Raw genomic sequence first — 134,768 nt, 5'->3', positions numbered from 1 at the left:
CTGCAATCCCCCGGGGACCCTGTTACTGCAAAAGTCCTTCTCTCTGGTCACACATTCCCAGGGGTTAACCGCCCCCCGAAACCGTCTCTCTCTGGATCTTCAGCACGCCTGGTCCCCGTCAATTCCCCTTCCTTTTACTGCTCCCCAGTCACTTACTGCAGGAAGCGCCGTTCACGGGGTGCAGTACATCCCACCGCTGCCACCAGTTGTCACGGAGTGTGGGGGAGTCCAGGCCCTGCACCCCCCTTCCTGGGATCCACTGAGACTCTCAGCCAGCCAGTAAAACAGAAGGTTTATTGGACAACAGGAACACAGTCCAAAACAGAGCTTGTGGGTACAACCAGGACCCCTCAGTCACGTCCTTCTGGGGGAGCAGGGAGCTTAGACCCCAGCCCTGGGGTTCCCTGTGTTCCTCTCCCCAGCCCCAAACTGAACTAAACCCACCCAGCAGGTTCCCTGCTGCAGCCTCTGTTCACATTCCTGGGCAGAGGTGTCACCTCCCCCTCCCCCTCCTGGCTCAGGTGACAGGTTCTCAGGTCTCCCATCCCCAGGGCACATTCCCAGGTCAACACTCCCCACTCCCTGCTGAGTCACATCGTCACAAGGTCCCCGTTCAAGGTGGACTCAATGTCATGGAAGGTGGCTGCTTGCATCGCCAGGGCGAGGTCATCTGCATCTGCAGATTTGCGTGACTTCGTTGGTGGCATGTCGCTCGTGTAGACGCTGAGGAGCATCGGCGCGACTACTGAGCCTTGGGGCTGTCCGTTGTTGAAGAGCCGGGACGAGATGACTCTGTCGCCCAAATGAACATGTAGCCACCTATTGCTCAGCACCGTCCATAGCAGGCATAGTGTTTTGTGGTAGTGGACGATCCTTGCGAGCGTCAGCATCTGGCCTTTAATCCAGACTAAGTCGTAGGCCGATGACAGGAATACAAAGGCTGCGCCCGTCTTAGATTTCTTCTGGAATCCAGCCGCCATGTGCATTGCAAGGGACAAAACTTGGTTGCGTTTAGGCCGGAATCCCGCTTGTTCTTCGGGGATCACTGAGCCGACGGGAGGGCTGATTCTCTGGAGGATGATGCGTTCCAGGTGTTTGTAGGTCATGCACAGGAGTGATATCAGCCTCTAGCTTCCCAAGTCATCAGTTGGCTTCCCCGGTTGGAATATGGCATTGACGATTGCCTCCTACCGGGCTTTTGGGATGGTTTTGGTGTAACGTTTCGCCAGCCATGGGAGTCCCTTGGGACCTACTTGATGAAGAAATTCCAGGGGGATACCATCTCCGCCAGCCAGCTTCCCTTTCTACATTGGGGCTAAACCTTCTTTATTTCATCTGTGCTGATGGCGGTGGGGTTGTGTGGAGAGACTGGTCATTGGCCGGTGTAGCTGATGATGGCGTTTCGTCTTTTGGTGCTCTTCACCAATTTGGAGGCTATGGCGTTGGGCCGGACTTTTGAGGTCTGATATTCAATTAGCAATGGTGAGATGTCATAGTAGGACCAAGGCATGGCGACTTGAGTGTGTGAAGTCCAGTCCTTGAACTAGCTGAGTCTAGAGACTAGCAGGGCTTTTGTAACCTGTGGGCTGCCCGACTGGCTGTACTGCTGGGCCAGATCCTGGGTCTCTTTTGTCCAGCAGGGAGTGTTTTCTTCCTGGAAGCCCATGGAGATGCTCTTCTTGGCGGCGGTAAGCCGGCCAACAAACCAGTGATAACATGCCAGTGTCACCACGTTTTCGACACATTCCCTATAGCTGTCCCAGTCGGCTTTGGCCAGATTCCACTGTGGGATTTGTTTGGACAGAATCACAGGGATTGCGATGCCGAGATGGGTGGTGATAGGCCTATGTTGGCTGTTGAGGAAGTCGGGAAGTATTTTGTGACATGCGTGCAGCGTTGAGATGATGGAGGGGTCCGGGTTTAGTTGCAATGCCAGGGAGCAGCGTGGAAAGGTGCTCGCTGCTTGGGTTCAAAGACCAGTTGCAGATCTTACGCAGACATCCAGTCCAGGGGACGGTCTGTGTGTGTGCGAATACTTGACAGTCCAAAAAATATGAGTTCACCCCCAAACAGAGCAGGGCTTGATCGAAAGTTTGTGGGTTCTGCACAAGACAGTTCAAAATGTAAACCACCCTGGACAAATTCACGGCCCTGCATTGTCCCGGTGGCAGGGAAGACTTCTTTCTTTCATTGTATGCTGCGGTCAGCAGCTGTCCTGTGGCCCCCAAGGAACAAAAGAAGTAACTTGTCCTCTGGAAAGTAAAATACACCGCCCAAGTAGCAGAGCAGTATCCTCACACCACCGGGCCCTTGTGTACCCGTGGTGAATCCCTCACTGATAAAGTCGGTCGTTGTTTGTGGACCTTTTCTGGGAGTACAGTAATGTATTCCTAGTACTTTGTCAGATGCACTTTGCTATGTTCTTTCAGAAAGTTTGGATTGTTTTTAATGAATTCATTTTTTATTGGGGCCAAAATGTTTTCAGCTTTTGGCCCAGTTTTTAGTGTGTCCTGATGAGGGTTAAATATGGATTAATTAACGAAGCGGATGCCTTTAAAATAGAGTATGTGACATAGACAAAGGAGCACAGATACAAACTTGCCACCCAGAAAAACCCACTCGCTATTTGTCTCACATTATTAAACATCGGTGCATGTGGAAAAATGGTTAAACTCTCTGGGGTGAAAACCTGGACTGTTGGGGGTCGCTGAGACGCAAAGTCCATGTCTTAAGCAATGACCACTGGAAAGTTGTACTCTTTGGGGCTCAGGGACGGCCAACCCCTGGCCTCTCTGCTTTCCATCACCGCTAGGGCCCAGCCCTGACTGCCAGGGGAGAGCACCCCCTCCAGGAAGAGGCTGGGGCAGCCGGGAGCTTCCCCCCACAGCCAGCGCCCGCTGCTGGGAGCCAGGACTCCTGGGTTCTGTTGCTGGTCCGCGGGCCCCAGACTCCAGGTGCTGCCTCAGGATAAGGAATAGGTCGGGTTCACCACGCTCCCCAAACAGCTGCATTGGAAATGTGTGAAGAAGGGATTTGACTTTACTCTCATGGTGGCTGGTAAAGGGTTAAACCCCATTGCAGCCCTACAGCCCCCCTGCTTGGGACAGAACCCAGGAGTCCGGGCTCCCAGCCCCCCCTGCTCTAACCCACTAGCCCCCCTTCCCTCCCAGAGCCGGGGAGAGAACCCAGGAGTCCGGGCTCCCAGCCCCCCCTGCTCTAACCCACTAGCCCCCACTCCCCTCCCAGAGCCGGGGAGAGAACCCAGGAGTCCGGGCTCCCGGCCCCCCTGCTCTAACCCACTAGCCCCCCTTCCCTCCCAGAGCCGGGGAGAGAACCCAGGAGTCCGGGCTCCCGGCCCCCCTGCTCTAACCCACTAGCCCCCACTCCCCTCCCAGAGCCGGGGAGAGAACCCAGGAGTCCGGGCTCCCAGCCCCCCCTGCTCTAACCCACCAGCCCCCACTCCCCTCCCAGAGCCGGGGAGAGAACCCAGGAGTCCGGGCTCGCTGGGCGATTTCCCGCCGGCCACAAAGGGGTTAAAACCATAGAGCTCAGCAGCGTCCTTCCTTGGGGGGGGGGTCTGTGACGTCACAAAGAAGGGCCCTTGCCCCTCCCGCAGCGGGGGCGAGCCCGGGAGCGGGGGAGTCTCAACACCCCCCGTCCGGCTTTGCGGGGCGCTCTTAAAGGGCCAGCGGCGCCCCCGCGCAGCGGTGAGTCCGGGCTGGGAGCTGCGGGTGCGGGGGGGGCCGGGCAGAGCCCCGGTGGGGGATTGGGGGGGGGGTAAGTGATGACAGTCCCGCCCCTCCATCAATCCGGAGTCACTCCTGACTGCAACGGGGGCAGGGCGGGGTTCTGCTCTCAGCTCCCCTGGGGTCAATCCGGAGTCACTCCTGATTGCCATGGGGGCAGGGCGGGGCTGTGATCTCAGCTCCCCTGGGGTCAATCCAGAATCACTCCTGAGGTCAATCCAGAGTCACCCCTGACAGCAGCGGGGGCAGGGCGCAGTTCTGCTCTCAGCTCCCCTGGGGTCAATCTGGAGTCACTCCTGACTGCAACGGGGGCAGGGCGGGGTTCTGCTCTCAGCTCCCCTGGGGTCAATCCGGAGTCACTCCTGATTGCCATGGGGGCAGGGCGGGGCTGTGATCTCAGCTCCCCTGGGGTCAATCCAGAATCACTCCTGAGGTCAATCCAGAGTCACCCCTGACAGCAGCGGGGGCAGGGCGCGGTTCTGCTCTCAGCTCCCCTGGGGTCAATCCGGAGTCACTCCTGATTGCCATGGGGGCAGGGCGGGGCTGTGATCTCAGCTCCCCTGGGGTCAATCCAGAGTCACCCCTGACAGCAACGGGGGCAGGGGCAGGGCCAGGGCCAGGTTCTGATCTCAGCTCCCCTTGGGATCAGTCTGGAGTCACCCCTGAGTACAGTGGGGGTAGGGCTGGAGGGGCAGGGCTGGATTCTGATCTCAGCTCCCTCTAGCTACCACAGTAGACCATATCAGAGTAATTACTTAATTAAGTGTCTCAGATTCCTGCCCAAGATCGGGTCCGTTGCGCTGGGCGCTGCTCAGACCCCGCCTTGTCCGAGATCGGGGGCCCCCATCGCGCCGGCCGCTTGTTGTTCCAGGCGAAGGGGAGGCGCATGCTGCCGGTGGACGAGGAGCGCAAGGAGATCGACAGGGACGCCATGCCGCAGAATTGTGGAGCCGGTCTGGCCTTGCCTAGGGGGCTGGCCGCCCGCCAAGCTGGGACGGGCTCGGTTGGGTCTTGGAGAACCGAGAAGGTCTTTAACCCTGTGATGGCCCCACACTCAGACACTTCCAGCCTGCGAGGGACCCTGGGGACCATCTGGTTTGGCCTCCCGCCTAACCCAGGCCAGACGTCCCCACTGGGTGATTCCTCCATCCAGCCCGTAGCTGATGGCTGAGCTAGAGCGGGGTTTTCAGACAGACCCCTCCCACCCCCGGGACAGGCCTCTGAGAGATGGAGAATCCATCATATCCCTGGCTAGGACCTTCCAATGGTATCTCACCGTCCTCCTCTGCCCCACTGACTCCAAGGGAACAAGGGCCCTTTGACCCCAGCTGGGGTCTGGCCCCACTGACTCCACCCTCTCCCCATCTTTCTCCACAGGCTTCCCCCTCCCCAAGACTGACGTGAGGTGGATGGAGCGAGGGGAGGAGCCGTGGGGCCCTGATCTCCCCTCTCCCGAGGCTGGGGGGACCCACGGTGAAACCCACACAGGTGAGGAATGAGGGAGACCCCTAAGGGGAAGGTCAGAACTGGGGCCCTTCCAAACTGTGTCTGGAGTGGAGCTCTGGGAGGGGAGTGGGGTCTGGTGTGTTAGAGGAGGGCGGGCTGGGAGCCAGGACTCCTGGGTTCTGTCTCCAGCTCTGGGAGGGGGATGGGGTCTAGTTGGTCAGAGCAAAGGGGGCTGGGAGCCAGGACTCCTGGGTTCTACCTTCACTTTCAGTTCTTCTTCGAGTGATGGTCCCTATTGTTATCCATCAAGGGTTGACACGTGCGCCATGCGTCTGGCCCAGTGTCCGCTGGTCCGCACATGTCCCCTTCCTTCGCCTCATGGTGTCGTCCGAGGCCATAAGAGGCAAGGCGGACCGACCGCGCCTCCCATTCCTTCTCCACTGCCGCAGGGTCCGAGCCGGAGCTGCTACTGTCCTCGCGTCTCTGACGCCCTTCAAAGAACAGCCGTGGTAGAATTGTCCAGAGTTCCTCTTATTCTAGTTTCTGCTGTTCTCCGTCTCGTTGAGTGTTGAGCAGAAGTTCTTAGGAGATGAGAGACTTTGGGGACCCCATTTACCAGCTCCCGCCCCCAACCCAGCACCCACGCCTGCATATGGGATTATGCCAAAGACGGCGGGGTTCAAGGTCTGCGCCGGCAGCCCGGGTTCGTTCTCGCATCAACGCTGCCTCTCCTGCTTTGGGGAAGCCCATATTGCATCCGGGTGCAATGGCTGCCTCTCCTCCCAGCCGTACCCGGGAAGGTCGGGCTCTTGGCCTTAGCAAGCATCTCCTGGAGGTTGCCATGAGGCCGCCCTCGGACCCAGGCCGGGCAGCCCCGGAGAAACCCAGGAGCTTGCCTCCGACTGTGGAGATCGGGTCCGGTTCAAGTGGTACCACTACTATGCAGCCCGTGCGGGGCCTAGCCAGGAGGCGAGGAAGCAGGCCCAGAAGCGTGGCAATAAGTCTTCCTCCTGGCCTAAGACGATGCGCCTTCCGTGAGTTCCCGCCACGGAGAAACGGCGCGTTCCCGGGCTCACAAGCGGGACAAGAAATCGTGTAGGCCGGGGGGATCCGCTGGTACCAAGCTGCTCACGCCGGGGAGGTTAGAGACGGCGCCGGAGCCATGTGAACTGTTCGCCCTTGGGGAGCCGAGTTCTCCTCGTCTCCCTCTGCCGTCTCACGGGCTCCAGCCCAGGGTTTACCTCAGTCCAGTCATGGGCTCGCTCCCCGTTCCCCTACGGCGTAGACCGGTACCGCCGTTGGAACCGGGATCCGCCTTTTCAGCCTTGGAGGATTCGGATGGCTTTGGGCACCCTCGAGTAAGCGCTCAGAACCAGTTTTGGAGGGTGAGCCGCTCAGTTCGGTTCGGCCGGCGCAGGAATCCTTCCAGACACGACTGTGTCCTCAGCTCCAGGTGGCTTTCGCTGGTTCCAGGACCTCCTACGGAGGGTGGCGGGGGACTTCCGTATTCCACTGGAGGGAGAACAGGGCAAACACCCGGCCCACCCTCTTTGGTGGGGGAGTTGCCTACCGCTCTCTGTACCAGCTTGGAGTGCAGTAACAACGGACAAGCGGGGCCCGGCTGTCGTTCGACGTGGCTCTACGATGGAGTTCGCAGCGCTACCTCATCCACGTTCCCCCCGCCCTGATCCCTGCTCAGGGACCACGCTCACGACAGCATCCTTGCTGTAGAGGGTCGGCTCCCTACCGCAAAGGGGAGGCGATAAAGCAGGTTCCTCCGGACTCTCAGGGCCTGGGGTTCTGTTCCACGTATTTCCTGGTACCCCAGAAGAAGGTGGAGACCAATCCTGGATCTGTGTCTCCTCAATTACTTCATCCACAAGCTGGTTTCGGATGGTCACGGTGGCAGCCATCATCGTGTCTCTGGATGGTTCACGGTTCTCAATGTGCGAGGTTCCTGTTTTCACATAGACGTCCACCCAACCCACAGAAAGTTCTTGAGATTCGCGGTGGGCCCTCGGCACTTCCAGTACACAGTCCTACCCTTTGGACTCACCCCTGCTCCATGGGTCTTCCCCAAAGTTTCCTCTGTCGTAGCCGCCCACCGCCGGTGTCATGGGGTCTTTAGATTCCCCTCCCTCGACGACTGGCTGCTTGCAGCGCAATCCGGGGACGCCGCCATTCCTCCCCTGGAGGCGAGCGTCAGTGTCGAAAAATCGGTTCCCACGTGGCCCCTGGATGTCACAGGGGCCTCTGTCGATGCGGTCTCGGCACGGGCCGACCCACCAAGGGACAGATTCCAGACCCTGTGGGAACTCGTCCCCTGAGTAAGCAATGGTCCTTCTGTTCCGGTCAGGACCTGCCTATCGCTCCTTGGCCACACGCATGTCAGTCACCACCTCCGCTCGCCTCCGCCTTCACTGTCTGCAGCTGTGGCTCCGGAGAGCCAGTTCACCCATGCGACCATGGGCTTTCTGTCATCTACCCACCCAGCCACCCCGAGGTGCTCTCCTCGCTCCAGGGGTGGACGGTCCCCAGGCTGGTCATGCCTTTCCTCCCATCCTCTCCGGACACGATCATCATGGGCGCATTGCTCGCTGGCTGGGGCACCCTCAGGGGCGAGCATGTGATGCAGGGGACCTGGACCTCTCAGGGACCCAGGCTGCACATCAACACCCCGGGGCTTCGGGCGGGGCGGAGGCCGCATTGCGCGGGAATGTTCGTCGGCAGCGCAAGACGTACCTCCGAGCAGCAGGCAGGTGTCCACCAGGCTCTTGTCCGGCCAAGTGGATGCATTTCACCCCCTGGGCCCGACACCCTCCCCACGACGACACGACAACATGCCCCTTCTCTTGGGCTCCTGTGCTTGGTGATGTCGGGACTCGCTCTCCGTCCCATCCCGGTCCACCTAGCGGCTCTCAGCGCCTTCCACCCCCCCCCCCCCATGCGCAGACATGCCGTCCGTCCGTCTGCAGCCATTGACGGCCAGGTCTGCTCCGAACCTGCCCGCCCATCGCGCCCCCGCGGGACCTCAACCTCGTTCGCGCGACGTGAATGAAATCGCCCTTCCTCATAGCTATTGCTTCCATGAGACAGGTCAGTGAACGGATCGGGAGGTTGGGCCCCCAAAGTCTCCTGGTGCCTGCACCCCAAGTTCCTCCCAAAGGTCGTCCCCCGGTTTCAGCTCAACCAGCCCATCCACTTCTTTCCGAAGCCTCCCACCTCGGCGGAGGAGCGGCACCTTCCCTTCCTTGACGTCCGCCGGGCCTTGGCCTTCCACCTGCACAGAACAGGACCTTTCCCGACATCCCCTAGACTGCCCGCCCCGTGATCCTTTTGGTTCTAGTGCTAAACAGTCTCCACATGGAGGGTTTCTAAGTGGATTTGGGGGGTTTTCGGCTCTATCCGTTGTCAGGACGGTCTCTACCCCGTGGGGTGAGGGCCCCTTTCCTCAAGAGCGTACAGCCGCCCTGCGAGACACGATGCTTTCGGACGTATGTCAGTGTGACGGGTTCCCTGGGGTGCAGCCTGGAACCGGGGTACTGCTGAGCCCTCTGTCCCACCAACCTGGGCTCCCTCTCACACTGGCATGCTGTGACAAGCTGCAAACCCCTCCAGGTCCTGCACTCACCCAGCCATCCACAGGCAGGGACACACCCAGCTGAGTTACGTAAATGATCTCCCAGCCACTCAGGAATTAACAGTAAAGAGGCTCCGGCCAATTCCCCACAGTTCCCCAGCCTAGGACCCCAGGGCTGTATGGTCCTGCCCTGGTCAGAAGCCTGACCAGTGTAAGTTTATAACTTAGTCCACCCCTCCTTAAATGCAGAGAGGACGTGCACCAGTTCTTGTTCCTGAGCAGATTTCCCAAGCACTTCAACCAAAACCCACTCTTTTAGGTAAAATATAAAACCAGTTTATTAACTACAGAAAGACAGGCTTTAAGTGATTATAAGTAATAAGCATAAAGATCAAAGTTGGTTTTCTAAGAAATAAAAGTAAAATCGCAATCTAAGTTCTATAAACTAGACAGGATTTGAATCAAGCCGTGTCTCACCCTGATGGTCTAGTTCCTTACTACACAGGCTGGGATTCTCCTGTCCAGCCTGGGCCCACCTCCCCAGTTCAGTCTTTGTTCTCCAGATGTGTTTCCAGGTGTTCAGTTGGGGGTGGGGGGGGGAAGAGTGAGGCCAAGTGATGATGTCACTTCCCCTCTTTTATAGCTTTTTCCAGCCTGCTGGAAAGAGCCTTTGCTATGACACGAGTCAAGCAGCCTCCATTGTCTGCGTGCTCTTTCTGAGAAGTCTCCATTGTATACAGATCCTGGGATAATCCTTGGGAGTATGGATTCCTTTAATGGGCCATCAGCGTGTCTGGCTGCTCCACTGTTGCACCTGAAAGGCTGGTTGTGGGTGTTCCCAACTTCACAATATATTTCAGTCACACACACATATAGAAAAACTTCATAACTTCCCATCCAGTGACAGCACACACAGTCCAACAGGGTATTAACGTTCAACAGATCAAGACTTTTAAAGTGATACCTCACAAGGCACGCACTCTACAAACCATATCATAATCCTATCGCCCTGGTCAATAGGGGGGTGCCAGGGTGTTGCTTTGGGGTACAGAGTGTCACAGTCGGGGGGCCATGCGGAGTTCGGCACATGCCTTTGCTGCGCGTTGCGCCTTGGTACGAGGCTCTGCAACGGATGCCTCGTTCGGCACGGCAGGCCTCCATCCTCTTCCTCACACCCTCCTCCGAATTCGGCATTGCTTGGTCATCGCCCTGAGTGGAACGCAATAGAAACCATCACTCGGAGAAGGAGAAGAGGTTACTTCCCTGTAACTGGAGGTTCTTGGAGATGTGTTGTCCCCTATTTGGATTCCAACTCCGCCCTCCTTCCCCTCTGCTGTGGAGCAGTTAGATTCGTGGCGGAGAAGGAACCGGAGACGCGGTCGCAACAGACTCAACTTTCGAATTCTCCGGCTCTGGGCACACAAATACAGATCGGGACCACCCGTCTCAAAGAACCTCCAGTTACAGGTACACGACCTCCTCTTCCAGTCCCGTTCACCCACCCCCCGATCTCCTTTCTCTCTTCCCCAGCAGCTACCGGGGCAGCCGTGTTCCCGGCCCCCTGCCACAAGCCGGCCGGCCGCTCCTACCAGTGCCCAGAGTGCGGGAAATCCTTCCGGCAGAGCTCGCACCTCCTCCAGCACCAGACCACGCACACGGGCGAGCGCCCCTACCGCTGCCCCGACTGCGGCCGGGCCTTCAGCCAGAGCTCCGACCTGGTGCGGCACCAGCGTGTCCACACGGGCGAGCGCCCCTACCGCTGCCCCGACTGCGGCCGGGCCTTCAGCCAGAGCTCCAACCTGCTCCAGCACCGGCGCTCCAGCTCCGGCGCCCGCCCCTTCCGCTGCGCCCAGTGCGGCAAGGACTTCGGCCGCAGCTCCCACCTGCTCAAGCACCAGGCCACCCACTCCGGCGAGCGGCCCTTCGGCTGCGCCGACTGCGGCAAGCACTTCGGCCACAGCTCCAGCCTGCTCCAGCACCGGCGGGTCCACGCCGGCCAGCGGCCCTTCGGCTGCGCCGACTGCGGCAAGCGCTTCCTGCAGAGCTCCGACCTGCTCAAGCACCGGCGGGTCCACACCGGGGAGAAGCCCTACACCTGCGGGGAGTGCGGGCGCGGGTTCAGCCAGCGCTCCCACGTGGTCAAACACCGCCGGGTCCACAGCCGGGGCAAGCCCTGAGAGGGCGGGGGGCGAGATGGGGGGTGATCTGGGGAGAGATGGGAACAGATGAGCAGGAGGGAGGTTAGATCGGGAGAAGACGGCCTATGGGGACAGCTCCCACGGGGGACGGCTCCGGCCACCGGACTCCCGAGAGACTCTGCCATGGGGCAGCCCAGGACACAGGAACACCCATCCCCCTCCACGGCACAGACACCCCGACTGACGAGGCGACCGGGGGGCTCTCAGTGCCAGCCGGACAGAGGAAACACCTGGCTGAGGGGGAAGCTTGGGGCTCAGCAGCGTCTCGGCCACAGACGGAGACACTCAGTGGGGAGTTACACACGCTGCTTAGGGTGGGGCGGGATGGTGGGAAGGCGATGAGGATGTCAAGTGGGGTGTCTGCCGTGGGGAGGGGTGGAGGCAAGCTCCCAAATTCTCCCCATCCCCTCCCTAAGACCCAGCTCCCATCTGCCCACTGTACCCCCAAATCCCCTCCCAGCCCCCCCAGATCCTCTCCCCGCCCCCTCAGCTACACCCTGTCCCCTCATCCATTCTCTGCACCCAAATCGCTCCCTGCCCCATAGCCATGCCCCCCCAAATCACCTCCAATCCCCTCAGTCATTCCCCCTGCCCCCTCTAGCCATTCCCCTGTCCCCTGAAACTGGATGGGCCCATGGGTCTGAGCCGCGGGATGGTCTGAGGGAGGAGGCGGGATACCAGGCTAGATGGGCCCATGGGTCTGACCCAGGGCTGCGGATCAAATCCTTCTCTCTCCAGCTGGCCCCGGGGTTCCCTAGCTCGGTTCCCCCAAAGCCCAGGCCCCTCTGTGACAGTTCAGAGCATGGTTCCCGATGATGTCAGCGCCCCGCTGCGAACTCGGGGTGACTTTTCTTCGCCGCCGGCGCGAGGAGACGGCTGAGTGGGGAGCTCGGGGTGGGTCGCGCACGGGCTCTGGGCAGGCGGCCAATAAATACAGGCTGAGAGAAACGGGCACCCTGTGTATCTGTCTGTCTCTCCGCCCCATGGCCCCCCCACAGGGCTCCGCCAGGAGTGTGGAGGGAGAGCGCCCCCTGCTGGGCGCCCCCACCGCCCCGCTCCCTGCAGCACAGCGCCCCCTACTGCCCCGCAGGGGCCAGCCCAGCCTGCCGGGCGAGCGCAGGGGTGGGGTGGCCAATGGGAGGGCAGCCCCGGGCGTGTCACTGTTTCCTTTCGCTTCTCGGTGCGAGAGGAAGTGGGCAGAGCAGACGCCGCCAGGTGCACCGAGAGCTCAAAGCAGAGCAGACGCCGCCATGGTGAGCACCCCACGGCCTATCGCCGGCACCCCTGCCCCACTCCCCACAGCGGCCCCTGCTGGGCGAGGCCGGGCTGGGGTAGCCGGGAGCTTCCCCCCATAGCCAAGCGCCCCCTGCTGGGAGAGGCTGGGACTAGAGTCGTCGGGAGCTTCCCCCACAGCCAGGGCCCTTCCTGCTCCCCACAGCGCCCTGCCCCCAGCGCCCCACGCTGGGCGAGGCGTGGGAAGCCCAGACTCCTGGGCTCTGTCCCCAGCTCAGGGAGGGGAATGGGGGCTAGTGGGTCAGAGCAGGTGGGGGGCTGGGAGCCCGGACTCCTGGGTTCTCTCCCCGGCTCTGGGAGGGGAGAGGGGTCAGCTGGGTTAGCGTGGGGGGTGGGGGCTGGGAGCCAGGACTCCTGGGTTCTGTTGCTGGTCTGAGGGCCCCAGACCCAGGCTCTCTCTGTCTCAGGATAAGGAATACGTCGGGTTCGCCACCCTCCCCAACCAGCTACATCGGAAATCTGTGAAGAAGGGATTCGACTTTACTCTGATGGTGGCAGGTAAAGGGTTAAACCCCATGCACCCCTATAGACCCCCTCCACTCTAACCCACCAGACTCCACTCCCCTCTCAGAGCCTGGGAGAGAACCCAGGAGTCCTGGCTCCCAGCCCGCCCTGCTCTGACCCACCAGACCCCACTCCCCTCTCAGAGCTGGGGAGAGAATCCAGGAGTCCTGGCTCCCAACCCCCCCGGCTCTAACCCACCAGACCCCACTCCCCTCTCAGAGCCTGGGAGAAAACCCAGGAGTCCTGGCTCCCAGCCTGCCCTGCTCTGACCCACCAGACCCCACTCCCCTCTCAGAGCCTGGGAGAAAACCCAGGAGTCCTGGCTCCCAGCCCGCCCTGCTCTGACCCACCAGACCCCACTCCCCTCTCAGAGCTGGGGAGAGAACCCAGGAGTCCTGGCTCCCAGCCCGCCCTGCTCTGACCCACCAGACCCCACTCCCCTCTCAGAGCCTGGGAGAAAACCCAGGAGTCCTGGCTCCCAGCCCGCCCTGCTCTGACCCACCAGACCCCACTCCCCTCTCAGAGCTGGGGAGAGAACCCAGGAGTCCTGGCTCCCAGCCCGCCCTGCTCTGACCCACCAGACCCCACTCCCTTCCCAGCGCTGGGGAGAGAACCCAGGAGTCCTGGCTCACCCCCTGCCCCTCCCTGCAGGGGAGTCTGGGCTGGGGAAGTCTACGCTGATCGACAGCCTGTTCCTGACGGATCTGTACAAGGATCGGACCCTGCTGGACGCCCAGGGTGAGTGGGGGGTGGGGCAGGACCCAGGGCTGTATGAGGGTGGGTGAGGGGTGTGTGGGTGCGGCAGGGGAGGGGCGGAACCCCAGGGTGGATTGGGGGGTGAGTGAGGGGTCTGGAAGGTGGCTGGCGTGAGGCGGGATCCAGGGCTGTATCAGGGTGGGGGTCGGGGGTGCAGTTGGGGTGGGGTGGGGCGGGACCCGGGGGTGTTTGGGTGCTGGGGAGTTGGGTGGGGTGATCTGGGGGTGTAGCAGCGTGAGTGAGGGGTCTGGGGTGTGGCCAGGGTGGGGCGGGACCCGCGGGTGTATGGGGGGTGGGGTGAATTGGGGGGTGAGTCTGGGGGCGCGGCAGGGGTAGGGCAGGACTCGGGGTGTATTGGGGTGTGGCCGGGGTGGGGAGGGACCCGGAGGGTGTATCAGGGTGTGGCAGAGGTAGGCGGGACCCGAGGCTGTACCGGGGTGAGGGGGCCATGCCCCCCCGGCGCTGATCCTGTCCCCCCCAGCGCGCATCCCGCAGACCCTGGCGATCGAGCGGCGAGCTGTGGAGTTGGAGGAGGGCGGCGTCCGGGTGAAACTCACCGTCGTGGACACCCCGGGCTTTGGGGACGCCGTGGACAACGCTGACTGGTGAGGGGGGCCCGGGGGACACCCCTGCCCAGGCCAGTCCATAGTGGACTATATTGACTGGGTGGGGGATGGGGGGAGGGCAGAGCAGTGCATTGTGGGATATGCTCATGAAGCCCCCTCCTTTCCTCTCCCGCAGGCCAGTCCCAGCTGGGAGCCCATAGAGGACTATATGGACTGGCAGGAATGAGGAACTTGGGGCGGGGGCTGGGACAGTAGTGCATTGTGGGAACCCCTCACCAACTTCCCCCTGCCCCTTCCCCTGGGCTGGTCTTAGCTGGGGGCCCATGTTGGACTATATTGACCAGTAGGGACCTGATGGGGGGGGGAGATTCAGGGGGGGCTGAATTGGGAGAGTGGGGGCAGAGTCTGTCAGGGCAGTGCATTGTGGGACACAGGCTCTAACCCCTCCCCAGGACTGGTCCCTGCTGTGGGCTGTTACTGGACTATATGGACCAGCAGGGATCCTGGGGGAAGTTAGGGGAGGGAGGGGGTATTTGAGGAGTGGGGGGAGGGGCTGTCAGAGCAGTGCATTGTGGGACACAGACTCTAACCCCTCACAACGGGTGGTCCCAACTGGGGGTCCATACTGGACTATATGGACCAGCAGGGATTGGGGGGAGATAGGGGAGATTTGGGTGTGGAGGGGGCTGGTGGAGCAGTGCATTGTGGGAGACGCTCACTAACGCCTCCCTCCTCTCCACTCCCCCGGGCTGGTCCCAGCTGGGGGTCCATAGTGGACTATATTGACCAGCAGTTCGAGCAGTTCTTCCGGGATGAGAGTGGGCTGAACCGGAAGAACATCACGGACGGGCGGGTGCACTGCTGTCTCTACTTCCTCTCGCCCTTCGGCCATGGGTACAGGGGGACGCTGGGCCTGGGGGGCTGCGGGAGGGGGGTGTCATGAGGGGCTGGGGGGGAACTGGCAGTTGTGGGGGCTGGCATAAGGCGTGGGAGCTTTGGGGCACTGAGAGGGGTCACACGGGGTGCTGGGCATGGGGGGTGCACCAGGGGACAGTGGATTATTTGGGGGGTCACTCGGGGATGTGGGGGTGCTGGGGGGTATAGGGGCCCTTGGTGGGCTGAGGGACGGCGGGGGGTGCTGGGGGTCATTGGAGGGATGTGGGGGGCACAGGGGCTATTTGAGGGTGCCTCACTCCCTGCCCCCCCCCAGGCTGCGCCCCCTGGACGTGGCGTTCCTGTGTGCCGTGCAACACAAGGTCAACATCGTGCCAGTGATCGGGCGAGCCGATGTGCTGACCCCCCGGGAGGTGGGCATCATGAAGGAGAAGGTGAGAGTCACGGGGGGGGGGGGAGTTGTACAGGGGGGCAGGGTCCCCCAGCCCATGTGCTCCCATATCCCCCTGCACCCCAAACAGTGCCCCATCCCAACCCTCCTCCTGCACCCATACTTCCATGCTAGCTCCCCCAATTCCCCAGGATCACCACATTCCCCTGCACCCCAAATTCCTCCCCAGTCCACACAGCCCGCCCCGGAGCCCCAAAATTTCACTCCTTGCACCCCAAATGTCTCCCAATCCCAACCCACATTCCCTGTGCCCCCATATCCCTACTCAACTGAAAGCCCCTCCCCCTACACCCCAAATTCCTCCCACTGCCAAGCCACAACCCCCTGGGCCCCAGATTTGCTGCTCTACCCCCCATCCCTCCCTGATCCTCCCCGCATCCTTCTGCCCCCCAAATTTCCCTCCTTGTACCCCAATGTTTTCCTAATCCCAGCCCACATCATCCTGTACCCCAAATTCCCCCAATCCCCAACCACCTCTTCCTGTACCCCGATTTCCCTGGTACCGCCACATCCCCGCTGAACCCCCCCCCGGCCTCCTGCTTCTCCTACGGGGCGGGGGATGGGTCTCTGTTGTGCATGAGGGTGTTGGGGTGACGCTTCCTCCCCCCCCGGCACCCCCAGATCCGGCAGCAGCTGGAGGAAAACGCCATCAGCATCTACCAGTTCCCCGACTGCGACTCTGACGAGGACGAAGACTTCAAGGCCCAGGACGCGGAGCTGAAGGTGAGAAGTGCTCAGCGCGGGGGATGGGGGAAGGGAGTTCGGGGGGGGGCTACAGGAAAGGGGGGGCCCTGGACACCCCCTAACCCCCCCTCCTGCCCCCTCCCAGGGCAGCATCCCGTTCGCCGTGGTCGGCTCCAATGACATCGTCCGGGAGACCAAGGGAAAGGCCTTCCGGGGGCGCACGTACCCCTGGGGGGCTGTGGAAGGTAGGGGGCGCCGTGGGGCAGGGAGCGGGATGGGGCTGGGGAGCTCAGTGAGGTGGCTGTGGGGCAGAGGGGGGCACCGTGGGGTGTTGAGTGTCGTGGGGGGCTAGGGAGTGCTGGGGGTCAATTGGGGCACCAGAGGGTGGGGGGATAAGTAGGGGGTGCTGGGGTCATTGGCTGGCATGAGGGATCAGTGGGGGGCACTGGGTAGCAGATGGGGTCAGTGGGGGATGCCAGGGGTCGGTAGGGGATACTGGGAGGCAGGGGGGGCAGTGGGTGGTGCCTGGGGGCACTGGGGATTGGGGAAGCTGGGGGTTAGTGGGGGGGCACCGGGGGACACTGGGGGAGGCCAGGGGTCAGTGGGATGCGCTAGGGGGCAGAAGGGGCACTGGGGGAGGCTGGGCACACAGGGGTCAGTGGGGGCGCGGGGGGAGGGGCAGAGGGGTCAGTGGGGGGCACCAGGTGGCAGAGGGGTCAGTAGCGAGGCCAGGGATCAGTGGGGGGCACCAGGTGGCAGAGGGGGCACTGGGGGAGGCTGGGGGCAGAGTGAGGTGCTGGGGGGCACCCGGTGGCAGAGGGATCAGTGGGGGGCACGAGGTGGTAGAGGGGGCACGGGGGGAGGCCGGGGGCAGAGGGGGTGCTGGGGGGCACCAGCTGGCAGAGGGGTCAGTGGGGGACGCTGGGCGAGGCCAGGGATCAGTGGTGGGCACCAGGTGCCAGAGGGGGCACTGGGGGAGGCTGGGGGCAGAGGGGGCACCTGGTGGCAGAGGGGTCAGTGGGGGGGCACCAGTGGGCAGAGGGGGCACTGGGGGAGGCCGGGGGCAGAGGGGTCGGGGGGGCACCAGCTGGCAGAGGGGTCAGTGGGGGACGCTGGGCGAGGCCAGGGATCGGGGGGGCACCGTGGGGCAGAGGGGGCACTGGGGAAGGCCGGGGGCAGAGGGGGGGTGCTGGGGGGCACCAGCTGGCAGAGGGGTCAGTGGGGGACGCTGGGCGAGGCCAGGGATCGGGGGGGCACCGTGGGGCAGAGGGGGCACTGGGGAAGGCCGGGGGCAGAGGGGGGTGCTGGGGGGCACCAGCTGGCAGAGGGGTCAGTGGGGGACGCTGGGCGAGGCCAGGGATCAGGGGGGGCACCGTGGGGCAGAGGGGGCACTGGGGGAGGCCGGGGGCAGAGGGGTCAAAGAGGGGCACCGGGGGGGGGGACACAGGGGCCCCATGCCTCTGTCGCCCCCCAGTGGAGAACCCGGCGCACTGCGACTTCCTCCGGCTGCGGACCATGCTGGTGCGGACCCACATGCAGGACCTGAAGGAGGTGACCCAGGAGATCCACTACGAGAACTACCGGGCCCGCTGCATCCAGAGCCTGACCCGCGTGGGCGCCCGCGACCGCGGCAGCCGCATGTGAGCCCAGCGCCGGGGGGCAGCCGGGAGCAGGGCTGGGGGGCAGCGGGGAGCAAGGACGGGGGGGGCAGCGAGGATAGGGGGCAGCCGGGGGTTGAAATGAATCTGGGCACGATGGGGACACCCAGCCCCGCCTCCCCCTCCCCCTGACCCATCTCCCCCCCCAGGAAACTGTCCCGGCAAAGCGCCACCGAGCTCCCCCTGCTGGAGACGGACACGGAGAAACTGATCCGGGAGAAGGATGAAGAGGTGAGTGGGCCACGAGGGGGGTGGTGACGAGGGGGGGGCTCTGCCCCCGGTTATACCCAGCCCCCAGCGCCGGGCAAGGCGCCCCCCCTGTTCCCAGGCCCCGCGTCTCACCCCCCCCCCCGTCTCGCTCTCCCCCAGCTGCGCCGGATGCAGGAAATGCTGCAGAAGATGCATGCCCAGATCAAGCAGAGCCAGGGGGAGCAGTCGGACACCCTGTGAGGATTTCGGGGTCCCCCCCCGGGGGCAGCACCCCCTCTGGAGCCAGCGTCTTCTGGATTTAGCAGCAGCAGAAGGGACAGGGGTGATTCTCTGAGGCAGCCTAAGCAGCACTCGCAGCCCCCCCAAAACCCTGCTCACCAGAGCCCCCCCCGAACCCTAAATTCCCTGTTCCTCATAGTCACCCCGTCTTCTCCCCCTTCCCGGCTTTGCCCCTAATAAACTCACCCCTGTGTTTGCACCACTGCTCCCTGAGTCTCTTTTGGGGGGCATGATCCCCCCCCTTCTTTCTGGCCCACAGGTGGGGGCAGAGGGGAGCCCCACCCATGGACACGACGGAGAAACTGACCTCCCCAAAAAGGGAAGGTTTTTATTACTTAAAAACAACAAGAAAAAGAGACAAACTCAGAGCTGAACTCTGGGGGGGCGTCCTGGGGTGACAGGCGGGGCGGCTTCTGGGATGGGGGGGTCGTTGATAAACTGCGGGCAGGGGGGTTGCTGTAGAAAGGGGGAGCTGGGGTGGAATGAACAGGGGGGAAATCTGGGACTGGGGGGGGGATTGAAGTGGTGGGGTTGGGGGGGGACACCCCCCGTCTCTCCGCCAGGGGATTGGCGTTGCCCCCCAGCCGGGGTCTGAGTCCGCCCGGCTGTCAGTCCTGGGGGCCGCAGGCGTCCGGGGGCCGGTCCTGGTAGTGGGTGTACTTGCGGGCCGAGCCGTGGGCGCGGTGGGCCGGGTAGCGGGCCCGGTTCCGGTCCAGCTTGCGCAGGGCGGCCCGGGGCAGGTCCACCCGGCACTGCTGGGCCAGCGAGACCAGGTAGAGCAGCACGTCGCTCAGCTCCTCCGCCAGGGCCGCCCGCTCGCCCGGCGCCCAGCCTGGCAGCCCCGCCCCGGCCGCCGGCTCCGCCCGCCACTGGCTGGGGAGAGACGCACAGCGGGGTCACCGGCGGCCGGGGCGCGGGGACAGGCGGGCGGACGGACACGGAGCGGGGGGGCGCCGGGACAGGCAGACGGACGGACACACGGAGCGGGGGGGGCGCCGGGACAGGCAGACGGACGGACAGACACACGGAGCGGGGGGGCGCCGGGACAGGCAGACGGACGGACACACGGAGCGGGGGGGGGCGCCGGGACAGGCAGACGGACGGACAGACACACGGAGCGGGGGGGTGCCGGGACAGGCAGACGGACGGACACACGGAGCGGGGGGGGCGCCGGGACAGGCAGACGGACGGACAGACACACGGAGCGGGGGGGCGCCGGGACAGGCAGACGGACGGACACATGGAGCGGGGGGGGGCGCCGGGACAGGCAGACGGACGGACACACGGAGCGGGGGGGGGGCGCCGGGACAGGCAGACGGACGGACACACGGAGCGGGGGGGGGCGCCGGGACAGGCAGACGGACGGACACACGGAGCGGGGGGGGGCGCCGGGACAGGCAGACGGACGGACACACGGAGCGGGGGGGGGGGTGCCGGGACAGGCAGACGGACACACGGAGCGGGGGGGGGGCGCCAGGACAGGCAGGCAGACAGACAGACACACGGAGCGGGGGGGGGTGCCGGGACAGACAGACAGACACACGGAGCAGGGGGGGGTGCCGGGACAGGCAGACAGACAGACAGAGCTGGGGGGGCGCCGGGACAGGCAGACGGACAGACAGAGCTGGGGGGGCGCCGGGACAGGCAGACGGACAGACAGACACACGGAGGGGGGGGGGCGCCGGGACAGGCAGGCAGACAGACAGACACACGGAGGGGGGGGGGGGTGCCGGGACAGGCAGACAGACAGACAGAGCGGGGGGGGCGCCGGGACAGGCAGACGGACAGACAGACACACGGAGCGGGGGGCGGCGCCGGGACAGGCAGGCAGACAGACAGACACACGGAGCGGGGGGGGGGTGCCGGGACAGGCAGACAGACAGACAGAGCGGGGGGGGCGCCGGGACAGGCAGACGGACAGACAGACACACGGAGCGGGGGGCGGCGCCGGGACAGGCAGCAGACAGACACACACGGGGGGGGGGGGGTGCCGGGACAGGCAGACAGACAGACGGAGTGGGGGGCGGGGCAGGCAGGCAGACGGAGCGGGGGGGGGGTGCCGGGGCAGGCAGACAGACAGACGGAGCAGGGGGGGCGCCGGGACAGGCAGGCAGACACACGGAGCGGGGGGGGGTGCCGGGACAGGCAGGCAGACGGACACGGAGCGGGGGGGGGCGCCGGGACAGGCAGGCAGCAGACAGACACACGGAGCGGGGGGGGGCGCCGGGACAGGCAGGCAGCAGACAGACAGACGGAGCAGGGGGGGCGCCGGGACAGGCAGGCAGACACACGGAGCGGGGGGGGGCGCCGGGACAGGCAGGCAGCAGACAGACACACGGAGCGGGGGGGGGCGCCGGGACAGGCAGGCAGCAGACAGACACACGGAGCGGGGGGGGGCGCCGGGACAGGCAGGCAGCAGACAGACAGACGGAGCAGGGGGGGCGCCGGGACAGGCAGGCAGACACACGGAGCGGGGGGGGTGCCGGGACAGGCAGGCAGACGGACACAGAGCGGGGGGGGGGGCACCGGGACAGACAGACACACAGGTGGAGCAGGGGGGCACTGGGACACCCCGCCCCCACCACTTGTGCCCAGAGTTGAATCCGCCATGTCAGCTGCAGCCAGTAGGTGGCGACGTTGTTCAAACCCCCCCCACCACCCAACTGTCACAAGTTCTCGGGGCTCAGCCTGCCCCAGCCCCTGGGCTGTGCGTGCGTGGGGGGGGGGGGCAGCTGGGTCAGGTCCGTCCCTCCATCCCCTTCCCAGGTCTCTCCCGGGGGTTGTAAACCATCATCCCCCCCCCCCCCATACTCACAAGAGCTCGGCCACTTCCCCCACTTCGCCCACCAGCGCCAGGAGCAGGTTTCGGGGCTGATGGAACCGGCCCCACCCCCGCTCGGCCACGAACTCGGCCTGGAGCCGCCGGCTGGACAAAGAGAAACGGGGGGGGGGAGGGGAGGGTTAGAAAAGTGTGCAGGTCGGGAGTGGGGGGGGCAGGACTGGGGGGGCAGGGGGCTGTGGGTCAGGAGCGAGGGGCACCGGCAGGGCTGGGGGGGGCAGGGCTGGGGTAGCAGGGGGCTGCGGGTTGGGGCTGGGGGGGCAGGGGGCTGCGGGTCGGGAGTGGGGGGAGCTAGGGGGGCAGGGGGCTGTGGGTCAGGAGTGAGGGGCACCGGCAGGGCTGGGGGGGGCAGGGCTGGGGTAGCAGGGGGCTGCGGGTTGGGGCTGGGGGGGCAGGGGGCTGCGGGTCGGGAGTGGGGGGAGCTAGGGGGGCAGGGGGCTGTGGGTCAGGAGCGAGGGGCACCGGCAGGGCTGGGGGGGGCAGGGCTGGGGTAGCAGGGGGCTGCGGGTTGGGGCTGGGGGGGGCAGGGGGCTGCGGGTCGGGAGTGGGGGGGGGCAGGGCTGGGGGGGCAGGGGTAACTCACATGTCCTCCAGGGAGGGGTCAGCGCTGAATGTAAACTCCCCTGGGGTCCCCCCCTCTGCTCCCTGGTCTCCAGCTTCTGAGATTGTGACAGCAGCCTGCGCCCCCTGCAGGAGCCGGAGGGAATCACATGGTGACCCCAGAACCCCAACTTAGAATAATAGAATATCAGGGTTGGAAGGGACCCCAGAAGGTCATCTAGTCCAACCCCCTGCTCAAAGCAGGACCAATTCCCAGTTAAATCATCCCAGCCAGGGCTTTGTCAAGCCTGACCTTAAAAACCTCTAAGGAAGGAGATTCTACCACCTCCCTAGGTAACGCATTCCAGTGTTTCACCACCCTCCTAGTGAAAAAGTTTTTCCTAATATCCAACCTAAACCTCCCCCACTGCAACTTGAGACCATTACTCCTCGTTCTGTCCTCTTCTACCATTGAGAACAGTCTAGATCCATCCTCTTTGGAACCCCCTTTCAGGTAGTTGAAAGCAGCTATCAAATCCCCCCTCATTCTTCTCTTCTGCAGGCTAAACAATCCCAGCTCCCTCAGCCTCTCCTCATAACTCATGTGTTCCAGACCCCTCATCATTTTTGTTGCCCTTCGCTGGACTCTCTCCAATTTATCCACATCCTTCTTGTAGTGTGGGGCCCAAAACTGGACCCAGTACTCCAGATGAGGCCTCACCAATGTCGAAAAGAGGGGAACGATCACGTCCCTCGATCTGCTGGCTATGCCCCTACTTATACATCCCAAAATGCCATTGGCCTTCTTGGCAACAAGGGCACACTGCTGACTCATATCCAGCTTCTCGTCCACTGTCACCCCTAGGTCCTTTTCCGCAGAACTGCTGCCGAGCCATTCGGTCCCTAGTCTGTAGCTGTGCATTGGGTTCTTCCGTCCTAAGTGCAGGACCCTGCACTTATCCTTATTGAACCTCATCAGATTTCTTTTGGCCCAATCTTCCAATTGGTCTAGGTCCTTCTGTATCCTATCCCTCCCCTCCAGCGTATCTACCACTCCTCCCAGTTTAGTATCATCCGCAACTTCACCGGGCCCTGCTACCAAACACCCCCCACGGCAGCATCTGGGACCCCCGGACACACAGTGGAGGGTCAGCATTTGGGGTCAGTGCACCAGTGACCCGGGGCAGAGCTGGGGGGCGGGGGGAGCCCAGGGCTGGGCTGGCAGGGGGCTGCAGGTCGGGAGTGAGGGGCACCGGCAGAGCTGGGGGGGGAGCCCCAGAGGTTTCTGGCGGCCTGCCCCCGCCCCCCACAGCCCAGCTGGCCCCACAACTGGAGAAACGCCCCCAAACTGCACCCCCCACCACGCCTGGCTGATGGGAGACCCCCCCCCGTCCAACCAAAGCAGGTCGCTCGAAAGCGGCCCCCCCCCCAGGACAAGACAACAACCCCCTTCTGCTACCCTGCTGGGCGCGCCCCCCCCGCACAGCGGTAAGTGGGGGGCAAAGCCCAGGAACTGGGCGAACCCCCGGCTCAGCCCCGAGACGCGCTTCCCGCGTCGTCCCGCCCCCCCGGACGCAATTCCCGCCCCTCCCCCATGCACCCCCCGACTGCAATTCCCGCCCCTCCCCCATGCACCCCCCCGGCTGCAATTCCCGCCCCTCCCCCCATGCACCCCCCCCGGCTGCAATTCCCGCCCCTCCCCCCATGCACCCCCCGGCTGTAATTCCCGCCCCCCCTCCATACAGCCCCCCCGACTGCAATTCCCGCCCCCCCATGCAGCCCCCCCAGACTGCAAATCCCCCCCATGCACCCCCCGGCTGCAATTCCCGCCCCCCCTCCATGCAGCCCCCCCAGACTGCAAAGCCCCCCCCGGCTGCAATTCCCCCCCCGCATGTACCTCCCCGGCTGCAATTCCCCCCCCCCCACCTGGCCGCCCTCGCGGCAGGAACCGTCCATGCCTCCCTCGAACCCCGGTACCACGCCTCCACCGCGCCCCTCCAGCCAATCAGAGCAGGAGCCGGCCCCGGCCGGCCAATGGGCTCGCCCGATAGCGCGGCGCAGCCAATCAGGGCGCCCGAGGCAACGGAAAGGGGAGCACGCGGGGAGCGAGGTTGTAGGGAGCATGCGCAGTGACGCGGCTGAAGCGGCTGCCCGGCCTTTCCCCGGGAGCGGGCGGCACGTGCGGGCTGAGTGGGGCAGGAGCCGTGTGCGCGGGCGGGGCTAGGAGCTCTCGCACGGGCTGCAACCCTCCGTAGGATGGGAGCCCCCTCCAGCCGGGGGGGGGGCAGCCCCATTGCCAGCCCCTCCCCCAGCCCTGCCCCCTGCCCCCCCGTTATCTGCACCTCCCCCAGCCCTTTCCCCTCTGCACCCCCGATACCTGCACCTCCCCCCAGCCCTGCCCCCTCTGCACCCCCGTTATCTGCACCTCCCCCAGCCCTGCCCCCCGCACCCCCATTGCCAGCCCCTCCCCCAGCCCTGCCCCCTGCACCCCCGTTATCTGCACCTCCCCCAGCCCTGCCCCCCGCACCCCCATTCCCAGTGCGTCCCCCCAGCCCTGCCCCCTGCACTCCTCCATTGCCAGCCCCTCCCCCAGCCCTGCCCCCTCTGCACCCCCGTTACCTGCACCTCCCCCAGCCGTGACCCCCGCACCCCCATTCCCAGTGTGTGACCCCATTTGCCCCCCCGCGCCCCCACACCCCGTGCCAGCGGCTCCCCCAGCCCTGCCCCCCCGGAGCCCCGTTACCTGCACCTCCCCCAGCCCTGCCCCCCCGGACCCCCGTTACCTGCACCTCCCCCAGCCCTGCCCCCTCTGCACCCCGATACCTGCACCTCCCCCAGCCCTTTCCCCTCTGCACCCCGATACCTGCACCTCCCCCAGCCCTGCCCCCCCGGACCCTCGTTACCTGCACCTCCCCCAGCCCTGCCCCCCCGGACCCCCATTACCTGCACCTCCCCCAGCCCTTTCCCCTCTGCACCCCCGATACCTGCACCTCCCCCCAGCCCTGCCCCTTTGCACCCCCGTTACCTGCACCTCCCCCAGCCCTGCCCCCCCGGACCCCCGTTACCTGCACCTCCCCCAGCCCTGCCCCCTCTGCACCCCCATTCCCAGTCCCTCCCCCCAGCCCTGCCCCCTCCACTCCCCCATTCGCAGTCCCTCCCCCAGCCTTGCCCCCTGCACCCCCATTCGCAGTCCCTCCCCCAGCCTTGCCCCCTGCACCCCCATTCCCAGTCCTTCCCCCAGCCCTGCCCCCTCCACTCCCCCATTCCCAGTCCCTCCCCCAGCCCTGCCCCCGCACCCCCATTCCCAGTCCCTCCCCCCAGCCCTGCCGCCTGCACCCCCAGTGCTGGCGCCTCTCCCTCAAGTCGTGCCCCCCCCGGGCTGTGCCCCCCCTCAGTGTGCTGGAGAGCCCCTGGCCAGTGCCTGCACAGAGCCGGGGGTGGGATGCGGGGTCTCCCCCCCCATTCCTGCCAGGGGGGCTGAGTCTGGCCGCAGGGCCCTGCTGGGCAAGGCCCTGTCCCACCCCAGCAGGCGTTGCCGGAGCGGGGGAGCCCCGTCCCGCCCTGCCCCAGCCTTGTGCCCCCTGCCCCAGCCCGCCCCAGCCTGCCCTGCTGCGGCTCCGCACGAGTGGGGTGGGGGGCCCAGGGCAGCTGGAGGTGGGGAGGGGAGCGATGGGGGGAGGGAAGCCTGGGGGGGCAGTGGAGGGCTAGGGGATGATGCAGTGGCCAGCAGGGGCTAGGAGCAATGGAGGGAGGGGAATCTGGGGAGACAGTGGGGGCTTAGACTGATGGGGGGGGCGGAGTCCAGGGAGGCAGTGGGGGGTGATGAGGGGGCCAGGGCACCATTTCCCCTAAGGCCGATCCGGGCGTCGGGGGCGGCCACCGCCCGGGGTGTTGCTGGAGGGTGCCTTGGCCCTCCCCAGGAAGCTGAGCGTGGCTGTGATGGCGAGGGGAGGGCCCTGCCATGGTGCCCCCGCCATCAGCAGTTACCCCTGGCCTGCGGCACCGCTGAGGAGCTGGTGATCGCGTGGCCCCCCACTGGGGAGCACCCCAGGATGTTTCCAGCTCTCACGTACCCCAGCCACCCACCGGCAGCTGCACGGAGCGGGGGGCTGTCCGGGACCCCAGAGACGCCCAGGCCCAGGGGGCTGGCAGGTCCCAGCCCCGCTTTTGGGTGGGTGGGTGTGTTTGTGTCCTTGCATAGCCAGGCTTTGTTGCCTGCCATCCCTCTGGCAGCTCACACCCAGGGCTGAGCCAGTCAGGTCTCGGGAGCGGGGCAATGCGAGAAACAAGAGTCCTCTTAGCCCAGCCAGGCCCCGGGGGCGGCTCTTCGTCCCCCGCAGGAGCAAGGGCCTGTCTGCTGTGAGGGCTGCGTCTGGGGCCGACGCCGGGGATGTGGGGACGGAGCTGCCGCGTCAGCCGCCGGAGAAGCCGGGTGCAGCCAGGGCACGTTCTGTCCCCGGGATGCAGGCGACTTTGCAGTGCCGAAGGCGGGCGAGCTCGGCTGATGTCGCGGGGCACGAGGGGGCCCGTGTGTTTCTGCAGCGGGGGGGGGGGGGACCAGGCCCGAGAGGCTGCCAGAGCGTGGCGCGCGGGGAGGTCTGGGGCGCGAGCCGCCGGTTCCGCCTCGGGGTTCGCTCCGGGTGGCGGGTCTGGGTAAAGCACCAGGGTTGATTTTCTGCCCGTGCGCTTGCTTTGAAAAGGAATTCAGAGCTCTCCCGAGTCCGCTTTCCACGACTCTCAACGGTTTGCGGGCACTCGGTGTTTCTTTCCTAATACGCTGGATGACCCGATGTCCCGTTTGTAAAGGGACAGTCCTGTTTTGGGGGGTCTTTTTCTTATATAGGCACCGATTACCCCCCACCCCCCATCCCGATTTTTTACACTTGCTGTCTGGTCACCCTGGATGACCTGCTCTGCCGTGGAGAGGAATAATAAAGAAATACTCAGATCTCCGTTCAGCATTTTACATCCACTAGCCCAGACACTCCGCTTGTAGGACGCTTTCTAAGCTGTCCTGAAAACACAGCCACGGGGGCTGGGTCCTCTCCGCTCCGATTGCTTTTTCTCAAGTGCTGGGATCATAGAATCATAGAATCTCAGGATTGGAAGGGACCTCAGGAGGTCATCTAGTCCAACCCCCTGCTCAAAGCAGGACCAATCCCCAATTTTTGCCCCATATCCCTAAATGGCCCCCTCAAGGATTGAACTCACAACCCTGGGTTTAGCAGGCCAATGCTCAAACCACTGAGCTATCCATCCCCCCTGGGATGACGTTGCCTCAGCACCTTGTCCCAGCTAAAGCGTCACCTCTGAGTTCGGGAGCAGTAAACGTCAGGGACGTAAGGCTGCGGCCCTGTGTACCTCGACGTAGCCCCCCGGACCCCCCCACCCGGCCGCTGTGAGATGCTGATGAGGTGTTTGGTACAACGCCTGCCTTGCGAGGGGTCTCTTTCCGACTCCTGATCGGTTACTACCCTGTTGGACTGTGCGAGCTGTCCCTGGACGGGAAGTCGTGAACACGGAGGTACGAACGCCAGCGTTAGGGACTCACCGGCCAACCACACGCACCTGCTTTGGAACGGGAAGCCCGCAATCAGGCAGCAGCAGAAACCCCTCCCGGCCCCCGCCGCACAAAGCCCCCAACACAGGACAGGACTACGTTCAACGTAATAAATAAAGGGAGAGCGGCCTTCTTCTTCTGCCTGGTAAAGTTTCCAAGCTGTAGAAGTCCATGGTCAGCTGTAAACTTTTGAAGGGACAAACCCGAATGTTTTGTTCAGCGTTGGGAACATTTCAGAGGTAGGAACAACCCTCGGCCCTGGGGGTTTGTAACTCTGAGGTTCTAGGCAACGCCCACACCCAGCCTTTCAGTTGCAACAAAAAGGTTGGCCAGATGGGCGTGGGTGGCCCATCGAAAAGTTATCCGCTCTCCCTGAGGCCCCTTGGAGAAAGGACAGGGTGAAAGGCTGGTGGGTTGGGAGGGGTCAGGGGTCCCATAGTCCAGGTTGCACCCAGGGGACCCCCTCACAAAGATAACACACGCTTTGTGAACCCATACAAGAGTGCTCTGCTAACCTGGTGCTTAACCCCCCAAGTGTCTCCCCTGTCCATTCTCCAGTGAGATAACTCCCCTGCCACGAGCACTTTCGCTGTGCACCCTGCAATAGACGTCTGGTGGACCCAAAGGTGTAGGGTCCCCCTGGCTGAGGACCTTCACAAAGGCTCCGAAGTCCCTTTGTGCTTTATAAATGTTTGTCATGCCTGTGATCATCATGACCCTGAAACGCGTGTGTTCGTTATATGGGTTGCTTTATTTCAGATTCTTCAGCATTTCAGAAAACGGATTTTTCCAACAAGGCTGTACAAGGCCAAAACCTCCCTGTAATAAACAGCAGTATGGCGGGTAGGGAGCGGGTATCTCTCTATGCTCTGTTATTTTCAAACTCCCCTGCTTGTGAAATTCACATTCCTGCCTGGAGTGACTCTGACTTCACTTGGTTAAACTCTTATAGGCCATCTCATGATTTCAAATGCAATTCGATTTCCATGGGTCAAAGGCAGCCAGACTTTGTAAGCCACAAATACTTCAAACTTAGGCATGTAGCTCACGTTGACTTCTGTCCCTCTTGGGATTGGCCTATGAATGCGGCCTCGTTGAGTTGGGCTTACCCTGCTTATACGTCCGCAATTTCCATGTCACACCTACTGTCACGGGCACTTATCCAAAGCTGGTAAACCTGGATTTTAACAAACCCTTCCTGGTGCTCACTGACCCCTCCGACGTGGGGCTGGGTGCGGTGCTGATGCAAACTGATACTAAGTGGGAGAGACGCCCCATTGTGTGCCTGAGCAAGAAGCTGCTGCCCCGGGAGCAGCGCTTCGTCACACCGACTAAATAAAGTCCGATTGTTGTATGGCTAGATACTGCATGTTTGCCATTAGGTAAATGTTAACAGTGTGACATGTTTTCTTCTGTGAACAATACTCAGGGAAACCCTTTGAGGAAAAAGCCGCCCGGGTGTTGGCATTCAAGAGGAGAAACACATATCCTGAAGGAATGAATAAAGCTGGCAGACTTCATCTGCGTCGATTTGCTGCCAACTTTTCTTTGGAAGGCGAGCGAGACTTCTTTTCATGTCATCCAGACGCAGAATACAATGGACTTTTCAGCCTGTAACTTACGGTCCCGATGCCCCAGCGCTGGGTTTGTTTGGAGCGTTCACCCGACCGTCACCGGGACCACGGTCAGGATCCTGGGTTTTCTTCACGGTGCCCAGAACATCTGCGCTACCCACCTCGGCGCCCTCACGAACGCGTGGGTCAGTTACACGGCAAAGGAGTATAACTTATGAATACGACCAGACAAACCCTGTCATTCCGCTTTATTTCTCAAGCCCGTGATCCAACGTATCCACAAACAACAACCCGCAGGCTTTCACCGAGCAATGATTTCTCGTTTAAAAAACCATTTCAACAGCTAATTAGAACCAGATATTGAAGTCTCCCCCCCTGCACTTTGTACTCAAGCCATGACGAACCACACAGTGCTCAGATATAACAAGGAGTCCGGTGGCACCTTAAAGACTAACCTTGTTTTTGTGGATACAGATTAACACGGCTACCCCCCCGATAGCGTTCAGATATCTTTGATATGCATATGCCGTATAATTAAGGCTAAGATTTTGTCACGCATATTTGTAGTAAAAGTCACGGACAGGTCACGGGCAATAAAGAAAAATTCCTGGAAGCCTGCAACCTATCCCTGACGTCTACTAAAAGTATGCACGATAAAATTGGGAGCTATGGGGTCTCCACACCACTCCTGGGGGCCCGGCTGGGAGCTGCGGGGCATCCCCCCCCGCCTGTGGCTCCCAGCTGCAGGGCGCCCTGGCCACCCGCAGCGGCTCCGAGCTCCCGGGGGCTAAAGTCACAGGGGTCTTTGGAAGTCACAGATTCCATGACCAAATCATAGCCCTATGAACTGGTGACTTTGAAAATATCTGATCATTGCTCACCCTCGCCTCAGTGTCCCCCTCTTCTCCGATCAGCAGACGGACGCTTTTCCGGACTGGCAAAGAAGAAAGGCTGTCATCGTGCGCACCAGGAAGCAAGCCCGACAACTCTTCCAACAGCGTCGTGGGAGTCCCCGGGGCCAACACCAAGGAATCTTTAAAACGAGAAGCGCAATGATCGCACGATACTATTGGCTTGGGATGACGAAGGACATCGTCCAGTGGGTCTGTAACCAAACCAAACCCGGCCACACGTCGCTGGCCATGGCAGTGCCGAGTTGAACCGTGCCGTGCAAAGCACGCGGTTCCCACACGTGGCATGAAAATGTAAACGCCTTTCCCGTGCGATCGTATTTTCGTACGAGAACGTTCGCGTTGTCGTGTGGTTCTGTCCAAACTAGGCGGAGCGATGGGTGAAGTGCTGGAAGGGGAGAAAGGACGTGACTCTGCCCACCCCCGTGGAAAGCAAAATGGACACCCCTGTGGAAAGCAAAAAGGTGCATTTTGGACTCGGAGGGATCTCCTGTGTATCTTCTGAAATGTCTTTTTCAGCCACATCGGTCAGAATTTGCTGCCTCTGGAGGATGGCACACGGGGTCCTCTCGCCTGGCACTGGGATGTGGCCCCTCTGGGGTGGGGGGCCTGGGCACACGGGGACCCCTCGCCTGGCGCTGGGACGTGGCCCCTCTGGGATGGGGGGCCTGGGCACACGGGGACCCCTCGCCTGGCGCTGGGACGTGGCCCCTCTGGGGTGGGGGGCCTGGGCACACGGGGACCCCTCGCCTGGTGCTGGGACGTGGCCCCTCAGGGGCAGCGGGGGGCTGGGCTCACAGGGACCCCTCGCCTGGTGCTGGGATGTGGCCCCTCTGGGGTGGGGGGCCTGGGCACACGGGGACCCCTCGCCTGGTGCTGGGACGTGGCCCCTCTGGGACAGCGGGGGGCTGGGCTCACAGGGACCCATCGCCTGGTGCTGGGACGTGGCCCCTCTGAGGCGGCGGGGGGCTGGGCACAGAGGGACCCCTCGCCTGGCGCTGGGACGTGGCCCCTCTGGGGTGGGGGGGCTGGGCACACGGGGACCCCTCGCCTGGCGCTGGGATGTGGCCCCTCTGGGGTGGGGGGGCTGGGCTCACAGGGACCCCTCGCCTGGTGCTGGGATGTGGCCCCTCTGGGGTGGGGGGCCTGGGCACACGGGGACCCCTCGCCTGGTGCTGGGACGTGGCCCCTCTGGGGCGGCGGGGGGCTGGGCTCACAGGGACCCCTCGCCCGGCGCTGGCCCCCGGGGGAAGCAGTTTATACTCTGTGTGAAGTGCCTCCTAGGTGTTTTCTCAGCCCCCCCGCCCCCCCTGGCCAGCCCCACCTCCTGGCCAGCCCCTCCCACACCCCAGCTCCTTCCAGGCCGGGAAGCGTGTCCTGTTCCAGATCTCCGTCCAGCTGCCCCTTGTTCCCGGACTCCACCGAGTGGCGGTGGCAGGTAAGATCCCTCCTGCTCAGGGGGTCCCCGGCCCCCCAGTCCCAGGCCCGGGAGCTCGGGGTCTGTGGCCCTGGAGTGGGAGTTGCTCTGCCCTGTGTGTTTGCTCTGGGTCAGACTGGGATGGCCTGGACTTTGCCTTGTGCTGGGGGAGGGGGTTTGGTGCAGACAGGCCCGGGGCGGAGTGGGAGACGCAGACAGGACCCTGGGGTGGGGGGAAGTGGGAGGAGCTGGGAGTGAACCCCTTTTCTCTCTTCCCTTGTCAAATGGGGGGGAGGGGACGCAGGGGAAAAGGAGGAGCATGGGGTGCTGTGGGGAGGGGCGCTGGCTGTGGGGGGAGCTCTTGGCTATTCCAGCCCCAGCCTCTTCCAACAGGGGGTGCTGTGGGGAGCAGGGTGGGAGTGCTGGTTTTGTGGGGAGCTCCCGGCTGCTCCAGCCCTGGCCTCGCCCAGCAGGGGGCGCTGTGGGGAAGGGGCGGGGCGCTGGCTGTGGGGGGAGCTCCCGGCTGCTCCAGCCTGGCCTCGCCCAGCAGGGGGCGCTGTGGGGAAGGGGCGGGGCGCTGGCTGTGGGGGGAGCTCCCGGCCGCTCCAGCCCCGGCCTCGCCCAGCAGGGGGCGCTGTGGGGAAGGGGCGGGGCGCTGGCTGTGGGGGGAGCTCCCGGCCGCTCCAGCCCCGGCCTCGCCCAGCAGGGGGCGCTGTGGGGAAGGGGCGGGGCGCTGGCTGTGGGGGGAGCTCCCGGCCGCTCCAGCCCGGCCTCGCCCAGCAGGGGGCGCTGTGGGGAAGGGGCGGGGCGCTGGCTGTGGGGGGAGCTCCCGGCTGCTCCAGCCCCGGCCTCGCCCAGCAGGGGGCGCTGTGGGGAAGGGGCGGGGCGCTGGCTGTGGGGGGAGCTCCCGGCCGCTCCGGCCTGGCCTCGCCCAGCAGGGGGCGCTGTGGGGAAGGGGCGGGGCGCTGGCTGTGGGGGGAGCTCCCGGCTGCTCCAGCCCCGGCCTCGCCCAGCAGGGGGCGCTGTGGGGAAGGGGCGGGGCGCTGGCTGTGGGGGGAGCTCCCGGCTGCTCCAGCCCCGGCCTCGCCCAGCAGGGGGCGCTGTGGGGAAGGGGCGGGGCGCTGGCTGTGGGGGGAGCTCCCGGCCGCTCCAGCCCGGCCTCGCCCAGCAGGGGGCGCTGTGGGGAAGGGGCGGGGCGCTGGCTGTGGGGGGAGCTCCCGGCCGCTCCAGCCCGGCCTCGCCCAGCAGGGTTGCCCTGGCTCTGGGCACAGTTCCCCTCTTCCTCCACTCGGTGGCGCCATAAAGATGCCCCGACTTGTAGGAGCAGTGTACGCTCTGGTATGTCTTCTCCACAATGCCTCTGTGGTTTCCCGTTGCAGACCGACGCCATGACCTCCCGCCTGGATCTCTCTCACCTCCTCCCGCCCCCCCGCCTGCGCCAGCTGGTCCGGGACTGGCTGCAGGAGGATGCCCCGGCCTTCGACCCCGCGGGCTGCGCAGTGGGGGAACGCCCGGAGCGCGCTGTGCTCCTCTGCAAGTCTCCCGGGGTGTTGGCTGGCTGCCCCTTCTTTGACGCCGTCTTTACCGAGCTGGGCTGCACCGTGGAGTGGTTCCAGCCCGAGGGGGCCTGGCTGGAGCCCGTGGCCCGCGTGGCCGAAGTCCGCGGCAAAGCCCGCCACCTGTTGCTTGGGGAGAGGACTGCTCTGAATTGCCTGGGACGGTGCAGCGGGGTGGCCACGGCCACGGGACGGGCCTGCCGGCTGGCGCGGGAGGCCGGCTGGCGCGGGCAAGTGGCCGGGACGAGGAAGACCACGCCGGGTTTCAGGCTGGCTGAGAAGTACGCCCTGCTGGTGGGGGGAGCTTCGGGCCACCGCTACGGTTTGGGCAGTCTTGTCATGCTGAAGGATAACCACGTCTGGGCTGCGGGAGGAATTGCCCAGGTAAGGGGGTGGGCCTGGAAGTACTGGAGCCGGGGGGTGTCTCCTACCCGGATGCCTGGGTCGCATTACCCCTCCCAGTCTCTGGGAGCGTGTGGGGGGGACCCCTAGGGCAGCCGTCTCAGATGCCTGGACTCCACCCCTATCTCTGGGAGTACTAGGTGGTGTCTCCTACCCGGACACCTGGGTCCCATTCCCTGCCCAAACTCTCTCTCCACCTCTAGGCTGTCCAGGAAGCCCAGCGGGTGGCTGGCTTTCATCTGAAGCTGGAGGTGGAGTGTCGTTCGCTGGGAGAGGCCCTGGAAGCCGCAGAGGCCGGATCTGACATAGTCATGCTGGATAACTTCTCCCCGGAGGTACCAGGGAGTTTGGGGGCTACCAGGTGGGGCGGGGGGGTCTCCCAGCCCCCTCATAACCCTGCCCCTTGTTCCTCTAGGACTTGCATCCCGCCGCCAGCGCGCTGAAAGCCGCCCACCCCCGGGTGATGGTGGAAGCCAGCGGTGGGATCTCGGAGGAGAATATCTCCCAGTTCTTCGGCCCGTGTATAGACGTCCTTTCTCTGGGATGCCTCACCCAGTCGGCCCGAGCTGTGGATTTTTCCCTCAAAATCTGTCGGGAGACGCCGGTCCAGAGAGATTTTGCCTTCTAAGACCATAAGCCCCAATTTTCAGGGCAGAGTGTGACATTTTAGGACAGTGAAATCATGGGTCAGGGAATTTCACAGATTAACAGATAAAATTGTCTCGTTTCGTCCATGTATCGTATGCTGTCTGATTTTCTCACCTTGAATCTTTTCCTAAGAACCATCAGACACTACATTTCCTGAACTGGGAGTGAAATTTTAAGCTCTGTAAACTCATGTGGTGGGGAGTTCCTCTGGCTACTAGTTAAAACCATCTTCCTACTGAAATGTGCTACCTTAATTTGCCCAATATAATTTCTGTCCTAAAATGTGTCGCATGCTAAATTTTCTAAGCCATGTGTGAAATTTTAACTCAACGAAATGGTGTGTCAGGGAGTTCTAGAGGTTAATTGATACATTTATTTCATATGTTCCCTCTAAGATGTGCTGTCTTGATTCATGCACTTTAATTTTGCCCTAAGAGCCATCACATACTAAATTTTCTAAAGCCACATGGGCAGTTTTTGCTCCCTAAAATCATGTGGCAGAGTGTTCCACAGCTTAACGTCTAAAATCATCTCATATCTTTCCCCTGAAATGTGCTGTCTCGATTTTACATTTTTGAATTGCTCCTAAGAACCATCAGATCCCAAATTTCCTGAGCCGCGTGTGAAATTATATCTCCATGAAATCATGTGGCGGGGTGTTCCATAGGTTAACAGATAAGAAGTATCTAATTTTTTCATTCCAAAACCTGCTGTGACATCCTGACCTGACTGAAGTTATCGGAAAACAACCACAGACTTCAGTGGGGCCAGGATTTCAACCACTGCCGCTTCATTAGCCCATCTTGATCCCTATCTAAACAGCCACTGTGCCCCACTCCAGAAGCAGTCACAACACAACAGACTAGGACGCCGAGAGAGTTAAAAACAGGTTTCCTCATCTTTATTGAAACATTTTTTTCTCAGTTCTTGACACGGGTCCTGATCAGTTTCTTAAGACTCTGGCTGCAGGGTGGGGAAGGGCAAGGTTGTGGGGTCCCAGCTCCCCACCCCAAAATCACAATAAATAAGACTGGCGTCTGCAGTTTGGGGGGGTCCAAAACTGAAGCTGATTGGGCGTCATGTGGGTGATATGCCCCCAGCCTGGGGGGTGTGGGTGGATGGGGCCCCACAGCGCCAGCCCCCTGCGTCAGGGCGGCAGGGCAATTTGGGTAGGCCTGGTGGATTTACTCCCCTTCTTTGTCTTCACCGTGTGTAATGACGTAGCAGATGTTCTTGTAGTCCACGTTGCCAGCCACATCTGGAGGAAAAGCTGCCCACATGTTCTTGATCTGGGGGGGGGATGACAGGTGCAAGAGGGGAGTTAAAATTGGGGTGACCCCCACCCCCAAAGCTAGGGTTTGTGCCCCTCGATCCCAGACACCTCCCCCCACTGCTGCTGCGGGAGGGATCAGGTTGGATGGGATGATCTGGGGGGGGGGGATGTGTTAGATTGGGGGGATGGGGTTTGTATTGGGGTTCAGGGGGTCACCCCCAAATTTCTCACCTCTTCTGGGGTGAATCTGTCGCACTGGGTGGTCAGAAGTTCTTCCAGGCTGAGAGGGGGGGAAGAGAGAGAGTGGCGATCAGACACCCCAAATTCTGGGGAGACACCCCCGCTTTCTCAACCCTGACGTACCCCCCTACTACCACCCCCCCACACCCTGGGGAGAGCGCCCTCTGCTGGGGAGACCCCCTCCCTGCGCGCTCTCAGGGCTGGGATCACCCCTAGCGCCCCCTGCCCTGGGGAGACCCCCACACCCACCCCTAGCGCCCCCTGCTGGGGACAGGGATACTCACAACTGCTTCTTGATGGTGCCTTTGGCGTCGCTGTCCAGGACCTTGAACGCCCCCATGATCACGTCCTCGGGGTCAGCACCTGGGGGGCAGAGAGGGTGAGAATTGGGGGGCTGGGGCATACCAATGGGGGGGTTGGGATGTACCAATAGGGGAGAGGCTAAGGGGGGATGGGATGGGGCAGTAATGGGACATACCAATGGGGATGGGATGGGAGGTACCAATGTATAGCAGGTTGGGGGAGCATGATGGGAAGTACCAATGGGTAGTGGGTGGAATGGGACGTACCAATGGGGTTGTGATTGGGGGGATGGATGTACCAATGGGTAACAGGGAGCAGGATGGGGATGTGATGGGGGGGGATGGGGATGTGTCAGAGGGTGGGAGGTGGAAGTTGGGGGGAGAAAAGATGGGGACATACGCAGGGGGAGGAAATGGGGATGTACCAAAGTTGGGGGAGGAGGAAATGGGGATGTACCAAGGGGGAGCAGGATGGGGGGAGATAGGGATGTACCAAAGGGGTAGATGGGAATATACCCAGGGACAGTGGGGTGGGGAGGTACCAAAGGGGAGCAGGATGAGGGGAGATGGGAATGTACCAAGGGGTAACAGGATGGGGACATACCAAAGGGGAGTGTGATGGGGGGGAGAGGGGGATGTACCAAGCGGGATGGGGGGGTCACTCACCCTTGAGCTTCTCCCCAAACATGGTGAGGAAGACGGTGAAGTTGATGGGGCCGCTGGCTTCCTTAATCATGGCGTCCAGCTCCTCGTTCTTCACGTTCAGGCGCCCTGCCAAGCGGGGGAAAGGGTTATAAAGTGTGTGTGGGGGAGAAGGGGGGGGGGAATCCCATTCCCCCCCTCCTGGAACAGGTCCCTCCCTTCCCAGATAGACCCCACCCCTCTTGGAATGGCCCCTCCCACCCCAGAGAAGCCCCTCCCACCCTGGTCTGGCCCCGCCTCTTTACCCATGGCAGCGAATGTGTCTCTCAGGTCTTCCTTGTCGATGATGCCATCTCTGTTCTGGTCAATGACGGTGAAGGCCTAAGTGGGAGAGGAGCAAAGGATCATGGGAATGGAGAGATGCCAAGGGCCATATGGCTCTCTGCAGCCCGGCCTCCCCCCACTGCTCCCCCGCCTTGCAGCTGTCCCCCGAGACACCTGTCACCCAGCCCCCGTTCCTGACTCCTTGGGGACAGAAGGAACGCCAGGAATCCTCGTCTGGCGGCGTGCCCCCGGCCCCGTGCCCCCGGGAGCTGCCGATGCAGCCCCCCTCCCGTGGGGGACAGGTGCTGCATGCCGGAGGAGCTGACAAGCTCTCCAGAGACGGGAGGGAAGCTACTGACCCCCCCCCCGCACTGCTTTTGCTCCATCCCTCCCTCTATCCCCCTCCCCCGGCAGCCAAGCTCCCCCCCAGCACAGATGGAGATGCCCCATTGGCACCCCTCCTCCCCCAAATTCCACGTCTCCAGGGATTTCCTTGTAAGGCACCTCCAACCCAACTGCAGATGTCGCGTCTCCACCCACCGGCCCCCAAAATAGACGCCCGGCCCTTGGGATCCGGGGAAGGAAACGGCCCCGTCCGTGCTGGGAGGGATGGGAGCTGGGGAGACGGCCGCACCCAGGGAGAAGGACGCAGTGGGGTGGCGTCTCTCTCTGTCGGATCGGGTGAGGTGAGGTCATTTCGGGGGGACGAGGAGGACTTGGGGAGACGGCACCCCGGACCCCACCCTAGAGCATCAAGGTTTGGTGGGATGATCCCACCCCCTGGAGACAGGGGGAATAGACTGGAGGGGCCAATCTTCCCCTCACCCTCACCCCTCCCTGCCCTTCATCCACCCTACCTCCTCCGCCTCACCTCTTTGAACTCCTGGATTTGGGTTTGGTCAAACATAGAGAAGACACTGGAGCTGCCTTCGGCTGCCTTCCTCTTCGCCTTCTTGGGTGCCTGTTTTTTTGGGGGGCGGGGGAGTGAAGGGGAAGAAAAGCAGACAGGCCGTGGCATGCAAAGGTTAATTCCATGGGCCACCATACCCCCACCCCAGATTTGAGCCCCGAACATAGGCCTGGTGCCCCATAACACCCTCCTCCTCCCTGTCTGTGATCAGCGGGGGCAGAGCCCAAGAGATGGGATGGGGGGGGACTGGGGGAGTTCTTGGGGTGAACTTAGAGAAGTGGAGGTTATTGGGGGTGTATGGGAGCTAGCGAGGGAATTGGGGTGCAGTGTGCAATATTGGGGGGCTACAAGGAACTTGGGTGCAGGGGAGATATGGGTGGAATTGTGCATAGGGGGACGTTGAGAGGTGTATGGGAGTGATTGGGGGGTGCATGAGAATTACTGGGATGTGCATGGGCATTAGTGGGGAAATTGGGGTGCACAGCAGTTATTGGGGAGTATATTGGAGTTAGTGGGGGAAATAGGGTGCATACGAGTTAGTGGGGGAAATGGGGGTGCAAGGGGAAACACCTGTTAAGCAATGCAAGTGAGGGGCCTCAGCTGTGTTGAGGGGCAGTTATGAGATGGGGTGTCTCTTGGTGTGGGGGTAACAGTCACCCAATGGATAATAGGGATATCCCAGTTTTTCCCCTTGGGGGAGCTGGCCCTACATCAAAAGTGGGGTGTTTTTGCCCAGGCTAGAGGGAGATGTTTTGGCTCCCCAAGATTTTAGCCCAAGGGACACAGATTCTGCAGCGTCCCCTAGTACCCCCCCAATACACGAGGGATTAATTTTTGGCTCTGTGCCCCCCGCCCCATGCCCAATGGGGCCATCATGGCTCAGTTGGGTGTCGGGACCCAGATGACCCCACAGTCTCAGCGACGGGAGGGCGGTGGAAGGGGACAGAGATCCGGTGGGGAGGGGGCCCAAGTGCTGTCTGTCTGTGCATCAGACTCCATCTCTCCCCCCTCCACGCCCAGAGCACCCTGATGGCGTGGGGAAATTGCAGGGGAAGGGACCCACTGGGGAGAAGGGACCTGGAGAGAAGTGACCCCCAAAACCTGCAGGAGAATAGGACATGCCTGAGCCATCTTAGGGGGATGCCTGGAGATGGACGGGTGCAGGTGGGAGGGGGTGTGTGGGGATGGATAGGTAGATGGTTTGGGGGGGGATAGATAGATGACTGGGGTGGCTAGATAGGGGGTGTATGGGTCTAAAGAGAGAGAGGAGTAGGGGGGAATGTATCTAGAGAGATAGAGGGATGTATGTGGGGATGGATAGATAGAGTGTACAGGGATAGATGGATGGATGAGAGGGGTGTATGGGGATGGATAGATAGAGGGGGTGTATAGACAGATAGATAGATAGAGGGGGTGAATGGGGATAGATAGAGGGGGTGTATAGACAGATAGATAGATAGATAGAGGGGGTGAATGGGGATAGATAGAGGGGGTGTATAGATAGATAGATAGATAGAGGGGGTGGATGGGGGTAGGTAGATCGATCCATAGATAGATCGATAGAAGTGTGTATGGGGGATCGATAGGTAAATAGAGGGGGTATATGGGGATAGGTAGGTAGGTAGGGGGTGTGCGTGGGGATAGATATATCGATTGATCCCCTAGTCATTTCTCTCCACACTATAGCTTTCCACAGGCGGGTCCGAGTGTCCCCAAGCTGCGGCGTGTATGGCGGGGGGGCCTCTGTTCAATTCCCCGGGGTGCGTCCGTCTGCCCGGGTCCGTCTCACTTACCATCTCCTCTCCGCGGGCGGGCGCAGCTGTTGGGAGGTCTGTGCTGGAGGGGAAGCTGGGCAGGCTGGGGAGTGCTCCAATCCCCCTGGGGTTATATAGAGCTCCCGGGGGGTGCCGGGGGGGGGTGACGTGCCAAGGGCTAACTATAGCAGCATCTTCAAGTTTGGCTCGGAGGAGCCCGGGGCTTGAAATAGATCCCGGCCGGGACGCTCCTTTCTTGGAGAAAGGAGACAGGAGAGGTGGGATCCCTCCAGTCTGCTTGGCCCCCAGGCTGCCCCACATGAAGCCCCCCATAGGGTCCCCCCCGACCCCATGTATTGCCCCAACATAGAGCCTGGCTCAGTCGATCCAGGTTCTGCCCCATTCACCTCCTCTGCTGCCCCTCGTGTGTCACCCCAATACCGGGCCCCATCTGATCCACGTCAGCCCCACTATGGGTCCCCCCTCTTTTGCATCATCTGCTGCCCCCCCATGTGTCACATCTTTATGAGTCCCCCTCTCTTGTCCCATCTGCTTCTCTCCCATGTGTCACCCCAATATGGATCCCCCAAAAGATCCAGATCTCATGCTCCTGCCCCATCTCCCCCTCCCCCCTATATGGACCTCCCAGCTCTGGGCCTTCATGTGTGGCACCCCAATATGGGCCCTCCTACAAGGTTCAGATCCCCCCATTCCCCTCTGAGGGACTTCTCTGCCGCCCCCAACCCCCATGTGTGGGCTACCCCTCTGTGGGTCCCCCCTATAATATTCAGCTAGTGCTCCAACTCATCACACAAGCACCCTGTCTCCTCCCTCCATGTGTCTCCCCAGTAGAGGTCCACACTGAAAGGATCAGTTCCCCCACCCTCCATGTGTCACCCCTATACAGGCCCCCCACAAGATCCAAGTCCCCTGTTCCTGAACCCTGAGTCTCTCCCGTTGCTCTCATTTGTGTCACCCCAATAAGGGTCCCCACTATGGGGTCACCCCATCCCACCCCAATGCTTGGCCTCTGTGCCCCAGGGCAGGGACTGTGTGGGACTATCCTGTGCGTGCCGTATCCCTCTGTCTGTCCCCCTCCCTGTTCCTGGCTATCGGGGCATCCCTGAGAAAGTTTCCTTCTCAAGACAGGCGGCACCAGCTGTCTCCTCAGAGCCACCGAGAAGTTGGCAGCCTTCATGCCACTCAGTCCAGCCCTGGGGTGGCCCTCCCCACCCCCAGGGCACACCGATCCCTGGTTAGGGGCCAGCCTCATGCCCCGCACCCAACACACACTCGGATCTACCACCTGCCCCCATGTGCCAAGGGCTGGCACAGGGGAGGGGGAAATCCGAGCTGGATAAGCCACGGGGTCGATCCTGGAGGACAAACCAGGCGAGATGGGTTGAGGGGCAAGTTGACGGGGAGGGGAATCTTGTGCATAAGCTCCCCCCACAACCCAGAGCTCCAAAGGACTCTGCAAACAGGCTCCAAATGATGCAATGGCCATCCTTAGAGCCCAGAGTGAACACGCATGCAGGTGAGGGCTGGGGGCGGGGGGCGCAGCCCTGTGTTATGGTTATAAACAGGAACCAGCGTCAGCTTTTTTGGGCTCCCTGTCCTACCCCACTCCCCTCCCAGAGAACCCAGGAGACCTGACTCCCAGCCCTCGCGTGTGAAGGGGGGATGGGAAGAGGCTGGGGGGGAGGGAGGGAAAGGGGGGGGTCCTTCGGATCTTGATCCACATAAAGGAGAGAAGTGTCCAGGGGGAGGAGGGGCCAGCCCAGCCCCCCCAGCGCAGGGTAACCCCATCCCCAGGGGCTCCTGCAGGCCCTGCTGAGCCAACCCTGCCCCCCTGCCCCAGCAGGTGCTGGGCTGTTTCCGGCCCCCCCTTCTGCCACCCCCATGGGTGACCCCCCCTGCACAGGGACCTGCCATTTCACCCCATGTGACCCCCCCCCTTACTCCGCATGGGCAGCACCTGCCAGGAAAGCCTGGGACCTCACCCCTCCCCCAAGCTAGGCAGAGAACCCAGGAGTCCGGGCTCCCGCAACCCACCAGCCCCCACTCCCCTCCCAGAGCTGGGGAGAGAACCCAGGCGTCCTGGCTCCCACCCCCCACAACCCACCAGCCCCCACTCCCCTCCCCCAAGCTAGGCAGAGAACCCAGGAGTCCGGGCTCCCGCAACCCACCAGCCCCCACTCCCCTCCCAGAGCTGGGGAGAGAACCCAGGCGTCCTGGCTCCCAGCCCCCACAACCCACCGGCCCCCACTCCCCTCCCCCAAGCTAGGCAGAGAACCCAGGAGTCCTGGCTCCCAACCCCCCCCAACCCACCAGCCCCCACTCCCCTCCCAGAGCTGGGGAGAGAACCCAGGAGTCCTGGCTCTCCTCCCCCCCCCCAGCTGGGCACCCCTTGACCAAACTCCCAGAATCCTTTTCAACGCGGCCAACCCCCGTCCCATTGGCTGCTGCTGTGCCCCTCCCCGCCTCCCTGTCCATTGGCTGCCGCTTAAGCCAGCCCTCCTCTCCTATTGGCTGAGACAACCGCCAATCAACCGCCCAACTGTCACCAACGGCCCCTCCCCCTTGGCGGAGGGCGCCCCATGCTGAGCTTCCGGGAAGCTTGCCCGCTCTTGGGTGTCCATTTGTCGAGGAGCCTGCCACTCCCGCCCTAAGTCCGCGCTCATTGGCCCGAGGAGTCGCCGGTCAGTTTCCCGCTCCGATGTTTTATTGGCCGACAGACAAGGCGCTCGGGCCGCCCGTGAAGCTGCAGGTGTTCCCGACACTGATTGGTTGAGCTGCGACCCCTTCTTGACGCTAATTGGCTGACCTAACGCCGGTCCTCCTGGGATTGGCTGGAAGGTCGCGTTAGATCCGCCCCTTCCTCTCACAGGCCCGCCTCTCCTGTCTCTGTATTGATTGGTTTAACCCCACCTTCCGATTGGGCGGCTGGGGCGATACCTCTGCTCCGATTGGCCACATCCCCACTGGTCCCGCCCCATCGCCCTAGCCCTTCTCTCTCACCCGCCCTTCCTCTTTGATCGCCATCTCCCCGATTGGCCGGAACCCCGACCTTCCTTGCCCTGACTGGCCCAGCCCGCAGCCGCTCCCGCCCACGCGGACCCGCCCGCCAGCCACCCTCCTCCCCTCCAATTGGCTGGCCCGGTTGCCCTCCCGGCCTGGGATTGGCCGCCCTCCCACGTGGCACTGCTGGGCTGCGCGCGCAGCCTGGGGGGGGGCGCCCTGGCTTCTGGTTGCTGGATGCTCAGGCTAAGGCAGGGACCCCGCCAGGCTCCTGCCTCCGCCTCCCTCCCCCGCCACTCTAGGCCAGGCTTCGGTGGGGGCAACTAGGCCGCCCCCCCCCAAGGGCCGGGGGGGGGGAGGAGCCGGCTGTCGCCATGGAGATGGGGGCCGGCGACGCCCCGTCGCCCCCGCCCCGGTACAACGCCCCCCGCTCGGCGCTCTACGCCGCCAAGATGAGCGCCACGGCGACGCCACCCGCCCCGGCCCCCAGAGCCCCGGCCGCCTCGGCCTCGGCCTCGGCCGGGCCCGGGGGCTGCGGGGCGGCGGCTGCGAGGGCGGCGGCCGGCCCGGCGGCGGCGGCGGCGGCTCCGGGCACCGTGGGGGCAACTGGCAGCAGGGCGGCGTCTCCGGCGGCGTCTCCGGGCAACCCGCCGGCGTCTCCGACAGCTGCCGGCTGCGGGGCGGCACCTCTAGGCAACGGGACGGCGTCGCCGGGCAGCGCGGCAGCGGCGACGAGCAGCGGGGTGGCGTGTCCGGCGCTGACGGACAGCGTCGCCGATGCGGCGACGTCTCCCGTGGCAACAGCACCCGTAGCCAGCATGGCGGCTGCCCCGGGGATGGTTTCCGTGGCAACGACGCAGCTGGACGGGGTGGCGGGTCCCACGGAGGCCGTCACCGCGGCGGCGGCCTCTCCCACGCCGTCTCCCGCCATGGAAACTGCAGCCCCGTGCACCCCGGTTACGCCCCTCCCGGCGCCCTTCCCCTCGCCGGCCGTGATGGTGGTGGCGCCGGAGACCAGCTCCCCCACTGCGACGGAGGGGCCCACAGGCCTGGGTTCCACCGCCTCCCAGGACACGGGGTCGCAGTCCAGCCTGGGTCCCGGAATCCCACCTCCCAGGCCCCCGCCGGCTCCAGACACCCTGAGTTACCTGGATTCGGTCAGCCTCATGTCGGGCACCTTGGAGTCCCTGAGTGGCCCCGGCTTCCTGGACGACGTCAGCTCCCTGGGCTCGGACTCGGAGATCAATGGCTTGGCCTACCGGAGAACAGACAAATACGGCTTCTTGGGGGGCAACCAGTACTCGGGGATGCCGTGAGTACCCGAGCCACCCTCCCTCATGTTTGCTCTTTCCTCTGTAGGGGGCGGTGGCTCTGGTCTGGCGCCAGGGCAGGGGGCTGGCTGGCTCACAGGGGTGGGAAATGGGGACCCAGGACCTTTCCCCTCTAGGGGCGCCATCTCTGAGCTGGTCCCAGGGCACTGAACGGGGCCGGGGTGGGGAATGGACCCGGGGCCTTTCCCCTCTAGGGGGCACCAGCTCCCATCTGTTCCCAGTGTCGGACAGCCATTCCCCGCTGCCCCCCCGCGTCACTGTCCCCAGCAGGAAGCAAGTGTGGTGGGTCTTAGCCCAGATTTGTGCAGGGCCCGCAGGTGCTGCCCAGCCCAGCCCTGGCAGCCTCAGCAGAGAGGCCGAGAGCTGTGGAGTGCCTGGAGCAGGGATCTTCCCTGCTCTCCCGACCCGGAGCCTCCCCGCCCAGCCCCATGCTGCCTCCCAGGAATATCGCCTTGGGGGAGCCATGCCTGGAGCCCGCTTAGTTCTGTTTTCTGTCCCGGGGAGCCTCTGTCCCTCCATCCCCCTCCCAGGCCGAAACAAAACTCCTAGCAAACTTGAGATCACTTCCCCGTCCGGCCCCCTGTCTCCCTTCGCCCCCCACAAACTAGCCCTGGTCGGAGTTGGGGGGCAGGGGCCGAGACCTGGCCTGTTTGTCACATGGGTGGCTTGACTGAAGCAGGTGTCTTTCCACGATGGGTGGGGGTCTATCCCATCCCTGGGGCTCAGGGCCTCTCCCGCCATGCAGCTGAGGCCCTGGGGGCTGTGTGCAGGCTCAGGGACCGGGGGCGGGGAATGACTGAGTGGAGGAACCACCGGGTTGGAAGCTAGGCTCAGGGGCTGATCTGGAGGCAGGGGAAACTGGGTTGGGGAGACCGAGGGGAGGGGAGAAGGCAAGACCAGATTGGCTGGGCCGAGGGGCTGATCCTGGTGGGGAAGGGAGCAGGGGAAGACCAGGATGAGGGGTCAGATCAGATGGGGTGGGGAGACTGGGCCTGGCAGGGAAGGATTGAGCTGGGGCTGAGGGGGAAGAGGTGGGCACAGGTATGGATGTGGGGGAAGACTTGGGTGTGGTGTGGGGCTTGGGTGGGGAGGGGCTGATGCTTGTGGGAAAGGAGGAGACTGGGCCGTGAGGGGAGAGACTAGGCTGTGGAAGGGCTGGGCCGTGGGGGGAGACAGACCCTCCAGACACAGCTCTGCAGTGGGGGGAGATGGTGTAGAAGAGGCATCTCCCAGCTTCTCCCTCCCCCCCACGCTCGTGCAAACACCCCCACTTCCCTTCCTGAGTTTCTCAATGAGGCAGCCCCAAGCCACCACTTCCTGTTTCCCCTCCCTGCTCTTCCTGTTTCTCCGCCCTCTCCCTGCCCATCCACTCCCTACCCTGGTCCTGTGGAGTGTGAGCTCAGTCTGGACCCCCTCCCCCTGGCATATACCCCAAGGCCACCTCCATGGACCGTTCTGCCCTTGGCCTGTCTGCTGAGGCTGCTGGGGGCCTCATCATCACCCATGGCAGGGCGGGGAGTGGGGGGGTGGGGAATGGAGAGGCTGGGGACGCATTGGCTGAGACCCAACAGACTCATCACATGACAGGGCATCCATTTGGGATGGCTTCCCCGTTTTTGATCTAGGGGGGAAAGGCTCCGTGTCCCTTTCCCCGTCCCCTTCCCCCTGAGCCAGCCAGTTCCCCAGCCTGGGGCAGGGTCGGAGCTGGTGCGCCCCAGAGAGGGAAGGCCCTGTCTCCCCCTTCGGTTGGGCCTTCACACAGCTCCGGGAAGGGGAGAGAACAGGCAGGGGGGCTGCTCGGGAATCGGCAGCGCGAGGCGTTTTGAAGTAGGAACTGAGAGCTCGTCTGCTGGTGCTGGGAGGCTGCTGCGGTGGGGCTGGAGGGGAGCCTCCCTGGCTCGATCGGATGCAAAATCATTTCAGACCCACGTGTTTCCTTCTCCCTCCTGGGGGAATGGAACCGGGCTGGTCTGTTTCACTTTGGACCTTGTTAATTTCACTTCCGGGTCAAACCCACCCATGGCATCCCTGGGATGGAGCTTTGGTAGAGCTGGGGGTGGGGGCAGGGCTGAGCTAGCAGGGGGCTGCGGGTCAGGAGTGAGGGGCACTGGCAGGGCTGGGTGGGGGGCAGGGCTGGGCTGGCAGGGGGCTGCGGGTAAGGAGTGAGGGGTACCGGCAGAGCTGAGGCGGGAGCTGAGGTCCCTATTATAATTACAAACATCCTAGATGGCTTGATAGGGCCCCAGTTCACATTGCAGTCTGGGAGCCGACGTACCCCAGTGGGGGTGGTCTGCTTCCTGCCCCCCCATCCCCTCCTGTGCCCTCCTCTGGGTGGGGCAGCTCCCAGCGCCAGCAGCCCTGCTCCCCCCCCCCCATGGCACTGCTGTGGGGAAGTCCTCCCCTTGCTGTACCTGGCCGGTGGGGTGTGGCTGCTCCGTGTCTCTGATTCCCTCCCTCCCCGCAGGGAGAGCGCCATCCCGGTGGACGTGGCGCGGCAGCGGGAGCTCAAATGGCTCGATATGTTTTCCCACTGGGATAAATGGCTGTCACGGCGATTCCAGAAGGTGAGTAGCTTCTGCAGCCCCGGCCGCTCCCAGCAGGGGGCGCTGTGGGGAGAGGGCGGGGCGCCGGCTGTGGGGGAGCTCCCAGCTACTCCAGGACTGGCTGCTCCCAGCAGGGGGCGCTGTGGGGAGGGGGCGGGGCGCCGGCTGTGGGGGAGCTCCCAGCTACTCCAGGACTGGCTGCTCCCAGCAGGGGGCGCTGTGGGGAGGGGGCGGGGCGCTGGCTGTGGGAGGAGCTCCTGGCTCCTCCAGTCCTGGCCGCTCCCAGCAGGGGGCGCTGTGGGGAGGGGGTGGGGCGCCGGCTGTGGGGGAGCTCCCAGCTACTCCAGGACTGGCTGCTCCCAGCAGGGGGCGCTGTGGGGAGGGGGCGGGGCGCCGGCTGTGGGGGAGCTCCCAGCTACTCCAGGACTGGCTGCTCCCAGCAGGGGGCGCTGTGGGGAGGGGGCGGGGCGCTGGCTGTGGGGGAGCTCCCAGCTACTCCAGGACTGGCTGCTCCCAGCAGGGGGCGCTGTGGGGATGGGGCGGGGCACCGGCTGTGGGAGGAGCTCCTGGCTCCTCCAGTCCCGGCCGCTCCCAGCAGGGGGCGCTGTGCTGTGCTAACATGGCGGCTCCTGTTTGGGCAGGTGAAGCTGCGCTGTCGGAAGGGAATCCCCTCTTCTCTCCGTGCCAAAGCCTGGCAGTTGCTGTCGAACAGCAAGGAGCTCCTGGATCAGAACCCCAACAAATTTGAGGTGCGCGGCCTCCCCTTGGGGGGCGGTTCTGGGGGGCGGGGAGAGACATGAAGGTGACGGGCAGCTGGGGCAGAGTCTCACCCCCTGTCCCCGTGACTCCTAGGAGCTGGAGCGCCAGCCCGGGGACCCCAAGTGGCTGGATGTGATTGAAAAGGATCTGCACCGGCAGTTCCCCTTCCATGAGATGTTTGCCGCCAGGGGAGGCCATGGGTGAGTGACCGGGGTGGGGAGCCTCCATTGGACCAGAACCTCCTAGTCCCTTTCCTGAGCTGGATCAGAGCCGGCGCCCCCTAGAGGGGACAGGCCCCGTGTCCCATTCCCCATCCCCTGAGCCAGCCAGTCCCCGCCCTGGGGCTGGAGCCGGCGCCCCCTAGAGGGCAAGGCCCCGTGTCCCATTCCCCATCCCCTGAGCCCGCCAAATGTCCTGGGGTTGAAACCGGCACCCCCTAGAGGGCAAGGCCCCGTGTCCCATTCCCCATCCCCTGAGTCAGCGAGTCCCCGCCCTGGGGCTGGAGCCGGCACCCCCTAGAGGGCAAGGCCCCTCCGTGTGTCTAACCCCCGTCCCTTTCCTGCCCACAGGCAGCAGGATTTATACCGCATCCTAAAAGCCTACACCATTTACCGGCCCGATGAAGGGTACTGCCAGGCCCAGGCCCCCGTGGCTGCTGTCCTGCTGATGCACATGCCCGCTGAGGTAAGAGCAGCCCGCTAGCCCCCCCTGTGGCTGAGCGAGAGCTTCCCAAAAGGAAGGGGGGAAGTTCCAGCGTTATGCCTCCCCCGATCTCTTGCTTCTTACATGTCTGGCTGGTTTTACCTCCGGGCACTGCTTGGATTTGGGGCTGGGAGTCAGGACTCCTGGGTTCTATCCCAGCTGTGAACAGGGAGTGGGGGCTGGTGGATTAGAGGAGGGGAACCTGGGAGCCAGGACTCCTGGGTTCTGTCCCAGCTCTGGGAGGCGAGTGGGTCTAGTGGTTAGAGCTGCGGGGCTGAGGTTCTATCCCCTTCTCTGGGCAATACCCCTCCCATCTGACATAGTGTCCATGCAGTTTGTCCGTCTGTCCAGGTCTCTTTTGCATGACTGTGTTTTATGTGTCTGTGTTTTCCGGCTCCTGTTTCTTCCTCTGTCTCTCCAGCCTGAAGCATTGTCTGTTGCTTTGTCCATCCCAGTCTGGTCAGTCTGTCCGTGGCGTGCATCATCTTTCCCTGGTTACACATGTTGGGGTTCCCCCCCGCAACCTTCCCCTTCCACCATTTCTGTGTTTTCAGACTGGCTGTGGGTGTGCCCGGGACTCTCTTAGGGTGTGTCTGCACCGCAAAAACCTCTGTGTGTTTTAACCCCTGGTAGCTAACTGGAATTAAAATAGCAGTAACACCTTAGCAGCTATTCCAGTCCGAGTTAGTTGATGTGGATTAGGAACATGCCTTTGTGTGTGTGTGTGTAGACATATCCTAGGTGCGTGCCTGGGTCTCCTCTCTTGGGGAGTCTCTGAGACCTGGTCTACAGCTAGAACTTGAAGTGACCTATCTGTGCCACTCCGGGCTGGGAGAATCTCGCTCTGAGCACCGCAGTGAGGTCGACCTATGCCCCAGGGTAGACGTGGCTCGGTCAACAGAAGGAGCTGGATTAACCACATGGAGGGGAAGAAACCCGTTCTGTCGACATAGCGCAGACATGCCTTGGGGTTGGATCCTTTCTCTCTAGTGTCTGTCTGTCTGATGTGTCTCACTTCTCTCCGTCCCCGCAGCAAGCCTTCTGGTGCCTCGTGCAGATCTGTGAGAAGTACCTGCCAGGTTATTACAGCGCCGGACTGGTGAGTAGCACCCCCCACTGGTGGAGCAGGGCAGGGCGGTCTCGGGGCTGGGGTCCCCCTCCCCCTCTCTGGGAGGGGGATTCTGCCAAGTGATCATTGGTGGAGAGGGGTGTGTTGGTTTTGGGGGATGGGGACAGGGGGGAGCGTATGGGGAAGGAGGGGGGTTGATGGCAGGAGATGGGGAGCCCTGTGGGGGAGAGCAGTGAGGAATGGGGGTGAAGGGGGAGTGTTGGGAGATGGGGGGGGGACAAAGGAGGGTGTTTGGGGATGGGATGGGGCAGGTGGGGAATGGCAGAGTTGGGGAAGGGGCTGATGTGTTCCCGTCCCCTGGCAGGAAGCCATCCAGCTGGATGGAGAGATTTTCTTTGCCCTGCTGCGCCGGGCATCCCCCATGGCCTATCGGCACCTGAAGAAATACAAGATCGACCCCATCCTCTACATGACGGAGTGGTTCATGTGCATCTTCTCCCGCACCCTGCCCTGGAGTTCTGTGCTGCGTGTCTGGGATATGTTCTTCTGCGAGGGTGAGATGTCTGCCAGTTCTGTATCTCCGTTCAGCCCTCTGAATGAGTGTCACTGTCCAACACAATCCATCAGCCCAATTTAGTCCAACCCAGCCAATCAAACCAAACGAAACTTCCAACTCAGTCCATCATCCTATCCCAATCCTCCCTCCATCCATCCATCCGACCTACCCTACCCATTCTCCATCCATCTATCTGTCCAGCCAACCCAACCCATTCCACATCCACCCATCCGACCAACCCAACCATCCATTATCCCATGTCATCCATCCAGCTGACCCACCCAACCCATTCTCCATCCTTCCATCCATCCAACCAACCCAACCATCCATTATCCCATCCCAACCCACCCTTCCTTCGTCCATCTGACCAACCCAACCCATTCTCCATCTATTTGTCTGACCAACCCAACCATCCATCGTCTCATCCCAACCGGCCAGCCAGCCATCCATCCGACCAACCAACCCAACCATCCATTATCCCATCCCAACCGGTCATCCATCCAGCTAACCAACCCAACCCATTCTCCATCCATCCGTCTGACCAGCCCAACCCATATCCCATCTATGTATCTGACCAACCCAACCATCCATCCAACTGACCAACAGTACCATCCATCCATGTGACCAACCCATCCCGTGTCCATCCAGCCATCCCATCCATCTGATTAGGCCAACCGATCTCCCATCCCAGCCAACCATCCATTCCCCTGACCAGCCCAACCCATTTCCTATTCATCCAACTGTCCCCTCCAACCCACTGTCCATCCATTTGACCACCCAGCCCACTCTTATCCATACATCTGACCTATCCACCCCAACCAGCCAACCACCCATTGATCCATCTGACCCAGCCATCCCGTCCAACCAACCACTCAACCCAGTCCAAATCAACCATCCATCCCTCAACCACTCCATACAACCCAATCCAACCCAACTCAACCCTGTCCCTCCAAACCAACCATCCGTCTGATCAGCCCAACCCATATCAACCATGCGTCCAACCCAACTCACGGCATCAACCCAATCTGTTAATTCATCTTCCATCAACTCACCATCCCATCCAATTCAACCCAGTCCAACCCAACCCTGTCATCCTATCCAACCCAACCCAACCCATCAACCCAGAGGTCTCATCCAGCCCAACCATCCATCCAACTGACCCACCTCTGCTCTCCTTCCTATGTGTGCATGGCTGACACCCAGCACCAGGTCCCTGAAACCCCATGACTCACACCAGTCTCTCTACCCTTTTCCCCACCCCAGGGGTGAAGATCGTCTTCCGGGTGGGCCTCGTCCTTCTCCGGAATGCTCTGGGCTCGGTGGACAAGCTGCGCAGCTGCCAGGGCATGTATGAGACCATGGAGAAGCTGCGCAACCTGCCAGCTCAGAGCATGCAAGAGGACTTCCTCATCAACGAGGTGAGCCCCATCCAGACGTGCTGAGTAAGGGCCTGGCTGGTTCAGGGTGTGGGAGGGAGACCACCATGGCTCAGCAGGGGGCGCTCTCCCCTGGCAGTTGGTGTTGGCCCCAGTGTGGCACTAGGGCAGGGGTGGGCAAACTTTTTGACCCAAGAGCCACATTGGGGAATATAAGTTGTATGGTGGGCCATGACTGCTCACTAAATTGGGGTTGGGGTGCAGGAGGGGGTGAGGGCTCCGGTTGGGGGTGTGGGCTCTGGACTGGGACCGAGGGGTTCGGAGGGCAGGGGTGTGGGAAGGGATGCAGGCTCCGTCTGGGGGTGGGGCTGGGGATGAGAGGTTTGGGCTGCAGGAGGGTGCTCCGGGCTGGGATCGAGGGGTTTGGAGAGCGGGAGGGGGATCAGGGCTGGGGCAGGGGGTTGGGGCACGGGGAGAGGCTCGGGGGTGCAGGCTCCGAGCGGCGCTTACCTCAAGCGGCTCCCAGAAGCAGCGGCATGTCCCTTCTGTGGCTCCTACGTGGTGGCGCGGCCAGGCAGTTCTGCACGCTGCCCTATCCGCAGGCACCGCCCCTGCAGCTCCCACTGGAGCGCCGGAGGTGGCCATTGGAGTGGATAGAAGCCGGAGCGGAGCCAGGCTGGAGCGGGGCAAGCTCCAGACCCCGCTCCCCAGAGGGAGCTTGCGGGCCAGCTTAAAACGGCGGGTGGGCCGTAGTTTGCCCCACCCCTGCACTAGGGGGTGCTGTGCGACAGGGGCTGGGGTGGGTTACCCAGTAGGGGGCGCTCTGGGTCGGTGCAGAGCCAGGCTAGTACTCTAGAGGGTACTGTGCCGCCGGGAGCCTGAGCGGCGTCTCCCGCCCACAGGTGGTGAACCTGCCTGTGACGGAAGCGCTGATTGAGCGTGAGAACACCGCGCAGCTCAAGAAGTGGCGTGAGAACCGCGGGGAGCTGCAGTGTAAACCCTCCCGCCGCCTCCATGGCTCCCGCGCCATCCACGAAGAGTGTCACCGCATGAACCCCGCGCTGACCCCCAGCACCAGCCTGCTCAGCCTCACCGGCTTCAAACAGCGGGCGACCCGCGGTGCTAGCATGGGGGGCAACTTCTCCCCCGCCCACCCCACGGGCAGCCTGGCTGCCTCCGCTGACCCCGCTCCAGCCTCTACCCCAGGCCAGGTGGTGTCGGAAGGGCTCCACCCCGCTCTGCCCTCCCCCACAGGGAACAATGCGCCGCTGGGGGGCCCCAAGAAGGGGGGAACGAAGGAGAAGAAGAAGGAGAAGGAGCGGGAGAAGCAGGAGAAGGAGCGCGAGCGGCTGCAGAAGGAGCGGGAGAAGCAGGAGAAGAAGGAGAAGGAGAAGCTGGAGCGGAAGCAGCAGAAGGAGCGCGCCAAGGAGGAAGCCAAGCAGAAGAAAGAGAGGAAGGTCTCCATGCGCCGGAAGGAGCCCAAAGTCCCACCCCGCGCTGAGGATGGGGGGCAAGATGGGGATCCCCCGGCGGGCTCTGTGCTGCAGGACACTTACTTCTGAGCTGAAGGGGGGGGAATGACAGCGGGGGGGCCCTGCTGCCTCCGACCCACCACAGATTCAGCCAAGGACCAAGGGGTGGGGAGACTCAGATGGGGGTGGGGTCGCTGACTGGGAGGAAGCTGGAATCTAAAGGACAAAAGGGTGTCGGGGTGGGCCAGAGAGTGTTGAGCTCTGAGCTACCCATCGGGGGCGCCCCACAATCTTCCTCTTGCCAGGAGGGGACCTGCTTAACGACTTTGAAAGCCAAACGACTACTGTGCTCTCCCCACCCTCCCCCTCTTTTCTGTGTCCTCCTCTCCCGTCGGTGGAACAAACAGGTACACCCCTCCCCCCAAGCGCTTTCCCAGAGGTGTGGGGCATGTCCCCCTCAAGTCTTAACAAGAATATAATTGTATTAATAATCGTCTGGCCCGTTTACTGTATATAGGAGAATCCTCTTTAAACTATTTAACCACTCCAGCCCTACGCTCCCCCTGTTCCCTTCCTCAGGAGAGGTTGGTTTTAAGAGCCACCCTCTTGCCCCCTTGCTAGCAGGAGCACTCACTCCTCTTTGTGCTGTTCACCCCCAAACGCAGTTTTTGTTGATGGACGCAGGTATCAATAAAGTTCTTCTACTTTGACAGTCACTGGCAAGATGGATGAACTTTATTGACAGCCCAATGTATGCGGACAGGGCATAAGTTCCCAACACCATATTTTGTTACTGATCAATAGCCCAGTGTTCCCCAACGGCATCAGTAAAGCTCATCCGCCTCTCAAGAAGGCATCGATAAAGTCACATGCCAGGTGAGAAACTTTATCAATAGCCCAGTGCTTGCGGACAAGAGAACAAGAAAGTTCTTCCATCTCCCAGCACAGGATTTTTGTGGCAAGGAATAAACTTTATCAGTAGCCCAGTGTTGGACGAACCGGTCTGTTCTTTTGTCTGCCAACCCTGGGCTGTCAATAAAGTTCACTCCTTGTCCCCACCTAGAGCTTCATTACTTGTGTGGCACCTTGGCGGCCCACTGTTATGGTCTCCTTCTGGGAAAGATGGTGAACTTTATTGGTGGCCCACTTTGCCGACAAGGTGCCAATAAAGCTTCTTCCCTGTAAGAGTGGGGGGATGAACTTTATTGACAAGCCAGTGTTCGCAGCCAGAGCATGGGATTCCATGTAAGGGCAGGGATGAGCTTTATTGACGTCCCAGTGTTTGCAGACAGGGTATCAATAAAGTTTATTTCACTTGAGAGCTGCGATAAATTTTATCGAATACCCTGCGTTGCTGGAAAGGGAGCCAATAAAGACCCCCAGTGGCTGATGCCGTGGGGCTTTTTCAGGAGCAACTGTATCCAGCTAGCACCGCATAGCCCCTCTGAATTTGCCCCAGGGGGGATTAAATTGGCCCCTAGACAATAACCCCCCTCCCAGGATGCCCCCTTGGTTATCTCTTTTGTTTTTTCAATTCCCAGCCTCCCCTCCCCCGGCTTATTTGTGACTCTTCCCCCCTCCCCTCCCCATCAACACACTCCAGTCCCCCTAGACCCATCAAACAACCCCCCCCCCAAAAAAAAGCATGAACAAACACCCTTAAAATAACTGGAATTTTCTCTCTCTCTCTGAATGTGGTACGCTGTGCGACCACTAGGGGACACCCGCTGGCCCTACAGAGGGACAGCAGGGGTCTCTGGTTGGGTCTCAGATGGGACGCTAACGCTTTCACGCTGGCTGGGAGAGGGGTGGGGCTGACCCACTGGGAACCCCCCAACTCCCGCTGTCTTGTGTAAAGCTAGCAAAGAGCACCAGGGCTTCTGGGTTCTATCCCTGACACTAGGTGGGGAGTGCGGTCTAGTGGGTTAGAGTGGGGGGTGGGCTGGGAATCAGGACTCCTGGGTTCTATCCCCAGCTCTGCCACTCCCTGCCCACGTGACTTCAACAAAGTCACTTTCCCCCTTTTCTGTGCCTCAGTTTCCCCTCTTTGCAAGACATGGCTTTAACTTAACCTTGTAGAGTCACTTCTTGGAGCAGGAGACCACATTACTGGTCTTTGCCTCCAGCCAAGCCTCATTCCCACAATTCACCTCTCCCACAAACCATGTTGTTAACAGCCCCCCCAGCCAATGTAACTCCCATCTGCCACCCAGCAAGCCCCCCTTTTCTCCCTCCCACCCGTTGTATATACGTGTCTCTCTATACACATATATTATATATATGTCTCAGTATTGTAATTATGTATACAGACATTTTGGGTTTGGCCATGAGGTCTTATTTAATGGGACAGACACTGGAATATAGACATACAGCCCGCCCGCTCCAATCCCTAGCCTCCCTTTTTATGTCACCCCCATCCTGGGCCGGAAGGGCAGAAAACCGGATGTTTACGTTTTACATCTCTCCTCTTTTCCCTTCCTTCTCCGTTCCTCCCCCCGCCCCTTTCTGTTGTTCGTGCCTCTTCCTTGGAGATTTTATTTTGTCGCTTTGTTTAAAAAGGTTAACAAAAAAAAAAATTGCATACTTGGTGGAAGACGCAGCGCTGTTCTTTGGGGGGTCATGGTTGTGTTGGGGGACAAGGCTCTCTGAGGATCATTTGGGTTGTAGGTCTCAGAATCGTGGGCTGTTGGGGGGTGTCACTGGATTGGGGGGTATAGTACTCTGAGGGCCTCTGGGTTGCGGGTGATGCATCTTTGAGAATCATTGGCTCTTGGAGGGTCATTTGAGAATCATTGGCTGATTGGGGGTTATGGCTCTTTGAGGGCCGTTGGGTTGTGAGTCTGGCTCTTTGAAGGCTGGGTTGGGGGTCACAGTTCTTTGAGGGTCACTGGATTCTAGGTCTTTGATAGTCACTGGGCTCTTCGAGGGTCATTGGGTTGGGGGTCATGATGGTTGTTTGAAGGTCATTGAGTTCTAAGACTTTGAGGGACATTGGTTCTTTTAGGGTCATTTCAGAATCATTGGGGGTCATGGCTCTTTGAGTCATTGGGTTGTCAGTCTGGCTCTTTGAGGGTCATTGGATTGTAGGTCTTTGAGAATCATTACCTTGTTGGGGGTTGTGGTTCTTTGAAGGCCCTTTGTGTTTTAGATCTCCGAGAATCATTGGCTGATTGGGGATCATGGCTCTTTGAAGGTCGTTGGTTTGGGGGTCTTGGAGGATCTTTGGGTCTTTGAGGGTCATAGTTCTTTGAGAGTCCTTAGACTGTGGGTCTTAGTTCCTTGAAAGTCCTTTGGGGGTGTCACAGGTGAACAGGCTTGGTGCTCTTGAACAGCCGTGAATTGGGCCCTCTCCAGGGCGCACGCACACTAGGGTACGTCTCCTGGGCTTCACCACCTCCTTGGACCGACCTCAGATCCATCAGCACCCGTGTTCCACGCAGTGAGCTTCCCGCAGCGAGTCCACCTGAGTAGGACACCTTCTGCACCCCCCCAAAGGGGCCGGGCACCCTAACTTCTGCAGTCAGCAGTGACTCCCAGCCAGGGGGGTACACCAGAAGGGTTTGTTAGTCATCTGGAACAGCAGAGAAACGTTCATCATTCGCACAGAGAGCAGGACATCACAGCAAAGTCCATCTTGGTCAGACCTAGAGCCCAGGGCTGCTTTCTGACTTCCTGAGACCCGTCCAGCAGCATGTGTCTCTGTCCCACGGCAGGCGCCCCAGCTCATGGCTTTGATTTCCAACTGGTCAGAACTGGCTGGCTTCCTGCCCAGGCCAGGCTCGTCAGTTGCCAGGAAACAAATTGTCCGTTGGCTGGGCCTAGGCAGCTAGGGACACTCACACTTTGTCCTCTACGGGTCTCTGCAAAGATCAAATGCCTGTGTCCCACCACCTGGTTAATCATGGAGCACCTGAGGGAAACAGACAGTATTCGTACAAACCATGAAGAAACGCCCCCCACTTCATCACAGCATGTCAGTGGGTTCTGGTCCTGGGGTTGTTCTGGATCACTGGCTTGAGGGTTGCTGAGTTTTGAGTCTCAGTTCTTTTAGGGTTACGGTGTGAGGTTAGCGAGTGCCAGGACTTCTGGGTTCCATCCCCAGCTCTGGGAGGGAAGTGGGGCTTAGTGGGTTAGAGCGGGGAGGGGAGGGCTGGGAACCAGGACTCCTGGGTTCTGTGGGCGGGGAGCAAGGTCTAATGGGTTAGAGATCTTGACTGGGTGGACGAGCAGTGGCCACAAGGGGCCGGGCTGTGAATTATGGAAGGACAAGGCCGTGCAGTTCTGTGCTTGCGTAGGTTCGGAGAGGACGGTGGGGGACTGGGTCCCGTCCCCAAGGGCGGGGGCTTGGAACAGAAACGGTTGCAGCACCATTGTTGAAGGAGGTCAGAGCTAGAGTCTGGAGGGACAGATGGGGATGATCCTGCCCCAGGCGGGCATGGGCTACGTGGGTCTTGATGGAGCGTCTCCTTCTCTGCTGGTCTCCGTGGCACGAGATCTTCCTTTGGTGCGGGTGGGGATTGGCTGAAATGAACTGGGATGTTCTCAGACCTCAGAGCTGACCCCAATGCCTCTGTGCCGTGCTAGGGGGCGCTGTGCTGCATGGAGCAGGGTGGGGGGCTCTGCAGGGGGCGCTCTCCCCTGGCAGTCAGTGCTCCTGCTCCTCACTGCGCCCCCTGCTGGGAGAGGGCGGGGCTGGAGTAGCCGGGAGCTCCCCCCACAGCCAGCGCCCCCCCCTCCCCACAGCGCCCCCTGCTGCTGGCTGGATGTGACCAAATGGTGAATTCACACGGCTGGTACCAGGGCCTGGATACGATAATTTTATTATTGTAAAGGCATCTTCACAGTGTAAATATTTGGCAAATATTTTGTCCCCATTTCCCAGTCACCCCAGCCTACAAAGGCTTAATCCCGACCTGCAGCCCCTGCTAGCCCGCCCCTGGGTTCCCTATAGTTTCTCCTGTATTTGATGGCAATGAATGTGGATTCCCTACCCCCTCCAGCTCGCCTCCTTTCCCCGCTCCCTCTCTCCCTACTCCAAATCAATCAGGTCCCCCTGCACCGTCTGGGCCCCTCCTGCTCTCTCCTCCCTCCACCTCACCCTCAGTTTCACAATCTCCTTCCCAAACTGCCGGTGAAGCCCCTCAAAATCCGGCAATCCCACTGCTGACACCAATGGGCTGCACTGCGCAGCCCCCTCCTCCAGTGGTGTCACCCTGAGGGCCCCGCTGTCCCGGTACTGTCCCTCCAGCTCCGTCAACAGGACCCGCAGGTAGTCGAAGCTGGCTGTGCTCAGAGCCCGCACCCAGCCCTCCATGGAAGTCTGGTCTTCAGCAGCCATCTTGTAGGCCCGGTGGCCCAGCGGACCCCGAGAGTAGGAGATCTGGAAGGTGAAAGGCTCCGTGGCGGATTCCTGTAGCTCCACGGTGCAGCCCTCCAGGAGGATCAGCCCCAGCGGCTCGCGGTCCCCCGGCCGCTCCCAGTAAAAGAGCAAGTTCCCCCGCAGCTCACACCAGCGGCGCTGATAGCTGCTGCTGCGTTCGCTCTTCTTGTAGAGCCGCCCCTGCCGGTCGGGGGGCGCCGCCATGCGGGAGTAGCCCAGGACGCTGCTTTCATGCAACTTCATGTGGCCGGGGACCTGGGAAGGGGGAGACAGGGAATGGGACCCGGGGCCTTTCCCCTCAAGGGGGCACTGGCCCCAGGGCGGGCGCTGGCTGGCTCAGGAGGGCAGGGAATAGGAAATGGGGCCTTTCCCCTCCCGAGGGTGCCCACTCCAAGGTGGAGACTTTACCTGCCTTCTCCTGTTTCTGTGATCAGCCGGATCCCCCGTTGTCCTGGAAATCTGCTGCCCCTTTGGGGCGTGGGGGCTCCCCCGTTTTCCCTTCTCTCTCTGGGTCAGAGCAGGTGTCACTTTTAAGGTCCAGCTATTTGACCTTATTTGTCCCTTCAATCCAGCTATGAGCCCTGGACTCCTGTGTCCGCCGTGGGGGGTGCACCGGTGGCTATCCAGGGGTGCAGCCCCTCTGGGCCCCCTTCTTATCCCCGCCCTAGGGCACCTTACTGGGCATGGGAACAGAATAGCTAGAACAAGGAACTATAAGGAAGTTGCCTAGGCTGGAGTTCCCCTTGGTCCTAAGGAGATCCATGTTCCTGGGGGAGTTTGGGGGGGGGGACAGGGAGACTGATTGGGGGGCTGTCCCAGATTAGAGGGTGTCTCCCCCCCAAAAAAAACTAAGACCAGCCCCGGTTAAACACAAGGGGGGGTCATACCACATCCTTAGCCCCAATTTGGGGGATCTGGCTACCTCGGGTGGGGGGTCCCCACCTAGATGAGGGAGGTGTCCCCCAGGAAGGTGCGACTGCCCCTGGAGAAATACAAGGGGGTCCCCAAAGTTTAAGCTCAGGGTAGTGGGGGATCCGGAGACCCCTTCTGGTTCCTTCCCTTGCTGGAAACGTGCCCCCCATTTCCCAGGGTCTGGGGATAAATTTGTGTGTGTGGGGGGGGTTATACAGGGCCCTGCCAAATATTCCTCTGGTGTTGATCCCGGCCTCTCCCTCGGAGTTTAATCCTGATCCGTGGGGGCTGAATGGCTGCCAGGGGGACCCACAGGTGTGACCCCAGGTGGGTTGGGGTTCACCCCCCCCTACAGGGGCAGGGGCATCCTGGGGGGTGCCCCGGGGTGAAAACGCCACCGGCCCTTCCCAGGGGCTTGCGGGCGTCAGACCCCCGGGCAAGGGGGCAGGCCGGTCTCCGGTCCTACGGCGGGGGCACAGGGGTTTTCGTGTGTGTGTGTGGGGGGTATGTGGGGGGAGCAGCTTGTCCCAGCGGGGGGGCAGAAGGGGTGGGGGCGGTTGGGGTACGGGGTGGGGGGAGTATCCCCCAGATGCCGTAATAGGGGGGCGGGGGGCTCTTGGGGACTAGGGCTGCGGGGCCCCATAGTGGGGGGATGCGGGGGGGGGACGTGGCCCCGTGCTGGGGATGGGGGGGTACGGGGGGGGCTATGGCTGGGGGATGGGCGGGGGTTAGGTCGCGGGGGGTGCATTTGGGGGGGTATTTCCCACTCCCACCCGGCGCCGTGGGGGGGGTCACGGGTCACGCGGGGGGGGGAGAGGGAAGAGGTCGGAGAAAACCGGGCGCTGCCCCTTTAAACGTTGCCATGACGCCGGCTCCCCATGGTAGCCAATGGGCTGAAGCCAGCGGCTGCCAGGAGATGACGTCACTTCCTCTGCCTCCCCGCAAAATAGGCTCCTGCCCCTTTAAGTCCTGCCCTCACTCCAGCCCCGCCCCCATCGCCGTCCGGGAGCGACGTCACTTCCGGCGAGGCCCTGTTGGGGGCGGGCCAAAGGTCCAGCTTCCGGGGGGGCTCCGGCCCCAGCCAATGCGAGGAAACGGCGAGAAACGGGACCAACCCGGGGCGAGGGGCGGGGAGGGAAACGGCCCGTGGGTGACGTCACATCCGGGCCGGAAGGAGGGCGGGCTGACCCGGAAGCGGTTGTTGCGCGAGGCGCCCTGCGAGCTCCGGAGACGGGTGAGCGGCGCAGCCGGCGGGGCGCTGATTTGCATATGCAAATGCGGGGGCTGTGGGGTCCCCGGGTGGGGGGTGCCTGTCAGGCCCCGGGCGGGGGGGGGTGATTGGCGTATGCAAATGAGGGGGTGGGGCTGGGAGGGCGCAGTCCCCCCCTCCCCCCCGTTCCTATGGGGCCGCCCTCTTGCGGGGCTCCCCCCCCCGTCGGGGGAGAGTAGGTTATTTGCATATGCAAATTAAGGCGTTCCAGGTGTCCCCTGATTGGGTTGTTGGGGGGGGCTGAAATCGGGGAGAGTCATTTGCATATGCAAATTAGGAAGCTGGGATGGGGGCTGCCCCTTAGATCTCCCCCCGGGGGGCATGGGGCTGTTCTGTGGGGCCCCCCCCCATGTCCCTCCTGGGGGGGCCGAGCAGCGAACTGCCCCATGCGCCGGGGGGGTCCCCGTCAGGGACAGGCAGGCTGGGAAAGGGGGGGGCATCTGGAGGGGAGCTCATTTGCATATGCAAATATGTATTAGCGCTAGGCCAGAGTTTACTAGCCTGGACCCCCAGACAGGGGTGCAGGTCGAAATCGCTCCTTGCCGGTACTGCTGGCGTGGGAGGGACACGTGGCCTCCCCCCGGGACCCTCCATGGGCCCCCCCGTCCCCTCCGACACCCCCGTTACCCGTCTAAAATTTTACAGCTGCACCTGTTAGACAGGGGCTTTGGGCCCCTGGTGCCCTCGAGGATCCAGAAGGCCCGGAAGGACGATCGCCCCAGTTCCCCTTAACACGCGACCTGCGCCCCCCTTTGGCCCAACTAAGCTTCTGCCGGCTTGCCTCTATCGAAGTCGCCAGGCACGAGGAAAGCAAAGACGCGGAGCCGTCTGGGTTCGACGGGGAAGGGGCGCAGAACTGTGTGCGCCATGGACCCCTTGGCAGAACTCCAGCCCAGATTGTTTTATTATTGTCCTCAGCACGACCTACAGGAGGGGCGACCAAAATCCGCCTGGCAGAACGCGCCTGAGAACGGTCTCTGGGCGGAGAAGCAGTTGATCGAAATCACATTCTCTGATCTCTTGGGGCCAAATCCTGTTCCCACTGAGATCAAAAGGAGTTTTGCTGTTGAGTTCAATGGGAACAAGCTTTCACATTTGGAGAGCAAAGAACAAAATCACTCAGGCAAGGGCTATGTTGCTTATACCACCGGTATCAAAGGCTGCTGACCCATGTGAGAAAGTCAGCGGAGATCTGATCTTTCTTCATTGCAAGGGAGAAATCAGCCATCAATGAGGCTAGAGCAGCCTCTGTACCACATCCAACTCATAAGTCCATCTGCAAAGGATCAAGGAAATATGAAGGCTCCAGAGTACCTTAAAGTCCTCAGTCCCTTGGTTAGGATGCTCCCATTAGTAGATGTTCATAGTCCAGAGGCTGGAGCTGGAAAGAGGCAAAATGGAGATGTTTCCAGGCCAGGGCGTTTTAGCTTCTGCCAAGTGCCCAGTAAAGGGAAATCTGTTCTCGCTGTGAAAGATGGTGTTTGCAGTCACGTAGGCAAGTCACACGTCCATCACCCCCACCCATCTTCTAGTTAGACCGTTCACAACAAGTCCATTAAGTGTCGACAGGCGTTTTCCAGGGTCCATCGTGAGCGAAGAGTTCCTTATTGGGCCATTCAGCTGGACTTGTCCCTTCATGTGCTGGCTAAATACCTTGTGGGCATTACCACAGGAGCAAACATGTAGTGAACAGAGCGAATATTCATACCTTCAGATACCAAGGTGAATATATGCCATTTCTGTGCATGTAATCATAAGTACCAGCTGTTTCACCTACCTGACGGTTCCCAAAAGAGATTCTGAACAGTCACACCACGTACCTGAGACCCTCTGTGCCAGCCCCTCGCCCCACTGGAGTTTTGCTATCTGTTATGTAACAACAGAGATGCAGCCAGTGAGATGACTCTGTTTAGCTTAAAAGGGCAAGGTTAACTTTGAGCTGTTTGGGTGTGACTGAGCCTTTAGTCCGGGAGGGCACACTGGCTGGCCCGCATTCAGGGTAACGGGCTTCGGTAGTCCCAAGTCTTTCCGGTACCCCGTACCCACTAAAAAGCTCTTGTCGGTACTGCGTACCGGAGCTTACCCCCCTACTTGCACTCCTGCCCACAGATAAGGGGCTTATCGGTGACCAGCTGGGGTGGGCGTGGCTGGGACAGCAGCCCCGGGTCATGTGGGGCCTGTTATCGTTTGGTCTCCTCTGCCAGGGCCTGGTGGGTTGGCGCAGGGTCTCTTGTGAGTTGTCGGTTTGTTACGGCAGGGTCCTGTTTAGCCAGCTCCCGCTATCGTTTGTTGTGAGTGGTGGTTTGTTATTGTAGGGTCTTTCGTTTGTTACCTTAGCACTCCGTGGGCCTCGGTTTGTTATTGTAGGGTGCCGCTTTGGGATCGTCCCTTTATCGTAGGGTCTCTTCAGCGCTCCTCCCTGTCGGGCTGCGGGCGGGGCAGTGAGGCCCGTCTTGGGGCTTGGCACTGGGGGACTTCCACCTTTCTCACCCAGCTCTCCCCCACGCAGGACCGTCAGGGGCCACCATGCCCAAGCGCAAGGTGACATTCGAGGATCAGGCCGAGGGGGATGAGGAGGAGGAGGAGCTGGCCATGCCCAAGAAGAAGGTGAGTTACGGGGATGGGGTGTGGGGGGGGACTCCTGGGGGGGAGGGATCTCTGTGGGGTGGGGAGTCATGGGGGGGGAAGGGTCTCTATGGAGTAGGGGTGTAAAGAGGGTCCCTGTTGTGAGGGGGGTTCCCAGAGGGCACAGAGTCCCTGTTGGGGGGATGGGAGTGCGGAGGCATCCAGTCTCTGTTGGAGGTGAGGGATCACTGGGGGAAAGGGGGGGGCCCCTGAGAGGGTAGACTGAGGTAGGTGGGAGTTGTGTTTGGGTGCCCCCCTGGGGTGTCTTGGAGTGACTTGTGGGTGGTATCTGGGGGGTGGCTGTGTGTCGGGGTGATCTGGGGGGCTGTATCTCAGGGTGACACGGGGATGGTATGGGTTGGGGGGGTCTGGGTGATCCAAAGGGGGTGATATCCAGGGCGGCTGTGTCTCGGGGTGATTCGGGGGCGTATATAGGGGGCTGTGTGTCGGGGTGACCCGGGTGGTGGTGCTGGGGGTGGGGGTGCTGTTTCTCAGGGTGGCTGAGGGAACCTAACATCCCTTCCCACCGCAGCTGGCAGAGCCCGGCCTGGGGGCCAGCGGCCCAGGGAGCCGGTTCAAGGGTAAACACTCCCTGGACAGCGACGAGGAAGACGAGGATGAGGAGGGGGACGGTGGCCGGGCCAGTAAATACGACATCCTGGCGTCAGAGGACGTGGAGGGTGAGACCCTGGTCTGGCTGAGGGGGCAGGGATCCGGTGGGCAGGGGGCTTCGGGGGGAGTGTGTGATCCAGGGGAGAAGGGGGCTGGAGCGGGGGGAAAGGAGGGGAGACTGGGGGGTTGGGGGGTGATCCTGCAGAGCAGAAGGGGGGCTAATCTGGGGCTGGGCAGAGCAGGGAAGTCGAGGAGACTGTGGCGGGCCTGACGGGCAGGGGGTCTCCCCGGGCAGGGCAGGAGTCAGCCACCATCGACTACGAGGACGGGGTGCGGATCACCCCCTTCAACCTGGAGGAGGAGATGGAGGAGGGGCACTTTGACTCGGAGGGGAATTACTTTCTGCGCCGCGAGGCGCTGATCCGGGACAACTGGCTGGACAACATCGACTGGGTGAGACGGGGGGGGGGGGGGGATCCGGGGGAGGGGAAACCGAGGAAGGGGGGGAGGAGCGGAGACGGGGCCGGGCGGGAGTGGGAGGAGAAGGGAGACGGGGTGGCTGGACCAGTACTGATCCCCGCCCACCCCCAGGTGCGGATCAAGGAGCAGCCCCCCGGGAGCCGGCAGCCCCCCGGCAGAGATCAGGAGGAGGATGGGGAGCCCCCGGGGGGGCGCCCCCTGCTGGACAAGCAGACCCTGCTGGAGGGGATGGTGGAGATGGTGCGGCCGGGGGAGACGGTGGCCCGGGCCATCCAGCGCCTGGGCAGCAAGGGCGGGGCCCGGGGCTCGCGCCCCCGCCGGGCCTGGACCCGGGCCAAGGCCGAGGCCCCCGCCCCCCCGGAGGAGGGGGAGGCGCCGGGCTCACCCCAGAGGCGGGAGCAGCTGGAGCGGCTCTCGGGATTGGCTGACCAGATGGTGGGGCGGGGCGTCTACGAGATCTACCAGGAGACCCGCGAGAAGCTGGCGCTCCGGCTGCGGGCGCTGACCCAGCCCCCGCCTGCCCAGCCCCCCCCGGCCCTCGACATGTTTGCCGAGGACATCGACGAGGCCAGGCTGAGAACCCAGGCGTCCGGTGAGACACTGGGGGGCTGCGGGTCTGGAGTGAGGGGCACCGGCGGGGCAGGGCTGGGCTAGCGGGGGGCTGTGAGTTGGGAGTGAGGGGCACTGGCAGGGCTGTGGGGGCAGGGCGGGGCTGGCAGGGGGCTGCGGGTCGGGAGTGAGGGGCCCAGCAGGGTTGGGGGGCAGGGCTGGGCTAGCGGGAGGCTGCGGGTCGGGAGTGAGGGGCCCGGCAGGGTTGGGGGGCAGGGCTGGGCTAGCGGGGGGCTGTGGGTCGGGAGTGAGGGGCCTGGCAGGGTTGGGGGGCAGGGCTGGGCTAGCAGGGGGCTGCGGGTCGGGAGTGAGGGGCTCTGGCGGGGCAGAGTTGGGGTAGCAGGGGCCGTGGGTCGGGAGTGAGGACGCTCTGACCCCCGGGTGTTGTCCAGCAGGGGGCGCTGAGGCAGGGCTGCAGTCCGAGGACGGGGAGGAGCCCCTGGCCGAGGTGATGTGGGAGTACAAATGGGAGAACACGAATGGGGCCGAGCTCTATGGGCCCTTCAGCAGCACCCAGATGCAGGTGAGACCCCAGTCCAGAGCCAGGGGTCCCCGTGTGCCCAGCTCCCTCCGCCCCCGAGGGGCCACGTCCCAGCGCCGGCCGCGGGGTCCCAGTTTACCCCACCCCCGAGGGGCCACATCCCAGCACCAGGCGAGGGGTCAATGGGTGCCCAGTCCCGGCCCCACAGGGGCCACGTCCCAGCGCCGGGCGAGGGGTCCCCGTGTGCCCAGCCCCCTCCCGCTCCAGAGGGGCTATGCCCCAGCCCTGGGCAAGGGGTTCCTGTGTACCCAGCCCCCACCTCCCCCCGCCCTGAGGGGCCGCGTCCCGCTGCCGAGCCCCGTGTAACCAGCTGCGTCTCTCCCCCGCAGGAGTGGGTGAACCAGGGCTATTTCAAGGAGGGCGTTTACTGCCGCAAGGCTGACAATTCGCAAGGCCAATTCTACAACTCGAAGCGGGTGGATTTTGACCTGTACACGTAATCCGCGACCAGCCTGCGACCCCTCGAGCCGAGGGGGCTGGACTCGAGTCTGGGGGAGCCAGGGAGGGAGGCCGGGGTGCATACGGGTTGGGGGAGGGTTAACCCCTAGCTTGTGGGGCGTGGATGTCACGTTGTCTTTATTTTTGGGGGGGATTAAAATATGTCTATGTCTTGTACTGTGCTGGTGCCGTCCGCTGCTGGCTGGTGTCTGAGTCAGCGGGTCTGGACAGCCCCTGGCAAATGGGGATTCTCCTGCCAGCCCCCGGGGTCAGGCCCATGGTGTCCTGGATACATACATAGAGCCCGTGGGCTGGGTTGTTATGGTAGGGTCTCTCGGGAGAGACAGGGCTGTTTGGGTCCGTTTGTTTTTGTAGGGTCTCCTGGCAGGGCTGATTTGTTACTGTTAGGTCTTAAGACCGCTATGAGTTGCGTGTGTCGCTTTGTTTTTGTAGGGTCTCTTAGGAGAAGCAGCGCTGTTTGGCTCAGTTTGTTTTTGTAGGGTCTCCTGGGAGAGGCAGGGCTCCGTGTGTTGCTTGGTTTTTGTAGGGTCTCTTAGGAGAAGCAGCGCTGTTTGGCTCAGTTTGTTTTTGTAGGGTCTCTTAGGAGAAGCAGCGCTGTTTGGCTCAGTTTGTTTTTGTAGGGTCTCCTGGGAGAGGCAGGGCTCCGTGTGTTGCTTGGTTTTTGTAGGGTCTTGCGTTGGCTGGCTTGTTGCTGGAGGGTCTCACGAGAGCTAGGGCTTTTGTGTGTGTTTTGTTTTGTCATTGTAGGGTCCCTTGTGAGTACTGTTTTGTTTTTGTAGGGTCTCTCATGAGCACTTGAATACTAGGGCCTCTCTTTGTGTCATTTTGTTCTGGTAGGGTCTTACAAATGCTAGGACTGTGTGCGTCATAGAATCAGAGACGATCAGGGTTGGAAGGGACCTCAGGTCGTCATCTAGTCCAACCCCCTGCTCAAAGCAGGACCAACCCCCAACTAAATCATCCCAGCCAGGGCTTTGTCAAGCTTTAATATTGGGGCAATAGCAAATGTGGCTTTGTTTCTGTAGGGTCTTATAAGTGGTAGGGTTGTGTGTTTTGGCTGTTGTTGTCGGGCCCTGACAAATGCTGCTTTGTTATGATAGCGTCTCTCACAAGAATAAAGCCGTGGTTGGTGCCTTTGTTGTCATATGGCTCTTCTGTGTTATTGTCCGGTCTCTAGTCTGCTGTTGCCATATCCGGGGCTGCGTGTGCCAGCTAATTACTGCTGGGTTCCCTGTGGGTGCGGGTTTGTTATCGTGGAATCTGGAGCCGTGTGCTGGTTTGTTGTTGTAGGGGCTTCTGTGTTGTTACAGGGTCACCTTGGCTGTTGTTGCAAGATCTGGGACTGTGTGCATGTCCGTCTATTATTGTGGGTTCAAAACCGTTCCCAGAGAGTCGTTATCAGTGGGTCGCAGTCATGCTGGAAGGGAAATCGAATGGGGTCCCGCAGGGATCGGTTCTGGTCACGATCTTCATCAGTGATTTCGATAACGGCACAGAGAGCGCACTGATAAAGTTTGCAGACGATATCAAGCTGGGGGGTTGCAAGTGCTTTGGAGGGTAGGATGAAAATTCAAAACGCTCTGGACAAACGGGAGAAATGGTCGGAGGTAAATAGGATGAAATTCAATAAGGACAAATGCAAAGTCCCCCACTTAGGTGGGAACAATCTTGCACACACACACAATGGGCAAGGATGGCCTAGGAAGGAGAGCTGCGGACAGGGATCTGCGGGTCAGAGTGGATCACAAGCTAAATATGAGTCACCAGGGTAACGCTGTTGCAAAAAAAGGCAACATCCTTCTGGGATGTGTTGTAAGCAGGACACCAGAAGTAATTCTTCCTCTTTACTCCGCTCTGATACGGGATCAGGTGGAGTATCGGGTCCGGTTCTGGGCACCACGTTTCAGGAAGGATGTGGACAAATTGGAGAAAGTCCAGAGAAGAGCAGCAGAAATGATTCAAGGTCTAGAAACCATGAGCTGGGAGGGAAGATTGAAAACACAGGGTTTGTTTAGTCTGGAGAAGTGAAGACGGAGAGGGGACGTGAGAACAGGTTTCCAGTAGGTAAAAGGTTGTTCCAAGGAGGCGGGAGAAGAATTGTTCTCGTTAACCTCTCAGGATAGGACAAGAAGCCATGGGCTTACATTGCCGCAAGGGCGGTTTAGGTTGGACATTCGGACAAACTTCCTGTCGGGGGGGTGAAGCCCTTTAATCAATTGCCCAGGGAGGTTGTGGAGTCTCCATCATTGGAGATTTTTAAGAGCAGGTTGGACAAACCCCTGTCAGGGACGGTCTAGAGCAGCGTTTCTCAAACTGGGGTCTGCGGACCCCACTCATCAACTCCTCCCCCTCCGTCCCTCACTTAGGAGCCACTGCCAGAGGGATGTGCACCCAAACCCCCTCCCGCATCCCAAACCCCTTCCCAGAGCCTGCACCCCTTCCTGCACCCAAACTTCCTGCCCCAGCCTGGTGAAAGTGACTGAGGGAGGGGGAGAGCGAGTGATGGAGGGAGGGGGGACGGAGACCAGAACTTTCCACTGTGGCTAAACGACAGAGGAAAAGAGAAGTTAGAGGCAAACCGGAGTCCTTTGGAAAGTGGAAGTGAAATCTCACGGAGGAGTATAGAAAGGAACCTGGACTCTGGTGAGTCAAGTGTAAACGGAAAACTAGGCAGGACCACAAGAGAATTTGAAGAGCAACTAGCTGAAGATATGCAAACTAACAGCAACGTTTGTTAAGTCCATCAGAAGAATCAGAAGCAGGAAGCCTGCCAAACGACCAGTGGGGCCACTGGACGGTCGAGGTGCTAAGGGAGCACTCAAGGATGATAAGGCCATTGTGGAGAAACTAAATGAATTCTTTGCATCGCTCTTCACGGCTCAGGATGTGAGGGAGATTCCCAAACCTGAGTCATTCTTAGATGACAGATCTGAGGAACCGTCCCCGATTGAGGTGTCACGAGGGGAGGTTTTTGAAGAAATTGATAAACTAAACAGTAAGAAGTCCCCGGGCCCAGCTGGTATCACCCAAGAGGGAAACCGCAGCACTGTGGTATGTAACCTGTTGTTTAAATCCGCTTCTGTCCCAGATGACTGGAGGACAGCTAGGGTGACACCAGGTTTTAAAATGGCCCCAGAAGTGATCCTCAAGGGCGACCAGACTGGGTCAGGCCAAAGGGCTATCCAGCCCGGTGTCCTGTCTGCCGAGAGGGGCCAGATCTGCCTGCAGGATTCAAGCTGCGGGTGGACCAGGGATTTGTACAGAGGCAGTATATTTTCTCTCTTATTATCTCTCCCTTTCCTAATGGTTCCCGAAGTTGGCTTCGCTTTGCGACGGCCGCTGCACAGTGCGGGGATGTTTTCAGAGAACGACCCCCAGTGACTCCCCGAGGAGACCCGTGGCAGAGACGGGTGCAGAAGGCCGCCGGGCGTGGTTCCAGGAGGCGGCGGGGCCAGAGGGCGACCCCGGCAAGAGAGTGCCAGTTTCATGGAGGGCTGGCAGGCGGAAGGGGGTTCCTCCCAGGGAGCGTACTGAGCCGGGAGAGAGCTCGGGGCCTGTGAGTCCGTGGCAACGTGGTAGCAGAGGACGGCGGGCGGATGCACCCTGTAGACGCGTGGCTGCCAGCGATAAAACAAGGAGATTGAAGGGACCAGCGAGGAAGTGGGCTCTAATCAGTTCCCTAAAAGGGGCCTTGCAGCTGGTGCCGGGAGAGAGGGCTGAGCATTGGGGGGCTCACTCGGGGGAGCGGATTGCCCGGCTGGCAGAGAATGACCAGGCCGAGGAGCAAGAGCCAGATCAACAGCAGGGCTCCCGGGATGCCCGGAGAGCCTGGGCGTAGCAGGGGGTCCACCAGACCCGGTTCCCCAGAAAGGGGGGACTTCCCAAGCTGGGTTCTCCCCGGTGGATGTGAAGAGATGGGAACGGGAGTCGGAGGAGAGGCAGGCCAAGAGGATTGGCTGTAGGGAAAGTGGGGAAAGGCCCCAAATGCCCATTCCACAGGGACCCTGGATTCCCAAGTGGGCCCAGCGCAGTGGGGTACAGTCCCGGGCGTTACCCAAGGAGGTCACCAGCCCGCTGGGAGAATCTCTCCGCACGGGGGGAAAGGGCGCGGGGCCACCTCTGCAGGGGATGGGTGTAATCGGAGGGTGGGCAGGAGTCACCCAGAGACCCCAAAGACACAGGGAATCTGCGTCCAGGAGACCCCTCGAAAGGTTCCTGTGGCAAAGGGAGGACGGCCGGGAGCCGGGCTCAGCGGAGGGCACGTACGCTGGGGACGCGAACCGTCTCTCTTTCAAACTGGATCCGGACCCTGTGGCAGTAACCGCCAAAGAGCAAAACCGAGAGATCCCGGATCTCGCTCCTCCAGACGGGGGGCCAGGAGAGGGCTCAGCCCCCAGGGGGGAGCCCGGTGCGGGGAGCTGGGAGGGAGGTCCGGGGGCCCTGGGACACGGGTGCTGAGGAGATGCAGGCATGGCCGAGGTGGGCCTGGGAGAGGCAGTGCCCAGTGCAAACCTCACCCTGAGGGGGGTGGTCAGACCCGCCCCCCCCCCGGATTAAGGTGCATCTAAATAGGGGCCTGAGGGGGGCCCCGAAGAGGTTGGGGGGCCCAATCAGCTGCCAGTGGAGGTGCTGATGGGAGACGGGTCAGAGAACTGGCCAGACGGTGCCCGCTTGGCCTGACCACTTCCAACCGGGGGAGAGAGTTCCCAGGGGCGGGGCTTAACCGGGCTGAGACCCAGACTTTGTCACGAGGTGGGGAAACTGAGGCACGGCCAACGAGGGCCGGGCCCCGACCCCAGCCGCTGAATTCCAGACCCAGCCACAGAAGGATCCCTCCTGGAAGAAGCCAGGGGCAAGACCCTGGGGAAGGATCGCGGGGAAGGAGCCCGGTGAGAGAAGCGACCGGGCGCCCTGCAGGAAAACAGCCTTGCGGGATCAGGGCGGCTGGGGCACCGGAAGAGGGGTCTCGGCTCGGGGCAAAGGGCCCCCCAGGATGGGCCCTGTGAAATCAGCAACCGGTGGAAGGAGGTGAGTGGTGCTGGGCCGCGAGGTCAGCACCATGTCGACGTGGTGGAGCTGGGGAGATGTTGGGGCGGCCGTGGGTATGGGCAGGAGAAGGGGAAAGTGAGTCCGCTGAGACAGGAGCCGGCTCTCTGCCCCGCTAAGCCCTGCCCGCCGGCAGGCATCAGAGGGGCTGCGTCGCACCCGCAGCTGGGCGCCAGCCGGCCTGGGCCCTGCCCGTAGGGGAAGGGGGGTTTCCCCTGTTCACAGTCCCCGGGGAACGGCCCAGGGCCCGGAGAGAGCTGAGAGTCATGCTGGTGGGGCTGGCCGAGGTGTCGGACCTGGGCCCCAAGCTGGGGAGCGGCTGCCTGAAGCCAGAGCCGGCCAAGGTGCAGGGGATCAGAGACTGGCCCGTTCCCCAAACCAGGAAGCGGGCCCAGGCCTCAAAGGGGACTGGAGGTTCGTGCCCCACTTTAGCTCCCATGGCAGGGGAGCCGGACAAGGGGGTCTGGACCGAGCTGTGCAAGGGGGACGCTGGAGGAGGCTCTAACCATGGGGCCAGTCCTGGTAAACCCAGACTTGGACACACCCTTTATGGCATTCAGCGGACAGCTCAGACGCAGGGCAGGGCTTTACCGGATGAAAGGGGCCAATGCCGAGCCCGAGGGGGGCGTCTGATCCCCCAGGATGATGACGTGGGGGTGTCCAGGTGAAGGGGAGCGCGGACGTTACAGCTGATGCGTTGTCCCGGAGAGGGGGGCCTGATCTTCCCCAGGTCACTGGCTGGACTGACCCTGCGAAGCGGGGAGAGATGTGATGAGGTGGTGGTGGTGGGGGGTTCTTAGCGTCTTGCCTGGGTGCGGGCTGTGCCTCAGTTTCCCAGTGTGTAGCGAGGTGGTGGGAGGTTTGTTGTTACAGCGGAGGAGGTGTGACCTTGACCGGCAGTTGGGACCCTGGACAACGAGCAGGAGGTGGGGGACCCTGGTGACTGAGTGGCCCCCCCAGTGCGGGGGTCAGCCGGTTCGGGCCAGTGGGAGGACAAAGGGCTGAGAAGAGAGGACTCCGGTGACCTGACCTGCTGGGTCCAGCCAGAGGGGACCAAAGGCCAGAGGAGAGAGGGCCCCAGCGCCCTGTTTACCTGGGACGGGAGACAGGACAGGGGAGGAGCTGTTGGGGGGGGATGATACTGGGTGACCGGCTGGGGAGGGAGCAGCCGGAGGCCCCCCGGGACGCGGGAGAGACCAACGTATACGGTGCTGAGGGATGCCACGGCAGAGCCAGGTGGGCAGGGAAAGCTCAGAGGTGCGGTCCCAGGCGGCGGCAGGGCCTTACCCCAGTGTGAGAGAGTGACCTTCATGGAGGGCTGTCACGCCGAAGGGGGGTCTCTCCCAGGGGCTTCATGGAGCCGAGGGGCATGAGCCCTGTCAGTCCAGGACTCCTCTTCTCATCACACAAGAACTAGGGGGTCACCCAATGAAATGAATAGGCAGCAGGTTTAAAACAAACACAAGGAAGTATTTCTTCACACAACACACAGTCAACCTGTGGAACTCCTCGCCGGAGGACATTGTGAAGGCCAAGACTGCAACAGGGTTCCAATAAGAACTAGATAAATTCATGGAGGACGGGGCCACCAATGGCTATTAGCCAGGATGGGCAGGGAGGGTGTCCCTAGCCTCTGTTTGCCAGGAGCTGGTTCTGGGCGACAGGGGATGGATCACTTGATAATTTTCTGGTCTGTTCATTCCCTGTGGGGCACCTGGCCCTGGCCACTGTCGGCAGACAGGACACTGGGCGAGAGGGACCCTTGATCTGACCTAGTTCTTATGTTCTGGCTCCCAGCCCCCCACCCCCTGTTCTAACCACTAGACCTCACTCCCCGCCCAGAGCTGGGGAGAGAAGCCAGGAGTCCTGGCTCCCACCCACACCCCCCCTCACTCTAACCCACTCCAGCAGAATGTTGTGGAGTTGTGAACTTCCTCCCAACAGTGCCCTATGAGTGTGTGTGTGGGGGTGACTCAGAGAGAGGGGAAGGGCTCAGGAGGTGGGGGGGCTGCAGGGGGGACATGAAGGGTTAAGCGTGGAGCCCGGGTGGGACTGGGGGGAAGTGACTCCAGCCAAGGGCTGGGAGCTGAGGCCAGACCACATCCGCCCCTGCAGCCGGGAGATAAAGAATCGACACGCCAGCCCCATAGTGACACCAGGGCCCCCCCCCCCGGCCCACAGCGCCCCCTGCTGAACCCCCTGCCCTGCCCCATGGCACGCCCTGCCCCACAGCACCCCCTGCTGAACCCTCTGCCCTGCCCCATGGCACGCCCTGCCCCACAGCACCCCCTGCTGAACCCCCTGCCCTGCTCCATGGCACGCCCTGCCCCACAGCGCCACCCTTGAGCCCCCGCCCTGCTCCCTGCCCCACGGCGGCCCCGCTGCGCCCCCTGCAGGCAGCATCTGCACTGACAGCTCGGCCTGTCCCCTGGGCTACCCCAGTGAGCCATGGCCCCGTGCCGGTGAGGGGCGGTGATGCGGCGGGGGAAGGAAATGAGTCTACAAGACATGACCCACCCCGGACACGGGGCCGAGAGAAGTGATGGCGCCGGACCCCGAACTGCGACCGCTGCTCCTGGCTCTGCTCACGCTAAACCTCCTGCGAGGTGCTCAGGGCTGGGGGGGCAGGGGGCTGCGGGTCGGGAGTGGGGGGCACCGGCAGAGCTGGGGGGCCCAGGGCTGGGCTGGCATGGGGCTGCGGGTTGGGAGTGGGGGGCACCGGCAGAGCTGGGTGGGGGCAGGGCTGGGGGGGCAGGGGCTGCGGGTCGGGAGTGAGGGGCACCGGCAGAGCTGGGGGGGCCCAGGGCTGGGCTGGCATGGGGCTGCGGGTCAGGAGTAGGGGGCACCGGCAGGGCTGGGGGGGTAGGGGGCTGCGGGTCGGGAGTAGGGGGCACCGGCAGGGCTGGGGTAGCAGGGGGCTGCGGGTCGGGAGTAGGGGGCACCGGCAGAGCTGGGGGGGCAGGGGGCTGCGGGTCGGGAGTGGGGGGCACCGGCAGAGCTGGGGGGCCCAGGGCTGGGCTGGCATGGGGCTGCGGGTCGGGAGTAGGGGGCACCGGCAGAGCTGGGGGGGGGGCAGGCCCCTGAGCGATTGCTCTCACCCCTGGTCCCTGTTTCCTGTTTTTGTTCCCGCTTCTCACTGTGACCCTCGAGGGCTTTTTTCCTGGTGTTTTTTGGGTTTTCTGTGTAAATCCCGCCCCCAGGGACTCCACGTGCTCCCATTTCCCTTCCCCCCCCCACACCGGGGGTGCTGGGCCCCCCTTCTTATTTCTCTTCTGCCCGGGGGGTCAGGCGGGTGGGCCGCAGCCTGGCGGTGTGGTGGGGGGGTTGTGAGCTCTGGGGTAGGAAGCCAGCGGACCCCCCCCCCCAGCTCCATCCATCTGTGCCTCCCCCCACATCTCTCCCCTCTGCCTGTCCACCCCCCGTCAGCTGCCTGCCTGTCTGGTCTCCCCCCCCCCTCCACCCCCTGCAGTGCCCTAGCGCTGCGAGCTTCCCCCAGCAGTGCCCTGCCATTCTGCCCCCCCAGGGCTGGCCCCCTCCCAGGCCTTCAGCATCGAGACCCAGAACCCCACCGTCTTCGAGGGCGACGCTGATGCACAGTTCGGCTACCGGGTCGTCCAGATGCGTTCGAACGGCAGCTCCTGGTGAGAGCCCCCGGCTCTGGGAGGGGAGTGGGGTCTAGTGGTTAGACCGGGGGGGGGGCTGGGAGCCAGGACTCCTGGGTTCTCTCCCCAGCTCTGGGAGGGGAGTGGGGTCTAGTGGTTAGAGCGGGGGGGGGGCTGGGAGCCAGGACTCCTGGGTTCTCTCCCCGGCTCTTGGAGGGGAGTGGGGGCTAGTGGGTTAGGGGAGGGGTGGGGGGGCTGGGAGCCAGGACTCCTGGGTTCTCTCCCCGGCTCTTGGAGGGGAGTGGGATCAAAGTACCCCCCCTATCCTGTCTGTACCCATCTCTCCCCAGGCTGGTGGTGAGCGCCCCCCTGGCAGGGAATGGGACGGGGGCCCTGTATCGCTGCTCCTATCATGGGGGGGCCTGTGAGCCCATCCCCCTCCCCGGTAAGTGACGGGCGCATGGTGGGGTCACTGCCCCCCAGTATATCTCATGAGTGGTGGGGGAGGGACAGGGGGTTATGTGGGATATTGGGGGTGCCTGGGGGGGGAATCTCTCTCTCACGCTCTCTCTGTCCCCCCCAGACATCCCCCCGGTCTCCCTGGGGCTGGCGCTCGCCTCCGACGAGATCTCCAGGTCCCAGATCGTTGTGAGTCACCCCGGGACCCCGATATAGGGCAGGGCGGTCCTGGGGGTGGGGGCAGGGTTAAGGAGGGGAGGGGCTGTGGGGTGGAAGAGAAGAGGCAGGCAACTGGGGGTGGTGGATCCACCATGAGGGGCAAAGAGAGATGTGGGTGGGGCTGTGGAGGGAGGGGCCAAGGGAGGTGGGGAGGGGTGCAGGTGGGTTCAGGAGATGGGGTGTTGTAGGGGTGTGGGGGGAAGGGTGCAGGAGTGGGGTCCCCCCCCGGTGACCCCCCTTTCCCTCCCCCAGGCCTGCGGCCCCCGGCTCCAGCAGCGCTGCGAGGAGAACGTGTATCTGCAGGGGCTCTGCTACGTGTGGGGGGGCTGGGAGCGCCCCCCCCGGGCCCTGCACCCGGCCGGCCAAGGTGGGGGGCGGGGCTGGGGGGGGGCAGCTGGTGGGGGTGGGGGGCTGAGCTGGGTGAGTTGGAGGGGCGGATCTATTGCCGTGGCTGAGCTGGGGTGGGGGGTGGCTCCAGCCATTGCGGTCGGGGGGCTGAGTTGGGGAACTGGGGAGGGTGGGGGGGGCTGATCTGTTGCGGGGGGGGGGGGGTTGATGCTGGCCGGCGAGGCGGGTCTGTGGGAGGGTGATGCTGGTCTGGGGGGGGGCTGATCTCTCTTCCCTCCCCACCCCCCCCAGAGTGCATTTCGGGGGTGGACGTGGCTATTTTATATGACGACTCGCAGAGCATCCAGCCCGACGACTTCAGGCTCATGAAACAATTCATCCGGGAGCTGCTGCGGGCCCTGGCGGGGCCCCGCATCCAGGTGGGGGCCCACGTCCGGCCGGCCGGCCCGGCACCCCCCGCTGGAGGGGCCGAGCCCTGCCGTGTGTCCGTCCGTCTGTGGACATGTTAGGGGCCGGGCAGCCGGGGACAATCGGCTCTTTTAAATAATCTCCCGCCTTGCTGCCCCCCTGCCCCCCCCCCCCAGATCGCCGTGGTCCAGTTCTCCTCCGAGATCCACCATGTTTTCACCTTTGCCGACTACGCCGCCAAGGGCCCGATGGCCGTGGAGCAGGACCTGGAGGCCTTCTCCCATCTGAAGGGCAACACCCGCACCCCCTCGGCCATCCTCTTCGTGGTGTGAGTACCCCACCGGGGGGTGGGAGGGGCGCAGCTGGGCTCCCCCCCCCCCCGACGCTGACCCTGCCCGCTCTCCCCGCAGAGGCCAGACCTTCGCCCCCGAGAACGGCGCCCGGCCCCACGCCAAGAAGCTGCTGGTCGTCCTGACCGACGGGGAGTCCACCGATGACGGCGCCCTCTTCCCCAAGGCCATCCGGGCGGCCGACAGCAAGGGGCTGGTCCGCTACGCCATCGGGGTAGGGCGGGGACAGGGGAGCCGGCCAGGGGGCTGGAGAGTCCCCGCCGTGCGCGGGGCTTCGAAAAACTCCCGGGGTTCCTCCAGCCTTCTGGGTTCTGGGGGCTCCTGGAAGGTTCGGGGTTCCCAGCGCTCCTGGGGAGACCTTAAAGGTTTCGGGGTTTTAAGCGGTTCTGGAGGGTCCTTAACGGTTTGGGGAACCGAGAGGTTCTTTAAAGGTTCTCGGGTCTGAGAGGTTCTGGGAGGATTTTAGGAGGTTCCCAAGCGGGTCTGGAGGTTCCTGGGAGGTTCTCGGAGGCTCCCGAGAGGTGCTGGATGGTTTTTAGGAGGTTCCTGAGAGGTTCAGTGAGGTTCTGATTGGTTCCCAAGAGGTTCTGCGAGGTTTATGGAGGTTCTGATCGGTTACTGAGAGGTTCTGGAGGTTCATGAGAGGTTTCAGAGGTTCCTGGGAGGTTCTGGATGGTTTTTAGGAGGTTCCTGAGAGGTTCTGGGGGGCTCCTGAGAGGTTCTGGATGGTTTTCAGGAGGTTCCTAGGAGGTTCTGGATGGTTTTTGGGAAGTTCTAGAGGTTCTGTGCGGTTCTGATTGGTTCCCGAGAGGTTCTGGAGTTTCCTGAGAGGTTCTAGAGGTTATGTGAGGTTCTGATTGGTTCCCGAGAGGTTCTGGAGGTCTCTGATTGGTTCTGGGAGGTTCTTGAGAGGTTCTGGAGTTTCCTGAGAGGTTCCATGAGGTTCTGGGAGGCTCCTGAGAGGTTCTAGAGGTTCTAATTGGTTCCCGAGAGGTTCTGGAGGTCTCTGATTGGTTCTGGGAGGTTCTTGAGAGGTTCTGGAGGATGCTAATGAGCTATGGGAATTCGCTGAAGGGTTTGGGTCCTCTGATGTTCTGGAGGGCACTTAATGTGCCTGTTGTCTGTGGATATTTTGAAAGTTCTGGATTCCCAAAGGTTCTGGAGGCTCTTTGACGGTTTTGGGTTCCAGAAGGATCTGGCATGTGCTAAGTTGCGCTGCAGGTTCCCTAAAGGTTCTGGAGGGTGCTAAGATGTCCTGGAGAATGTGTCAGTGTTTTTAGGTTGCGAGCGGTTCCTCAAAAGTTTTTGGGTTCCTGCAGGATCTAGGGGTTCCTTAAAGGTTCTGGACCAGAAATGAGGAGCTCGGGAGATTCCCAAAGAGACCCGGGAGGGATGTATGGGATTCTGGATTGGGGTTTGGATAGGCCGAGGCAGGGCTTGGGGTGGGGGTGGGGGGCTGGAAGGGTTCTGGAGGGTTCTGATGGATGGGGAGGTTCAGGGAGGCGGTGTAGATGGATCTGGAAGGGTTTGTTGGTATCTGAGGGGTTCTGGGGATTTGTGGGAGGTTCTGGGTGTTGGTGATGGGTCTGTGGGGTTCTGTGGGTCCTAGGAGGTTCCAGTTGGTTCTGGAGTATGGTGGGGAGCTCTGGAGAATGCTAGGGGCTGTCTGCATGTCTGTGAGGCGTCCCCGGGGGTTCTAGTTGGTTCTAGAGCATGGTGGGGGGTTCTGGAGGACCATGGGGGGTTCCGTGTTCGTGTGAAGGGCCTGTGGGTTTCCAGGGGGTCTGGAGCCCATTCCTGGAGGTCTCTCTCCTCCCTGCCCCCCGGTTCCAGGTAGGCGAGGCGTTCTCCAAGGCCGAGGCACGCCAGGAGCTGCACACCATCGCCTCGCGGGCTGAGAACGTCTTCCAGGTCGGGAGCTTCTCCGCCCTCAGCACCATCCAGGAGCAGCTTCGCGAGAAGATCTTCGCTATCGAAGGTGCGGGGCCCACAGATCCTCCTCCAGCCCGGACGCCTGGGTCCCTTTCCCTGTCCCAGTGTCTGGGAGTGCTGGGGTGGGGAGCACCACTACCCGGACGCCTGGGTCCCATTCCACGTCCCGCTGTCTGGGAGTCCTGGGTTGGGAAGCACCCCTACCCGGATGCCTGGGTCCTGTTCCCCACCCTGGCCTCTGGGAGTGCTGGGGTGGAGAGCACCCCTACCCGGACGCTTGGGTCCCATTCCCCGCCCGGGTCTCACCGCCTTTTTTCCTCCCCCCAGGGACGGCCCAGGTTTCCAACGCCAGCTCGTTCCATCTGGAGCTGTCGCAAGGTGGATTCAGCGCCCTGCTCACCCCGGTGGGTAGAAACCCTCCCCCCTCCCGTGCACCCTGGGGGGGGGCCAGCCCGGTCCATGGGCTCGAGCTCCAGCTGGGGGGGCAGGGGCAGAGAGCCCCCCAGGGCTGTAGTCGGACCAGGTGTAATACACGGTCCCACCACAAAGTGGAGCCAGCCACCCTGCTATGAACATGCCAATTATTGCTGGGCTCGTTACCATTAATCACAGGTTTCAGAGTAACAGCCCCTCTAAGGTGCCACAAGTCCTCCTTTTCTTTCTACCATTAATCATTCCTCTGCCAACCTTCCTATTTCTAACCATATTAATTGGCTATAATGATTCCTAAGTCAGAATGTACTTTAATAAAGCACCATCCATGTGATAATTGTCCTAACTGATGGCAACATTTCATACCGTCATTGACCGTCCTCGCTCACTGGGAAGGGGAACGCAGGGATGGGGAGATTCGTGTCCCGACGCCAGGGTGAGGGTTCCCACGGGTAGGCTGGGGTTTCTCCTGCCTAGCAAGAGTTTCCTGGTTTGCTCGTGGATACAGTCCTCGCTAGCCTGCGGTGCGCCGACCTCTCGTTCACAGGAACAGCCTCTCAGGGGTGTTAATACCTTGATAGTAAGGAGGAGAAACATTAATATAAAGTGGTATATTACTGCCAAGAGACTTCCTAATATCCAGGGGAATTATTATGAATAAGAACTTTGAATATTAATAAGGATAACAGTAACATTATCCTATCTATCTATCTATCTATCTATCCCCATACACCCTATCTATCTATTTATCTATCTATCCCCATACACCCCTCTCATCTATCTATCTATCTATCTATCTATCTATCTATCTATCTATCTATCTATCCCCATACACCCCTCTCATCTATCTATCTATCTATCTATCTATCTATCTATCTATCTATCTATCTATCTATCCCCATACACCCCTCTCATCTATCTATCTATCTATCTATCTATCTATCTATCTATCTATCTATCTATCTATCTATCTATCCCCATACACCCCTCTCATCTATCTATCTATCTATCTATCTATCTATCTATCTATCTATCTATCCCCATACACCCCTCTCATCTATCTATCTATCTATCTATCTATCTATCTATCTATCTATCTATCTATCTATCCCCATACACCCCTCTCATCTATCTATCTATCTATCTATCTATCCCCATACACCCCTCTCATCTATCTATCTATCTATCTATCTATCTATCTATCTATCTATCTATCTATCTATCTATCCCCATACACCCCTCTCATCTATCTATCTATCTATCTATCTATCTATCTATCTATCTATCTATCTATCTATCTATCTATCCCCATACACCCCTCTCATCTATCTATCTATCTATCTATCTATCTATCCCCATACACCCCTCTCATCTATCTATCTATCTATCTATCTATCTATCTATCTATCTATCTATCTATCTATCTATCTATCTATCCCCATACACCCCTCTCATCTATCTATCTATCTATCTATCTATCTATCTATCTATCTATCTATCTATCTATCTATCCCCATACACCCCTCTCATCTATCTATCTATCTATCTATCTATCTATCTATCTATCTATCTATCTATCTATCTATCTATCCCCATACACCCCTCTCATCTATCTATCTATCTATCTATCTATCCCCATACACCCTATCTATCTATCTATCTATCTATCTATCTATCTATCTACCCCATACACCCCCTCATCTATCTATCTAGCCCCATACACCCCCTCATCTATCTATCTCCTCACTGCTTTTAATAATATTCTCATATTAATATATACCCATTTATCTAGCTGGCTTTCCCATTGATATGAAGTTTGCTAAATACTTTGTCTCACTGAGGCAGGTTTTCATTCATGTTCATGTTTCCTCATTTACATGATCCTTTTTGCATTAATATTCATATTTATGGTTATTGGTTATTAATATTCATGTCCATGAGACAACGACGCTCCGTGAGACGACAGTCACATGTCTGAAAAGCTATGTCAGGGGGAGCACGGATTTAGCAAACTGCCGGGGTCAGCGGCCGTATATTGCTCTCGATGATGTTATCGTTCTCATTAATATTAACAGCTGTTTAATGAGATTTGCTTATTGTTACTGACGAGTGTCTCATGCGATTACTATAGCCCCGTCTCTAAAATCGGTTTCCTCGTTACATTGATGCTAATATCTTCTCATTTGTTATTCATTGGTTTCCATGACTGTGCATCATTTTCTAATTCATGGTCGACTTTTCTCATTGATCATGTTAGTTATGGGTCAATGTTAAATATGCACCTTCTGGTTTCTTCCCACTTCCCTCTTCGGGGTGGGTGACTTCTGTAGCTTTCTTCCAAAGCTCACGGCTGTACGCCCTGTCGTGCCAATCGGTCTCTCGGGGGTCCCGCAATGTCCAGTCCACGTGCCGAGTCTTTGGCCTTACGCTCGGTCCTCTTCCATCCGTGATCATTGCGAGGGCCCATGTGTCTCTCCAGTGTCCGCTGGCCAGGTCCGTACCGACCTCACCCCCTCGGCTCGTCTTGCATTGGGGGGGCCCCCCGTTCGCCACCTCATTTTGCTCCCTGTCACGGAGCGTCCAACCGTTTGACCATCTGGAGAACGTCCTCACCGTGGCAGAGAGCAGATGCCTGAGTGTCTTTCCCTGTTGCGAGCAATAGCTCAGGGAGACTTTTCCTGGTGGAGAGGCGCTCTCCATTCCTGTTCGCTCATGGCCATTAATATACTTTTCTTCCTCCTCCTCCTCCTCCTCCATCTCCATCACTGGCAGCTTGCACCCCGGTCGCCCATTCTGCACCATCCCCTGCTCATCTCTTTGTGGACGACCCGCCCTTGAGATCCACCCAAGGGAACCACCGCGTCCAACCATGAGCTTTTCCCACCCCATGTTCTTCTGCCGTCGACTTCCCCTCCAGCGCCCAGAAATCTGCATCTCCTGGCCAACCCCCCGACAGCAAATCGGTTTTGCCCTGCGAATCGAACCTCCCTTTTCCTCGAGGGTCTCCGACAAACGCCTGCTGAGTGCCCGTCATCTCCAATGTGATAGCTTCTGATTCTGAACTGCCATGTCTCCTCGGGTGCCCGGCTTTGCTCATGGCTTGACGTCCTGCTCCCGTTACCCCACGTTTCTCCCCGTTCCCCACGCCCCTTGGGGGGGGTGTTCAGAGGTCGTTCGCATCCTGGGTCTTTGCACATGAGTTTGCAGCGATGGCCCAGGCATCAGAGGGCCGGGTGGGGGTTAGCGTGGTGAGGATTAGGTAATATAGAATAGTCACAGAGTCATAGAAGATTAGGGTTGGAAGAGACCTCAGGAGGTATCTAGTCCAACCCCCTGCTCAAAGCAGGACCAACCCCAACTAAATCATCCCAGCCAGGGCTTTGTCAAGCCCGACCTTAAAAACTTCTAAGGAAGGAGATTCTACCACCTCCCTAGGTAACGCATTCCAGGGCTTCACCGCCCTCCTAGTGAAATAGTGTTTCCTAACATCCAACCTAGACCTCCCCCACTGCAACTTGAGACCATTACTCCTTGTTTTGTCATCTGCCAGCACTGAAAACAGCCGAGCCCCATCCTCTCTGGAACCCCCCTTCAGGTAGTTGAAAGCAGCTATCAAATCCCCCCTCATTCTTCTCTTCTGCAGGCTAAACAAGCCCAGTTCCCTCAGCCTCTCCTCATAAGTCATGTGCTCCAGTCCCCTAATCATTTTTGTTGCCCTTCGCTGGACTCTCTCCAATTTTTCCACATCCTTCTTGTAGTGTGGGGCCCAAAACTGGACACAGTACTCCAGACGAGGCCTCACCAATGTTGAATAGAGGGGAACGATCACGTCCCTTGATCTGCTGGCAATGCCCCTACTTATACATCCCAAAATGCCATTGGCCTTCTTGGCAGCAAGGGCACACTGCTGACTCATATCCAGCTTCTCGTCCACTGTCACCCCTAGGTCCTTTTCCGCAGAACTGCTGCCGAGCCATTCGGTCCCCAGTCTGTAGCTGTGCATTGGGTTCTTCCGTCCTAAGGGCAGGACCCTGCACTTGTGTGACGAAGTGGGACTGTTCTTAATGTTTCCTCTGAATAGTGTGGGGGTGCCTCAGTTTCCCCTAGGCAGTTCTTAAGTCTCTAGGTGGTGGGATAAGGGTGTATGATCGTTGCAGAGCCCTAGAGGGCAGGTGTGTGCAGGGGTCTGGACACAGAGAATGGCCGACACCCTGTTTCCTGGCCACTGATGGCCTGGGCCCTTCCCCCCTGCAAGGTGAGAGCTAAAGGGTTGGAGAACAAAGGAATCCAGTGACCTCCTGGCCCGGGAAAGGAACAAAGCCCAGGGGAGGAGGGGCTGGAGGGAGTTTCAGTTTGGGGCTGGCTGGGACATGGAGTGAAGGGCAGACATGGTTGCCTGGCTCACTGCCCCCCAGAATGGACCCGGCTGAGGGGTCCCGTTCTCTGCACCTACAGGCTCTGTGTTAGACCATGTTCCTGTCGTCTAATAAACCTTCTGTTTCCCTGGCTGGCTGAGAGTCCCGTCTGACTGCGGAGTTGGGGGGCAGGACCCTCTGGCTCCCCCAGGACCCCGCCTGGGGGGACTCGCTGTGGGAAGCGCCCGGAGGGGCAGAGGAGGCTGGAGGCTCCGAGGTCAGAGCCAGGAAGGTGGAGCCGGGGGAGCTGTGTGTCCTGCAGACAGGCTGCTCCCCGAGAGGAGACTCCCCAGAGTCCTGCCTGGCTCCATAGGGAGCAGGTCCTGAGCATCGCCCGGGGACCCCGGGACAACTGGTCCTTGTTGAACCTCATCCGATTTCTTTTGGCCCAATCCTCCAATTTGTCTCGGTCCCTCTGGGTCCTGTCCCCACCCTCCCGCGTATCTACCTCTCTCCCCAGCTTGGGGTCACCTGTGAACTTGCTGAGGGTGCAATCCAGTCATGAATCATTATTGTGGCTCATTAATCGTCTGAATATTTCCCCTTATTAATATTCATTTGGCTCAGTAATATCCTGTTTCCCATCATTAATCATTCTTTTAGCTTATTAATATGCGGAAGGCTTCACCTCATTCATAGTCATGTGGGCTCATGAATGTTTGTGGGTCGTTCGTTAGCGCTGGGCTGATGGGGGGGAACTGGTGGGTTACGGGCTGTTGGAGGGCAGGGCCCCGCGTGGCAGAGGGGGTGGGGGACAGGCTAGGACGCCTGGGTCCCTCACAGCCCTCTCTCTGTCTCTCTTCTTCCGCCCCCTAGGAGGCTGTTGTGGTGGGGGCGGTGGGGGCCTACGACTGGGCGGGGGGGCTGGAGGAGTGGTCGGGAGCCCCCCTCCTCGCCAACTTCATCAATGAGTCCTCACTGGGGCAGGAGGCCAAGGACTCGTACCTGGGTGAGTGACCCCCCCCATCCCTCTACACCCCTCCCTCACTTACCCCCTTCCCCCAGCCCCCCCATGCTAACTCTCCCCCCCCCCGCAGGCTATGCCATGGCCCTGGCCCGCCAGGGGGGCCGTGTCCTCTACGTGGCTGGAGCCCCCCGGTTTGGGCACGTCGGGCGTGTGGGAGTCTTCCAGCGCAGCGGGGGGCGGGTCGGAGACAGTGTCCTGGGGGAGCAGGTGAGAATCGTGCCCCCCCGTCCGTCTGTCTCTCCTCCACCCCGACACCCATCCATCTGCCCCCCGCTCCCCTGTCCGTCCCTCACCTCACACCCCTGTCCGTCTGTCCATCCATAACCCTTCCCCCACCCGTCTGTCCAGGCCCCCAGTGCCTCCCGCCCCATTCCTCCCTCCGGCTGTGCCCCCAGCCCCTCATCCGTCCGTCTGTCCAGCCCCTCCACACCCTGCATCCGTCCGTCCGTCTGTCTCTCTCCCCCGCCCCAGGTGGGCTCCTCCTTCGGGGCCGAGCTCTGCACCCTGGACCTGGACGGGGACGGCGAGACAGACCTGGTTCTGATCGGGGCCCCCGGCCACCAGAACCGCAGCTGGGGCGGCCTGGTCCAGGTCTGCGCCCTGCGGGACGGGGTGAGCGCGGGGGGGAGATGGGGGGCTGGGGGGTGGGGCAGGGGGGACCAGGCTGGGGGAAGGTGGGGGTGGCGCTTGGGGGGGAGGGGAGGGATTGGGAGGGGGATGGGTAGAGGGGGTGGGGGTGGGGCTGGGGGAGATGGGGGGCTGGGGGTGGGGCAGGGGGGACCAGGCTGGGGGGAGATGGGGTTGGGGCTTGGGCGGGAGGGGAAGGAAAGGGAGGGGGATGGGCGGAGGGCAGGGCAGGGCTGGGGGTGGGGCGGGGGGACCGGGCTGGGGGGAGACAGGGCTGGGCTCTGATCTGGTCTCTTTCTGCCCTAGGGCTCCCTGAGATGCACCCAGAGGCTGTGGGGGTCCCCGGGGGACGGGCTGGGCCGGTTCGGGGCGGCGCTGGGGCCCCTGGGGGACGTGAACGGGGACGGCGTGAGAGACGTGGCCATCGGGGCCCCCATGGAGGATGAGGGCCAGGGGGCCCTTTACATCTTCCTGGGGGAGCCGGGGAGACTGGCCCTGAGAGACCCCCACAGCCAGGTGAGAAACCTGGGGGCTGCGGGTCGGGAGTGAGGGGCCCGGCAGGGTTGGGGGGCAGGGCTGGGCTGGCAGGGGGCTGCGGGTCGGGAGTGAGGGGCACCGGCAGGGCTGGGGGGTAGAGCTGGGCTGGCAGGGGGCTGCGGGTCGGGAGTGAGGGGCATTGGCGGGGCTGGGGGGCAGGGCTGGGCTGGCAGGGGGCTGTGGGTCGGGAGTGAGGGGCCTGGCAGGGTTGGGGGGCAGGGCTGGGCTAGCGGGGGGCTGTGGGTCGGGAGTGAGGGGCCTGGCAGGGCTGGGGGGCAGGGCTGGGCTAGCGGGGGGCTGCGGGTCGGGAGTGAGGGGCACCGTCCCATCTCTCTCTCCCCCCTCCCCCGCAGCGCGTCTCCGCCCGGTCTCTTTCTCCCGCCCTCCGGTTTTTCGGGCAGTCCGTCCAGGGCCGGCTGGATCTCAGCGGGGACGGACTCACGGACGTGGCTGTTGGGGCCCTGGGCCGGGCCGTGCTGCTCAGGTAGGGGAGAGGCCAGCGGAGGGCACTGCTGCGGGGAAGCTCGCAGTGCTGGGGAAGGGGGGCGGGAATTGGGGCTGCTGCTGCAGGGGCGGGGGGGCGCGTCCGTCTGTCCCGCTCTCACTGTCGGCGCGTCTGTCTCCCGGCAGGTCCCGTCCGGTGATCGGCGTCTCCTGCTCCCTGGCGCTGAATCCGGCCCGGATCCCCCTGGACGATGCCGGCTGCACAGGGGGGTTGGGTGCGGGGGCCAGGGGGGTCGCCCTGACCCTGTGCTTCAACCTCAGCCAGATCAGCCTGGGGGGGCCAGGTGAGACCCCTCCTCCCTCCGGCGCGTCCCCTTGCCCGGTCCCCCTCCACTCCTTCATTCGTCCCTTCCTCCATTCCCTCGCTCTCCTGCAGCCCCGCTTCGCGCCCGCGTCTCCTTCACGCTCCAGGTGGATGCTGGGAAATCCAACCCGCGCCTGGCGCTGCACGACGGGACCTCGCAGCTCTTGGAGACCCTGCGGGTCGGCACCAGGCCAGCCTGCAGCACCAAAGCCCTGCACGTCCTGGTAGGACCCCGCTCCCAGCCCCCAGGGCACTGCTGGGTGGGAAGCTCACAGCGCCGGCCGCGAGAGTCCCTAGATGGAGACACTGCTGTGGGGAAGCTTGCAGCACTGAGCAGGGGCAGTCCCTGGCTGGGAGCACAGCTGTGAGGAAGCTCATAGTGCCAGGAGGGGGAGTCCCTGGCTGGGGGCAGGCACTGCTGTGAGGAAGCTCGCAACCCTGGGTGGGGGGAGTCTCTGGCTGGGGGCACTGCTGTGGGGAAGCTCACCGCACTTACCCCTCTCCCCAGCCCTGCCTGGAGGATTTCCTGGCACCGGTGGAGCTGCAGGTGAATTTCTCGGTCCAAGGGGAGCCGGTCCCGGGCACGCGGGGTCTGACGCCCCTGCTCCTCCCCAGCACCAACACCACCACCCACATACAGGTACCCCCCTCCCGCAGCCTGCCGCCCGGACGCCTGGGTCCCTCCCCCTCCCGCAGCCTGCCGCCCGGATGCCTGGGTCCCATCCCCTCGCCTGGCCTGCCGCCCCGACGCCTGGGTCCCTCCCCCTCCCCCGGCCTGCCGCCCGGACGCCTGGGTCCCTTCCCCCCTGTGCACTGAGCCGGACTCCTGAGTCCCAGTCCCAGCGGTGAGTGACCCGGACGCCTGGGTCCCCTCCGGCTACTCTGGGATCTCTTGGCCTTGCAGGTTCCCTTTGAGAAGAACTGCGGGGCAGACGAGGTCTGTGTGGCTGACCTGCGCGTCTCCTTCAACTTCTCGGGGTGAGTGAGACCCGCCCTGGCCAGCGCCCCGCTCCCCATGGCGCCCCCCGCTGGGCAGGCCCGGGCTGGACGCAGTTTGTGCTTTCCAGGTCCCCAGGACTCAGACTGAGCCCCCATTTCCCACTCAACCTGACGGTGCAGCTGGAGAACGTGGGCGAAATCGCTTATGGGCCAGTGCTGACGATCCAGTACCCCCCAGGGCTCTCCTTCCGGGGGGGCTCTGTCCTGCAGGTATCGGGGGGCTGCGGGTTGGGAGTGAGGGGCACCGGCAGGGCTGGGGGGCAGGGCTGGGCTAGCGGGGGGCTGCAGGTCGGGAGTGAGGAGCGCTGTCACTAACGAGCCCTTGTTCTCCCATGTCCCCAGTCCCACTGGCCGGTCTCTCTGGTTTGCGACGTGCCCGGGGCTCCCGGCCGTCTGTCTGTCCTCAACAGTTCCTGCCAGCTCAGCCCCCCGGCCCTGCGGGAGAGAACGAAGGTAAGGGGGGGGTGTCTGTGCACCGAGCACGCCTGGTCTCAGCACCCCGTGTCTGTGCCCTGCGCCGAGTCTCACTCTTCTCTGGTCTCCTCCCACAGGTTTTCCTCCGTCTCTCTTTCCACGTCTCCTCTGACACCGCCTGGGGGGACGGCCCAGCCTCCTTCACTGTCCGAGCTGACTGGTGCGTTCCTGGCTTTGGGGGGGGGAGCAAGGGAAGGGGCCCCACAGTGTGTGTGGGGGGGATGGGAAAGCAAAGGCGAAGGGGTGTCCCCACACGCACCATTCCACCCTCCATCAGTCCATCCATCTGTCCGTCCACCCACCCATCCATCTCCCCTGCCATCCATCTGTCCACCCACCCGTCCATCTCCCCTGCCATTCACCCACCCGTCCATCTCCCCTGTCATCCATCTCCCCTGCCATCCATCCCCCCTGCCATCCATCCATCCACCCATCCGTCCATCTCCCCTGCCATCCATCCATCCACCCATCCGTCCATCTCCCCTGCCATCCATCCATCCATCCATCCATCCCCCCATCCATCTCCCCTGCCATCCGTCCATCCATCCATCCCCCTTGCCATCCATCCATCCACCCACCCGTCCATCTCCCCTGCCATCCACCCACCCGTCCATCCGTCCACCCATCCGTCCATCTCCCCTGCCATCCATCCCCCCATCCATCTCCCCTGCCATCCATCCGTCCACCCATCTGTCCATCTCCCCTGCCATCCATCTGTCCACCCACCCGTCCATCTCCCCTGCCATCCATCCATCCATCTCCCCTGCCATCCGTCCATCCATCCATCTCCCTTGCCATCCGTCCATCCATCCATCCATCCATCCATCTCCCCTGCCATCCATCCGTCCACCCATCCGTCCATCTCCCCTGCCATCCATCCGTCCACCCATCCGTCCATCTCCCCTGCCATCCATCCGTCCACCAACCCTTCCATCTCCGAGCTGTCATCCGTCCATCCATCCCCTGCCATCCATCCGTCCATCTCCCCTGCCATCCATCTCCCCTGCCATCCATCTCCCCTGCCATCCATCTCCCCATCCATCTCCCCTGCCATTCACCCACCCGTCCATCTCCCCTGTCATCCATCTCCCCTGCCATCCATCCCCCCATCCATCTCCCCATCCATCTGTCCACCCATCCGTCCATCTCCCCTGCCATTCACCCACCCGTCCATCTCCCCTGTCATCCATCTCCCCTGCCATCCATCCCCCCATCCATCTCCCCTGCCATCCATCTCCCCATCCATCTGTCCACCCATCCGTCCATCTCCCCTGCCATTCACCCACCCGTCCATCTCCCCTGTCATCCATCTCCCCTGCCATCCATCCATCCATCTCCCCTGCCATCCATCCATCCATCCATCTCCCCTGCCATCCGTCCATCCATCCATCCGTCCATCTCCCCTGCCATCCATCTGTCCACCCACCCGTCCATCTCCCCTGCCATCCATCCATCCATCCATCTCCCCTGCCATCCATCCATCCATCCATCTCCCCTGCCATCCGTCCATCCATCCGTCCATCTCCCCTGCCATCCATCTGTCCACCCATCCGTCCATCTCCCCTGCCATTCACCCACCCGTCCATCTCCCTTGTCATCCATCTCCCTTGTCATCCATCTCCCCTGCCATCCATCCATCCCCCCATCCATCTCCCCTGCCATCCATCCGTCCACCCACCCGTCCATCTCCCCTGCCATCCATCCATCCGTCCATCTCCCCTGCCATCCATCTGTCCACCCACCCGTCCATCTCCCCTGCCATCCATCCATCCATCCATCTCCCCTGCCATCCGTCCATCCATCCATCCGTCCATCTCCCCTGCCATCCATCTGTCCACCCACCCGTCCATCTCCCCTGCCATCCATCCATCCATCCATCTCCCCTGCCATCCATCCATCCATCCATCTCCCCTGCCATCCGTCCATCCATCCGTCCATCTCCCCTGCCATCCATCTGTCCACCCATCCGTCCATCTCCCCTGCCATTCACCCACCCGTCCATCTCCCTTGTCATCCATCTCCCTTGTCATCCATCTCCCCTGCCATCCATCCATCCCCCCATCCATCTCCCCTGCCATCCATCCGTCCACCCACCCGTCCATCTCCCCTGCCATCCATCCATCCGTCCATCTCCCCTGCCATCCACCCACCCGTCCATCTCCCCTGCCATCCATCTCCCCGCCATCCATCCATCCATCTCCCCTGCCATCCATCTCTCCTGCCATCCACCCATCCCCAACACACGTCCGTCCATCCATCCCGTGTGTCCAGGGAGCCTGGGGCAGCCCACGCTGGACAGGCACAGGGCAGGCTGCAGAAGGGGGAGCAGATCCTCCCAGCGACTGGTGGGTAACACTGTCCCTACATGTCCTGCTGGCTCCTAGCTGCATCCCTCGGCCTCTCTCAATGGGTCCATGGTACAGCTGACGCCTCTGGATGGGCCATGGGGCAGGCCAGGCAGGGCTGGTGCCAATCTGTCCGGGGGTGTCGCCCTGACCCACAGCCCGTGTCCGGAAATACAGATCTGCCCCACCTACATGTAACCCGCCAGGCTCGGGTGATGCGCACGGAGAAAGAAGCTGAGCGTACCTGGCAAATCGCGGCCTCTTCGCTGCGGCTGGCCGTGGCCTCTCCGGGCAGATTCCCTGCGGTGACGGGCCGTCGATAATCCGACGACAGCATCTCTCCCGTATGCGCCTCCGGCCCCCAACACCCGTCCGTCCGTCCTGCCTGCCTCTAGCCCCCCATCCCTCCACCCCCCGCTGGCTCTGCTCCCCCTTCCCTCTGTGCACACAGAGGTTTGCCAGCTGTGTGGGGAGGGGTCCCGGGGCCAGAGGGGGCCAGGGGGGGCAGGTCCCGACCCGGGGCTGATCCGAACCGTTTTTCCCTCTTTCCCCTGCAGTCAGAATGAGAACGGGACCCTGGCGGACAACGCAGCCACGCGGGAGCTGCCGGTTCTGCGCCCGGTCGGGGTCGTCGTGACCGGGTACCCCCCCCCCGATTTCCCCTCCCCCTGCTCCTCGTGCCCCGGCAGGCCCCTTTCCATGGGGGGCTGGGGTCCTCACAGACACTGACCCCCCCGCGTCTCCCCCAGGTTGGATTCGAGCACCTACGTCAGCGTCCCGTCGGAGCTGCCGGCGTGCCAAGCCATCGCCCACCGCTACCAGGTGACCGGCCGGCTGAGACCGGGCCCGCTCGGCGCAGCGATATCTGCGTACGCCGAGCTCCCGCCTGTCTTCTCCGCCTTTAACGCTGTCCCTCTTCCCCCCGCCCCCCCAGGTGCAGAATTTGGGGCCCCCCACTGTGCCCGTCACTGTGACCTTTGAACTCCCCATCCGGGCCGAACTCGGCTTCATCTGGGACGTATCTGTGAACCTCAGCAGTGGGGTGAGTGGGACGGAGGAGAGTGGGGTCTAGGGGTTACAGCCGGGGGGGCGGGGGCTGGGAGCCAGGACTCCTGGGTTCTCTCCTGGAATAACCTTCTCCATTGCCTGGTAGGAACATGGGTTCACATGCACCCGGCCTCTGACGCTCCGAATGGGGGCTGCCGCCCAGACCCCAAAGGAACCAGTGACAGTAAGATCAGAGCTGAGATGCAGCCACTTCTGGGGCTGGGCACACGGGGACCCCTCGCCCGGCGCTGGGACGCGGCCCCTCTGGGTGGGGGGGGCTGGGCACACGGGGACCCCTCGCCCGGCGCTGGGACGTGGCCCCTCTGGGTGGGGGGGCTGGGCACACGGGGACCCCTCGCCCGGTGCTGGGACGCGGCCCCTCTGGGTTGGGGGGCTGGGCACACGGGGACCCCTCGCCCGGTGGTGGGACGCGGCCCCTCTGGGTGGCGGGGGCTGGGCACACGGGAACCCCTCACCCGGCCTGGGACGCGGCCCCTCTGGGTCGGGGGGGCTGGGCACACGGGGACCCCTCGCCCGGCCTGGGACGCGGCCCCTCTGGGTGGGGGGGGCTGGGCACACGGGGACCCCTCGCCCGGCCTGGGACGCGGCCCCTCTGGGTGGGGGTGGCTGGGCACACGGGGACCCCTCGCCCGGCCTGGGACGCGGCCCCTCTGGGGAGGAGCGGCTGTTTCCCGGCGCTTTGGGACAGGCGGTGGAGTCTGACTCTGGTTCCCTCTGCTCCCAGCGCGGGTGTCTAGGGGCGTCTGTCTGCACCCGGGTCCGGTGTCAGGTGGCCTCCCTGGCCGGTGGAGAATCCCGCAGCTTTAACTTCTCCGGGGAGCTGTGTAGGCCGGAGGACGGAGCTCAGGTACGCCCGGCGGGGGGCGCCCGCTGCGGGCGCGATGGGGCCACGCTGCCCCCCGCTGTCCCCACAGCTTACCCCCCTCTCTGTCCGTCTGTCCTCAAGCTGGAAGCCCGCAAAGTCTGGCTCCGCAGCGAAGCAGCCGTCAGCATCGACGAGACCAAATACTTCCAGATCCAGCCAGAGGAATTCCAGTACAGCCAGGTACGGGGAGCCAGGACGCCTGGGTTCTCTCCCGGCTCTGGAAGGGAAGTGGGGTCTAGTGGTTAGAGCGGGGGGGCTGGGAGCCAGGACTCCTGGGGCCCCTCCCTGCTCTGGGAGGGGAGTGGGGTCTGGTGGGTTATGGCTGGGAGCCAGGACTCCTGGGTTCTCTCCTGGCTCTGGGAGGGAAGTGGGGTCTAGTTGTTAGAACAAGGGGGGCTGGGAGCCAGGACTCCTGGGTTCTCTCCCCTAACCATGTCTCTCCTCAGATCACCACGGAGGTGGAGATAATTTCCCATTTCAATCCGGTCCCGGTGATTATCGGCAGCTCCATTGGGGGCGTCCTGCTTCTCGCCGTAATGGTCGGGCTCCTGTATAAGGTGCGTGTCCCCTCCCCAGCTCCTTGGCTGGCCTGACACCGGCCTGTCTGTCTGTCCATCTGTCCGTGAGCCGCCCTCCCTCTAACACCCCTCCCCCCACTCTTCTCTCTCCCCCAGTTCGGCTTCTTCAAGCGGAATCGGCCCATGGCCCCGGAGGAGACCCCAGGAGGGGAGACTGTGTCTGGGGGTCCGCAGGAAAACAACGCCCTGCCGGAGCCCCCCGCCACGCAGGGATCCACTGACCCCGAGGGGGTGTCGTGACACTGCAGCGGGGGGGCTGGGAGCCAGGACTCCTGGGTTCTCTCCCCAGCTCTGGGAAGGGAGTGGGGTCTGGTGGGTAGAGCAGTGGGGGTTGGGAGCCAGGACTCCTGGGTTCTATCCCCGGCTCTGGGAAGGGAGTGGGGTCTAGTGGTTAGAGCTGGGGGGGCGGACGGACTGGGAGCCAGGATTCCTGGGTTCTCTCCCCAGCCGTGGGAGGGGAATGTTCTCATTTCAGAAAGTGTCTTTTGTCTGATTATTTTGTTCCAGGTTCTGCTCTGTGGTTTTCTTTGTTTTTAAACCGGAGGAAAAAACCGGAGACAAAACTGCTTTGGTCACTAATTTCTACCATGAACTGCTGTTTCTATCACACTCTCGGCTTCGTTGGCGCATGACGGGACCAGGGGGCAATTACTCCGACCTCCCTTCGGCGCTGAGATCCAGATCCAGGCTGCGGGCTCTGCCCTGCCCCTCTCACGGCGAGGAGAGTGGGGTTCAGCTCCCCCAGAGCCAGCTCACGTCTAGCTGCGGCCCATTTAAGGTCGTCCCCCAAATTCTGCAGCAAGGTCCCATCTCAAGCGGCTCTAAAATCCACACGCCGCGTCAGATCGACCTGACCATTGCTGTGCTGGGAGGAGACGCCAGGTGGAATATGGGGTGCAAATTTGGGGTTGATTAGTCCAGGGGTTCAGGAGATACAGTCCCTCCCCCAAAATTGGTCTGCTCTGGACAGACTTTTGGGGGCAAATATGGGGCTGTAGTCTAGGGGGTTCAGATTGTTGCCCCACAAAAAGCCTTGGCCAGTAGTAGGCACTGGATAGCATTTGGGGTGCTAAGTTGGGGTTCAGTAATTCAGGGGTTCTGTAGATCCTTCCCCCCCGAAACTGCCAGGCTGGTAGTTGGCACTGGATAGCATTTGGGGTGCAAATGTCAAGTTAGCGAATCCAGGGGGTCAGGAGGTACAGCCCCTCCCCTGGCAAACGCCCCGTCTTTAAAATATTCGGGTTCCCTGTGTGTTTTCTCGGGACCATCCACCGGCAACGGGTCTCCCACGATTCGCCCGGGCCTGAGCCAGCGACTCTCCGCCAGAGCCGGCCCCGGGAGCCCGGCGTTGGGAAGCCGCTGGGCTTTCTCCCTGCCGTCCCCGCGGGCCGGGCGCCGCGATTACGTCAGAGCCGCGGGGTGGCTGTGGGCAGCCGCGGAGCCGCGAACGTGGCAGAGCCCGACCGTCGCCCCCCCCCGCCCCGAAATGGCAAGATCATGAACCAGGCGCTGGCCAGCGGGTCCCGGGATCTGGCGGGGCCGCGGGTTGCCCGGTGTCGTGCACGGCTGGCCGGTGGTCGCAACGAGAGTTAAAAAGCTGAGGCAGGAGCCGCGAGGGGGGCGTGGAGTAGCCGAAACCGGCCCAAAGCGAGGGAGGAACCGGAGAACCCAAAGGGAGCCCAGCGGCTGAGCGGGACGTGCCGGCAGGGCCGAGCGCGTGATCCCAGCGTGGGTCGGCAGGAAGGGGAGAGGGGCTGGCTTCTGAGAGACCCAGCCGCTGTTACCCTGGGGGCTGGGGACAGGCTGGGACACGACGGATGTCGCCTCCGGGGGGAAGCAGGCCTGAAAGGCTCCGAAATCAGGTCTTGCTCTGGGTGGGGGCAAGAGGGGGTGGAGATGAAAGGAGGGGTCGAGGGAGGAGACAGCGATAACAGGGGGAGGTGAATGGGAGCAGTGGTAATGAACGTGCAAGTGAATAATGAACCCCAAAGCACTAAATGGATCCCGGCTGAGATCAGGGCCCTTATTGTGTAGTGATTTGGACAGAACCCAGGAGTCCTGGTTCCCAGGTCCCCCTGCTCTAACCACTAGACCCCACTCCCCTTCCAGAGCGGGCGAGAGAACCCAGGAGTCCTGGCTCCCAGCCCCCCTGCTCTAACCCACCAGCCCCCACTCCCCTCCCAGAGCCGGGATAGAACCCAGGAGTCCTGGCTCCCAGCCCCCCTGCTCTAACCCACCAGCCCCCACTCCCCTCCCAGAGCCGGGATAGAACCCAGGAGTTCTGGCTCCCAGCCCCCCCCAGCTCTAACCCACTGACTCTGGCCTCAGCAGCATGCAGTGGCAGGGAGTTCCCCAGGACACGCTCATGCGGCGCATGGGAGGCTTCCTCCAGTGCCCCCTCGTTCAGGTGTCCCAGGAGAGGGAGAACAGCAGCCCCCCCCATCTGTCTTTTCTATTCCATCCATTTGTGGAGAATGCTGGGGCGGGGAAACTATCATTTTAGGAACACTAGGCGTGACTCAGTTTCCCCACCCACTGTGTACGGCTACCCACGAGGCTACGTTCTTCTCTGGGGCCAGGGCTCGGTGCTGGAAGCCTGGACGCAGGCGCAGCTGGGTACGAATGATCGATCAGAGCTCCCCAACACGTGAGTGACGATTACGGGAGACTCGGGGCCACGGACATCAGGAAACCCTCGGCCACTGGGGCAGCTGCTTCCGCCTCTGTCGCCGGCCCTGGGCGTTCCCAAGTCACAGCCCTGCGGAGCAGGAGACGACTCAGTGTCCTGCATGGCCACAGCCCCCAGGGCGGATCGTCCGGCACCCCCACGATTTCCCACAGGCCGGCAGCAAGCCGGTTTCCACAGGGCGATCGCCGTTGGTGTCTCCACTGTGCGGGCCGCTCTCACGCCGGCGTCCCCCAAAGCTCTGTGGCTGCGGCTCGTGGGCCCAAGCCGGCCCACCGCTGCCATGGGGCCCGTCAGGGCTTGATCCTCAGGCTCCGTCCGCAGCTGCTCCGGGGATGCCAAGAGCACCCTTGAATTCTTTTCATTGTGTCCCTCAGCCAATTGCCCTCGAAGGAAACCCCGCGTCCCCCTGTGTCGGGGCTCATCCTGCAGGGCTGCAAACACCAGAGGCTCGCCCGCCCGGGATCTGCCACGTAACGGTCACGGGAGCAGGGAGGGGGCTGCGCGGGATCCAAGCTTCTTGTGGCGATGGTGGCCACCGAAAAGTACCGCCCGGGTTGGGGCAGCTGTCGAAAAGAGGTGTGAAAATGGTGGCGGGGGGCAGGGGGGGGATGCTTATGCGGCGATCATTACAGCAAACGGGGAAAGTCTACCCCCTTTGGTGGCCATCGTGGATTTCAACACTGAGCAACGGCATCTAGGTTTACGCTCGTACAATCAATCCACCTTTCATGTGGACTGCTGGCAGCTGGTGGCCCTCAGGGCCCCCACAGAATATTTTGAGGCCACAGCTGCTCCCTCAATTTCATACAGACATGACGAAAAGGGAACACGGCAGAGGGGGCCCATCTCGGGACTGGCCGCTCCCATACTCCGGGCAAGGGAGATGCTCTCCTGGTGGGCAGTGACCTCCGTGAAACGGTGGATCGCACTCCCTCAGATGGGACCCGCCGTCAGATAGAGGTACTAGGGGCTGAGCATATCACATGCCCGGAGGAAGCTGCTCCAGACAGACAGAGGGGGCTTCTGTGGCAGATTTCTGTTACCAATCTGCCTGGGGTGTCAGGTGATCAGGCTGAGGCCGCAGGATCCTTAAGGGAGGAGATGACGGAACACGCCAAGCGTCGAAGTTTTCAAGCTTTATTAATAAAATAATAAAATAACAGCGGAGGGTGATGGGTGATCTCCACGTCACTCAAAGGAAGAAGGAAAAGCGTTAATGCCCCAAGCCCTAACCCACTTTCATACTCACACACGCACTCCCCGAGGCTGGCCGAGCCTGGGTGTAACGTAAGAAGAAGAGGGGGCGAAGGGTGGATGGGAGTTCTTGTTCTGGGCCCAGGTCATCCAGGGTCGGCTGTAAATCTCCGGTTTGCCTCAGCTCCCAGGAGGGTTTTTAAGTCCTGGGGTCTCCTTCAGGGACCTTTGTTCCCCATGCTCTGTGTACCAGTTCAAACTGGCCTTCCGTGGCTTCCTCAGTTTTCCCCAAACCACATTGGCTTCAGGGCCGTGTGACGGTTATTTTTCCCTGAGGGCCACCAGCTGCCAACCTGTCACATGAAACGTGGGTTGATTGTACGAGAAAAAAGAGTTACGTACCTTTTGTAACTGTTGTTCTTCGAGATGTGTTGCTCGGATCTATCCCAGTGCACGGCTGTCGGAAACTTTTCCCGTCGGGCCGGCTGCGGAGCCCCCTGGAGTGGCTCTATATACGACCCTGCCGGCCTGACCCCCCGTCAGTTCCTTCTTGCCGGCTACTCCGACGGAGGGGAAGGGAGGCGGGTTTGGAACGGGCATGAGCCACACATCTCAAAGAACAACAGTTACAAAGGTGAGTAACCATTTTTTCTTCTTCTTCGAGGGCTCGCTTGTATCGGTTCCAGTTAGGTGACTCCCAAGCCTTACCTAGGCGATGGGGTCCGAGTCAAGGCATGGCAGACTGCAGTGCTGCTCTGCCGAAGGCCGCATCATCCCTAGATGGACGGACGATGGCGTCGTGCGACGTGAAAGGCTGTTGATGAGGCCTGCGCCCTCGTGGAGTGAGCCGTAATGGCAGGCGGAGGAGCCTTCACCAAGTCGTAACAAGCACGAATTCATCCGCTCTGCTAAGGCAACGAGCGGCTGGGTTGTCTTGCGGAACGGCTTCGTGCGGTCGATATAGAAGGCGAGCGCCCTCCTAACATCCAGCACGTGTAGCTGTTGTTCTTGAGGGCCATTGCGAGGCTTTGGATAGAAAACTGACGGAAAGATGTCCGGGCTGATATGGAAATGGGACACCACCTTGGGAAGGAAAGCTGGTTGAGGTCTAAGTTGTACCTTGTCCTTATGAAAAATAGTGTACGGAGGCTCCGAGGTGAGGGCCCGCAGTTCAGGGACACGTCGTGCGGGGGTGATAGCCACCAGAAAAGCAACCTTCCAAGAGAGGTAGAGGAGTGAACAAGAAGATAACAAGAAGGGAGGGCCCATGCGGCGGGAGAAGACTAGATTAAGGTCCCAGGCTGGGATAGGGGGCTTCAATGGGGGATGTATCTTCTCCAGTCCTTTTAGGAAATGACCCACGATGGGGTGAGCGAACACCGAACGCCCAAAATCACCTGGGTGAAAAGCCGGGATGGCCGCGAGGTGGACCTTGAGAGAACCAAATGCCAGACGCTGGGCTTTCAGGTACAGAAGATATTCTAGGGTACAAGGGATGGGAGCCTGGAGCGGGAGCACCTGCCTTTGGATGCACCAGCTGGAGAACCTGTTCCATTTTGCCCTGTACGTGGCCCTAGTAGAGGGCTTGCAGCTTTCCAGAAGTATTTGTCTCACCGGCTCCGAACAGGCGAGTTCTGTCTGATTCAGCCACGGATTCTCCAGGCCGTGAGGTGGAGAGACTGAAGGTCTGGGTGAAGGAGGCGACCGTGGTCCTGTGTAATGAGGTTGGGATTGAGAGGTAGCCGTATCGGTGACTGGACCGACAAGTCCATGAGGGTGGGGTACCAGTACTGGCGAGACCAAGCTGGGGCCACCAAAATGACGTCCGCCTTGTCCCTGTGGACTTTGAGAGGCACCTTGTGGATGAGCGGGAATGGCGGGAAGGCCATGGGATCATGAACGCACCTGCGACCGAGCCTGGGCTGTGACTCCGGAAGGAACAAAAGGTTGGGCACTTCCTGTGGGCCCGTGTGACAACCTGGTCGATTTGAGGAAACCCCCAACGGCGGAAGACGGAGTGGATGATGTCCGGGCGAATCGACCACTCGCGCCCGAGGAAACGGCTGCTCAGACCGTCCGCCAGCACGTTCTGAATGCCCGGCAGGTATGAGGCCTGGAGGAGTGGGCTAGACAAAATCCCCACAGCAGGAGGGCTTCCTGACAGAGACGAGCCGGCTCCACCTTGCCTGTTTATATAGAGCATGGCCGTGGTGTTGTCCGTCAGTACCGCTATGCAGTGGCCCTGCAAGCCAGGCAGAAAAGCTTGGCGGGCGAGGCGGATCGCCCTGAGTTCTTTGACCTTGATATGCAGAGCTCAGTTCCACAGGCCCCGAGCTGCCAGGCGCTTCCCAGATGTGCTCCCCAGCTCAACACGGACGCGTCTGTTACCAAAGTCAAGGTGGGTTGGGGTGTGTGAAAAGGAAACCCGGTGCCTACCGTGCGGGGATTCAGCCACCGCCGGAGGGAATCGAGGGTGTGCCGGGGGATGGTCAGCACCACGTCCAGACTGTCGCGGCCTGGGGGGTACATGGACACGAGCCACGCTGGCAAGGGTCTGAGTCGCAGCCTGGCGTGTTGGACCACGTATGTGCAGGCCGCCATCTGGCCTAACGGCCGGAGACACTGCCTCGCCGTGGTGGTGGGGAAGCTGCAAAGGGTGCCGATTCTCTGCGAGAGGGCCAGGTGACGCGTCTCTGGCAGGAACGCTCTCGCTTGAGACACATCCAGAACGGCCCCGATGAACTCTATCCTCTGAGTTGGAGCGAGCACTGATTTGCTGACATTGAGAATGATACCTAAATGTTTGAACGTGTCCCTGACTGTCTGCACCTGCGATTCCACCTGCTGGCGGGAGCGGCCCCCGAGGAGCCAGTCGTCCAGGTAAGGGCAGACATGCACTTGGTGAAGACCTGAGGCACTGTGCAAAGCCCGAACGGGAGGGCCGCGAAGTGGTCATGCACCTTGTTCACTACGAACCGTCTGTGAGCGAGGAGAGCCTGGACCTCCTGGACGAGAAGTTGCTCATGAGAGGGGTCCCTGAAGAGGGACGGGCAAGGGGGATGGGAGGGTGGGGAGGAACAGAATTGGATAGGATATCCCGCCTCTACCGTGCGGAGCACCCCCCGGTCCGACGTAATAAGGGACCATGCACGGTAGAAGTGGGATAGATGGTTCAGGAAGAGAGGATAATAGCCCGGGTTGTGGACTGGTAATCTCTCCTCGTGCACACCTTCAAAAGGGGCGCTTAGGGCCCGGAGGGGGTTTGGATTGCCCCGGCCCTGCCCAGAAGGAAGACGTGACAGCTTGCGTCGATTGTATCTGCTCCTCCTACGAGAGAAGTCCTGTCTGGGCCTAAGGGGGAAAGGCCACTGCTGGGTGGCCTGCGGTTTAAAGGGCTTCCTTTGGGTCGCCAGAGGGACTTTATTGTCTTCCGGGAGCCCTTTAGGCTATGCAGTCTGGAATTTGTTTGTTCAGCAAATAGCCCCTGGCCATCAAAGGGAAGGTCCTGTAGGGTCTGCTTGACCTCTGGGGGAAGACCAGAGGACTGGAGCCAGGCATTGCAGCTCATTGCAATCCCGGACGCCAGAGTATGCACCGCCAAGTCCGTGGCATCAAGGGAGCCTTGGAGGGAAGTCTGGGCCAGAGCATGGTCACGGGGATTGCCCCTCTGCAGGGGCTGGCTACTGGCTTAATTTCCTCCAGCCTCCTCCTGGCTCCGACACTTGAGCTCTGGCTCCAAGTTCCCAGCTCCCAGGCATCTCCCCCAGCAGCTCCCTCTCCCCCAGCTCTCCTGGCCTGCTTTCCCTCCACCCTTATGGAGACCCAGCCCCGCCCCAGCTGGGTTTGATCCCCAGTTCTGCCTACACCCACCAGGTGCCACCCGGGGACCTAATGGGGCTCAGGTTCCCAGTAACCCTTGGTTAACAGCGTGGGGTTTATACACCTAGACCACGACATCGAGACTATCTCTGGTGGCAGCGAGGAAACTGTCTCAGTATAGACTGAGCGTTACCAGTGCTGTGCTGTCTGCCTGAGTCTGCAGGCAGCCTGGGCTGTTAGCTCTGTGAGGTGGGAATGGCCTTATTCAGCACATTTGTGTGTTGACTCTGAAACATAATGACGACTGTTTCACTGTCAATGTGATTAGCTGCTTCACTGCTGGCCATCTGAGCAGGGGCACCCAGCCAACCTGCCCAACCATCCTAGCTGAATGTAGGGGCTAAAGCAGGGATGGGGTCAGGTAGTTAGTTACTGATAAGGGTTGGGAAGGTGGGGAATGAGGAATTCAAACCCATCCCCCAAATGCCCCCCCCGGGTCCTCCCGCTGGAACAGCCAATTAACCCAGTGAACATCAGACTTGCTCACTTCTGCCCGAGTCCCCCTCGCGTTCTCTCTCTCTCTCTGGTTCCCGTTTTCTCTCTCTCGGGTTTTCTCCCTGTTGTTCTTTGGGAAGAGTTGCAGTTCCCCCCCGATGTTATTAAAACACAGACACGGGCCCTTCTCCCCCCTGGGCTCTTTCCTCTCCCCACAATCCTCACCCTGCATGATTCAAAAGCACGTGACCATCAGCAAACCCCGCCCCAGAGTATGTTGGGCCGTGTCCTTTGCCTCAGTTTCCCCCCTTGAGGTGGGACAGTCGGACAAACAAATGCCCCTTAACACATCCCTCCCCTCTCCCTTGCCGCACCCCACTCACAGTTAGCTAGCGAAGGCTGAGAGTTGTCATCACGGTGGGCTCACCTCGCTCCCCGGGGCGCGGGGGGCTTGAGCAAGAACTCTGATACTGCTGGCCAACGCTGCTGCTGGCCACCATCCCTCGGCCACCTTCTCTAGGCCGAATCTCCACTGCTGCGACATCACGTTCCCAGAGGCTGCCGCTTGCTTCAGCTCTTGGTGACTTCAGCAGCGGGCCCCTTTCGCTGTCCCCAAACTAGGCCTAAGGCCAGCCCCTGGACTGGCCAGCTACCAACACCCGTCCCCTCCCCTGCTCCTCTTCCCTGGGCTTTGGCCCCTCTATCCCTTCCTAGCAAGTAAGGTTCAGGTGAGGGTGACCCGGTCGATCAGGGCCGGCGAAGCACAGGCCTGCTGCCCTTTGCTTGTACAGTCAGGCTAACAGCCTTTACTGCCCTGCATTCGATACCAGAGTGATCTGTAACCCAGCGCCAGCCGCAGTCCATCACTTGGGCCATGCACAGGGGCGGAGAAGGCATGTTTCTGCAACCACGGTCTGCTCCTGAAGCTTTCTCCCGCAGCTCGTCACTCGATGCCAGGGGAGAGCACGTTCAGCCCCTGCTGGCAATCATAACATACGTCCGTAGACGCCCTGAATTACTTTCAAAGGGTCCCTCCCCTGGATGCGTGTGCTGTCCGTACGGTCAGGGGAAAGAGCAGGGGAAACCTGAGGTCCCTTCCAACCCTGATATTCTATGATTCTTTGGGGAGGGATAGCTCAGTGGTTTGAGCATTGGCCTGCTAAACCCAGGGTTGTGAGTTCAATCCTTGAGGGGCCCATTCAGGGATCTGGGGCAAAAATTGGGGATCGGTCCTGCTTTGAGCAGCGGGTTGGACTAGGTCCCTTCCAACCCTGAGATTCTATGACCAGAAACGATTCCACACACTCGCATTACTGAGTTCGTTTTCTCTTCGCTCCCTAGGTTCAGCTGCAGGGCAGAACTTTTCAGCTTCCCAGGTACAGGGGACTAAATACCGAGAAAAACGGCCCGAAGAGGATTTTGGTTGGCGTAGAAACACATTGTGAGCGTTTAACACCATTGCATGTTAATATTTACTAACGCCTGGCAGCGGCGGCCCTGCAGCCAGGGCCCTGCCAGCCAGGTGCCAGCGCGGGGCTGTTGGAAAGCTGGAACGAGGAGTCGGGGATTACAAGAGGGTGTGATGCTTGGTACCCTCATTGTGACAGGATGTTGGTGGTACGTTTGGCACCGCGCCTGCCTTGTGAGGGAGCATTTTGTAAGACCCCCCGTTGGATTGTGTGTGGTGTCATGGTATGGGGAGTTATGAAGCTTTGCGGTGTGTGTGTGTTACTGAAATATGTGGTGAGGTTGGGAACACCCACAACCAGCCTTTCAGTTACAGCAATAGCCAGAGGGCGTTTATAGCTCATCGACACACAATTCGAGAGACTTCTGGGAGGAGGCACGTATGCCCTGGGGGCCAACGATCGCACGTCACAGCAAAGATCTTTCCAGCAAGCTGGAAGAACATATGAAAGAGAGGCGGTGACAACCTCCCTTGACCTCTTCCCTCCCCCCCCCCCAAACTCAACACCTGGAAGAAGATCTGGAGGACAAAGACTTTGAACTGGCAAAGTTTGGTCCCAGGCTGGCAGGCAGTCCCAGCCCGTGTATTGAGGAGAGCGTACCATCTGTGGGGGAGACATTGTTTGCACAAAACTCTTGCTTGGAGTAAAAGTTTAGGATTTAGAATGTGTGTTTACTTTTCATTTACTTAAGGTGACCTTTATGTCGACCTCTTATAATCACTTACAATCTGTCCTTCTGTCGTTAATAAACCTGTTTTATTTTTTACCTACAACAGTGTGTTTTGGTTGACGTGCTTGGGGAATCTCAACTCAGGTTAACAAGGGCTAGCGCACCGCCACTATCCTTTTGTCGGAACAGCAATCTAGGTAATGAGCGCACAGCGGTCAGGCTTCTGACCAGGGCAGGATGGTACAGCTCTGGGGTCCTAGGCTAGGGAGCTGGGGGGAATTGGCTGGAGCCCCTCTCTTGTTCATGAGTGGCTGGGAGATCATTCATGTAATCCAGCTGGGTGTGTCCCTGCCGATGGATGGCTGTGTAAGCGCAGGGATTTACAACGGAGATTTACGAGACGTGACATCAGCATCACAGTGTGAGGGGCAGCCCAGGTTGGTGGGAGCAGCAGTGCCACGGTCCAGGTTGCACCCCGGGCACCCCGTCACAGAGGGCTCTTGAGTAGAAGGCCTTGGTTTACAGCTGCGTATACATGTCTGCAGCAGCACGAGGGTTAAACTGAGGAAGGGTTTGGCAGAACCTGGATTCCCAAGGATCTGGATGGAGAAACTGAGTCACGACTCAGGATTCTGGGAAATTACAGCAAATATTTTTCTTTATTGAGCAAAGTAAAATAAAATCCTCAGAGAAGCAGAAGCCCTGGGCTGAAGCTCAGTAGCCACTGGGCAGCCAGGGGCAACAGCAGTTTGCAGACAGCGGTATTGAAGGGATACAGCAGGTTGGTGGGACAGAGGGCTCAGCGGGTCTCTGATGGGATAACTCTTGATGTACATCGGTGTGTGTGAGAGCAGACTTCACCCCTCCCCAACAAGCCTGTCCCTTCATTTATGCTCTGGAAGGCGTTTTAGGTGCACTTTGCTCAGGTGAGAATGACAACACCAGGTGCAATCTGGATCCACTCCTGTTCGAGCTCTGGAAGGGGAGTGGGGTCTAGTGGGTTAGAGCAGGGGGGGCTGGGAGCCAGGACTCCTGGGTTCTATCCTCAGCTCTGAGCAGAGTAACCTAGCTATTGTAATTAGTAAATATTCTTTATCCTAGTCAAGACAAACCCATTGGAGGATGGGGCTTTGGGGGAGTAGGTTGCTGAAGGGAAAACCCTCCAATACCTCTGGGAAGGAGGGTGAATACACTGTAGTGAGTGAGTATCTCATGGTCTCAGCTCGCTGCTTTTTCAGCCCTATCCCAACCCCCCCGGCCTGTCTCAGCTGACCGTGCCGGCTTTGCCTGGTCGCTGGGTGAGGTTAGTGTGGCTCTCAGAACAGTGCCGTGAAGCTGGCTAGCCCGCGGTATATGCTGGTAGCCCCAAGGCTGGGATGGCTTTGGTCCCCACCCCCACTAGTAAATCATCCACTCACAGGATTTTAAGGGGCTGGGCGTTGCCCCCATTGTCATGCCAGCAGGTGTCGAAGATGGGGTAGACGGGGGCGTTCTTGAAGGCAGCATTGTAGAAGGAGTACAGGGGGACCAAATTACCGGGGTTATCGGCATTGTAGAAGGTCACTTCCCCGCCCGTGTAATCGAGACAGACCCTGATGGTCTCAGGGTGGGGGCTACAGTCAAAGGGCATCGGGTTGGTGTCAAACGCCCAGTATGGCTTCCCGGCCTTCTCCTGGTTGTAGCCGATCAGCCAGTAGCCCTCGGCACAGACTTCCTCAGACCATGATCACCAAGATTTCCTCTGGATCAATCTGCCCCGTCTCTCCGCTCGCTCTGAGACGATGCCCAGGCTCCAGCGCGGCTTCTGGCCCACGAACACCTCCCAGTAGTGCTGCCCCACGCTGAAGCTCTGCCGGGCCACCACGCAGTTGGCCGTGTCGAATTGGCTGGGACTGGAGCTGACGTTCCTGAAACTCCCGCATTTCACCTCCTTCCCGTCCGCTGAGATCTCCAGCTCGGGATGGGCCGTGTCTGGGTCCAGGGTTAGATCCTCCTTCTCCCCTGGGAAAGACAGAGGGGGTCGGGGAAGGGTTTTATTCTGCAGGTTTATGGCTCTTCCCATCACAGCCATCCCCTTATATTGATTTTTGGGGTTGGGCCACAGACGTCCCACCCCTGCTGTGAGCCCAGCCCGTCTCACGCTAAGCAGGAGTGGGCCAGGTCGCGGTTTGGAGGGGAGATCTCCCTGGAAAGCACCAGGAGTGACTCTGCCATTGGACTCAGCGTGGTGGTAAGAGGCGCAATGCTGCAGGGAGGTAGGGGTGCCCATTAGGGAGCGCTCTCCCCTCAATGCCAGCCCACACTTTTCTCCCTCTGTGCCAAGGACAGGATCAGGACCAGATGCAGCACCTCAGACCTGTCGTTTTTAAACTTGGGATAATCCTCAGACATGACACCCACCATGGCAAACTGCTCTGCCGCTCGCACCATCCCACTCCTTGGTGCCCGAATCTGGGGGGCAGAGCAGAGGGGCTGGTGAGAGCATTGTCATTTCTGTACTCACATCAAACACCCATCTTCACAGCAGTGCTTGGGGAATGGGACATGGGGCCTTTCCCCTCTAGGAGGCGCCGGCTCCCATCTCGCCCCAGGGCAGGGACTAGCTGGCTCAGGGCACATGTTGTGGGTCTCCGGCCCAGGTTGTGGGGTGTACGGACGCTGCCCAGTTTGTAGCTGCGGCTGGCCGTGCCCTGAGCCCGACAGGCCCTTGCTGTGAAGCCGGGGGCACCATGCTGGGTTCTCACCCCTCACAGCCACCTCGGCCTTCCCTTGGCACTGGGGGGATTGTCTCTCGTTTTGATTCAGCTCCGCAATAGCAGCGTCGAAATGCCGGGGCGCCTTGTTCTGCTGCCATCGAGCTGGGCAGTACACCTGATGAGAGAGGAGAGGGCATGAGTGACCCTGATTCTTTCCCCCCAGGGGGCGCTGTGGGGAGGGGGCGGGGTGCTGGCGGTGGGGGAATCGCCCAATTACTCTAGGCCCAGCTCCTGCCAGTAGGGGGCGCTGTGGGGAGGGGGGCAGATCATTGTGGCTGGCGTCCATTTCACACCCATTATACCCTGAGTATTTTGCCCAGCTTCACCCAGACAGACCCCTGATAAGAATGGGGGAAATTTTAAAGTGAGGGCAGTGGGGGAGGGGACTATATATCTGAGGAACCCCTTGAAAAAATAACCATGAAATTTTCAGCACCAGCTCCAAGCCTGGCCCCCACGGAGCTCAGCCATTTTCAAGAGGAACTGGAGGCATTTTACAGCTGCTCAGATGTCACGTTTCTCATCCTTAGCTATGGCTGTGGCTGCTTCCCGGCACAATCCTATAGCCGGGATCTGCTCCTCCGAGGGAGGGAATGGGGTTTAAGAGAGGCTAGGCCCTTACGCTCCTGTCGCCCAGGTGTTCCTCTTCCCACTTATACAGCTCTTCCTCCTCCAACTCCTTCAGGGCTTTCCAGTGGCTCACTTTAAACTCCCAGAGAGATGCCCCTGCTCTGCTGAAGGCCCCTGGACGCTCAGAAACCTCCTGGGAGAGTCTCAGGGATATAAACAGCTCCTCCTCCTTGTTGAGGACCTGCAGGGCCAGGCACTCAGAGAACCCGTTCCCTTCCCCGTAGCGCTTGTTGAAGAGGTTAAAGTCACGCAGGAAATAGTGGGGGAGTGTTCCCCCGTTCACGCAGTGATGTAGGAGGGTCAGGAGGGTCTTCAGGGACGACTCCAGGGTCTCCCATTTCTCCGTCTCCGGGTGAATATCTCGGGCCCAGAGCAGCACGGTCTGCACAGAGAGCACAAAGTTACTTACCCAGGACACAGGAAATCAGTGTAATGCCTTGAATTCTCAACACCAGCTGGGATTCTGGCCCCATTGACCCCAGCTGGGGCTCCAGCCCCATTAACCCCCATGGAGCTACGGCCAAGTGACCCCAGCTGGGATCCGGCCCAGTCCTTTTGCTATTTTTCTTGACAGATTTTTGTTGGGTTCACACTCCCCTCCCCCCATCAGCAGTTCAGGTTTTGTCTCCCCTGTATTTTTTTGTGTGGGCGACTGAGTTGGATCGGGGGGCGGGGCGGTTGTGATGTTAGAGAAACCAGATCAACTGGGAAATGTGACTTTCATTGAGAGCATTTAAAACTCCTTGTTCCTGTTGAGCAGCTCTTGAACTCAGACACTTGAGCGACACTGCAGAGAAAAAATGTCTGAGCTAAAGGTCTTCCAGGCTGACCTGAAGAAATCCCTGAGCAGCCCCAAATCTGGCAACCTTGAGCATGTGAGTCAGACCCATCAGCCAGGCACCTAAAAGAGGAGTCTCTGGACCAGTTCAGAGCACCAGCCCACCCCGTCTGGCTTCCCATCTCCAGACGTAGCAGGTCCCCAGTGCTTCGGGGAAGTTGAAAGAAACCCAGAATGAGCCTGGCCAGTTGGGCACTGGGGGAACAAAAATCCCCTTCCTGATCTCCACAGATGATTAGCCTAAGCCCTGAAGCATGAGATTGGATCAGAGTCAAAAATAGATTAGAATTATACAATATCGCCAGGTCTCTGTGAGTCCTCCAGCAAAAGCAGAGAAGACGCCCACACTCAACACGGATTGCACTGCCTGGGATCTGACACAACTCACAACATCTCAGACCAGAGCCTGAGTCCAGACAGACAGCTACCTATGCTTGAATTATTCCCCCCCCCCCCCAACCATCCCCTTACAGCAGATGGTCCCACCCAGGCATGCTCGGAGAGTCACCTTCAGGTGGTAAGACGTCAATATCTTGCCATATTCTGGGACCCAGCACTCCTTGTTTATGACCTTCAGGAGTCTCAGAGCTTTCCATCACTGCCCCCCATCACTGTCGATGTCCCGGAGAAAAGCTGTCTCGGCATTAGCAAAAGAGAACCAGGAACCGAGGGAAAGAGCAACCTCATTGAATTTCAGTGAGCGAGGGATCTCTGTATAAACAGCCCCTACACCCCTAACCCTAGTCCAGAGGCAGACGCATTTCAGTGCCAGGTGCAGACTGCCAGTTCCCACTCACCAAAACCAAACCAAGGCACTCCTGAACGGGAATGAGTGTCCACACCAGGGCTATCCCAGTATAACTAGACTGGCTTAAATTCAAGCCGTGGCTTAAACCAAAGAAGGTTTCCCATGTAGACAAGGCCCAAGTTTCATTTTTTCCCTTTGCCGCTAACTTTTCCAGAGTTCAAGAGTGGAAAAAGAAGGAAAAGGAATAGATGGGGTGGAAACCAGCCTGGAACCCATCCTTCTATTGGATTCACTGGCCAAAAAAGGGGACAGAGGATGAAAAAAAACAAACAAATACAACATTTCAGAAATTCAAATTTTTTTTGAGTTTTCAAAAGCTGAACATTTCAGTTCGAGTCAAAATGAAAATCTCTCTCTGGGAAATAAAAATGTTGATTCAGGACCAAGGGAACATTTCAGTTCCTTTCAGCGGTGGATCTTTTTTACCTCCAGAAACCATCTTTGGCCACTATGTCAGCACTGACTCTCCCAACTTCCTCTCTCTTCTGGTGGAATCTTTCCTGGCTGTTGCCCAGCTCCTTGTCCCACCAGTCGGACAGTCTGGCCAGGTCGTTTGTCTGCCAGTCTTCAGACAACACCACCTTATCCTGGACAGCAGGGACCAGATCCACAGAGACTAGCTCCTCCTCGCCCAGCCGGAAAATCAGCTGCACAGCCGGGCATTTGGGGTCCCAAGGCTGCAGTGTGATTCTCTCTATGAGATGGGGAGATCGGCACAGATCGGATGTGGCATTTGCACAGCCAATGAGTGTAAACCCTAGTGTAGACACTCCACAGATGCTGGTCCCTGGTCATGATTCACCCTAGGCCGGGCCCTAGGCTACAATACAACTTGCAAACACGTGCTAAGCTATAACCTGTCCTGCCTGGTAGAGCAAACAAGCGACTGGTGTATTAAGAGTCTAGGAATTTAGAGATGTGCCCTGGAAGTTGGGGTGGAGAACACAGGTTAGCTGCGTACAGCAGTTCACCACACCTGGTCTCCAGTTGGTTTTATTAGAAGTTTTATTCCTTTCTCATTCACTGGATGGTTGTTTCATGCACTGGCTCTAAGCCTTTCCACACTGCTGTACCCCTCGGCGGCAGAGTTGTCTTGCCTACCCCCAAGTTTCACCTCTCTGAAAAACGACTTACAAAATCAGACACAAAAATACAGAAGTGTCGCAGCCACACTGTTACTGACAAATCGCTGACTAATTTCTCATTTTTACCACAGAATTTTAAACTAAATCAATTGGAATATAAATATTGTCCTGACGTTTCAGTGTATGGTTTATAGAGCAGTATAAACAAGTCATTGTCTGTAGGGAATTTTAGTTTGGACTGACTTTGCTAGTGCATTTTATGTAGCCTGTTGTAAAACTAGGCAAATATCTAGATGAATTGAGGTACCCCCGGGAGACCTCTGTGTATCCCCAGGAGCACGTGTACCCCTGGGTGAGAACCACTGGTTTAATGAACCCCAAGATTCATTGGAGCAGCAAACAGAGACGAACAAAGGCTTGTGTATGTATTTTATGAAACTAGTCTTAGTTTGACTAGCTTATGAAGGGGGAAAAAAGGCTAAAAATGGATGTGTTGCAACTTCCATCCAGTCTGCCATTGTCAGGCAATGCTGCAGAGAACTGGGGGGAAAAAATCAAGCAGAGATCTGAATTGTATTCAGCAACCAGAGGGGTGGAGGAGAAACGTGATCCTGTGAAATCTGTCTTTTTGCATGTTGTTGGGGAGAAAGCATTGGATAGTTATAACGACTTTAACTTTGAAGAAGGTGAAAGCAAGAAATTAAGTCCAACACTGACTACATTTGAGGAACATTGCATGCCGAAAGTAATGAGACCTTTGAGAGAGAGAATTTTTTTTACACGCATGCAAAAAACTGGTGACGCCACCGAGGAATATGTCACAGAATTAAGGAAACTCAGTAACACCTGTGACTTTGGTGAGCTGGCAGATTCTCTGGTCAGAGATAGAATCATTTGGGGCATTAAAGACAACGTGTTAAGAGAGGGACTGCTCCATAAAGGAGACTAACTTTAGAAAAAGCTCCCCAGATATTCAGGACAACAGAAACTGTGAAAGCACAAGCCAAAGAGCTGAATCCACAAGAAGGGGTTACCCAAGTACTGTGAAAGAATATAGACAGACTAGGTCAAATCAAATTGTGGAACCACTCGCTATGAAGACCACTGCTAGGAGGAAGGCTGGGTACAGATGGTGATGTGGAAGGTGTGGATCATAGCGTGGCCCCAAACAGTGCGTTGCCTTTCGGAAACTCCGTCGTAAACGTGGGGAAAATAATCCTTTTGCAAAATGCCGCAGATCCCAAATGCAGAACAGTCAAGTGCACTCAGTTCAAGACAGTCTGGGTTGAGGAGTTTTTCACAGACGTTCTGGGATCTAGCAAGCCCAATGAGAGGGACTGCATACGACAGCCTGTGACAGTGAATGGAGCAATTATCCCACTGAAAGTGGGCACAGGGACTCAGGTTAATACGCTGTCTGAACAAGATTATGAGAAACTGAAAATAAGACCCAAACTGGGACCAACCAAAATCAAAGTACCTGGTTATTCTGGAACAAATATACCAGTGAAGGGCGGGGAGGGGCTGTGTGCCTTGCTAGCATCAACCTAAAAACACCATGTTCAGGCTCCCATTCATTGCAGTGCCAAAGGGGGTGACACCAATCTTAGGCCTGGCTGCATGTGAGAAACTCAGGCTGGTAAAACCGGTGCTCTCACTGCAAGATCATACTGAATCTGACTAGGAGACTCTTTCGGGAATATCATGACCTGTTTCCAGGGTTGAGTTGCTCGCAGAGTGAACAGATAATCCAGATAAACAAGCAGGTCCTTCCAGTTACCCAGTCATATAGAAAGGTGCCATTTGCACTCTGTGATCAACTCAAGGCTGAACTCACAAGGATGGAAGCAATGCAAGTAACACAAAAAATTGAGGAGCCAACAAAATGGGTCAGCTCCCTAGTCATTGTGGAGAAAAATAACATCCAGCTATGCATGTGCTTAGATCCCAGAGACCTCACTAAGGCTCTAGGGAGAGACCATTTCAAACTACCAGCCAGAGAAGAGATTATGGCTCAATTTGCAAACGCTTAATATTTCAGTAATTGGATGCATCCTCGGGTTTTTGGCAGCTAAAATTAACTGAAGAAAGCTCAAAACTATGCACAGGTAATTCCCTGCTTGTTGGGAAGATACAGATTCTTGCACTTTACCCTTCAGCAGAGCTTCACCACCAGACGTGTGCTGCAAAACCATGCATATGGTCCACGAACATACTAACGGTGACGACACCTCAGTGGAGGACATAATCATCTGGGGCCCAAAGGAAAAGGAGCATGATCGTAGACTTCGGGAAGTCCTGGATGTAACCAGAACTGCAAACTTCGAACTCGATAGGGAGAATGGTGTTTTCGGGGTTACAGAACAGACTTTTGTTGGAGACATTATTTCCAACAAAGGTGTAAAACTAGCTAAGAGGAAGAAATGATGCCCCAGCTGCAGTCAAAGGAAGATTTCCAACAGTTCCTGGGACTGGTTCATTAGCTCTGCGAAAACTCCCAGAGTATACAAATGAATGGTCCTGGGGCGCAGAACAGAAGGAATCATGGGAAAGTTTAAAACAGCAACAACGGATCCAAGAGCCAGTGTTGAAGTTCTATGCACCAGGAAGGCCGACTGAAATCTCCGCAGATGCTTCACAGTCTGGGTTAGGAGCAGTGATTTTACAGCAGAATGAGGATTGTTGGCAGCCAGTGGCATATGCATCCAAATCCCTGACTGAGGCAGAAACCAGATACACAGAGATTGAGAGGAGCTTTTAGGAATATTGTTTGCCTGTGAGAGATTCAGTCAGTATATTTATGGTCAGACAGTGGAAGTTGAAATAGATCACAAGCCCCTGGTAGCGTTATTTAGCAAACTGCTAAACGACTGAACCTTAAGGATTCAGAGAATGAGGATAAAGCTGCAAACGTATGATTTGGTTGTGACCTACACACCTGGGAAATTCCTGTTCACGGCAGATGCGCTTTCCAGAGCAGTGGCTCCCACGAAACCAGAGAAGACTTTAGAGACAGGGACATAAGCCTATGTAGATCTGATTGTAAAGGCAACTCCAGTAGCTAACAGGAAACTGCAACAAATGAGAGAGGAAATGAAGTAAGATGAATCGTCGGGGACCCTTAAAGAAGCGATCATTAAAGGGTGGCCAGAAGAAATAAGCAGTTGCTGTTCCAGTATAAGAGACTATTGGAACAGCCGACATGAACTTACTGTGATAGAGGGGGTGATTTTTCAGCGCAGTAAGGTTGTAATTCCAATGATCCTCCGAAAAGTAAAGCTACGGAAGATCCCGGAGGGACATTTAGGAATTGAAAAGCGCAAACAACGAGCATGAGAGGTGTGGTGTAGGCTGAAGATCACTCACGACATTACTAACATGGTAAGAAACGGCTTTTCATGCCTGAAATACAAGCCAAGCCAACAAGCAGAGCTGCTGAGACCTCATCCAGGTCCACAAAGGCCTTATGAGAAGGTCAGCATTGACTGCGTTACCTGGCAATCAAAGGATTATTCAATAGTCACAGATTATTATTATTAGTCCAGTTGGATATTAGGAAACACTATTTCACTAGGAGGATGGTGAAGCACTGGAATGGGTTACCTAGGGAGGTGGTGGAATCTCCTTCCTTAGAGGTTTTTAAGGCCTGGCTTGACAAAGCCCTGGCTGGGATGATATAGTTGGGGTTGGCCCTGCTTTGAGCAGGGGGTTGGACTAGATGACCTCCCAAGGTCCTTCCCAACCCTGATATTCTATGAGTCTATGATTAGTCTCTAAATCTAGAAATCTGCACGCTGCATAGTACTAATAGTAGTCAGTGATAGCCGGCATGAAGGGAGTCTTCTCCAGACACAGAATTCCAGATGAAGTCTTCAGCGATAATGGGCTGCCATTTTCCAGTGCAGATTTTAGGCAATTTGTCCTAGATCAGGATTTTCATCACAAAAAATCAAGTCCAAATTACCCCCAATCTGATGGACTTGTGGAAAGGTCTGTACGGACAGTAAAGAATTTGACATTGGGGGTGATTTGTATAAAGCATTTCTGTTTACCAAAGTACACCCCCGGAGAATGGCTTTTCTCCAGCTCAGCTGGTAATGGGAAGAATTTACCAATCACTGATAACTTGCTGAAATCTCTTAACAATGAAACCATACGGAAGATGAAAGACAATCAGAAGCGGAAGCAGAAACTTTATATTGAGAAAAGGGCCCATGATCTCCCATCTCTAACCCAAATAATAGAGTGTGCCTGAGGGATCCCACCTCTGATACTTGGGGCCAAAGGGGCACCATTAAAGAACAGCTGCATTCCCGGTCTAAGGTAGACCAGGCAGACCAGGGAGACACATTTTGATGTAACTGAAGGGATCTATGAGTAATCCCAGAAAGTTCCAACACATTGACAGTAGATGTGGACTCTGGCATTTCCCATCTGACTGATCCTTTATCATCCACACACAAAGGAGAAACTAGCAAGGAGCAAGAGAACAACTCAGACTCCAATGAAAGGCTGATACTGAGGTCAAAACCGGAAATTAAATGTCCTGAAAGACTCCTAGAGACTTGCTGACCTGCCTAGAGAAGGGGAAGTTGAGGAAAGTGAGTGGTAAAGACTCACGCCAGAGTGATGTGCTGGTGACCTCTCCTCTCTAGGGAGTTCACACATTGGGTTTATGGAAATGTGCTAGAAGGGTTGAGAATTTAATGCATACATGATTAGATAGTTGTTAGGTGTTTATATGTACACATGTATGTAAGAGTTCATTCATTTTTCTTTAAGAGGGAAGTTGTAGAGACATGTCTGTGGAAGATTATCGTTTAGAGATGCTCCCTCAAAAGGGACAGTCTATGAATATAGGAATTTCGAGCTGTGCCCTGGAAGCTGGGGTTGAGAACCCCATGTAGCCCTGTTCAGCAGTTCTCCGCAGATGCTCTCTAGTTTGGTTTATTACAGATTCTATTCCTTTCTCTTTCACTAGTTTGTTGTTTAATGAACCCCAAAATCGTTACAATCACTGTCTGTGTAAGGTGAATGTAACATCGCTGCACAGGACGGCTCTTCAGAAATTGTTAAGATACAGAACCTTCTTCTTGTACCATATTAATAAAGCTGCCTTGGCTATTTGTTCTCGGGTATATTTCATCATGAAATAACGAACCAAAGTGTGGTCAAGCAACTGACTATGCAATTTATTAACAGCACAAGTGTCCCTCCTGGCCTTGGAATCTATGAAAGGTCTTGTTTTCTAGAACTGCAGCTCAGACCTCACCTCTGCTCAGCAGAGCAGAACAATTACCTCTTATGTCTTACACACAAGTGTAATATTTCCAGACAATGGATCTATTGTAATAGATTGTTTTCTGTGTTGTAAAGGAATTGCCCAAAAGAAAATAAATGCTAACAGCATGTTGGGAATCATTAAGAAAGGGATAGATAATAAGACAGGAATTATCACGTTGCCTCTCTATAAATCGACAGTACGCCCACGTCTTGAATACTGCGTGCAGATCGGGTCGCCCCATCTCAAAACAAGATATATTGGAATTGGAAAAAGTTTGGAAAAGGGCAACAAAAACGATGAGGGGTCTGGAACGGCTGCCGTATGAGAAGAGATTAATAAGACTGGGACTGTCCAGCTTGGAAAAGAGACGGCTAAGGGGGGATCTGATTGAGGTCTATAAAATCATGACGGGTGTAGAGAAAATAGATAAGGCAGTGTTATTTACCCCTTCTTATAACACAAGAACTAGGGGGCCACCCAATGAAATGAACAGGCAGCAGGTTTAAAACAAACAAAAAGAAGTATTTTTTCACACAATGCACAGTCAACCTGTGGAACTCCTTGCCAGAGGATGTTGTGAAGGCTAAGACTATAACAGGGTTCAAAAAAGAACTAGATAAATGCATGGAGGATCGGTCCACCAATGGCTATTAGCCAGGATTGGTAGGGATGGTGTCCCTAGCCTCTGTTTGCCAGGAGCTGGGAATGGGCAACAGGGGATGGATCACTTAATGATTCCCTGTTCTGTTCATTCCCTCTGGGGCACCTGGCACTGGCCACTGTTGGAAGAAAGGAGACTGGGCTAGATGGACCCTTGGTCTGACCCAGTCTGGCCATTCTTATGTTCTTAAATATCTGTCAAGGTTCCTTCCCCACTCTGAACTCTAGGGTACAGATGTGGGGACCTGCATGAAACCCCCCTAAGCTTATTTTTACCAGCTTAGGTTAAAACTTCCCCAAGGTACAAACTATTTTACCTTTTGCCCCTGGACTTTATTGCTACCACCAACAAGCGTCTAACAAATATATAACAGGGAAAGAGCCCTCTTGGAAACGTCTTCCCCCCCAAAATCCTCCCCAAACCTTACACCCCCTTTCCTGGGGAAGGCTTGATAAAAATCCTCACCAATTTGCATCGGTGAACACAGACCCAAACCCTTGGATCTTAAGAACAATGAAAAAGCAATTAGGATCTTAAAAGAAGAATTTTAATAGAAGAAAAAGGAAAAGAATCACCTCTGTAAAATCAGGCTGGTGAATACCTTACAGGGTAATCATATTCAAAACACAGAGAATCCCTCGAGGCAAAACCTTAAGTTACAAAAAGACACAAAAACAGGAATATCCATTCCATTCAGCACAGCTTATTTTATCAGCCATTTAAAGGAATCAGAATCTAAGGCATCTCTAGCTAGATTACTGACTCAGTTCTCAGACTCCATTCCTGTTCTGTCCCCGGCAAAAGCATCACACAGACACAGAGAGGGGCTTTGTTCCCCCCCTCCCCTCCAGCTTTTGAAAGTATCTTGTCTCCTCATTGGTCATTTTGGTCAGGTGCCCGCGAGGTTATCCTAGCTTCTTAATCCTTTCCAGGTGAAAGGGTTTTTCCTCTGGCCAGGAGGGATTTTAAAGGTGTTTACCCTTCCCTTTATATTTATGACAATGTCCAACTTACCTTTTGTTGATTTAGGAATCGGAGGCCTGCTATCTTTGTTCATTTTTGCTTGGAACACTGGGTCTAGAAGGAGAGAGAGGGGAAGGAAATTGTGGGATCAGTATTACCAAAGGTTTCTTTTGGCCCATCATTGTTTGCTCCTGTTTTATAAGGTGAAGTTAAAAGTTTCCAAAGCTGACTGCCTAAAGTTTGGTACCTAAATCCATATTTAAGCCTCTCTCTGTGACAACTGTCTCCACTTTATAAAAGTTATCAGCACCTCTGGGCCAGAGATTGCGCACTGGCTGGTTAGGGAGGGTCACTGAGCTCTGTCCAGGAGCTAAAACTGACAGTGGGCAATCACTGCATACTCCTGGACCGGTAAACACCTCCAAAGAAGGACCCCCTGTGCTCTGAGTGTGGCCAGAGGGGGCACTTGTGGTGTGACTGGGCCTTCATGGATTGCAGCAACGGGCAAGCCTGGACAGCCAATGCGAGAGCTTGCAAACAGGGCCTGGCCAAAATGACAGTACCGGTGAGGGTCACTGAGGCCGAGGTGACAGGCCTAAGGACTCAGGATGCAATCAGACATCAGTGCGGGAGAACTTAGTGCAGGCCCGTGATCCACCTGGTGCCACGATCTGCTGGCAAAGCATCCATAGGACGTATGGCCCTATCCCATGGAGGAAGTGCCGCTGATGGCAGGGAAACACATGGAGACTTGCTGTAAGGGGTTGTCACCCGCTTTGGCCTACCCTGTAATCTCAGGTTGGGATCTGAAGCATTTCGGGGAGATCCTGAGACCCTGGGCTGGAGACCAGCTGGAGGTCTAGGGACAATGGAAACAACCAAACCAGGGGAACTCATTGGAGCTGGAGAGAGAAGACGGAACCTCCCTGCAGCCAGGAAGCTCGACCCAACACCCCACCAACTGCCGGGCACCCGAGGTTGTAAGTATCAAATGGCTAATGCAAGATGTGGATTTCCAAGGGAACAGCACGAAGACCAGACCCTGAGTTGGGCATTTGAACACAGAGCTATGGCTAATGGTGAAGAGATCGACCCTTTGAACACAGAAACCAATGACTGTACCGAGTGACAGTGAACCCCCAAACCAGGGAAATCGGGTTCAGCTTCAGGTCCCCAAGAGATCTGCAAATGAGTCTTACACCCAGTTCAGTTGGTGCCATGAGGTGGGTACTTGGGGAGGGAGAAAACACTGGAAAGGATGAGCCTCAGATTTCACTGGCCTGGGATACCGACTGTCACCTGGGGGGGTCCAAGAGAACCCCAAAGTCTCCCCTGGTCCCCCTGCTGGTGCTGGGGGTACCCTTTGAATGAACAGGCCTGGACTTAATAGGGCCACTCGAGAAAAACCCGCTGGGTTCTTGGCACGTATTGGTGACAGAGGATTACAGGACACGGTACACCTGAGGCTATTCTCCCCCCGCCCCCCCAGCCACTGCATGACAAACACACCCACCATTGCGACCAAACTCATGAAGGTCTTCACTGGGGTCAGGATACCTAGAGAAATTCTGGTGGACTGGGGGTCCAATTTCACATCAAGACTGATGCAGGAATTGCATGAGCTGCTAAAGGTCAAATCCCTCAAGACATCAGTCTACCACCAGCAGACGGACGGGTTAGTGGAGGGGTTCAAAGGGACCATGAAGATGGTGCTGAAAAAGTTTGCAGCCTCTAACCTCTGCCACTGGGACCGAATGCTACCCCTGTATGGGAGGTCCCTCAAGCCTCCACAGGGTTTTTGCCATTTGAGCTGCTGTATGGGAGACCACACCAGGGGATTCTGGGCCTCCTTTGGGAATCCTTGGAAGAATGTTGGGAACCCAGAGCGACAGGCTCCTTGCAGCATGTGCTCCAGCTACGGGAGAGGCTAAGAGTGCTAGGGGGTTGCAAAGGAGAACCTCACTACAGCTCAGCATTGCCAGGAACACACCTACAATCAAGAACCCCGATGACACAAGCCTGGGACAGTATATTATTGTTACTACCAAGCTCCGAGTCAGCTGGCCAGATGGCAAGGACCATGTGAGGCAATAAGAAGGGTAGGGCTGGTTGACTTTGAGATTTGTCTGTCTGGGAAGCGTAAAGAGATGCGGATATATCCCGTCACCCTCCTAAGAGGCCTGGAGAGATCAAGAAGGTCCTGCTCGTATCCTTCTGTTCCCCGAGCTGCAGCTAGGCCCTCAAGCTAGGACATCTCAAGATCTGCACCCAATTCAAACCCAGCTCCAACCTGAACAATGGGCACAGAAGCTACAGCTAGTTCAGACGTTTTCCTCGGTGTTCTCAGCACACCCAAGGCAGATGCATTTGATCTACAACTTCATACAGACCGAGCTGGGGCACAAAGTCCAGGAGAGCCCCCGGCTCCGGACAAGGAGGATGTGCAAAATGGTATACAAAGAGCTGCAGTCTATGCTAGCCCTAGGAGTCATCAAGGAATCCCCGCAGCGGGTGGAGGAGTACGACTGAGCTGGTGCCAAAGACAGACCGGTCGATTTGATTTTGCATAGACATTAGGAAAGTCCAAGCAATACCCAGGTTACCCAAGCCCGGGGTGCAGGAGCTGCTGGACTGGCTGTGGACTGCTGGACCTTAGACCACCGTCGACCTGTACTGGTAGACCCCATTGTTGGTGGAGTTCGGGGCTTGGCCAGCTGTTACGGGCGGGCTGTACTGGACTTTGCCACAACAGCAGCCCCTCTTACCAGCCTGGTGAAGGACACTTGCCCCAAAAGATCAAATGGATGGAAGCTGGGGACAGTAGGTTCAAAGCCTTAAAGAACCATCTAACCCACAAGCCGGGTCCTCTTCTACCCTGGTTTCTCAAAGCAGTTCACCTTACAGATGGGCATCTTGCAGATGGGCTTTGGGGCAGGGCTACCCCAGAAGGTGGATGACGAGGGACACCCAACTCTCTACATGTAACCCTTCTGCCCGTCAGAGTTGGCAGCAACCAGGGCCGGGTTCAATATCTAGGGGATCCGTTCCAATAACACAATGCAAACCGGCTCGAGCCCCCACCCAGTGACCTGGGACAAATATATACCACCCCCGCTGGGCGCCTCCAAGAGGCAGTACGTCCCCTCTCGCAAGCACATAGTCTGAGTGTAGCAAAAAGCCTTTTAATAACAGAGAGAAACAATGTGGCATTATGTTGGGGAAACACCACCAACAGGATTCATAACACAACCCATGAGCAAAAAACCCACCCCAAGCAAATTGGGGCATGCCCTTTCCCTTTGGCTCTTGAGTCCAGCAACGCCAAATCACCCAAAGTCCCAAAAGTCCAATGACCCAAAAGTCTCTGTCCCTGGTCAGGGCAGCCCCAGAGTTCAAAAGTTTATCTGCGGAGCTTTACCTCCCAACCTGGGTGGAGATGGGACGGGGGTAAGAGGCACCTTACATGATCTGAAGCTGACCGCCCCACGGCTCCATAGGCCTTCGCTCCGCTCCGCCAGCCGCCCCACGAACTGCTTCACTCAGCTCCGCAGCCCACCAGCGGCTCCCGCCATCCTATGGACTGCTCCACCAGCCTGTCCACAAGGCACCCCAGCCGTCCCGCAAACTGCTCCACAATATATCTTCAGGCTCCCCCACTACTTAACACAACGCTCAGTGATTTCAGCTTGTCGTAGGGGAGCCTCAGTGCTGGGACACCATTAGCCCAAAGTGAGCTCAGCAGCCTGTAACTAGACTCCTAATAGAATCAAAATTAGCTCTGATATGCCACAGCGGAGAGAGGAGGAAGTGCAATGAGCACATAAGGCCCTCACCAAGGGGCCCATGCCACCAAGTATTAATACTTCTCCCCAGCCTTTCTCCCTCTACAGAGTTGTGGAACCCATGACCCTTGCCTAGCGAGTGCTACTTAGTTGATGGTGAGTCCCTCCATCATAACAAAAGGCCACGTGCAGTTCCAAGCACAGTTCCCATAACCAGGGTAATAACAATTTATTCTTCCTGCCCCAATAACAGAGAGACTGGGGATCCCACAGCAGCCAAAGTGACCATTTGGGCAGCTATGGCCTCGTTCTAGGCGGGGTGGGTGTGCCTATGCAAATGAGATCGGCCCCGGAAGTTCTTTTCCACAACTTGCCACACCTCACCACCAGATGTCAGGGTGGAGCTCATCCTGACACAGCTTACATCCAGAAAGCTGTTCCCTTGGGCAGTAAACTACTGGACCATCAAAAAAGGAAGCCCTGGCAGCTCTCTCCATCAGGGCTGAGCAAGGGCACCCCCAAAACTGGAGCACCCCAACATCACATCCTCGTTCACCTTCAGCGTCTAACCCAGGAACAGACGTAGCATCCAAAACTCTGACAGCATTTCAGAATATGACTTGCGGCTGACTTCTGCTCTCAGTTAAAGGAGTTCAGAGCAGCAGCCGCGTCAGTCGGTATTCGCAAAAAGAACAGGAGGACTTGTGGCACCTTAGAGACTAACCCATTTATTTGATCCGATGAAGTGAGCTGTAGCTCACGAAAGCTCATGCTCTAATAAATGGGTTAGTCTCTAAGGTGCCACAAGTCCTTCTGTTCTTTTTAGTTAAAGGAGTGTAGATCTGGAGTCACAGACGCCAACTTTTGGGGGCGCCGGTGGGTGCTCGCACCGCCCCAGCCCTGCCCCCACCCCTGCCCCAAAGTCCCCGCCCAAACTCCACCCCTCCCTGCCCCTATTGGACCCCTTTCCAAATCCCCGGCCCCGCCTCCTCCTCCAGTGCGCCGCCCAGTGGGTCCTGCTTCTCCCACCTCCGTCCCAGGGTTTGTGCCGGGAAGCAGCTGTTTCACGCACGCAGCAAGCCTGGGAGGGAGGGGGGAACGCGGCGCGCTGCGGGAGGAGGCGGAGCGGAGGTGAGCTGGGGCGGGGAGCTGCCGGTGGGTGTTCTGCACCCACCAATTTTTCCCTGTGGGTGATCCAGCTCCGGAGCACCCACGGAGTCAGCACGATGTCTGGAGTCACCCCACTGTAGTTAGGGAGTGACTCCGGATTGACCCCAGGGAGCTGAGATCAGTACCTGGTCAATCTGCTCTAGTATTTGGCACTCTTTAATACACATGGCCCACAGTTATTTGACAATATCCCGCCATTTATTTCATACTCACCGTTGTCTCTGGGGTGGCTGTTTTCATCTGAAGAGAGAGAAAATTGAAAACAAAAGTGTTATGAGCAATTACCCAGATGGTTCCTCTAACAGCTGATCCCTCCCCATAACCCCAAGCCTGACCCCACTCCTCAAATTCATCTTCCTAGCTTTCTGGTCCCTTCCCCACCCTCCCATACCCCCCAATCCCACCTCAATGTCCAATCCACCCTCTCACCCCCTACGATCTGATGCCCACCCCCAAATTCACCCTCCCGGTACCCCAACTCCTCTGCTGACTCCACATTCCTGGCCCTCCAGACCCTGGCTCCCACATATCCACCCTTCTGCTCCCGCCCCCCCCAAATTACCTGCAGTCAGAGCATTTTGCACATATCTGTGGAAGTCCTGCAGGATGCGGACAGGATCCAAGTGGTGATTGTCGATGCTTTCCTGGGAAAGGAGGGGAAAATCCATCAGATCTTTTCTCCACCTACCTCACAAGCCATCAGGGATCGAATGTAGGACAAAGCCCCAAATCACAGGGCACAACAAATTAATCCTGCCGGAAGGTTAAAATGCGGCCAGATTCCTGCTTTGGATGGTAACTAAGAGACCTGCCTGCAGTATCATCAACCCCAAGGTTTAAAAATGTGGCCTGGGGCCTCCAAAATACGTTAGCACCGTTATTGTTTCTATTTGTTTTTTAATTGAAATAGTTCATCTGGAATGCCATTGAGGCTGCGGGTCGGGAGTGAGGGGCACCGGCAGGGCTGTGGGGGGCAGGGCTGGGCTAGCGGGGAGCCGGCGGGGGGTGAGCCCAGGGCCAGGCTAGCAGGGGTGGGTTCACCGTCTGCTCTCAGGGTGTCCAGATCCACCACCAACCTGCTCCCGCAGCGGAACAGCGACTCCCCTTGGGCCCCGCAGATGTAGGAGGTCTTTGGAGGTGCAGCTCCTGCCGGTGGCTCCTCGTGGGCTGGGCACCCTCGGGGTACAGCCCGGTGCTGCTCTGATACAGCCACTCCATGAGCTTGGCCACCGTCTTTTCCACCACCTCGTAGCTCCTCCACGCGCAAAAGTCTTCATCGTCCCCTCGCACGAACACGCTGGCGTCGTAAAACCGCTGCAGGAAACCTTCCCCGGCCATCCCGCCGCCCTCGCCTCTCCCTGCAGCCCCACGGCTCGGAGCAGGGCCCAGCAACTGCGTGGCTACAGCCGCCGCCGCTTTCGGTTTCCGGCAGCGGCTCCTCCCCCCAGTTAACGGGAGGAGCTTGGCGCTCGCAGGCCGCCTTGGAAGCTGTGGAGACGGGACCAGCCACCCTGCCGTTGGAGGCGCTAAGGCAGCCCGGGGTGTTGTTCTGGGATCAGGCCCGGGATCCAGAAGGGAAGCCCGGCTGGGCTCTTAGAAGATGAAGTTTCCCGACTGGGAGTTACACACAGAAGGATCATCACAAGCTGCTGCGTTGAATCTGGTTTAATCTAAGTGGGGTGGGTTTTCAACCCCAGGAGTCAATTGGTGAAGAGATCTGCAGGGCCCAAGGCACAGAGTTTAGAAAAGCAGCCGGGATCCCCCGACATCCCCAGGCAGCTGTCCCAGACGAAGCGCAGAGGGGCAGGAGGACTGTCCGAGCGACCCAGAGGCAGCCGTGTTGAACGAGGTGTGTGCTCAGCGTGGGGCGTGACACCAACACTTGTGGTTTTTATCACAAGCGTCAACATAAAACCTCCCAACTCCCGGAGTCCCGGGATTAGGGGAGAATTTCAGTTGTTTTTTAAACTCATTTTGTAGCCCAGGTGGCTGGGAAGAAAACCATGAAAACGTGACCCCAGAAGTTTGAAAACCCAGAAGACAGAACCAGACCACAACCGGCATTGTAACACTGTGCCTCGCGGGGATCCGGGCGAGGGTTAGTGTCCAGATTGGGATCCCCTGAGCAAGCTCGCCCCCAGAAATACACCTAACATCAGGGTGTTATGAGCCCTGGGGCTCACACATGGCTCTGATCCTGCCCAGCCTGGTCTCCCCTGCCCAGGATTGATCTCAGCCGGCGTCCGGCCCCCACTGCCCCTTTGGGAAGCGACGCTATCCAGGGTACCGATGGTGACGCCAGCTTAGCTCAAGGCAAACTGACAGGCTAGAGAACGGGAAGTGGGCACAGGCCTGGGTGCAGGCCGGAGGGTTTGCAGACAGTGAGTGGCTCAGGGCACTGAGCTGTGCCAAGGCTGGGTGGGGAGCTGAGAGCAGGCACGCTCGGTGCACGGCACAGGCCCACAAGCTCTGGCAACACAGGGACAGGGGGCAGGAACACCCCTGAGATGAAAGGGGCAGGTCACATGTCTCAGAGCCAGAGTGTCAGGCTGTGTCATCTCCATGGGGCTGGGTGTTCTCACCACCACACCTCTCTCAGCTTCCGGTGCTGCAGGTGGGCCTGGAGAGCCCCTTCCCCCTGCAGCAGGCCCACATCTGGGGGAGGGGCTCTGCCCCGCCACCCCCTGCCTCCAGCTAGTCCATGTGCTCCACCCCGCCCCACCCCACAGACACTCCAGCCTTCCCGGGGCACAGCCCACCAGAGCCGACTTTCCTTTCTGTCTCCCTCCTTGTGCCCTGGAACTCACCTGCTGGCTTCCACGGCCTGGTTCGGCGTTTGAACCCCTCGGTGCTGCCCCACAAACAGCGCTTCTCAGAGCGCCAGAGCTGCCGGACTGGGTCAGATCTGGGAACATCTGGCCCAGGATCCTGTCTCTGACAGTGGCCTGTGGAGAGCTCGCCGTGTAGCGAGAGATTTTTGCTTTGAATGCTCTGAGATACTTTGCAGCACCTTAATAGAAGCTTACAGAAAAACCTCGGCAAAATTCATTTCTCCCAGTTGATATAATTGAGGTGTGACAGTATCAGGATGCTTTGGTTTGCATAAAACAGGAATCAGTTTCAGATTAAGGCTCTAATTAAGTAGGAATTAATGATAGTTTAAATTTAAAAAATCCAACAATGCGGATCAAAATGGTGCAGACAGGGATAACTTAGGTGATGGAAAGTTCTAGCAAACCTGGTGGTGTCAGGGGGAGGAGCTTAGAAAGGTCTAGAATCCAAGATGGCGCCAGGAGAGGAGCTTACCTAACAATAGGAATGATGTCATGGGAAGGAGCTGGAAAAGCTGATTGGCTGAGAGGAGCTGACCTTGAGAGAGCAACCAGTATATAAGGCCGACAGCCAGCAGGCTGAGTGTGTAGTGGGCTTGACAGCAGGCTGGAAGTAGTGGGCTTGGGCTTTTGAGAATCACAGGCCTGGAAGGGACCTTGAGAGGTCACCTAGTCCAGTTCCCTGCACTCATGGCAGGACTAAGTATTACCTAGGCCAGGGGAGGGCAAACTACGGCCTGCGGTCCAGATCCGGCCCATCAGGGCTTTCAATCCGGTCCGTGGACTTGCCAGCCCTGTGGCACAGCGGGGCTAAGGCAGGCTCCCTGCCTGCCCTGGCCCCACTCCCGGAAGCGGCCGGCACCGTGTCCCTGCAGCCTGTGGGGAAGGGAGGAGCAGAGGGCTCTGTGTGCTGCCCTTGCCTGGAGGTGCCACCCCCGACAGCTCCCATTGGCCAGGAACGGGGAACCGTAGCCAATGGGAGCTTTGGGGGTGGTACCCACAGGCGAGGGCAGCATGCTGTGGAGCCACCTGCCTGGCCCCACCCCACCCCACCCCCAGAGCCACGGCTGGAAATGCTGACCACTTCCGGGAGTGGTGCAGGGCCAGGGCAGGCAGGGAGCCTGCCTTAGTCCCGCTGCACGCCACTGCTACCCTGGAGCCGCTGGAGGTAAGAGGCGGCGGGCCGGAGCCCATACCCCAACCCCTCCTGCCCTGAGCCCCCAACTCCCTGCCCTGAGCCCCTTCCTGCACACTGCACTCCCTCCAACACCCCACGCTCCCTCCTGCACCCCAACCCCCTGCCCCAGCCCTACATTCATGGCCCTGCATGCAATTTCTCTACCCAGATGTGGCCCTCGGGCCAAAACGTTTGCCCACCTCTGATCTAGACCATCCCTGATAGGTTTTTGTCCAACCTGCTCTTAAAAATCGCCAATGATGGAGATTCCACAACCTCCCTCGGCAATTTATTCCAGGGCTTAACTACCCAGACAGGTAGGAAGTTTTTCCTAATGTCCAACCGAAACCTCCCTTGCTGCAATTTAAGCCCATTGCTTCTTGTCCTATCTTGAGAGGTTAACGAGAACAATTCTTCTCCCTCCTCCTTGGAACAACCTTTTACCTACTGGAAACCTGTTCTCACGTCCCCTCTCCGTCTTCTCTTCTCCAGACTAAACAAACCCTGTGTTTTCAATCTTCCCTCCCAGCTCATGGTTTCTAGACCTTGAATCTTTTTTGTTGCTCTTCTCGGGACTTTCTCCCATTTGTCCACATCCTTCCTGAAACGTGGCACCCAGCACTGGACACAATACTCCAGTTGAGGCCTAATCAGTGTGGAGCAGAGCGGAAGAATCACTTCTCGTGTCCTGCTTTCAACACTCCTGCTGATACAGCCCAGAAGGATGTTTGCCTTTTTTTTTCTTTTTTTTGTAGCAGCGTTACCCTGTTGACTCATATTTAGCTTGTGATCCACTCTGACCACCAGATCCCTGTCCACAGCTCTCCTTCCTAGGCCGTCCTTGCCCGTTTTGTATGCGTGCAACGGATTGTTCCTTCTTAAGTGGGGGACTTTGCTTTTGTCCTTATTGAATTTCATCCTATTTACCTCCGACCATTTCTCCCGTTTGTCCAGATCGTTTTGAATTTTCATCCTGTCCTCCAAAGCACTTGCAACCCCTCCCCGCTTGGTGTCGTCCGCAAACTTTATCAGTGCGCTCTCTATGCCAGTAACAGACTATAAATATCTGGAAAATTTCCCCTGCTTTCGAGGAACTCCCATGTTCAGCCTGCCAGTTCTGGCCAAACGCCAGCTGCAAATCACTTTGGAAAAGATCCCAGGGGGGCTTTTGTTAGCTCCTCCCTCTACCCCACCCCACTGCTACCCACCCAGGGACCCTGGGAGCTGGGCCCAATCCCTCACTCAGCCCCCCTCACCCCGATGTCTCTCCGTAGCCCCCTGCCGGGTCCCTACTGATCACCAGAGCGTGGGCCAGATCTGGGCTCCCTGCTGCTATTATCCCCTCCCTCTCCACCTCTTCTTCCTCATAAATCTAATTAATAACCACTCGTAAACGACACCAGTGTCCGTGAGAATGAACTCACCCAGCTCTGGTGGGTAACAGAAGAGGGAAGTGGAGGGAGTGTGTGGGGACAAGTAAAACTCCCCCCTTTCTTCCAAATCGCAGACACAGCCCTCCCTGCATTGGATCCTTTCCCTGCCCCCATCTACACCCCACCTGTGTTGTGATGCCCCGACCCTCCCCTACCCTGGGCAAAGGTATCCATGAAAACCTCCTCAGTTGCCCCCGAGAAACCCCCCCCAACAGCCCCCTGATATCCTCCTCAGAGCCCACCAATATCTCCCCAACCTCCCCTGCTCAGAGATCCCCAATATCCAACCTCAGAAACCCTCTGACATCCCCCATCAGAGACCCCCAATATCTCTTCAACATCCCCCCTCAGAAACCTTCAATATCTCCCCAACCTCCCCCTCAGAGACCTGTGACACCCCCCAGAGTCCCCGAATATCTTCCCAACCTCTCCCCTCAGAGACTCCCCAATATTTGACCTCAGAGTCCCCCAATATCTCCCCAACCTCCCCCTCAGATATCCCCAATATCTTACCTCAGAAACCCTGACGTCCCCCCTCAGAAATCCCCAATATCTTCCCAATCTCCCACCTCAGAGATCCCAGTATCCCCCCTAAGACTGCCAATATCTCTCCAACCTCTCCCCTCAGAGCTCCCCCAATCTCCCCCCTCAGAGACCCCCAACCTCCCTCCTCAGAAATCCCCAATATCTGACCCCAGAAAGCCCGACATCCCCCATCAGAGACCCCCAATATCTCCCCAACCTCCTCTTCAGACCCCCCAATATCTTCCCTGGAGGTAGGCAGAGGAGCGGGGAGCAGCACGTGGATGTGGGGGGAAGCGGGGAGCTTAGCGACCGCAGCAAAGAACTCCGTGGGCCACATGTTTGAGAGCCCTGGACTAGACCATCACAACGGTCCCTTCGGGCCTTGAAATCTATGAGCGGAGCTAATGCCGCTGGGAGGCAGCGGCACCAGGGATAGGCTCCACTCCTGGCTGTTGGTTTTCTGGAGAGGAGCCCCCGTGGGACAAGGGGATCAAGCCCAGAGAGGGGCAGATGATGCTTCTGTAGCGCTGGATTTTGGTTCCAGTTTTGCATGCTGTGGACAGGCCCAGGGAGAAGCTCTGGGCCTGGCTGCTCTGAAAAGACAGTGCTGTGTTGAGGATTGTGTTGGAATTGCAAGCTATCACCTTAAGTGAGTGGGATTTCCTGGCCCCGCTTGTAGGACAGGGGCCTTGTAGGGAAGCATGAGATGAGAATCAGTGGGCAAAGAGTCAGCTAGAGGAAGTTTAGGATGAGTTGTACCTCGCTGCCTTTGGGAGCAGCCTGGTTTGTCTCTCTCTGGTTTTGAATTCTTGTGTGTTCTCATTCTGAATTCTAAAGCGGTGCCACATTCCAGCAAGAGGAGAGTATGTTTTTATCCCACTTCTCTGCTGGTGTGCACATAACAAAGACCAGTGCAGTTCTGGTCAGTTCTGTTGGAGTGAAGTTTTTAGATCAACACATAAATGCCCTCACCTGACAGTTGCAATGTAACATGACTTTATTTCTCCAGAACACACAGGAACCAAAAACAGAAAGAGACAAAAGCAGGCTGCTCCCTCTGCAGTGAGGCCCACCTCACCCCACCTTTCTCCAGGCTGGCTGTCTGCAGACCCTGCTGCTAGACCCAGAGCCCACATATCCCTCCAGAGCCCCAGGCCTGGAAGCAGGACCCAAGCTCTCCTCCTCTTGAAGCGATAGCTTGCAATTCCAACACAGTCCTCAATACACCACACCCGAAAGATGTTACATTTGTTTAGGGACTTGGTCAGAGAGCCAACCCACATCACCGTCACTGACCAGTGTGGGGAAAGCCAAGGGGACCCACCTTGGAAAAGGAAACTGAGGCAGGGTTCCCTGCAGCACCATGTGTGACCAGAAGAGGGCACACTGGGGTGGCCAGGGCCTATGACAGTCTCTCTATGGGCTAAGGGGGGGAGGGACAGCACCTGACTCCCCTGAACTATTTGCATCTCGGTCTCCTCCCTCCCTACTAGGGAGGTTTCCTCAATTTCACTCCGGCTACTGTAAATCACGATCAAACTTTCAATGTCTGCCAAACGTTGGTGCATGTTATCATCCTCGCTAAGAGCTGTTTCCCAGGCAAGGGAGAGTTAGGTGTCAGTCAGGGTGTATGTGATGGGGGGAGGGAGTGCTCAGAAGAGGGATGGGATCAGGTTAGTGCCCTATTGAGGTGGAGAGACGGAACCGTTCCCCCCAGCTCGGGCAATCACCCAAGCCCAGTACTCGAGTACGTGGGAGTTTTACCATCGAAATATTTTTTTTCATCCAGGGTTTCCATTTTCTGCAGACACCAAAAGCCAGCAAATGGGCCGGTTTCCAGCCACACCGTTCGTTTGTTTTGCTTTGTCATAAAAAACTGCAACATTTTGGTGGGAAATTTCAAAAAGAGAAAAAAAAATTCAACATTTCCACAAGAAAAATAATTATTTTCCACCTGATTCTGCTCACCACCGCCCCCCCCGTTTCCTCATTCCACCTCCCGTCCTTCCTACGCAGCGTATCCAGGTCAGAGCCAGGCCCCCGACTCAGGGCTATATTTAGGGTGACCGTCGCCTTCTGCACTGCAGTGAGAATTCCCCTCCTTTCTCAAGCTGCCCTGTGTCCCTGGGGGAGAGGACAGAGCTGGGGAGCTGCCAGGTAACGGACTCTCTTCTGTGTGGGAGAGGGGAGCGCCCGTGCAGCTAGAGGTAAGGACTGTTTAAAGCCGGACTGCTCCATGTGCTCTCCAATCCGCACGGTTGCACGGATCGCTTTGGCATTGGGGGTGCCTCTTGGGGGTGCAGGGGATGGTCAGAGAGCCAAATGTGGGGCCATTTGACCGCCGGGTTCCTGAGATACAGCACTCCCCAAAAGAAACATCTAAGTCACTTGCTGGTGACGCCCGGCATGTCCACAGCCTCCACCCGCCCTTTTGGGGAGCAAAATTCAGAATGGTTTTAACAAGAGTTTGCCAGAAGCTGCAGTGAATGGCTAATGCGGGGGGAAGGGTAGTCGGGCAGGGGAATAGGAGTTTTCCTTTCCCTCACTAGGTTCAACTGAAGGACAGAACTGTTCAGCGTCCTAGATACAGAGGACTATGTATACGGAAAAACAACAGGGACGGGATTTTGGTTAGCCTGTAAACGGGTTGTGAGAGTTTAACACCATCCCTGGTTAATATTGACTAACCTGTTGCAGCTGAGGCTCTGCAGCCAGGGCGTTGCCAGCCTGGACTCAGCATGGGGATGTTGGCAATCCGGGAGAAGGGGGCAGGGATTATGGGAGAGGACTTGAGCAGAAGGCCTCATTTACAGCTGTGTATATGTGACAAGCGGGACCTCAGAATAGCCTCTGTAACCCCCATATTCATCACTTATATACGGTTGTGATATTTCATACAAAGCCATGTGCAATATCTTATGAAAGGTCATGATCTGCTGAAACCCGTCGTTCTGTCCAGATATGTATGTCATTAGTGTGTATGAAGTTATGAGATTTAATTTGCTGTATGGTTGTTTCTGAAATACGTTGTAAATTTGAGAGTCTCTATTGCTAACCGCTCCTGGGAGGGTATTAACCGACCATTAATCAACAGGGGAGTTGTGATCAAGGGGTTTCCAATTCAATGAGAGCTGCCCAAGCACCAACACGGGGATTGCTCAACCCTGTGACTCAGCAAAGCTCATCAGGACATGTCTGGGCAAGTGTCTTCTAGGCCCATGGACTGAGGGTACCAAATAGGGGGCAGTGGCAGCATGCCTTGGCCTTTCTCCTCCCCCACGTATGCTGGAAGCAACAAGAACAGTGAGAAACTTAGGGGGATTGGTCCCAGGCTTGAGAGAGAGGCCTGTGTATGAAGAACTGTAACATGCAGTGGGGTGAGAAAATCGCTTGATCCAAACACTGCCCAGTGTAATAAGGTTGAAGATTTAGAGGGTGCACTTAGCTTTTATTTTCTTTGGTAACTCTCGCTGACCTTTTGTGCCTGCCGCTTATAATCACTTAAAGCCTGTCTTTCTGGAGTTAATTAATCTGTTTTATATTTTACCGAAAACCGTGTGTTTTGCGGGAAGTGCTTGGGAAATCTCAGCTCAGGTTCCCAGGGCCATCCTTACGCATACGCAAAGTACACAGCTCCATAGGGCACCAGGCACTTTGGGGCACCACATTTCCTGGTGCCCTGCACAGCTGCCTGCTACTCCAGCCCCTGCCCCGCCTCTTCCCGCCCCTGCCCGACCCCCACTCCCCTGAGGACTGCGGCAGGGCCTGGCCTGCACTCACCGGCGGCTGGTGAGTACTGCGGGGTGGTTCCCCCCTGCTCCCCAAGCCAGCCCCGTGGAAGCCTAGGGCCCGTTCCTCACTCCCCCCATGGAGCCTGGGGCCTGCCCCTCCCCATGGGCAGGGGGGGCCTGCGTAGGACCCCAGAATAGCTAGGGATGGCCCTGCAGGCTACAAAGGCTAGTTGGTGTCCTCTCCACATGGAGGGAGGGATGGACTGGGTTAAATACTTGCACTCATCAGGCCTCTAACCAGGGCAAGATGGTGCAGCTCTGGGGCGCAAGGCTGTGGAGCTGGGGGAATTGGCTGGTGCCTTTCTCTGTGTGATTCGTGAGTGGCTCAGGAGCCTTCATGCAACTCCGCTGGGTGTGGGGCTCCAATGCTGATGGCTGAGTGATCACAGTGCCCAGAGGGGTTTGCTCCTTGTCACTAGCAAAGCACCGTGAGAGACAGCCCAGGGTGGAGAGTTAAGAGGGCAAAGTGGTACCCCAGTTCCAAGTTGTGCCCGGGGGACCCCATCACAGTATACATCTGCAGCAGCACAAGGGTTAACCCGAGGACAGGTCTCAGCAGGCTCCAGATTCCCAGGGATCTGGATGGAGAAACTGAGTCACAACTCAGGATTTTGGGGAATTATGGCAAATATATTTCTTTATTGAGCAAAGTAAAATAAAATCCTCAGAGAAGCACAAGCCCTGGGCTGGAGCAGCGAGAGGCAACAGCAGATTGCAGACAGCGGTAGAAAGGGATACAGCAGCCAGCGCATTCTGGATCAGTGTAAATCAAATCCAGTGTCAACACCGAATCTCACTGTCCTCGCTCTTACGCTGGCTTTACAGTGCAGGGAGTCCAACAGTTACTCCTCAATTGCACTGAGCAGAATCAGCCCTGAGCTCCCTGATGGGGTAACTCGTGACATCTATCGGCCTGTCTGAGAGCAGAATTCACCCCTCCCCACGAGCTTGTCCCTTCATTTATGCTCTGGATGGCGTTTTAGGTGCACTTTGCTCAGGTGAGAATGACAACACCAGGTGCAATCTGGATCCATTCCTGGGTTTTCTCCCCAATGCTGGAGGGGAGTGGGATCTAGTGGTTAGAGCGGGGGTGGGAGGCTGGGAGCCAAGCCTCCTGGGGTCCTTCCCTGGCTCTGGAAGGGGTAACCTAGATACTGTGATAGTAAGAAACATTTTTTACCCTACTCTCAACAAACGAATTGGAGGAAGGGCCTTGGCGGGGGGTGGGGGTGGGGTGTTGCTGAAGGGAAACCCCCTCTAATAGCTCCAATAGGAAGGAGGGTGAATATACCGTAGCGAGTGAGTATCTCATGGTCCCAGGTCGCTGCTTTTTCAGCCCCATCCCAACCCCCCCGGCCTGTCTCAGCTGACCGTGCCGGCTTTGCCTGGTCGCTGGGTGAGGTTAGTGTGGCTCTCAGAACAGTGCCGTGAAGCTGGCTAGCCCGCGGTATATGCTGGTAGCCCCAAGGCTGGGATGGCTTTGGTCCCCACCCCCACTAGTAAATCAGCCACTCACAGGATTTTAAGGGGCTGGGCGTTGCCCCCATTGTCATGCCAGCAGGGGTCGAAGAAGGGGTAGACGGGGGCGTTCTTGAAGGCAGCATTGTAGAAGGAGTACAGGGGGACCAAATTATCAGGGTCATCGGGGTTGTAGAAGGTCACTTCCCCACCCGTGTAATTGAGATAGACCCCGATGGTCTTAGGGTGGGGGCTACAGTCAAAGGGCATCTGGTTGGTGTCAAACGCCCAGTATGGCTTCCCGGCCTTCTCCTTGTTGTAGCCGATCAGCCAGTAGCCCTCGGCAAAGACCTCACCAGACCCTGAGGTCTTCTGGATCAATCTGCCCTTTCTCTCAGCTCGCTCTGAGACGATGCCCAGGCTCCAGCGCGGCTTCTGGCCCACGAACACCTCCCAGTAGTGCCGCCCCACGCTGAAGCTCTGCCGGGCCACCACGCAGTTGGCCGTGTCGAATTGGCTGGGGCTGCAGCTGCCGTTCTTGAAACTCCCGCATTTCACCTCCTTCCCGTCCTCTGAGATCTCCAGCTCGGGATGGGCCGTGTCTGGGTCCAGGGTTAGATCCTCCTTCTCCACTGGGAAAGGCAGAGGGGGTCAGGGGAAGGGTTTTATTCTGCAGGTTTATGGCTGTTTCCATCGTAGCCATCCCCTGATATTGATTTTTAGGGAGGGCCACAGATTTCCCACCCCTGCTGTGAGCCCAGCCCATCTCACGCTAAGCAGAAGTGGGCCGAGTCGCGGTTTGGAGGGAGATCTCCCTGGAAAGCACTGGGAGGGACTCTGCCATTGGACTCAGCAGGGCAGTAGGGGTGTGGTGCTGCAGGGAGCCCGGCAGGGGGCTCAGTGAGGGCTGCTCTCCCCTTTCAGTCGGTGCTGGCCCCAACACCCCAGTCACACCGCGCTAGAGGGTGCTGTGCGGCTGGCAGTGGGGTGTATATACAGCTGCCCCATCCCAGAGGTGGCCGCATCTCAGTGCCAGCTGACGGATCCCTGTTATAGAATCACAGAATCCTAGAAATGTGGGGAGGGAGGGGACCTCGAGAGGTCACCTAAACCAGCCCTCTGCACAGGGCCAGGTAACCCTAGACCAGCCCTGACAGTGGTTGTGAAGCCTGTTCCTAAAAAGCTCCAGTGACGGGCAATGTTCCCTCTAATTTTCTACATCCATGTGCGGAATGAATTGTATGTGCACCAATATGGAGGTGATGGACGGTGGGGGTGGGGCAGAGGGGTTTGGAGTGTGGGAGGGGGCTCTGGACTGGGGCAGAGGGTTGGGGTGGGGGGGGTGAGGGCTCTGGCTGGGGATGTGGGGTCTGGGGTGGAGCCGGGGATGAGGGGTTCAGGGTGCGGGAGGGGGCTCAGGGCTGGGGCAGAGGGTTGTGGTGCTGGGCTCTGGGGGGGGGCGGACATGAGGGGTTTGGGGTGCCGGCTGCCCCAAGGCTGCCCCAAGGAGAGAGGACTCCCCCCAGGGCTCTCTCACTGCAGCAGCCCAGGGACGGGGGAGAGGTACCTCTCCCCCCCGTGTGCAGCCCTTGATAGCCTGCTGCACGGCCATGCAGCTTAGAGGGAACTTACGTCACGGGCATCCCACGACCTCCTTTGGAAGCCAGTTCCAGAGCTTAACCGCTCTTAGAGTGAGAAACTTTCCCCTAATAGCTAACCTAAATTGCCCTCGGTGCCAATTAAGCCCATTACGTCTTGTCCTGCCTTCTGTGGCCATGGAGAACAATGGATCCCCGTCCTCTGTATAACAGCCCGTAACATATCTGAAGACTGTTATCCGGTCCCCGCTCCGACTTCTCTCCAGACGAAACATGCCCAGTTATTCTAACCTTGCCTCACAGGTCAGCGTTTCTGAACCTCTCATCAGTTTTGCTGCTCTCCTCTGAACTCTCTCCAGTTTGCCCACATCTCTGCTAAAGCGCGGCACCCAGGACTGGACACAGTTCTCCAGCCGGGGCCTCCCCAGCGCCGAGTAGAGTGGGACAGTTATCTCCTGTGTCTTACGCGCGCCCCTCCTGCTAACACAAAGTTATAACCAGTCTGGGACGTGTTTTGGGGACCTGTGGGACGAGAGACCCTAAGGATTGTTCTACCCAGCGCTCCGGCCAGCGGGGGGGTCATTTCAGCAGGACCGCTTCCCCTGCCCAGTGACAGCCAGGACTGCACTGAAGGGCAGGGGGGAAACTGAGTCGCTGCCCACACTCACCCCGCTTATCCTGGGAGCGCAAACTAGCCCACGGGAGACCCCTGATGATCCTATAGGCCTAACCCCCCAGATTTCCCCCTGCACCACTCCAAGGGTGGGGGGAGCTGTGACCTCCTGTTGGGTTTGACTGAGGCCTGGCTTTTGTCCCCTTTAGCTCCCCCCTCCTCACGTTCCCCAGCTCCCCCTCCTCCTCTATCTCCCCCCACTTTCCCCTCCAGCTCCTCCATTCTTGCCCCTGCTCCCCCCTTGGCTGGCTCTGTGCAGGATCAGATGCTTGGTCTCTGGTTAGTCGTCCTCACTCACCTGGTATGTCCTCGTGGCCACTCTTGGTAGCTTTTTTCCTTGGCCACATTTTATTGCTCTGGTGGGAGAGCAGAAGGGCAGTTGAGAGTCTCTCCAAGCCCCATTGCTTTATACAAAGACCCTGACCAACACTGGGGCCCTCCATGGGGCCGGGCACTTCACAGACCCCCCGCACCCGCCCCGAGGAAGATCGGGGAACCTGGCACTCCACAGACCCTCCGGACTGAGATAGGGGCCCCATCACACTAGGTGTTGCACAGACCTCCTGAGCAAGACTGCAGCCCGTTGCACCGGGCGCTACACTGACCTGGGCTCCCAGGTGCCAGGCGCTGCCCAGACACTCAATGAGAAGCTGTCACTGTCCCGAAGGGCTCACAGCAAGTAGAAATGGCAGACAAAGAGCGGGAGGGGAAACAAAGGACCAGGGAGGGGAAATGACTTGGCCAAGGTGACACAAATAGTCAGTAGCAGAGTTGGGAACAGACCCCATGTGTCCTGAGCCCTGGTCTATTACCCTATACACTGGGCAATGCTGCCTCTGAATACTCGAGTCTATCCCTGGCTCTGGGAGGGAAGTCGGGTCTAGTGGGTTAGAGCAGGGGGCCTGGGAGTCAGGACTCCTGGGTTCTATGCTAGTCCAAAAAGTACTCTGTCCTACAGTAGTTTTAAGGTGTTTCAGCTACAACGACCACCGACCCAAACATGACAAAATGAGGGAACGCCCATCCCCATTGGGAAAGGTGTGAGAGGTCACAGCAAAGCATGCTCTGACAGCCTCGGTAAAATCAGGGCTGGACGGAGGTGACCGAGCTCATATTGCTGCTGTGCTCCTCTCTAGGCACAAAAATTGTGATGTGTTAACTATGGATGCCCTAGACTGGTCTAAAGGGGCTCAGACCTGTACAGCCTGTTCCCAGCAAGGAAGGGAAATTGATCTTGGGCGTATTGAATTTGTGGCTAAAGGAAAATAGGATCAAGTGGTTCTGTCTCATTTCCTTGTCAACAGGGAATTGAAGAATATCAGAACGCAGTTCAGTGAGCGAAGGAACAGCTGAAACGGTCCTGGAGCTCGCCAGAGCAGGAGATGACTCTGAGACGTCTGGTTCTTTACACAGCAGATGGTAGAGAAGCAGATCTTTCACCATCTTCATGTACTAACTCAGGTTCCAACTGTGATCAAGTTGCACCGGGGCTTGATCTAAACTTCAGTATCTGGACCTTAAAATGAGCCAGAGCTATGGGCAAGGGCATGTGGGCAAAGGGAGAAGGGGGGACTGTGACGATTTGGGGAACCTATGTACAGTTCATGAGTTTGGAT

The 134,768-nt window shown here is 59.5% G+C and overlaps 9 protein-coding genes and 1 pseudogene across 18 annotated transcripts in view; 6 read left to right on the top strand and 4 right to left on the bottom strand.

Moving 5' to 3' along the window:
- The first annotated feature begins 3,573 nt into the window (after positions 1-3,573).
- On the top strand, positions 3,574-10,977 carry ZNF771 (zinc finger protein 771). 5 transcript variants are annotated; one of them, XM_084630000.1, is made up of 4 exons: positions 3,583-3,707; positions 4,618-4,773; positions 5,124-5,234; positions 10,303-10,977. In XM_084630000.1, exons 3-4 carry the CDS (start codon positions 5,156-5,158, stop codon positions 10,947-10,949), a joined length of 726 nt encoding a protein of 241 aa, XP_084486126.1. In that variant the 5' UTR covers positions 3,583-3,707; positions 4,618-4,773; positions 5,124-5,155; the 3' UTR covers positions 10,950-10,977. The 5 variants fall into 5 exon arrangements, with proteins under 5 accessions (XP_084486127.1, XP_084486123.1, XP_084486126.1 ...); XM_084629998.1 differs by having other exon boundaries at positions 4,519-4,773; XM_084629999.1 differs by having other exon boundaries at positions 4,511-4,773.
- Positions 10,978-10,983: 6 nt separating this feature from the next.
- SEPTIN1 (septin 1) lies at positions 10,984-18,464 on the top strand. Its single transcript, XM_084629996.1, has 11 exons — positions 10,984-12,223; positions 12,671-12,761; positions 13,419-13,505; positions 14,005-14,128; positions 14,849-14,983; positions 15,300-15,417; positions 16,056-16,157; positions 16,264-16,363; positions 17,593-17,758; positions 17,926-18,007; positions 18,146-18,464. The coding sequence occupies exons 1-11, from the start codon at positions 11,783-11,785 to the stop codon at positions 18,224-18,226; spliced, it is 1,527 nt and encodes a 508-aa protein (XP_084486122.1). The 5' UTR covers positions 10,984-11,782; the 3' UTR covers positions 18,227-18,464.
- A 125-nt stretch (positions 18,465-18,589) lies between these two features.
- Positions 18,590-23,639, bottom strand: DCTPP1 (dCTP pyrophosphatase 1). Its single transcript, XM_084630003.1, has 4 exons — positions 23,571-23,639; positions 21,688-21,791; positions 21,081-21,191; positions 18,590-19,138 (listed from the first exon to the last, which is right to left on the bottom strand). The coding sequence occupies exons 1-4, from the start codon at positions 23,598-23,600 to the stop codon at positions 18,874-18,876; spliced, it is 510 nt and encodes a 169-aa protein (XP_084486129.1). The 5' UTR covers positions 23,601-23,639; the 3' UTR covers positions 18,590-18,873.
- Positions 23,640-31,029: 7,390 nt separating this feature from the next.
- QPRT (quinolinate phosphoribosyltransferase) lies at positions 31,030-33,798 on the top strand. The gene is made up of 4 exons (XM_084631360.1): positions 31,030-31,127; positions 32,486-33,046; positions 33,268-33,399; positions 33,480-33,798. The coding sequence occupies exons 2-4, from the start codon at positions 32,495-32,497 to the stop codon at positions 33,690-33,692; spliced, it is 897 nt and encodes a 298-aa protein (XP_084487486.1). The 5' UTR covers positions 31,030-31,127; positions 32,486-32,494; the 3' UTR covers positions 33,693-33,798.
- Positions 33,799-34,591: 793 nt separating this feature from the next.
- Positions 34,592-39,434, bottom strand: MYL11 (myosin light chain 11). Its single transcript, XM_084629760.1, has 7 exons — positions 39,197-39,434; positions 37,365-37,454; positions 36,475-36,550; positions 36,194-36,298; positions 35,510-35,588; positions 35,217-35,265; positions 34,592-35,001 (listed from the first exon to the last, which is right to left on the bottom strand). Exons 1-7 carry the CDS (start codon positions 39,197-39,199, stop codon positions 34,897-34,899), a joined length of 507 nt encoding a protein of 168 aa, XP_084485886.1. The 5' UTR covers positions 39,200-39,434; the 3' UTR covers positions 34,592-34,896.
- A 2,946-nt stretch (positions 39,435-42,380) lies between these two features.
- TBC1D10B (TBC1 domain family member 10B) lies at positions 42,381-54,572 on the top strand. The gene is made up of 9 exons (XM_084630829.1): positions 42,381-43,490; positions 45,974-46,073; positions 46,694-46,801; positions 46,905-47,011; positions 47,381-47,495; positions 48,547-48,612; positions 48,947-49,136; positions 50,402-50,556; positions 51,417-54,572. Exons 1-9 carry the CDS (start codon positions 42,553-42,555, stop codon positions 52,074-52,076), a joined length of 2,439 nt encoding a protein of 812 aa, XP_084486955.1. The 5' UTR covers positions 42,381-42,552; the 3' UTR covers positions 52,077-54,572.
- Positions 54,573-56,780: 2,208 nt separating this feature from the next.
- On the bottom strand, positions 56,781-58,128 carry LOC311522934 (sesquipedalian-1 pseudogene; annotated as a pseudogene). Of its 2 annotated transcripts, none has more exons than XR_014714685.1 (2): positions 57,779-58,128; positions 56,781-57,621 (listed from the first exon to the last, which is right to left on the bottom strand). The product of XR_014714685.1 is annotated as a sesquipedalian-1 pseudogene (transcript). The 2 variants fall into 2 exon arrangements; XR_014714686.1 differs by having other exon boundaries at positions 57,775-58,126.
- Positions 58,129-59,382: 1,254 nt separating this feature from the next.
- On the top strand, positions 59,383-65,035 carry CD2BP2 (CD2 cytoplasmic tail binding protein 2). 3 transcript variants are annotated; one of them, XM_084632676.1, is made up of 7 exons: positions 59,383-59,512; positions 62,058-62,155; positions 62,706-62,853; positions 63,081-63,238; positions 63,377-63,857; positions 64,270-64,397; positions 64,745-65,035. In XM_084632676.1, exons 2-7 carry the CDS (start codon positions 62,075-62,077, stop codon positions 64,853-64,855), a joined length of 1,107 nt encoding a protein of 368 aa, XP_084488802.1. In that variant the 5' UTR covers positions 59,383-59,512; positions 62,058-62,074; the 3' UTR covers positions 64,856-65,035. The 3 variants fall into 3 exon arrangements, with proteins under 3 accessions (XP_084488802.1, XP_084488800.1, XP_084488801.1); XM_084632674.1 differs by having other exon boundaries at positions 64,267-64,397; XM_084632675.1 differs by lacking the exon at positions 59,383-59,512 and adding an exon at positions 61,613-61,839 and having other exon boundaries at positions 64,267-64,397.
- Positions 65,036-71,979: 6,944 nt separating this feature from the next.
- ITGAL (integrin subunit alpha L) lies at positions 71,980-101,767 on the top strand. 2 transcript variants are annotated; one of them, XM_084632500.1, is made up of 33 exons: positions 71,980-72,526; positions 73,444-73,561; positions 73,873-73,967; positions 74,106-74,170; positions 74,453-74,567; positions 74,840-74,967; positions 75,133-75,284; positions 75,367-75,520; positions 77,140-77,284; positions 77,566-77,642; positions 82,902-83,034; positions 83,123-83,259; positions 83,524-83,664; positions 83,986-84,195; positions 84,570-84,700; positions 84,847-85,004; positions 85,097-85,248; positions 85,533-85,664; positions 85,929-86,002; positions 86,092-86,233; positions 86,366-86,476; positions 86,575-86,657; positions 89,400-89,483; positions 89,592-89,664; positions 89,777-89,884; positions 89,996-90,073; positions 90,635-90,757; positions 90,857-90,955; positions 91,222-91,332; positions 91,450-92,235; positions 94,417-94,618; positions 95,901-98,116; positions 100,892-101,767. In XM_084632500.1, exons 1-30 carry the CDS (start codon positions 72,463-72,465, stop codon positions 91,591-91,593), a joined length of 3,537 nt encoding a protein of 1,178 aa, XP_084488626.1. In that variant the 5' UTR covers positions 71,980-72,462; the 3' UTR covers positions 91,594-92,235; positions 94,417-94,618; positions 95,901-98,116; positions 100,892-101,767. The 2 variants fall into 2 exon arrangements, with proteins under 2 accessions (XP_084488626.1, XP_084488627.1); XM_084632501.1 differs by lacking the exons at positions 94,417-94,618; positions 95,901-98,116.
- A 28,953-nt stretch (positions 101,768-130,720) lies between these two features.
- The window catches only part of LOC311522754 (tripartite motif-containing protein 72-like), a 7,626-nt gene continuing 3,578 nt past the window's right edge, over positions 130,721-134,768 (bottom strand). The window contains exon 3 of the mRNA XM_084632231.1: positions 130,721-131,513. Coding sequence (XP_084488357.1) covers positions 130,936-131,513 — 578 coding nt within the window. The 3' untranslated portion in view covers positions 130,721-130,935. The remainder of the gene's footprint in view (positions 131,514-134,768) is intronic.

Source organism: Lepidochelys olivacea (assembly GCF_965140295.1).
Source record: "Lepidochelys olivacea isolate rLepOli2 genome assembly, chromosome: 6".
In the NCBI taxonomy this organism is placed as follows: Eukaryota; Metazoa; Chordata; order Testudines; family Cheloniidae; genus Lepidochelys; species Lepidochelys olivacea.
The sequence above is the reverse complement of the archived record's forward strand: the minus strand, read 5'-3'. Positions and strand labels throughout refer to the sequence as shown.

Excerpts from the sequence above, each read along its gene's own strand:
- DCTPP1 (XM_084630003.1), bottom strand. The coding sequence starts at position 23,600 with ATGGACGGTTCCTGCCGCGAGGGCGGCCAG. Across the intron at positions 21,192-21,687 it reads GACCCCTCCCTGGAGGACAT|CCGGCGGCTCCAGGCCGAGT; the intron begins GTGAGTTACCCC and ends CTCTTTGTCCAG. Across the intron at positions 19,139-21,080 it reads GGGGAAGTGGCCGAGCTCTT|CCAGTGGCGGGCGGAGCCGG; the intron begins GTGAGTATGGGG and ends GTCTCTCCCCAG.
- ZNF771 (XM_084629997.1), top strand. The coding sequence starts at position 5,156 with ATGGAGCGAGGGGAGGAGCCGTGGGGCCCTGATCTCCCCTCTCCCGAG. Across the intron at positions 5,235-10,302 it reads CCACGGTGAAACCCACACAG|CAGCTACCGGGGCAGCCGTG; the intron begins GTGAGGAATGAG and ends TCTCTTCCCCAG.
- MYL11 (XM_084629760.1), bottom strand. Across the intron at positions 35,589-36,193 it reads GTTTGGGGAGAAGCTCAAGG|GTGCTGACCCCGAGGACGTG; the intron begins GTGAGTGACCCC and ends TCTGCCCCCCAG. Across the intron at positions 35,266-35,509 it reads GGCACCATCAAGAAGCAGTT|CCTGGAAGAACTTCTGACCA; the intron begins GTGAGTATCCCT and ends CCCCCCTCTCAG.
- SEPTIN1 (XM_084629996.1), top strand. The coding sequence starts at position 11,783 with ATGATGTCAGCGCCCCGCTGCGAACTCGGGGTGACTTTTCTTCGCCGC. Across the intron at positions 16,158-16,263 it reads CCCAGGACGCGGAGCTGAAG|GGCAGCATCCCGTTCGCCGT; the intron begins GTGAGAAGTGCT and ends GCCCCCTCCCAG. Across the intron at positions 17,759-17,925 it reads CGCGACCGCGGCAGCCGCAT|GAAACTGTCCCGGCAAAGCG; the intron begins GTGAGCCCAGCG and ends CTCCCCCCCCAG.
- ITGAL (XM_084632501.1), top strand. The coding sequence starts at position 72,463 with ATGGCGCCGGACCCCGAACTGCGACCGCTGCTCCTGGCTCTGCTCACG. Across the intron at positions 73,562-73,872 it reads CGTTCGAACGGCAGCTCCTG|GCTGGTGGTGAGCGCCCCCC; the intron begins GTGAGAGCCCCC and ends ATCTCTCCCCAG. Across the intron at positions 84,196-84,569 it reads TGAGAGACCCCCACAGCCAG|CGCGTCTCCGCCCGGTCTCT; the intron begins GTGAGAAACCTG and ends CCTCCCCCGCAG.
- QPRT (XM_084631360.1), top strand. The coding sequence starts at position 32,495 with ATGACCTCCCGCCTGGATCTCTCTCACCTCCTCCCGCCCCCCCGCCTG. Across the intron at positions 33,047-33,267 it reads CTGCGGGAGGAATTGCCCAG|GCTGTCCAGGAAGCCCAGCG; the intron begins GTAAGGGGGTGG and ends CTCCACCTCTAG. Across the intron at positions 33,400-33,479 it reads TGGATAACTTCTCCCCGGAG|GACTTGCATCCCGCCGCCAG; the intron begins GTACCAGGGAGT and ends TTGTTCCTCTAG.
- CD2BP2 (XM_084632674.1), top strand. The coding sequence starts at position 62,075 with ATGCCCAAGCGCAAGGTGACATTCGAGGATCAGGCCGAGGGGGATGAG. Across the intron at positions 62,156-62,705 it reads TGGCCATGCCCAAGAAGAAG|CTGGCAGAGCCCGGCCTGGG; the intron begins GTGAGTTACGGG and ends TTCCCACCGCAG. Across the intron at positions 63,239-63,376 it reads GGCTGGACAACATCGACTGG|GTGCGGATCAAGGAGCAGCC; the intron begins GTGAGACGGGGG and ends GCCCACCCCCAG.
- TBC1D10B (XM_084630829.1), top strand. The coding sequence starts at position 42,553 with ATGGAGATGGGGGCCGGCGACGCCCCGTCGCCCCCGCCCCGGTACAAC. Across the intron at positions 47,012-47,380 it reads GCCGCCAGGGGAGGCCATGG|GCAGCAGGATTTATACCGCA; the intron begins GTGAGTGACCGG and ends TCCTGCCCACAG. Across the intron at positions 47,496-48,546 it reads TGATGCACATGCCCGCTGAG|CAAGCCTTCTGGTGCCTCGT; the intron begins GTAAGAGCAGCC and ends CCGTCCCCGCAG.